We start from the raw sequence: 114,732 nt of genomic DNA, 5'->3' as shown, positions 1-114,732 counted from the left end.
TGCTTTTCTGGTTGGTTTTCATTTAGTTTTTAATCCCCTCCCCACCCCCCCACCCCCGTCCTCCTCCCCTCCGTCCCCTTCTCCCTCCCCCCCTCCCCCCCCATTTTGCCTTTCCCCCTTTTTTCAGTTGAGTTGGATGGTTTGTGGTTTGGGGTTGGTTTTTTTATCCCACTCTCCCCCCTCCCGCCTTCCTTCCCCCCCCCCCCCCTTCCCTTCTTTCTTGGTTTGCTTTCTTTTTGGCCTCCTCACCCCCTCCACCTCCCTGCCTTGTCCCCCGGCCCTCCTCATTGTCGCTCCGTGCTGTCCTCCCCGTGTCTGGAGCTCCAGAAGCCTCCTCCCCGTGCCCCCCCCCCCGCCATCACAACATATATCTCTTTGATACGTGCATGCAGCCCCCCTCGCCCCCTCCCCCCTAGCCCTCCTCGCTCCCACCTCGTCCCCTCGGCACAGATTTCCTCTCCCGCCCCTCCTCACCACCATCCCTCCTCTCATCATTTCTCCTCCCCCCGCATTTGCCTCCCTTCGTTTGGGTTTTGCCTCCCTTCGTTTGGGTTTTGCCTCCCTTCGTTTGGGTTTTGCCTCCCTTCGTTTGGGTTTTCCCTGCCCCCCCTTTCCCCTTCCCCTTTCTTGGGGCAGGTTGGGCGCTGGGGGTTTGCTTTCTCCCCGCTCCAGGTGTTTTGTTCCGTGTTTTTTTCTTTGGGGGGGGGGCGTGTGTGTGTGTGTGTGTGTGTGTGTGTGTGTGTGTGTGTGTGTTTCGTTTCTTTCCCATCAAGCTCTCCCTCCCCGACGACCTGTGTCCGGAGGGGGTGTTCTCGGATTTCACTTTGGTTTCTTTCTCTGCTTACTTACTTCTCATTCCTTCATTTAGGCTCTCATCACACCCCTCCCCACCCTCCCTCCCCGTCGTCCCCCCCCCTTGCCCCCCCACCCCTCCACCCCCTTTTCCGTTGGGTTGGTTTTTGGGTTTTTTGGTTTTGGTTTTGGTTTCCATTCTTTTTTTCTTTGGCGTTTTGCATGCGGAGGTTTGCATGACCCACGTTGTGAGGGGCGAGAGGAAGGAGCAGAGTAGCGTCTGTGTAGCCTGCCTTAACGCGGTGTGCCTTGACGTTGTGAGCCGCGCCCCGCCGCGCTGCCCCCGTTAAACCCTCTCTCTCCTTCTCTCTTCTCTTCTTCCCCCCCTCCTCCGCCTTTGCCCCCCCATCCCCCTTTCTCTCTTTCTCTCTCCCCCCTCCTTTGCCAGAGGCCGGCCTCGGCGTCCCCTTCTCCGCGGGCTCACGGCAGGACGGAGCCGCCGTCCCCTCGTCCCCGTGGGGGCCGCCACGGTGCCCGCAGCCCCCGTTCGCCCACGCCGGAGAGGGCCAAGCACGGCCACCGGCACCGCTCCCGCAGCGCCTCGCCGCCGCCCCGCCACCGCGGCCAGAGCAAGGGGCGGCCGCCGGCCCCCCGGGAGCCCCCCGCGGCTGCGCTCAGCCCCCCCGGCTCCAGCAGTGACTCGGAGGGCTCTGCCGGCTCCCACCCGCCGCTCGGCCCCGACAGGAACCACGGAGTCCATGCCAAGAAGTAAGGGGTCTGTGGGATGGGGTCGTGGGGACACTAGTGGGGCCTGGGAGATGGTCACAGCACATGGGGGGCAACCTGGTGCCACCCGGGCAAAGCTCCGTGGACTGAGCTGGGGAGCAGGGTGGGGTCAAGGAATGGGCATGGGGTTGGAGATGAAGGGGACAGAGATGCTCACAGGATGGGGATGGGGATGGGGATGAGGATGGGGATGGAGATGAGAAGCAGATGGGGACAGGAATGAGAACAGGGATGAGCATTGGGATAGGGACAGGGATGGGGATGGGGACAGGGATGGGGACAAGAATGGGGCTGAAGATAGGCAATGGAGATAGAGTTGGGGACAGGTAGTGTGGATGGCAATGGGAATGGGGTCAGGGATGCTTGAGTGCTGGGGGTGAGGATAGAGATGCAGATGGAGATGGGGTTAGGAATGGGGCTGGGAATGAGGACAGGAATGGGGTGGGAGGGGAATGAAGATGGGCATGGGAATGGGAACAGGGAACAGAAATAGGGTGGGAGTAGAGAATGGGCATGGGGTTGTGAGTAGGGATGGGGTTGGGGACAGGGATGGAGATGGGAATAAGGAAGAACTGCCGTGGGTCAGTGCCAGGGCACTGTGCTGGCATGAAGGGCAGTGCCTACCGGCTGCATGCCACCGCAGCGCCCCACGGGGTGCCAGATCCCGAGGGATGAGTGTCCCATGCTTTACGACCGCGGGTGCAGCCCAGCCAAACACCGGGGCCACGCAGGAGTGCCTGCTGCCCCCTCAGGGGAGCCTGGCTGCAGGGCTGCCGCGGGGACACCCTGCCCGCCGCGGGGGGCGAGGTGAGAGGAGGTGCTGCGCTCTGCCTCGGCAGGGTGAAGGAGAGGCACCAGCGGGGCCGGCCCAACAGCAGCTCGGAGTCGTCAGCCAAGCACTCTCGGCACGCCTCGGAGCGCAGGAAGAGTCCCTCGCCCAGCCCGGGCCCCCGCAGCAGCTCCTGGAGCTCCAGCGGCTCCCTCTCCAAGTCCCGCTCCCGCTCCCGGGAGAAGCGGGCAGGACGCAGCCGCTCCCGCTCGCCCTCGCCCAAAAAACCCGCCAGCAGGTCAGCCCCGGGGGGCACGGCGGGGTGGGGGGCACCGGCGATGGGCTCAGAGGGCTCCCGCGGCTCAGGGCGGTCCTGGCTTCCCCGGGGGTTGGGGAGGGGCTTACAGGTGACTGCTGGCCCCGGTGGCCCCGGCCCTGGGGGGAGATGTGCCACCAGGTGCACGGGCTGTCCCTGCAGCCCCCCCGGGACCCCCGACCCACTCCCCTGGTGCTTTTCCTGCTCCTTGTGGTGCAGAGAGAAGGACAACGAGCCCCGAACACGCCACGGGGAGCCCGACCCCGCCCGCGCCCGGCGCCGCTCCCGCAGCTACTCCCCCATCAGGAAGAGGAGGAGAGACTCCCCCAGCTTCATGGAGCCCAGGAGGATCACCAGGTGCGTCCGCAGCGGCGGGGAGGCCTCCGGGACGGCCACTGGCACGGACAGGGACCGAGCTCTGCTTCCAGCCAGCCCTGATGGATGGTGGATAGATAGATGGATGGATGGGGGGAGGGAGGGAAGGAGGGAGGGAGAGAGGGAGGAAGGAAGGAAGGGAGGGAGGGAGGGAGGAAGGAAGGAAGGGAGGGAGGGAGGGATGGAAGGAGGGAAGGAGGGAGGGATGGAAGGATGGATGGATGGATGGATGGATTGGATGGATGGATGGATGAAGACAGGGAGGGATGGATGGATGGATGGATGGATGGATGGATGGATGAATAGGAGGATGGGTAGAAGGATGGAGGGATGGATGAATGGATGGATGGAAGGATGGAAGGAGGGAAAGATGGAAGGAGGGATGGATGGAGGGATGAATGGAGAGAGGGAAGGAGGGAGGGAGGGATGGAGGGAAGGATGGATGGAAGGATGGATGGATAGAGGGATAGAGGGAAGAAGGGAGGGATAGAGGATGGAGAGATGGATGGATGGAGAGAGAGAAGGAGGGAGGGAGGGATGGAGGGAAGGATGGATGGATGGATGGATGGATGGATAGAGGGATAGAGGGAAGAAGGGAGGGATAGAGGATGGAGGGATGGATGGATGGGTGAATGGATTGGATGGACAAATATACAGACAGATGGATGGGCACACAGGTGAAAGGCCAGACAAAGAGATGAGGAGCCCTGTGGCCTGCCAGCTAGGCCTGAGGATGCCAGCTGTGCCAATCAGCTGGCTCAGTCAGCTGGGTAACCAGGCTGCCACCAGCCTTACAACCTTTGGATCTCTTCCCACTGTGAGGCACACACTCCAGAATTCCCTCGAGCAGGCCTGTGCACATCCCAGCAAGACAAAGGGCTGCCAGCCTGGCCCTGCCCTGCCCTCCCAAAGCTGGTTTCTCCTCCTCAAGCTGCTGTTGTCTCAGGCTCTGGGCAGTATTTCCTGCCAGAGGGAACAGCCCCTGCATATCTAGCAGCTCCTTAGCATGCAGCTGGCAGCCAGCTGAGATTGCTCCTTCCTGACCTATTTGTCTCTCCTGCTATCAAGTGGGACATCAAGCTGTGGGCTGGATGGGCTGGGGGTGCAGGAATCAGCTCTGGCACCCCTGTGGCAGGGGGCTGGTTTTGCCTCAGCTGGGCTGAAGACATCCAGAAGGGAGGACAAGAGAAATTGCTGCTCTGGTCAGAGCTTCCTGAAGGTCTCCCTGACATCAGGAGCGTGGGCTGGGAAAGCTGCTCCCAGCCGGGTACCACCAGCTGGTTGTGCATCCCTCCTGCTCCAGGCCAGGGCTGGGTTTTGCTGGGATGTCCTCAGGAAGGTGGCAGGACTGAGCTGCAGGGCAGGGCCCCCATCCCTCTCATCCATCCCTGGAAGGGGTGTGGACAGCAGACCAAGCTCTGCTTGGGGCTCAGGAGGAGCAGAGGCCACTTCTGCCAGGCTTGGAGGACGCTGCAGTGAAGGGGCAGCCACGGGAACACCCCCAGCCCCCCTCCCCCCCTTCTCCTGCCCTGCAGCCCAGCCAGAAGCCCCAGGGCTTTTCCTCAGCCTCCTGCCCTGTCCCCAGCCCCTGTCACCCCCTGCCCCCCTGGGTCCATCACCACATGGTCCTGCCTCAGTGATGCCAACTTCTCCTTTTCCATTTCATCCCAAGGTCCCTCTCGGAGAGCATCGCCGCCAGCCTGGCTCCCAGGGTAACCTCTCCCCTTCCTCCTCCTCCTCCTCCTCTTCCTCCTGGACCTCTCTGTGTCTCCTCACCCCCCTAGGTGCCCTCAGCACCCAAGCACCTCTGGGCCGGGCCTGTGTCTCTCCTCAGCCTCACTAACACCGGGAGGGGACAAGGGAGCAAGGGGCTGGCTCCTGTGCCGCTGCCCGCCGAGCCCTCCCCAGCCCCGTGCTCTCCACGTCCCTCCTCATCCTCAGGCTCCAGCAGGCCTCAGCTCGCCTCCCACTAATCCTCAACCTCTCTTTTTCAGCAGCTTTCACTCTCTGGTGTCTGGGGCACACAAAAGCCACATTAACCTGCTCACTTTCTGCCCTCGCCGCTGCCTAATCCAGGACTAACACCCCCGGGGGGGCTGGGGAGGAGGAAGGGGTTGGAGAGGGGGTGATGGATGGCAGAAAGGCATTCTCGAGAGTGAGGGTGGGGAGACACTGGCACAGGTTGCCTAGGAAGGCTGTGGATGCCCCCTCCCTGGAGGTGCTCAAGGCCAGGCTGGATGAGGCCTTGAGCAAGCTGTGCTGGTGGGAGGTGGCCCTGCCCGTGGCAGGGGGTTGGAACCGGCTGAGCTTTCAGGTCCCTTCCAACCCATTCAGTGATTCTCCACTGGGTAGCCTCAGCCTGACACCGCGCAGCCACTCTCAGCCTTAGGGGGATGCTCGGCTGTGCTGGGAGCACCCAGCGCCAGCCCCCTCCCCCCCTTCCCTGGGCTGCCCCCGGGGCCCCGCCTCAGTGTCCCCGTTTTCCCTCCGCAGCGCTCGGAAGCGGCCCATCCCCTACTACCGGCCCAGCCCCTCGTCCTCCAGCTCGCTGAGCTCCTGCTCCTACAGCCGCAGCCGCAGCCGCAGCTACGCCAGCTCCAGCTCCAGCCGCAGCCGCAGCCGGACTCGCAGCCCCCCCAGCCGCTCCCGCAGCCCCAGCCGCAGCCCCAGCTACAACAGCCGCAGCAGCTCCGAGAGCCTCGGCTTCTGAGCCCCTCCCCGCCCCCCCCGGCACCCTCCGGACTGTGGCGCCCCCGCCCCCCCCCCGCCCCAGTCGCCCCCTGCGCCCCCCCCGCCCAGGAAGGATGGGGACCGCTGGGGAGGTGGAAGCGAGCCGGGGGCTGCCGAGCGTGGGGCTGGCAGCAGGGGAAAGCGGGGACCCAAAGCTCAACTGAGTCCTTGCATCGCCTGGGAGGGGCTGATCTTATCCCCCCCCCCCCCCCCCCGCCCCTTCCAGGGGTCTTTTGGGGGTGGGCATGGGGGAGGGCAGGATTTCTTCTTCTTTGGGGGGTTGGGGGTGGGCTGGGGTGGGCCAGCATAGAGCGAGGGAACAAACTGCTCAGCAGAGACCTTGGGGTGGGGTGAGGGGGTAACTGGGCCCCCCCCCCCCCAAGAACCCTCTCATTAGAGGTGGCTGGGGACCCCCTGTGCTTTTCTGGGGGGTTGATTTCACTTTTGTAGCACAAGTGTATCCTTGAGGGCGTTGTTGGGGGGGGGTGGAGGGGAGGCAGGAAGGGGCTTCTCCAGCACAGGCTTGGCTGGGGTGTGTGATGCCAGCCCCGGCTCCCCCCTGCAGATGTGTCCCCAGGCTGTCCCAGGGGCCAAAGGCCACCACGAACCCTTTTGGGCCTCCCCCAGAGCCAAGCAGACGCTGAGCCACGGATGAACAAAAGCAAGCAGCACCCCCAAATCTTTACCCCGGGGTGGGGGTCACCTGGGCAGGTTTGACGCTGCTCATCCTGGCTGTGGAGCCAGCCCTGGCACGCACCCACCCCGCCCCATTTTGGTGGGGACCAAGCTGTCACCCCCAGGAGGTGGGGAGGGCTGAGCTGAGGGGTACGGTGGTGACTCTTCCACCCCTGGGGCCGCATCCAACCATCCTCCGGCTTCGGCATCTCCCACCCCGGGCTGCAGCCCCAGCCGCCTCCTGCCGGGGGCCCAGCGACAGCTCTTTGAGGATGGTTACAGAAGAACAGAGGCTGGGGGGGGGGGGGGGGGGTCTGGCCCGTGCGGGACTCTGCTGGTTCGCCATAAAGAAAGCTCCCCCCGGGGCACCAAGGGCAGTCCCGGGGGGCTTCATCCCCTCGGCCCCAGGTTTTCCAGGCGGCTGGAGCAGGGCGCTGGGGCTGAGCCTGGTTAGGTGGGAGGGCAGCTGCCAGAGCGCCCTGCGGCCCCCGCATGAGAAGCTGGGCTTGGGCAGGCCTGCCCGGCACTGCCTGCCAGCCGGCTGGGGCTGGGGAGGGCATCCTTTGGGCTCCAGCTTGGCTGGCAACGTGATGCTCTCGTTAGCCAGCAGCCTGGTGAGCCAGAGGTGCTGGGAGGGCACAGGTGTGAGCGGAGGGGCTCCAGAGTCATCTCCCAGACCCAACACACGGAGGGGCCAGGCTCAGCTGTGGGCTGAGGGTTCACCAGCCCTTGGGTGGGCTACCCACGCTGGCTGCCAGCCCCTGGGTATCCCACCCAGCCCCTGCTCTGCCGGCAAAGCCACCCCCCGCCCTCGGTGGTGCCCATTAGAAATGGGGTGAGCAGGTAAGGAGGGGACCTGCTGGTGGCTCTCTGTGACCCAGCTTGTCCCCATGGGCCAGCCCCAGGCAGGGTGGCATCTCTGGTTGTGACCCTGGCAAGGAGGAGGAGGTGAAGGGCCCGGTTGTAACCCTAGCAAGGAGGAGGAGGTGAAGGGTCTGGTTGTGACCCTGGCAGGAGGAGGAGGTGAAGGGTCTGGTTGTGACCCTGGCAGGAGGAGGAGGTGAAGGGTCCTGCTCCCCCCAGGCGTGGGGAGATGAAGGGCACCGATCTCTCCTCCCTTCCCCCCCAGCATCTCTACGAACCCCTGAGCTGTGCGCTCCCAATCCCCATCCCCCCCGCCCCGCCTCTGTCCTCTCCATCTCCCCACGGGGAGGCTCAGACTGGCCAAGGGAGCCCCGAAACCCTGCCGGGAGAGGGGAGGGAGGGAGGGAGCCCTGCAGACATCCGACCCCAAGCCAGGGGCGAGAGGATCTTTCGCCCGCGGCCGCAGCCCTGCAGCACCAACCCCCCGCCAGGAGCCGAGGCGGCGCCGGCGGGGCCCAGCCAGCACATCAGGGAAAATTTCCAGTCTTCCTCTTTTACAGCCTCTGTCTCCTGCCGCGGAGGGAGCAAACTGGAACAAATCCTCTGTAGGAACTCTTCAGTGTTGTCCTCTCGCGCGTGGCTCTCTCCTCTCTGCGGGTCGTGACTTCAGCTGTAGATGCCGTGAGCCGGTTCGACTCTAATAAAACACTCAGTATCTATCGGAAAGGACCCCGCGGCCGCCCGGACCTTCCTTCGCGGCTGGCTCAGCCTTGGTCAGCTCCCTACGGATCCATCCTGCCCTCCCTGCGCCCCCTGGATTGCTCTTCCCCCTGTCCGTAGGGCTCTGGACCTATGGTGTCCATCCCTGGCTCCATTTGGGCTCTGGGCATCGGTTCTGTGTCTGACTCTCCCCCCAGCATCCTGCTACGGGGTCTGGAGTTCTGCAGTTCTCCTGGCTCCCTGCAGCCTTTCTTGTGTCCTTCCCGTTTGCCTGCAGCTCTCCCATCCTCTCTCTCCTGCATCCCTCCCAGCATCTCTCTCAGCATCCATTACATCCCTCCTGCACCTATCCCATTCGTCCCTGCATCTTCCTATCCCTCCCTGCATCTCTGTCTGCGTCTCTCCCATCCCACCCTACATCCCTCCCACCCTTCCTGACTCCCTCCCATCCCTCTGAGCACCCCCCCCAGCTCCTCCCTGCATCCCTTCCCTCATGCCTGCCACCCCACCCCTGCATTCCTGCCTGCATCCCTCCCATCCCTCCTGCATCCCTCCTTGCATCCCTCCCATCCCTTGTTGCATCCCTCCCTTCAGGGATGCATCCCTCCCTTTATTCCTTCATCCCTCCCTTTATTCCTTCATCCCTCCCTTTTCCCTTCATCCCTCCCTTTATTCCTTCATCCCTCCCTTTATTCCTTCATCCCTCCCTTTTCCCTTCATCCCTCCCTTTATTCCTTCATCCCTCCCTTTATTCCTTCATCCCTCCCTTTTCCCTTCATCCCTCCCTTTTCCCTTCACCCCTCCCTTTATTCCTTCATCCCTCCCTTTTCCCTTCATCCCTCCCTTTTCCCTTCACCCCTCCCTTTATTCCTTCATCCCTCCCTTTTCCCTTCATCCCTCCCTTGACCCCTTCATCCCTCCCCTCCCTCCCATTTTCCCTCCTCCCTCCCCACCCCTTCACCTCCACAGCAGCTTCTCACCCCTCCCCAGCTCCCTCCGGCCTGTGCCAGCCCCGCAGGACGCAGCCCCTGGCATGGTGCTGGCACCCACTGCAGCCACGGATTGGGGGACACCCCCCAAATCCCCTGCTATGCAGCCTCCCCCCCCCCCCCCCTTTTGTCCCCATCTATGCCCCACAAGAGGGCTGCCAGGGTCACACATTGCTGAGCAGCTCTCAGACACAGCTCAGCTTCTGGGGCTGGGCACAGCCAGAGCTCAGCCCAGGGGGAACTTCCTTCCCCCAAACTGGTCCCAGGGGATGCCAGAGTTGCTGGAAAGCCCTTCTGAGAGGGTCCTGCTCCATCCAGAGCCCCCTAGACCTCCAACCCCCTCCAGCACCCCTGGCCTCATCAGCTCTATTGTGAGGTCCATCAGCCTCCACTAATCCCACCGGGCCCCAGTGCATCCTGTAAGCTCCCATCAAGCCCTGCTGGCCCACTGGCCTCCATCAGCTTCATCACCCCCTGCCAGTTCACATCAACCCTCCCCCTGGCTCCCAGTAAGACCCCATCAGCCCCCATCAAGCCTCATTGTCCCATTGGTCCCCATCATCCCTGCAAGCCTCAGAGACCCCTGCCCAAGCCTTGGGGGCTCCCAGCTGGCTGCTAGGGGTTCCCAGCACCAGGGCAGGGGTGGGTGCCAGGAGGGTGCCGTGGGGCTGGGGGTGCCCAGAAGCTTCTGGCAGGCGGGTGACGCCTTGGGCACGGGTCCGGGCACGGCTCTGCACTGAGTCATCCCCAGCCAGGTGCTGGCCCAGCCCCAGCCTGGGAAGGTTCCGTGGGCCAGAAATGGCAGCGGGGGGAGGAAGCGCGGGGGGGGAGGATGTGGGGGGTGGAACCGGGAGCAGCTCCAGGGCACATCCATCACTCCCAACAGGGCAGGCCGGGCGCAGCTCCAGGGCGGCAGCCACCTCCTCGGCCAGCCCCGTCCCAGCGCGGCTGCGTGCGGCCGGCCCACGGCCGGGGGAAGCTTCTGGTGCCTTGGGCAGGGTCCTGTCGCCACTTCCATTAATAGGCAGCCGAGCGCTCCGCTAAAAATAGCCCCGCGGCTGCCTCATAAGCGGCCCTCGGACTCCCCCCCGGCAGCCCCGCGCACCATGGCCGAGCGCCGCGTCCCCTTCACCTTCCTGCGCAGCCCCAGCTGGGATCCCTTCCGCGACTGGTACCATGGCAGTCGCCTCTTCGACCAGTCCTTCGGCATGCCCCACATCCCCGAGGACTGGTACAAGTGGCCGAGCGGCAGCGCCTGGCCAGGCTATTTCCGCCTGCTGCCCCGCGAAGGTGCCCTGGTGCCCAGCCCGGGCTCGCCCTACGGCCCCCTGCTCAGCCGCCAGCTCAGCAGCGGCATCTCCGAGATCCGCCAGACCGCCGACAGCTGGAAGGTCACCTTGGACGTCAACCACTTCGCGCCCGAGGAGCTGGTGGTGAAGACCAAGGATAACATTGTGGAGATCACCGGTAAGGTGGTGGGGCTGGGGGCTGGGTGGGGAGCTGCCCCAGTGCTTGCTGCCGGGGAAAGGGTGGGATAGGAGATGAGAGGGTGAAGGATGAGAGGATGAGGAGAGGGAGAGGAGAGGGGAGAGGGAAGAGGAGAGGGAAGAAGAGAGGGAAGAGGAGAGGGAAGAGGAGAGGGAAGAGGAGAGGGAGAGGGAGAGGGAGAGGAGAGGAGAGGGAGAGGGAGAGGGAGAGGGAGAGGGAGAGGGAGAGGGAGAGGGAGAGGGAGAGGGAGAGGGAGAGGGAGAGGGAGAGGGAGAGGGAGAGGGAGAGGGAGAGGGAGAGGAACAAGAGAAGAGACAAAGCAAGGCAAAGAGCAAGGCTCACCTCTGCAAGCTCAGCCTTGGGGGTACCTTCATGCTGCATATGGTGAAGAGGCCCCCCCCGCCCCCTCCCGCAGCCCCACGTACTGATCCCTTGCTGCTGTCCCAGTCAGGATACCGGGAGAGACTCCCCAGCTGTGAGCCAGACAAGACCCCGGGTGTGCCCGTGGGGTGTCCCTAGCCCTGCAGTGCCCCTGGCTCTCCCCCACAGCTCCCTTGCAGCTCAGCCCCAGTCGTGGTGACAAAGCCCAGACCCCGTGGCCCAGGGCCAGCAGCATGAGTCACGCCCAGCCAGGGGGCTCTGCGTGGGGCGGGGGCAGCTCCCCGGCCAGCAGGATTTGGGGGGCAGCCCCAGGGACAGGCGAAGCTCAACCCCACCGAGCTGGGGAGGAGAGGGCAGCAGCTGGGTGCCCTCGGCCGCGGCTGGCTCCTGGCACCATGCTTTGTTCCGCTGGAGTCTGGGGGGATGCTCCCCGAGCGGCCGCGCTGCTCCCGGTCCCCCCCAGCCGCTCCGTGATGCCATTAAGGCAAAGATGCCCAGGCCAGGCAGGATGCTATGCCAGGATGTGGCAGGGTGGGCTCTGGGCACGGAGACCTTCCCAGCCCCCTGCCCACCCTGCCAACCCCGCCGGGGGGCTGCGTTCCCTGCAGGCAAACACGAGGAGAAGCAGGACGAGCACGGCTTCATCTCCAGGTGCTTCACCCGCAAGTACACGTGAGTACCCACCGGGCACCGGGCACCTCCGCGCCCTGCCCCCGGGCACCTCCTCCCCCCTGCCCCCCGGGCACCTCCACCCCCCTGCCCGGCCAGCCCCTCCGGGACCCCCGGCCGCGCTGGGGATGCCATCAGCACAGCCCAGAGCCGCAGTGTGCGGCTGAGCCTCTGCTGTGCTCACAGCATCGCACCTGCTGGGGGTGGGTGCCTGCAGGGTGGGGGTGTGGGTTTGAGGGGGAGTGGGGGGTCCATGGGGGGTGGGTCCATGGGGGGTGGGTGCTTGGGGGGTGGGTGTGTGGGGGGGTGGATTCATAGTGTGGGAGTCGTGTGGGTGGTGGATTCATGGGGTGCTGGGTGCATGGGGGGTGTCGGTGCTTGGGGGTGGGTGTGTGTTTGGGGGTAGTGGATTCATGGAGGTGTGGGGTGGTGGATTCCTGGGGTGGGAGGTGTGCGGGGTGATGTGTTCAAGGGGTGATGGGGCTGTGGTGATGGGGGTGTGGGTGGTGGATGTGTGGGTGATGGGGGTATGGGGTGATGGGGGTGTGAGATGATGGGGGTGGGGGTGATGGGGGTGTGGGTGGTGGGGGTGTGGGTGATAGGGGTGTGGGCGGTGTATGTGTTGATAATGGGGGTGTGGGTGGGGGGGGGTGTGAGGTGATGGGGGTGTGGATGATGGGGGTGTGGGTGATGGATGTGTGGATGATGGGGATGTGGGTGGTGGGGGTTTGGGGTGATGGGTGTGGGTAGTGGATGTGTGGGTGATGGGGATGTGAGGTGATGGGGGTGTGGGTGGGGGGGGTGTGGGTGATGGGGGTGTGGATAATGGGGGTGTGGGTGGTGCATGTGTGGGTGATGGGGGTGTGGGTGATGGGGGTGTGGGTGATGGACGTGTGGATGATGGGGGTGTGGGTGATGGATGTGTGGGTGAGGGGGATGTGGGTGGTGGGGGTTTGGGGTGATGGGTGTGGGTAGTGGATGTGTGGGTGATGGGGATGTGAGGTGATGGGGGTGTGGGTGGGGGGGGGGTGGGTGATGGGGGTGTGGATAATGGGGGTGTGGGTGGTGCATGTGTGGGTGATGGGGGTGTGGGTGATGGGGGTGTGGGTGATGGACGTGTGGATGATGGGGGTGTGGGTGATGGATGTGTGGGTGAGGGGGTGTGGGTGGTGGGGGTTTGGGGTGATGGGTGTGGGTGGTGGATGTGTGGGTGATGGATGTGTGGATGATGGGGGTGTGGGTGATGGATGTGTGGATGATGGGGGTGTGGGTGGTGAGGGTTTGGGGTGATGGGTGTGGGTGGTGGATGTGTGGGTGATGGATGTGTGGATGATGGGGGTGTGGGTGATGGATGTGTGGGTGAGGGGGTGTGGGTGGTGGGGGTTTGGGGTGATGGGTGTGGGTAGTGGATGTGTGGGTGATGGGGATGTGAGGTGATGGGGGTGTGGGTGGTGTGGGTGTGAGCTGGTGATAGCTGCAGCCCTGACCCCCTCCTCCCCCCGCCCCCACCAGCCTGCCCCCCGGCGTGGAGGCCACGGCCGTGCGGTCGTCGCTGTCCCCCGACGGGATGCTGACGGTGGAGGCGCCGCTGCCCAAGCCTGCCCTGCAGTCCGCCGAGATCACCATCCCGGTCACCGTCGAGAGCCAAGCCAAGGAGCCCGCCAAGAAGTAGGCGGTGGTGAGGAGGAGGAGACGCTGCTGCCCCCCGCATGAGGGCATCCTCACCCCCAGCCCCAGCTCACAGCCCCCTTTTTATCGCCTGTTTTGTACCGGCCCTGTCCCCCAGTGCCTCGAGTCGATGTGGAGGGAACCAGAGCTGGCAGGAATAAAAGAGCTGAAAGAAACTTGTCCCTGTGCCCTCTCACCGTCCCAGGGGCCCCCAGCAGCACCGGCACACCTGGGCAGCGCTCTGCTGGCTGGCACCACTCCGTGGCCAGCAGCTGGGCAGGACCGGGGCACTGGGATGGGGCTGCCTGGGGCCAGGGTACGGAGCTCAGCATCCTGGCCCCTGCGTGCCAGGGGCTTGGGGTCTCCACAGCCTGGGGCTTGGGGGCTCCACAGCCTGGGGCTTGGGGGCTCCACAGCCTGGGGCTTGGGGGCTCCACAGCCTGGTGCTTGGGGTCTCCACAGCCTGGGGCTTGGTGGCTCCACAGCCTGGGGCTTGGGAGCTCCACAGCCTGGGGCTTGGGGGCTCCACAGCCTGGGGCTTAGGGGCTCCACAGCCTGGGGTTTGGGGGCTCCACAGCCTGGGGTTTGGGAACTCTACAGCCTGGGGCTTGGTGGCTCCACAGCCTGGGGCTTGGGAGCTCCACAGCCTGGGGTTTGGGGGCTCCACAGCCTGGGGTTTGGGAACTCTACAGCCTGGGGCTTGGGAGCTCCACAGCTTGGCACTTGGCATCCTGGGTTCCGCCAGCCTGAACCTCCCTCTCTTGGCTGTCCCACATGCAGCTCTCCCCAGCTCCAGCACCTCACGTCCCTCCACCCTGGCTCAGGTCTCCACACGTTGGTCTCCATGTGCCAGGTCTCCACCATTGCTGGCTCGGAGCTCAGCTTTCCACACCCTGAGCCCCTGACGTCCCAGGTCTCCACAACAGCCTTTCATCATCCCAGGGCTCCCACACCTCCTGCCTCACCCCCCAGGGCTGCCTGTGTCTGACACCCTGCCCAGGGCCCCACAATTCTGCCTCTCCCACACCTGCCACTCCCAGTCCCCAGCCCCAGCCGCCGAAATTCTGGCTGTCAGCACCCCAGACCTCAACACTTTGGGGCTCAGCACCCCAGATGTGAACACTTTGGGGCTCAAAATCCCAAACCTGAACATTTTTGGGTCTCAGCACCCCAGACCTGAACACTTCGGGGCTCAGCACCCCAGACCTGAGCATTTTGAGTCTCAGCACTCCAGACCTGAACACTTTGGGTCTCAGCACCCCAGACCTGAGCATTTTGAGTCTCAGCATCCCAGACCTGAACACTTTGGGTCTCAGCACCCCACACCTGAGCATTTTGAGTCTCAGCATCCCAGACCTGAACACTTTGGGTCTCAGCACCCCACACCTGAGCATTTTGAGTCTCAGCACTCCAGACCTGAACACTTTGGGTCTCAGCACCCCAGACCTGAGCATTTTGAGTCTCAGCATCCCAGACACTTCGGGGCTCAGCACCCCGGTGTCACCAGCCTGGGTCTCTGTGTCCGTGCACAACAAACACAACCTGCCCCTTCCTCGCCTCCTCCGGGGTCACAGAGGAGTCTGAGAGCACCCAGGGGCTTCCCGGGGGGAGGAGCTGTGCCCAGGACACAGCCGGCGCCGTGCCCCCCGTGCCCCGGTGCCCCCCGTGCCCCGGTGCCCGCCGTGCCCCGGTGCCCAGCCCTACATGGCCGCGGCCGGGCCGGCAGCCGTCTGGTTCCCGCTGCTAATCCTCCTGAGTCACGCTGCAGGCAGAGCTGACCCGGGAGGAATCCTGCAGCTGCGAGGCCCCCTCTGAGCCTGGGGGGGGCTGCCTGCGCCCCCCAGCCCCCTGCTCCCCTCGCCCCAGCCCCTCGCCCTCAGCGCTCCTGGGTGCGATGAGTTTGGCAGGGCTCAGGCTCCGTGCCCGGGGTGCGGCTGGCGGTCAGCTCCTGCTGCTGGGGGTCACACCAGTGCTTGGGGTGGGGGGGTCACACCTGTGCTTGGGGGGGGTCACACCAGCGCTTGGGGGGGGGTGGGGTCACACCTGTGCTTGGGGGGGGTCACACCAGCGCTTGGGGGGGGGTCACACCTGTGCTTGGGGGGGGGGGTCACACCTGTGTTTGGGGGGGGGTCACTCGTGTGCTTGGGGGGGTCACTCGTGTGTTTGGGGGGGGGTCACTCGTGTGCTTGGGGGGGGTCACTCGTGTGCTTGGGGGGGTCACACCTGTGCTTGGGGGGGGTCACTCGTGTGCTTGGGGGGGGTCACTCGTGTGTTCGGGGGGGGGTCACACGTGTTCTCGGGGGGGGTCACTCGTGTGTTCGGGGGGGGTCACACGTGTTCTCGGGGGGGTTACTCGTGTACTTGGGGTGCGTCACACGTGTTCTCGTGGGGGGTCACACGTGTTTTCAGGGGGTCACTCGTGTTCTCGGGGGGGGTGTCACTCGTCTCGGGAGGGGCACTCTTGTTTTCAGGGCACCACTCCTGTCTGGGGGGGGGGGGTCACTCGTGTGCGTGTGCCCCCTCCCCCGTGTGCCCTGTGGGGGCTGCGTGCCCACAGCAACCGGAGCCGTGCCGGTGGTTGCCATAGCAAGCAGCAGCTGCTGGCAGCCCGGCCCTGGCAGGGTGCTGAGCACCACCCCCACGCTGCCCAGCCCTGCAGCCCTTGGCTGGGGTCGGTGCCATCGGCTTGGCAGTCCTGGGGGGTGCCAGGCAGGGGCCGTGCCCCTTCCCCAGCCCCTCTGTCAGCCCCGGGCACAGGGAACACCCCAAGCGGGGGCTAAATCCTGCCCGGGGAGCGGTGCCCACACTCGTGCCCGCTGGCTCAGCCCCCTTGGGGGCATCTCTGGGGGGACACTGCCACCCCCCCTTCCAATCTACACACCCCTCCCCTTCCAGACGGGCACTGCCTGTGCCCAGGGCACCTGGGGTGTCCTTGTCCCTCTCCAGATGGGGACACTGAGGTGGGGGTGGGGAGGTCAGTGTGGGGAGGGGGGAGTCCATGTGGGGAGGGGGAGATCAGTGTAGGGAGGGGGAGGTCAGTGTGGGGAGGGGGAGGTCAATGTGGGGAGGGGGAGATCAGTGTGGGGAGGGGGAGGTCAATGTGGGGAGGGGGAGATCCGTGTGGGGAGGGGGAAGTCAATGTGGGGAGGGGGAGATCAGTGTGGGGAGGGGGAAGTCAATGTGGGGAGGGGGAGATCCGTGTGGGGAGGGGGAGGTCAATGTGGGGGGCGGGGTCAGTGTGGGGGTGCCCTGTGCCATGCCAGCCCTGGGGAGCTCAGGGGCCCTCAGCCACCTTTGTGTCCCCAGGAGAAGAGCTCCCCAGGGCTCCCCCCATGCCCCCTGCCGTGCCCCTGCTGCCGGGGCACCCTGGCTGCCCTGCGTGGCACAGCCCGTGGGGGCTCATTGCCACCCCCAGGCTGGGCTAGGGCACTGGCAGCACAAGCGGGTGCTGGGCAGGGCTGGGGGTGTCCCTCGCTGCGCGGGGGGGTGCCAGGGCAGCCCCCAGCCCCTCCGTGGCGGGAGGCAGGGGGCAGTGCTGTCCGTGCCCTGCCCCTCCCCCGCGGGCGGCTCCCAGCAGCATGACTCAGGGCCCAGTTTCGGTTCCTGCTTTCCAAGGCAGGGGAAACATTTTCCCAGCCTGAGTCACTGCAGCTCCCAGCGGGGAGCAGGGCCAGGAGGGCAGGGAGGGAGGGCAGGAGGCATCAACAGCCCTCCCCCGCCCCCCCACGCCCCCTGCCCAGCCCTGCAGCGCTGCCCAGCCCACCCCTGGGAACCTGGGGAACCACCATCAACCCCTGGGGAACCTTCATCAACCCCTGGGGAACCTTCATCAGGCTCTGGGGAACCACCATCAACCCCTGGGGAACCTTCATCAACCCCTGGGGAGCCTTCATCAACCTCTGGGGAACCACCATCAACCCCTGGGGAACCTTCATCAACCCCTGGGGAACCACCATCAACCCCTGGGGAACCACCGTCAACCCCTGGGGAGCCATCATCAGCCCCTGGGGAACCTTCATCAAGCCCTGGGGAACCTTCATCAACCCCTGGGGAGCCATCATCAAGCCCTGGGGAACCTTCATCAAGCCCTGGGGAACCTTCATCAACCCCTGGGGAGCCATCATCAACCCCTGGGGAACCTTCATCAAGCCCTGGGGAACCTTCATCAGGCTCTGGGGAACCACCATCAACCCCTGGGGAACCTTCATCAACCCCTGGGGAACCTTCATCAGGCTCTGGGGAACCACCATCAACCCCTGGGGAACCACCATCAACCCCTGGGGAACCTTCATCAACCTCTGGGGAACCACCATCAACCCCTGGGGAACCTTCATCAACCCCTGGGGAACCACCATCAACCCCTGGGGAACCACCATCAACCCCTGGGGAGCCATCATCAGCCCCTGGGGAACCTTCATCAAGCCCTGGGGAACCTTCATCAAGCCCTGGGGAACCTTCATCAACCCCTGGGGAGCCATCATCAACCCCTGGGGAACCTTCATCAAGCCCTGGGGAACCTTCATCAACCCCTGAGATGTGGCCCCAGGGAGCTGGGAGGAGGCCACTGGCCATCAGGAGTGGGAGACCCCTGGCCAGCAGTGAGGGTTTGTGTTCAGTTTGGAGTCCCTCACTCCAAGAAGGACATTGAGAGGCTGGAACAGGTCCAGAGAAGGGCAGTGGGGAAGGGTCTGGAGAGCAGGGCTGAGGAGGAGCAGCTGAGGGAAGGAGCTGGGGGTGTTCAGCCTGGAGGAGGGAGGCTGAGGGGGAGCTCATTGCTGAGCAACTGAGGTCATTTCCCTGGACCTGAGCAAAGCCTCTGCCACTGTCCCCCACAACATCCTGGTCTCCAGGCTGGGGCAGGAGGGGTTCCATGGATGCATCACTCAGTGGATACAGAACTGGCTTGATGGCCACACCAGAGAGTGGCTGCCAGTGGTCCATGGCCAGGTGGAGGCCAGGGACGAGTGGAGTCCCTCAGGGATCAGCACTGGGACCAGTCCTGTTCAGCAGCCTTGTTGGTGCCAGGGACAGTGGCACTGAGGCTCCCTCAGCAGCTCTGCTGGTGGCACCAAGCTGTGTGGTGCTGCTGACAGCTGGAGGCAAGGATCCATCCAGAGGGACCTGCACAGGCTGGGCCCAGGACAGCCTCAGGAGGTGCAACAAGACCAAGGGCAAGGTCCTGCAGCTGGGGCAGGGCAATCCCAAGCACTGATAGAGGCTGGGCAGGGACTGGCTGGAGAGCAGCCCTGAAGGAAAGGCCTTGGGGGTGCTGGGGGAGGAGAAGCTCAGCAGGAGCCAGCAGGGAGCACTTGCAGCCCAGAGAGCCAAGCAGAGCCTGGGCTGCAGCAAGAGAAGTGTGGCCAGCAGGGCCAGGGAGGGGATTCTGCTCCTCTGCTCCACTCTGCTGAGACCACAGCTGGAGCTCTGGGGCCAGTTCTAGAGCCTCTGTGCCAGGAAGGATCTGCAGGGGCTGGAAGGTGTCCAGAGCAGGGCCACGAGGAGGAGCAGAGGGCTGGAGCTGCTCTGCTGTGAGGACAGACTGAGGGAGTTGGGGTTGTGCAGGTTGGAGAGGAGAAGGCTCTGAGAAGACCTAATTGTGGCCTTCCAGGATCTGCAGGGGGCTGCAGGAAAGCTGGGGAGGGACTTTTGAGGCTGTCAGGGAGGGATAGGACTGGGGGGCATGGAGCAGAACTAGAAGTGGGGAGATTGAGATTGGATGTGAGGAAGAAGTTGTTCCCCAGGAGGGTGGTGAGAGCCTGGCACAGGTTGCCCAGGGAGGTGGTGGAAGCCTCCTGCCTGGAGGTGTTTGCAGCCAGGCTGGAGGTGGCTGTGAGCAACCTGCTGTGGTGTGAGGTGTCCCTGGCCATGGCAGTGGGCTTGGGACTGGTTGAGCCTTGAGGTCCCTTCCAACCCTGACAATTCCATGATTCTCTCTCTACAGCTCCCTGAGAGGAGGCTGGAGCCAGGTGGGGGTTGGGTTCTTCTCCCAGGGAACAAGTGACAGGGCAAGAGATGGCCTCAAACTGCACCAGGGGAGGTTCAGGTCGGATATCAGGAATCATTTCTTCTCAGCAAGGGTTCTCAGGCCCTGGCCCAGGCTGCCCAGGGAGCTAGTGGTGTCCCCATCCCTGGAGGGGTTCAAGGTCCACATGGATGTGGTGCTGAGGGACCTGGTTCAGTGGCAGTGGTGTGGTTGTGAGCTCTAGGGGGGTGCTTGGACTGGATGGGCTCAGAGGTCTCTTCCAGCCTCAACAACTCTGATTCGGTGGCTGTGACCCAAGCCCAGGCATGAGGGACACAAACTGAGGAGTGAGGGACCCGAGCTCAGGAGTGAGGGATCCAAGCCCAGCAGTGAGGGATCCAAGCCCAGCAGTGAGGGATCCAAGCCCAGCAGTGAAAGATCCAAGCCCAGGAGTGAGGGATCCAAACCCAGCAGTGAGGGATCCAAGCCCAGCAGTGAAAGATCCAAACCCAGCAGTGAGGGATCCAAGCCCAGCAGTGAGGGATCCAAGCCCAGCAGTGAGGGATCCAAACCCAGCAGTGAGGGATCCAAGCCCAGCAGTGAAAGATCCAAACCCAGCAGTGAGGGATCCAAGCCCAGCAGTGAGGGATCCAAGCCCAGCAGTGAGGGATCCAAGCCCAGCAGTGAAAGATCCAAACCCAGCAGTGAGGGATCCAAACCCAGCAGTGAGGGATCCAAGCCCAGCAGTGAAAGATCCAAACCCAGCAGTGAGGGATCCAAACCCAGCAGTGAGGGATCCAAACCCAGCAGTGAGGGATCCAAGCCCAGCAGTGAAAGATCCAAACCCAGCAGTGAGGGATCCAAGCCTAGGAGTGAGGGATCCAAGCTTAGGAATGACAGACCCTGAGCTCATGAATGAGGGCTCCAAACCCTGAGAGGAGCCCAGAGAGGAGGAATCCAAACCCAGGAGTGAGGGATCCAAGCTTAGGAGTGAGGAAGCTGAGCTCATGAATGAGGGCTCCAAACCCAGGAGTGAGAGCTCCAAACCCAGTAGTGAGGGATCCAAACCCAGGAGTGAGGACCCAAGCTTAGGAGTGAGGAAGCTGAGCTCATGAATGAGGGATCCAAACCCAGAGAGGAGGGTTCCAAACCCAGCAGTGAGGGCTCCACACCCAGAGAGGAGGAATCCAAACCCAGAGAGGAGGGCTCCAAACCCAGAGAGGAGGAATCCAAACCCAGGAGGGCTCCAAACCCAAAGAGGAGGGCTCCAAACCCAGCAGTGAGGGCTCCAAACCCAAAGAGGAGGGCTCCACACCCAGAGAGGAGGGCTCCACACCCAGAGAGGAGGGCTCCAAACCCAGCAGTGAGGGCTCCACACCCAGAGAGGAGGACTCCACACCCAGTCCAAGCTCCCCAGGCTGGGGAGCGAGCCCTCCCCCAGCCCCCGATCCCTGCCCCCGGGGCCGCAGCAGCTCCGCCATCAGATCTGGTAAGTTTTATTTTGCTCAATGTACGACGGCTACAGGACGACTCACACTCATGAGAACTCCAGCACTGAGGAAAAGAGGAGAGAAAACAACCCCCAAAAACTGCTGAGGATGGTCTGTGTCTGTGTGTGAGAGGGAGAGAGAGAAAGAACCCCTTACAGAAACACCGAGCCGGAGGGAGGAAGGGGAGAGAGGGGGAGAGAAGAAAACCCAACCCCAGCCAAAACGCAACCCCCCCCCTCCAAATCACACACCCCCCCCCCCAAAAAAAAGGGCTAGAAAAGCAAAAGGAGGACCTGAAAAAGAGTTTTTTTCACTGCAGAACATGACAAGAAGCACAAACAAAGGCTCACCCAAAGAACACAGTCAATTGTTCTCCTACACTGCAATAAGTTCACCATGACGCACACCAGACATTAAGGTTAAGCTACCACTGGTGTTTGCTTTGTAGTCGAGAGTTTTTGCCTCTTTTTTCTTTTTCTCCCCTTTCTTATGATTTTCTCCCTTTTTTTTTCGTCTTGATTTCGTTCAAGTGTTTCTCTTATTTCATTTGTTTTGTTTTCTTCGTGTCTCAGGAGTGAAATTAAGATGAGAAACCAACCCTAGGAAAGAGAGGAAATGGCTCGAGCAGGGCAATGGTCACCACAGCAACACCCAGAGCAGGTCAGAGGGGGGGGTTTGGTGTTGGTTCTTTTTTTTGTGGGGGTGTGTTGCCACCACTAGGAGTGGCTTAAAAAGAGGAAAAAACCAATAATAATAATAATAATAATAATAATAATAATAATAATAATAATAATAATAATAATAATAATAATAATAATAATAATAATAATAATAATAATAATAATAGAAAACAATAATGATAACCAATAATTGAGACAGATCAGGGTTTTGGTTCTTTTTTTGTGTGTGTGGCCATTAGGAGTGGGTAAAAAGAGGGGAAAATAATCAATTAATAATAATAACCAATAATGGAGACAGATCAGGGTTTTGGTTCTTTTTTTGTGTGTGTGGCCATTAGGAGTGGGTAAAAAGAAGGGAAAATAATCAATTAATAATAATAATTGAGACAGATCAGGGGTTTGGTTCTTTTTTTTTGTGTGTGTGGCCATTAGGAGTGGGTAAAAAGAGGGGAAAAAATTTATTATTGATAATAATAAAAAAGCCAATAACTGAGGCTCTCCTCAGGGAAAAAAACTAAAGTAATTAATAATAATAATAATTTAAAAAGCAAAATAAAAGCAAATTAAACCCAAATGAATAAATAAATGCACCCAAAATAAGAGCAACAACAACAACCCCAAACCCCCCCCCCAATTAAAACCAACCAAAAATGGAACAACAAAACTCCAAACCAACCCAAAAGGCAATTAGAAAGCAGACAAAAATATCCTCCTCCCCCCTCAAAAAAACCCACAAAAGCTAAATAAATTAAACAACCAAAAAACCCCCAGCAAAACCCAAACAAAAAAGCCCCAGACCCCAAATCAATTAAAAACCAACCCAAAAATCCCAACCCAAAACCCCAGCCTCCCCCAGACCCCACATAAATTAAAGAACAACAACACCCCCCCCAAGCAAAACCCAAACAGAAAGCCCCCAAAAGCCAAAGAAATTAAACCAACCAACCAACCCCCCCCAAAAACCCCAAAACATCTCCAAAGCCCAAATAAATTTAAGACCAAACCAAAAAGCCACCAAAAAGCCAAATAAACCCCAACCAACCCCTGCCCAGAGCCAATTAAACCCCCAAATAACCACCCCCCCCCAGGACCCCAATAAAAAGCCAAATACATTAAACCCCCCCAAATCTCCCCAAAACCCCCAACAACCCCCCCCAAAAAAGCAAATAAAGCCAAATACATGGAAAATAAACCCCCCAACCCCTCCCAGGACACCCCCCCCCCCAAAAAAAAGGCAAATAAATTCAAAACCCAACCCCAAACCAACCCCCCAAAAAGCCAATTAAAAGGAATAAATCCCCCCCAAAATGAAGCAACCCAAAGCCAACCCCCCAAAAAGCCAATTAAAAGTCATCACCCCCCCCAAATTAAACAACCCAAAGGCAACCCCCAAAAGCCAATTAAAAGACATCAAACCCCCCCAATTTTAAGCAACCCAAAGCCAACCCCCCAAAAAGCCAAGTAAAAGACATCACCCCCCCCAATTAAATAACCCAAAGGCAACCCCCCAAAAAGCCAATTAAAAGACATCAACTCCCCCCAAATTAAACAACCCAAAGGCAACCCCCCAAAAAGCCAATTAAAAGGAACCAACCCCCCCAAAATTAAAGATCAATCCAAAGGCAACCCCCCAAAAAGCCAATTAAAAGGAATAAATCCCCCCCAAATGAAAGATCAACCCAAAGGCAACCCCCAAATGCCAATTAAAAGACATCAACCCCCCCCAAATTAAACAACCCAAAGGCACCCCCCCCAAAAAGCCAATTAAAAGGAACCAATCCCCCCAAAATTAAAGATCAACCCAAAGGCAACCCCCCAAAAAGCCAATTAAAAGGAACCAACCCCCCCAAAATTAAAGATCAACCCAAAGGCAACCCCCCAAAAAGCCAATTAAAAGGAATAAATCCCCCCCAAAATTAAACAACCCAAAGGCAACCCCCCAAAAGCCAATTAAAAGGAACCAACCCCCCCAAAATTAAACAACCCAAAGCCCAAAGAAATAAATTACCCTTAAAAAGCACCCCACAATAAACCAATCCCTCCCCCAAAGCCAATTAAACACATCACTTCCCCCTCCCCAAATGAAAACAACCCCCCCCAAAAAGCCAAAGAAAATAGAGCCAAATACAGAAATGACCTCCTCCAAGCCCCCCCCAAAAGAACCACCACAAAAAGGGAAATAAATGAACAAAGCAAACCCCAACCCCAACCCCCCCCCCCAAAAAACAACAGCAAAAAGCGAAATAAATGAAGGAAAAAACCCAAAGAACCAAGAAAATGTTGAAATTGAGGGGAAAAAAAACAACTCAAACCAGCAACAACAAAAAAAATAGAAATAAATGAAGAACTCCCCCCCCCCCCCCAACCAACCCCAAAAACTTGAATTGGGAAAAATCCCCCAAACAACCCCAAAGAAATCTAAATAAATTAAGACCCCCCCCGACCAACCCTCCCCCCCCCAACTGAAATTAATTAGGAAAAAAAAACCCCAAAAATTGAAATTAGGAAAAAACCCCAAAACCCCCCCCCCCAAATTGAAATTAATTAGGGAAAACCCCCGAACCAACCCCCCCAAATTGAAATAAATTAAGCAGAAACCCCCCCCCACACACAAAAAAATCGAAATAAATGAAAAAAACACCAAAAAAATTGAAATAAATAAATTAAAAAAAATCTAAATAAATTTAAAAACACAAAAAAATCGAAATAAATGAAAAAAAACAAACAAAAAATTGAAATAAATGAAAAAAATTGAAATAAATGAAAAAAAAGCAAAAAATTGAAATAAATGGAAAAAATCGAAATAAATAAAAAATTGAAATAAATAAATAAATAAATCTAAATTAAAAAAAATCAAAATAAATGAAAAAACAACAAAAAATTGAAATAAATTAAAAAACACCCCCAAAAATCAAAATAAATGGAAGAAAAAACCCACAAAGAAATCGAAATAAAGGAAGAAAAAACCCACAAAAAAAATCAAAATAAATGAAGGAAAAAACCCCCCAAAATTAAGAAACCCCACACCAACAAAATCGAAATAAATTAGCACCCCCCCTAAAACCTCAGAAGAACCAAAAAGAATCGAAATAAACCAAGAAAAGAAAACCCCAAAGCCACCCAAAAAAGCCAAAATTAAGAAAAATGAAAACCAACCCCTCCCCCCCCCCCCCAAAAAAAAAATCGAAATAAATTAAGGAAAAAACCCTAACTAACCTCAAACAACCCCCAAAAATCGAAATAAATTAAGATTAAAAAGCCCCCAAACCACACACACAAAAAAATCGAATTAAGGGGAAAAAAAAGTCCCAAAACCACGCCAAAAAAAATTCGGAATACATTGAGGATGAAAGCCCCCAAAACCCCCCCCACACAAAAAATCGAATTAAGGGGGAAAAAGCTCCAAAACCACAGCAAAAAAACCAAATGGAAATCAATTAAGGATAAAAAAACCAAACAAACAAACAACACAAAAGAAAGAGAAAAAAATGGAAATAAATTAAGAAAAAATAACAAAAGAAAAAAAAAAGAGAGAGGAAAAAAGGGAAATAAATTAAGGGGAAAAAAACAACCAAAAAAGATTGAAATACATTAAGGGAAAAATCAAAATAAATTAAGAAAAAAAATGGAAATAAATTGAGGAAAAGAATCGAAATAAATTAAGAAAAAAAATCAAAATAAATTAGGGAAAAAAGGAAATAAATTAAAACATTGAAAGAAATTAAGGAAAAAAAGGGAAATAAATAAAGGAAAAATTGAAAGAAATTTAGAAAAAAAAGGGAAATAAATTAAGGAAAAATTGAAAGAAATTTAGAAAAAAAGGGAAATAAATAAAGGAAAAAATCGAAATAAATTAAGGAAAAAATCGAAATAAATTAAGAAAAAATGAAATAAATTAAGAAATAAATTGAAATAAATTAAGAAAAAATCGAAATAAATTAAGGAAAACTTTTGAAATAAATGAAGAAAAGAATGGAAATAAATGAAGAAAAGATGGAAATAAATGAAGAAAAAATCGAAATAAATGAAGAAAAAAATGGAAATAAAGTAAGGGAAAAATTGAAATAAATGAAGAAAAAATCGAAATAAATGAAGAAAAAATTTCGAAATAAATGAAGGAAAAAAATCAAAATAAATGAAGAAAAAATTAAAAATAAATGAAAATATCGAAATAAGGAAAAAATTGAAATAAATTAAGAAAAAATCAAAATAAATTAAGGGAAAAAATGGAAATAATAAAGAAAAATTTGAAATAAATGGAAAAAAAAAGGAACTAAATGAAGAAAAAATCGAAATAAATGGAGAAAAAAATCGAAATAAAGTAAGGAAAAAAATCGAAATAAATGAAGAAAAAAAATCAAAACAAATGAAGGGGAAAAAAAAAATCTCCCCCAAAAAGGCCAAATAAATTTATTTAAACCTTTCCATTTTCTCCTTTAAAAAACAAAAATAATTCAGGAAAACAAGAACTGAAGAGAAACCTTTTGGAGGATTCATTCTCATCAGTTTGGGGGGTTGGGGTTTTTTTCTCCCCCCCCCTCCCTTGGCTGCTGTGGTCGGGGTCGGGGTTGCTGTTTGTCTGTTTGTCATTCTCGTTGTCCCAGGAGCGCAGAACACCTACAGGGCTGAAGGAGTGGACTCAAAGCTTCCCCCAAGCTACTCTGCATAGAAGTCACGACACCAGCATGCACACTATTGGTACCAAGAAGAGCAATGGAGCAGGACTCATGTCACTGGAGACAGGATCAGAGGCAAGTGCATCTCTTCCAAAGGAACCCCAAAACCCCCAACCAAAATAAGGTAAACCAAACAACACCCCACCCCCACCCCCCCAACCCTCCCTACCCCCAAACCCATTCAAAGCTGCTTAAAAATCAACCCCACCCCAATTCCCCTCCCCCCCCCCCCATCTCCTCCCTGCTGGTTGTAGCCCTCCTGTGCCATCCTCATCTCTCCCTCTCCTGCCTTCGCGCAGCCCAAAGCGGAGAGGTGCTCTGCACCCACCCAAAAACCACCCCGAGGGGGTTTGTAATTCCAGTAAATAGCTTCTGGGTGACACGGCAAAGGAATGGGGGGGTGGGGGTGGGGGACACACGACACACACAGCGCTGCTTGAGGGGCCAGCAGGGGTGGCCAGAGGGAGGGGAGAGGCTCCCAGCTCCCCTGCTGCCTGCAGCGGCTCGCTGCGGGGTGCTGCTGCGCAGCGGGCACCGGCGGGTGCTGCCAGCAAGGCTGGGGCAAGGCTCGAGGTTATCTCCAAAAGAGCTCTGCCAGCACCACCAGGACATGTCTGGAGGGCAAGAAGCAGCTTGGGCAAGGCTCAGCTCAGGAAGGTTATCTCCAGAAGAGCTCTGCCAGCAGCACCAGGACATGTCTGGAGGACAAGGAACAGCCTGGGTAAGGCTCCACTCATGAAGGTCTCTCTGCCAGCACCACCAAGACATGTCTGGAGGCCAAGGAGCAGCTTGGGCAAGGCTCAGCTCAGGAAGGTCTCTCTGCCAGCACCACCAAGACATGTCTGGAGGCCAAGGAGCAGCTTGGGCAAGGCTCAGCTCAGGAAGGTCTCTCTGCCAGCACCACCAAGACATGTCTGGAGGCCAAGGAGCAGCTTAGGCAAGGCTCAGCTCATGAAGGTTATCTCCAGAAGAGCTCTGCCAGCAGCACCAGAACATGTCTGGAGGCCAAGAAGCAGCCCGGAGGCCAAGGAACAGTCTGGGCAAGGCTCCACTCATGAAACTACCTCTGCCAGCATCACCAGGACACGTCTGGAGCACCAGCTTGGGCCTCCCCTTGCTTGCGCCCCGAAGAAGCTGCAGGGATAGGGCTGGAGCAATGTGCCCCTGCTCAGCTGAGGGCACCATGTGTGTGGCACTGCAGTGTGCCAGCTGCGGGCTGCCTGGCAAGGGGGCCAGTGGGAGCCTGTTCCAAACAAACCAAACCAAAGCACAAGAACCAGGCACCAGAGCCATTGCTCCTGAGGGCTGGGAAGCCACAGGGGCACAGCTCCAGGTGGGAAGCCCCAGAGGCAGACCTTTGACTGGGAAGCCACAGGGGCAGAGCTCCAGGTGGGAAGCCACAGGGGCAGAGCTTTGACTGGGAAGCCACAGGGGCAGAGCTTTGACTGGGAAGCCACAGGGGCAGAGCTTCAGGTGGGAAGCCACAGGGGCAGAGCTTTGACTGGGAAGCCACAGGGGCAGAGCTTCAGGTGGGAAGCCACAGGGGCACAGCTCCAGGTGGGAAGCCACAGGGGCAGAGCTTCAGGTGGGAAGCCACAGGGGCAGAGCTTTGACTGGGAAGCCACAGGGGCAGAGCTTCAGGTGGGAAGCCACAGGGGCAGAGCTTTGACTGGGAAGCCACAGGGGCAGAGCTTCAGGTGGGAAGCCACAGGGGCACAGCTCCAGGTGGGAAGCCCCAGAGGCAGAGCTTCAGGTGGGAAGCCACAGGGGCACAACTCCAGGTGGGAAGCCCCAGAGGCAGAGCTTTGACTGGGAAGCCACAGGGGCACAGCTCCAGGTGGGAAGACCCAGAGGCAGAGCTTTGACTGGGAAGCCCCAGAGGCAGAGCTTTGACTGGGAAGCCACAGGGGCACAGCTCCAGGTGGGAAGCTGCAGGGGCACAACTTTGACTGGGAAGCCACAGGGCAGGGCACAGAGCAGCCAGTGAACCTCCAACAACGATGGGAAAGCAACCAACCAAAAGCTAAGTGGACTCAAACTGGGGTAAATATTCCCTGCCAAGCAACTGGGATGCCCCTCTGCCACCCCCACCCTGCATCGGCTGGGCTTGGGGAAAGGATTTTGCCAGGAAGAGAAGGAAGTTGCTGGGCTCCCTGCTGGGCACTAGGAAATGGTTTCGGTTGGAGCTCTTCCCTGAAGGCTTTCTCTACCAAATCAGCTTCTGAGCTCCTCACTCATTACCCCACAAAGCTTCCCCAGGGAGGCAGTAAGGTGGTGTGTGGGGAGGTGGGGAAACAACCCCCCGAGGCAACCCAGCTCCCCTGGTGACAAACAAGGGGGAGCCTGGGGACCGGGGAGAGATCTGCTGCCAAACCTCACAGCAGGGTGGGAGCAAGTCAAGGCAGAGGGCAAGGATGGCAGGGCAGGCCCTGAGGAAGCAGCTGTGGCACCTTCAAACCAGGAGGGGCTCTGGGAATACCAAACACAGGAGGTGACATACAGACCTGAATGCTCTTTTTTCCCTCCCCTGTTCTCTTTAATCTTTTTGTCTGTGCTTTTATTACTATTTTATTCTTAATTATTTCAGTGGCCTTTTATTAACCTTTGAAACACTTCCCCCCCCCCCCCTTCCCTTTTGCCTTTCTTTTGTTGTCCTTTTTTATTCCTCTCTCTTAATTAAGGTCTTAAAACCCTTTTTAGTTTGATTTCTCCTTTTGGCTGTGGGCTTTAAGATGGCTGTGAACAGCCCCCAGCCAAGCAGCTGGGAGAAGCTGTTGACCCAAAACAATAACCAAGCACAACCTGCAGCAGCTTTCTGTTGGGTTTTCTGATGTTCCTGGGGTGGGTTTCTTGCCTTGGGCTGACAAAGGGGCAGCTAAAGGCAGCCCACAGGCAAGGGCTGGGCGTGGAGGCAAGCCAAGGGAACGAGCAAGAGGGAAATCCAAACTCGCTGGAGGCAGGGGGAATGAAACTCAGGAGAGACAGGGAGCACAAAACCCACTGGAGACAGGGAAAACCCAAAACCCACTGGAGAGAGGGAAAACAAAACCCACTGGAGACAGGGAAAACCCAAAGCTCACTAGCAAGAGGAGAAAGCAAATTCACCAGAAGCAGGGCAAACAAAAGTCACCAGAAAGAGCAAAACCAAACCCCCCTGAGAGGCAGGAAAAAAGGAAACTCACTAGAGACAGGGAAAGCAAAATCCACTAGGGGCAGGAAAAATAAACCCTGCTAGGAACAGGGAAAGCAAAACCCACAAGAGACAGGGAAAGCAAAATCCATGACAGACAGGAAAAACAAAACTCACTAAAAAGAGGGAAAACAAAACCCACTGGAGACAGAAGCAAAACCAATGAGAGACAGGAAAACCCAAAGCCACTGAGAGCCGGGAAACCAAACCCCACTGGGAACAGGGAAAATCCAAAGCCACTAAGAGCAGGGAAAACTCAAAGCCACTAGGGGCAGGGAAAACTCAAAGCCACTAAGAGCAGGGAAACCAAACCCCACTGGGAACAGGGAAAATCCAAAGCCACTAAGAGCAGGGCAAACCCAAAGCCACTAGGAACAGGGAAACCCAAACCCCACTGGGAGCAGGGAACCCCAAACCCCACTGGGAGCAGGGACATCTCAAAGCCACTAGGAGCAGGGAACCCCAAACCCCACTGGGAGCAGGGACATCTCAAAGCCACTAGGAGCAGGGAACCCCAAACCCCACTGGGAGCAGGGCAAACCCAAAGGCAGACCTTGCCCCCCCCAAGGCTCGATGCCGCACGGCTGCGGTGTAGAGCTGCTGCCAGCGCAGGGAGCGAGAACAAAAAACCCCAACCCCCCCCCCCACTGCCAGCCCCAAACCCTTACAAACCACCACCCCATCCCCCCTACCCCCCCCCCCCCCCAAAAAAAAGACCAAGATTGGATGGGTTGTGGCCTCAAGCCTCGATTCTTTAGTTGAACTGTTTGGTTTTTGGGGGGGAGTTTTTATTCCATTTGGGGGTTTTCTGTTTAGGTTGGGCCCTAGCAGGGGGGGGGGCGGGGGAGAGATGCCCTGCGAGGAGGAGGAAGAGGAGGAGGAGGAGGAGGAGGTGGGGTAGGGACACACAGCACTGGGAGGGAAGAAAGGAAGGGATGAAGCCTTACTGGAACCACAGAACTCCTTGGGGTTTGGTGGGGGTGGGGGGCGGGGGGGGTGGGGGTTTACCTTCCACGTGTGTTTTGGTTTGCTTTTTGAGATTCCTTCCCTTCCAACCGAGGGCTTTTGCCAGCCAGGAGGATTCAGACTCCCAAACCAAACCAAAAAGACCCCCCCCCAAAAAAAAACAACCAACCAAACCAACCCCAAACCCTATTTTTTTTTCCTTTTTTTTAATTCCCCCCCCCCCTTTTTTTTTTTGGGGTCTTTTTTTTTTTGTCTTTTTTTTTGGTCATTTTTCTCTTTGTTTTTTTGGTTTTTTTTTTTTTGCCTTTTTTAATCCTTTTTTTTTGTCTCTTTTTTTTTTTTTGTCTTTTGTTTGGGTTTTTTTGGTCTTTTTTTTTTGTCTTTTTTTTTTCTCTTATTCTTTTTTGTTTGGTTTTTTGTTTGTTTTGTTTTTTTGTTTTTTGTTGTTGTTGTTGTTTTGACTTTCTAGCAATAAAGTTTTAAATTAAAGACAGCTCCACTTGGGATGAATAAATCTACAGAGAACAGTCCATGTGCCAGTGAGGCTGCTAAATTCTTCCATACCAGCACAGCCACAGCCTGACTTCCACTAGTGGTGTTTTGGCAAAGAAAATGTCAACGAGGCAATCGAGGGCAGGGCAGGGGGGGGAGGGGGGGAGGTGGGGTAGAGGGGTGGGGAGGGGGAAAGGTTTGTTTGTTGGTTTGTGTTTTGTTTCTTCTTAACCCCTCCCCCCCCCCCAACCCCTTCCCCCTCCCTCCCTCTCTTTTTGTCCCTGTCCCCCTCCTCCCCCCCTCCCCCCCTCCCCAAACCCCCTGAACCCCTTTGCCCCACTGGTGGGGGGTGGTGGTGGCGGTGGGGGGGGGGAACCAAAACGAAAGACTGCAGTAGTTAAGCCTCAGCGTGCGGCTGCCAGTCCCTCCGGGTTTAAAGGGGGGTCGGGGGGTCGGGGGGCGGGGGTGGCTCTGGGTGGGGAGGGGCGGGGGGGGTTGGATTTGGGGAGGGGGTGGGGGGCGGGGAGGGGTTGTTGGCTCTTTTAGTTGTTGCCTTCTCCGCCGTCGTCGTCTTGCTGGTCGCTCGTCCAGAGCGTGAGGTTGTCGCGGAGCAGCTGCATGATGAGGGTGGAGTCCTTGTAGGAGTCCTCGTTGAGGGTGTCGAGCTCGGCGATGGCGTCGTCGAAGGCGGTCTTGGCCAGGTGGCAGGCCTGCTCCGGCGCGTTCTGGATCTCGTAGTAGAACACCGAGTAGTTGAGGGCCAGCCCCAGGCGGATGGGGTGGGTGGGCTGCATGTGCTCCTTGCTGATCTCGTGGGCCTCGCTGTAGGCCTTCTCCGAGGACTCCACCACCGTCGCCCGCTTCTCGCCGGTGGCCACCTCGGCCAGGTAGCGGTAGTAGTCCCCTTTCATCTTCAGGTAGAAGACTTTGCTCTCGTACTGCGTCTCGCTGCAGTTCTTGATCAGGTAGTTGTCCAGCAGGCTCAGCACGTCCTGGCAGACGGCCTCCAGCTCCTTCTCGATCTTCTCGCGGTAGGCCCTCACCATCTCGATCTTCTTCTCGTTGCCGTCGGCCGAGGTCTTCTGCTCGATGCTGCTGATCACCCGCCAGGAGGAGCGCCGCGCCCCCACCACGTTCTTGTAGGCCACCGACAGCAGGTTCCGCTCCTCGTTGGACAGGGGCTCGTTCAGCTCCGTCACCTGCAGCACAGGGAGGCACCGCGCGCCGCCGCGTCAAGCCTCGGCCGCCCCCGGGCCCAGCCCCCGGGCTCGGGGAGAAGCTTCAACCCAGCGCAGAGGAGAGCAGAGGGGGAAGGAAATCTAAACCTTAGTTCTTTTGGGCTTTGGAGCTCTGGGAGAAGCTACAACCCAGAGCAGAAGCTCCAACCCAGAGCAGAAGCTCCAACCCAGAGCAGAAGCTTCAACCCAGAGCAGAGGAGAGCAGAGGGGGAAGGAAATCTAAACCTTAGTTCTTTTGGGCTTTGGAGCTCTGGGAGAAGCTACAACCCAGAGCAGAAGCTCCAACCCAGAGCAGAAGCTCCAACCCAGAGCAGAAGCTTCAACCCAGAGCAGAGGAGAGCAGAGGGGGAAGGAAATCTAAACCTTAGTTCTTTTGGGCTTTGGAGCTCTGGGAGAAGCTTCAACCCAGAGCAGAAGCTTCAAACCATAGCAGAGGAGAGCAGAGGGGGAGAGATATCTAAACCTTAGTTCTTTTGGGCTTTGGAGCTCTGGGAGAAGCTTCAACCCAGAGCAGAAGCTCCAACCCAGAGCAGAAGCTTCAACGCAGAGCAGAAGCTCCAACCCAGAGCAGAAGCTCCAACCCAGCACAGAAGCTTCAAACCATAGCAGAGGAGAGCAGAGGGGGAGAGATACCTAAATCTTGTTTATTCTGGGCTTTGGGGCTCTAGGAGAAGCTTCAACCCAGAGCACAAGCTCCAACCCAGAGCAGAAGCTTCAACCCAGTGCAGAAGCTCCAACCCAGAGCAGAAGCTCCAACCCAGAGCAGAAGAGAGCAGAGGGGGAGGGAAATCTAACCCTTAGTTCTTTTGGGCTTTGGAGCTCTGGGAGAAGCTTCAACCCAGAGCAGAAGCTTCAAACCATAGCAGAGGAGAGCAGAGGGGGAGAGATATCTAAATCTTGTTTATTCTGGGCTTTGGGGCTCTGGGAGAAGCTTCAACCCAGAGCAGAGGAGAGCAGAGGGGGAGGGAAATCTAAATCTTGTTTCTTTTGGGCTTCTGGATTCTGGGAAAGGCTTCAAACCAGAGCAGAGGAGAGCAGAAGAGGAGGAAAATCTAAAGCTTAGTTCTTTTGGGCTTTGGGGCTCTGGGAGAAGCTTCAACCCAGAGCAGTGGAGAGCAGAGGGGGCTGGCAGCACCAGTGCCTGCCCACTGCTTGGCATCGAGTCCCAGCTGCCCTGCTGCCACCTGCACACCACCTCTGAGCAGCTTCAGAGCTGCTCAGCCCCTGCAGGATGGTGCTGGAGGAGGCTCCTCCCCTGCTGGGAATTCCTTTTGCTTTTGGCTTTCCTTCCCTCAGAGCAGCTCAGAGACATCACAGAATTAATCCCTGAGGCTGGAAAAGACCTTTGGGATCCTCAAATGTTCAGCCTGGAGAAGAGGAGGCTCAGGGGAGACCTTCTGGCTCTCTCCAACTCCCTGAAGGGAGGTTGTAGCCAGGTGGGGGTTGGTCTCTTCTCCCAGGCAGCCAGCACCAGAACAAGAGGACACAGTCTCAAGCTGTGCCAGGGGAGGTTCCGGCTGGAGGTGAGGAGAAAGTTCTTCCCAGCAAGAGAGATTGGCCCTTGGGATGTGCTGCCCAGGGAGGTGGTGGAGTCACTGCCCCTGGAGCTCACACAGGCTCACAGGAGGTTAGAGGATGGAAGGGACCCAGAGTGATCATCCAGTCCAAGCCCCTGCCAGAGCAGGAGCAGAGAATCCAGCACAGGTCACCCAGGAACACATCCAGATGGGGCTGGGAAGGCTTCAGAGAAGGAGACTCCACAACCTCTCTGGGCAGCCTGCTCCAGGGCTCTGGGAGCCTCACAGGGAAGAAGTTCCTCCTCATGTTGAGGTGGAACCTCCTGTGCTGGAGTTTCCATCCATTGCTCCTTGGCCTATCCCAGGGCACAGTGAGCAGAGCCTGTCCCTGTCCCTGCCCCTTCCCTCCTGACCCCCAGCCCTCAGCTATTGATAGACATTGATCAGATCCCTCTCAGCCTTCTCTTCTCCAGACTAAAAGACTCTAGGTGTCCAAGAAAGGCTTGGATGTGGCACTTGGAACCATGGTTTAGTTGTCAGGTCATAGGTTGGACTTGGTGATCTCTGAGGTCTTGTCCAACCTGGTTGATTCTGTGAGCCAGGTCCTGCCTGCACCCAGAGTCTGCTCCCAGCCCAGAGGCAGCCAGATGGAAACCACATCCTGGGCCAGAGTCCCCCAGGAAAGGGGTGGTTGGGTTTGGCTCCAGGAGTTCTCCATCCCATCAAAGACCTCCCACAGCCTACCCCTGCAGTGAGGTTCATAGAGAATGGTTTAGGGCTGGAAGGAGCCTTAAAGCCCAACCAGTTCCAACCCCCCCTGGCAGTGGGCAGGGACACCTCCCACCAGCCCTCACCCAAGCCAGCACTGAGCACCTCCAGGGAGGGGACACCTCAGGATGCAGTGTGATGGAGAGGCAAAGCAAGAGGGTGGAGGTGATGCAGGGCTACAAGCCACACTATTGGGAGGAGGTTTGCTGTTCTTCTGTCTCCTACAACACAGGGAAGCTGCTGAGATGCCTACAGAACTCCTCAGACGTTCCAGGGCCAGCTGCTGGGGCACCTGCACTGCTCAGGAGTCAAAAGCTCAGGTGGCCAGAGCCTGCTCTTCCCTAAGGGCATTGTCTTCCCCCCAGGAGAAGGTCATTAATAATCCTGCCTGCCTCACACACCAGGATTAAGGAGCCAATGGAGCCAGCCCACAAGCCTGGGAGGCATCACTCTGGACCCAGCAACCATCTCACACCAGCTTCCACAACCCCACTGCTGCCTGGAGCCACCCAGCTCCAGCTGCCCACCCCAGTGCCTCCACTCACTCTGTGAGGGTCCCTGTGCCCTCAGGGCCAGGTTGCTGCACTCAGCTGGGGCAGTGCCAGGTGGCACTTTGAGCCTGGAGGTCTGTGCTGTCCCTCTCTGCGTCCAGTGGCCCAGGGCCCTGCCACCTCCCGGCCCTGGGCACGGCCCCGCGGAGCAGGAAGCTGCCAGCCCAACCCCTGCAGTCACTGCTGCCGTGGCTCAGGTCATGGCTGGGTTCTGCAGGCCTTCTGCAAACACTGAGTCACCCTCACAAGCACCTGGGAGGCCAAGGTTTGCTGCAGGCTGAGATAACCTCCTTTATGGTGCTGAGCAGGAGGCCAAGGGCTCCCCGGGGGAAGGTGGAGCCTGCTCCAGCCCTGCAGCGCCCTGGGGTGGGCTGCAGTGACTCATGTTTGCTCAGGCAGCACCGAGTGTGGCCAGCAGAGCCAGGGAGCTGCTCCTCCCCCTCTGCTCTGCCCTAGAGAGGCCACACCTGGAATATTGCAGCCAGCTCTGGGCTCCCCAGCTCAGGAGGGACAGGGATCTGCTGGAGAGAGCCCAAGGGAGGGCTCCAAGGATGCTGAAGGGACTGCAGCACTGCCTGGGGAGGAGAGGCTGAGAGCCCTGGGGGTGTTCAGTCTGGAGAGAAGAAGGCTGAGAGGGATCTGATCAATGCCTATCAATAGCTGAGGGCTGGGGGTCAGGAAGGAGGGGACAGGGACAGGCTCTGCTCACTGTGCCCTGGGATAGGCCAAGGAGCAATGAGCAGCACAGGAGGTTCCACCTCCACAGGAGGAGGAACTTCTTCCCTGTGAGGCTCCCAGAGCCCTGGAGCAGGCTGCCCAGAGAGGTTGTGGAGTCTCCTTCTCTGGAGCCTTCCCAGCCCCATCTGGATGTGTTCCTGTGTGACCTGTGCTGGATTCTCTGCTCCTGCTCTGGCAGGGGGGGTTGGACTCAGAAGATCTCCAGAGGTCCTTTCCAACCTCTAACATCTTCTGATCCTACGTCCTGCTACAGAGCAACAGCTCTGCTGCCTGCAGCCAGCCTGGGAGCTGCTCAGCCAGGGCCTGGCCAATGGCTTCTCCCCAAACCAAGCCAGAGCCAAGCCACAGCACACACACAGCCCTCAGGTCTCTGATCTGCAGCCCCTCTGCTCCTTCCTCAAGGCAGAGGCAGCCAGAGAGCCTCCACTCCCACTCCCTGCTCTGGTGTGGATGTAAGCTGCTCCACAAGCTGCTCCACAGCCTGCCAGGGGAACCATCTCCAGCCAGGGTCTCCCAGCGCAGAGCAGCCACAGCTGCCTTCTGTGCCCAGGGTCAAAGGTGCCTCAGGCACCAGGGAAATGGACACCATGCTCAGCAGGGCAGAAGCTGCTGGGGCTGCCAGCAGCCACCAGCAGATCCAGGACAAGGTGCAAGGGCAGCTGGCCAAGGCAGCTCCCAGGTGAGCAGGGTGTGGGGTGCTGGTGGTCACCCAGCAGCTCCTGGTGCCTCATCCACCCCTGCCAGCTGGGTTAGCACTGCCTGAACAGATGGCCCTGGGCTGTGTGTGAGGTGCTGCTTCCTGCAGAGGAACTGGGGCAAAGCTCAGCCCTGCACCAGCCCCATCCCACCCTGCTATGACCAACCTCATGGAGCTCAGCAAGGGCAAGGGCAGGGTCAGGCCCTGGGGAGGAACAACCTTCTGCAGCAGCACAGCTGAGGGGGGACCTGCTGGGAAGCAGCTCCAAGGAGAAGGAGCTGCGAGTGCTGGGGGACAACAAGGTCCCCAGGAGGCAGCAATGTGCCCTGGGGGCCAAGAAGGCCAATGGGGTCCTGGGGTCAGGGAGAAGAGTGTGGCCAGCAGGGCAAGGATCTGCTGCCCCTCTGATCTGCCCTAGGGAGTGCTGGGTCCAATTCTGGGCTCTCCAGTTCAGGACAGACAGAGAACTGCTGCAGAGAGTCCAGGGCAGGCTGCAGAGCTGCTGAGGGGCCTGGAACAGCTCTGGGAGCAGCAAAGGCTGAGAGCCCTGGGGCTGAGAGCCTGCAGAAGAGCAGCCCCAGAGGGCAGCTGAGCAATGCTCAGCAAGAGCTAAAGGAGCTGTGGGGGGCAAGAGGCTGGGGCCAGACTCTGCTGAGTGGTGCCCAGGGCCAGGCCAAGGGGCAGCAAGGGGCACAGAGTGGAGCCCAGGAGGTTGGATGTGAAGAGGAGGAGAAAGTTGTTTGTTGTGAGGGTGCTGGAGGCCTGGAGCAGGCTGCCCAGAGAGGTTGTGGAGTGTCCTTGTGTGGAGAGCTTCCAACTCCCCCTGGGCATTGTGGTGCTGGGCATTGTGCTGTGGGTGTCCTGTGAACATCTCCAGCTAGCTGCTGCTCTGCTGCCTCCAGCCTGCCCTCTGCTCTCATCTCAGAGGTCTCTGGCTGTCTGCAGTTTTGCAGGGCTGAAGCCTGATCTGATCCCATTCTCCCCTCTCCTGACACCTGCACAAACATAAATCATTGACACTGGGAGGTTAAAGTCATCTTGCAAAGATCCTGGAGGACACTGAAGGTCTCCCCCTGCCCTACAGCTGAAGGATTCTGTTCTTGGAGACATCTCAGGGACTTCTTCCATCTGAGCTGCCCTGCTTTCAGGAAGGGAAATTTCATCAGGGCCTGCTGGGCCAGGCCAAGGGGGGATGGTTTGAAGTGCAAGAGGGAGCTTGAGAGTGGAGAGGAGGAGAAATGTTTGGTGCTGAGGGTGGGGAGAGCCTGGCCCAGGCTGCCCAGAGAGCTGCCCCGTGGCTGGCAGCAGTGCAGCTCAGGTTGTGTGGGGCTGGGAGCAGCCTGCTGGGGGTGGGGATGTCCCTGGGGGCTGCAGGGGCTTGGGCTGGGTGCCCTTGAAAGGTCTCTTCCCACCCGACCCAGTCTGGGGGCTCTGTGATTCTAAGCCTGGGCTCCCCTCAGCTCCTCAAACCCTGGCTGAGGCTTTTCCATCCCCAAACTGCCCCTTGGAAGCCCAACCCCATCTCTGGGGTGGAACCAGGCTGCCTTCAGCCAGGTCAGTCAAGAAGGGAGGGAGAGCAGTGGCTTTTCTGCTGTGACAATGACCTTGGCAAGGCTAAAAAGGGGCTGGAATGGAGCCAGTGGCTGTGCAGAGAGTTGCTGTGGCTCTGCAGTTGGCTTTGCACTGCCCCCCAGAACCCCCAACCCAGTTTTTTCTCCCCCTTTGGGCAGAAGAAAGACCAAGTCCTCAGCCAGCTCTCCCTGTCCTGCTCTGTGGCTGCTCAGCATTTCCTCCCCTTGCTTTAAAGGTCCCTTCCCACCCAGCCCAGTCTGGGATTCTGTGAACTGGGCCTAGAGGCACCCAGCAATCCCAACCCTGCCCCTGCCCCCAGCTGGCAGTGAAGTGTCCAACCTGGACAGCAGCACTGCAAGAGCCTCACCAGCTCCAGCAGCTTCCTGCCCTGCCCCTGGAGGTTGATGACCACAGGAGATCCTGCCTTGTCCAAGAGCTCTCTGAGCTTCAGCAGCCTGAAGTGTGAGTCCACAGCCACCCCCCAGCCCTGTCTGCAGAGCCTTCTCCCTGCAGCATGTCCCAGACCTAGCTCCTGGCCCCAGCAGAGCCTTGCAGGCTCTGAAAGCCACAGGGAGCTGTGAGGGATCAGCCTTCCCACAGACATTCCCACTTGGAGGCTCCTCAGGATTACCACAGCAAGCTGCCTGGCCAAAGCCTTCCACCACAGGGGCTGAGAGATGGAAGGGACCTTGTGGAGAGAGCAGGTTCCTCCAGGGAGCTCCTGGGGAGCTCATCAGAGCAGAGAGGCAGCCAGGAGGCTCCCAGGAGGGCAGAGCACTGCCAAAGGTGCCCCACAGGCAGGACACCAACCACAGCCCTCAGCAACAGGGCAGGGGCCAGGCTGCAGCCACACAGGCACTGGGAGGGAGGCAGCAACACCACCTGGCACTTGTGCTCCCAGCAGGAAGAAGCAGAGAAGTGCCTGGGGTGGAAAAGGCCTCTGAGAGCAGTGACAGGATGAGGAGCAATGGCTTTAGACATGGTTTGTGCAGCCCTGAGAAGAGAAGGCTCAGGGGAGACCTTATTGCCATGGATCAGGACCTGAAGGGTGGCTCCCAGCAGGATGGAGACTCCCTGTCCACAGGGAGTGCCATGGAAGAGACCAGCAGGGATGGGCACAGGGCAGTGCTGGGGAGAGCCCCACTGGACTCCAGATGAAAATCTCCCCCTGTGGGAACAGAGCCTGGAACCATCTCCCAGGGGCAGTGGTGGATTGCCCTGCACTGGGCAGCTTGCCAGGCTGCTGGGCCAGCTCACTGCACCCAGACTGTGACCCAGGGAGGTTGTTCCAGATGATTTGGGTCCCTTCTAGCCTGGCATCCTGGGATTCTCTAAGCATCCAGCCCAACACCAGCCCAGCACCACCAAACCTTGGCCCCAAGTGCCATGGCCAAACCCTTCTGGAACCCCTCCAGGCATGGGGGGTCCTCCACCTCCCTGGACAGCCTCTGCCAGCCCCTGACCACTCCTGCAGCAAAGAAACTTTTCCTCATCTCCAACCTAACCCTCCCCTGGCACAGCTTGAGGCCATTTGCTCTCCTTCTGAGGAAGAGGGAGAGGGAGAGGGAGAAGGGAAGGAGGAAGAGACTGACCCCCACCTCACTGGAGCCTCCTTTCAGGTTGCTGTAGAGAGCAGTGAGGTCTCCCCTCAGCTTCCTCCCCAGGCTGAACCTCAGTTCCCTCAGCTGCTCCTCCCCAGCCCTGTGCTCTGCAATGCCAGGACACAAGACACTGGGCAGCAAGAGACCACTGAGCTGCCTCAACAGTCACTGGAAGGTGGAGAAGACCTCCCCCAGGTTAAGCTGCCTTGGAGAAGTCCTGGTGTGCCCAGAACCTGCTGCCACATACAACTGTCAGGGTTGGAAGGGAGCTCTGGAGCTCATCCAGGCCAGGCCCTGCTCCAGCAGGGCACCCACAGCAGCTTGCCCAGCACCACAATGCCCAGGGGGGGTTGGAAGCTCTCCACACAAGGACACTCCACAACCTCTCTGGGCAGCCTGCTCCAGGCCTCCAGCACCCTCACAACAAACAACTTTCTCCTCCTCTTCACATCCAACCTCCTGGGCTCCACCCTGTGCCCCTTGCTGCCCCTTGTGCTGTCCCTGGGCACCACTCAGCAGAGTCTGGCCCCAGCCTCTTGCCCCCCACAGCTCCTTTAGCTCTTGCTGAGCATTGCTCAGCTGCCCTCTGGGGCTGCTCTTCTGCAGGCTCTCAGCCCCAGGGCTCTCAGCCTTTGCTCCTGCCAGAGCTGCTCCAGGCCCCTCAGCAGCTCTGCAGCCTGCCCTGGACTCTCTCCAGCAGTTCTCTGTCTCTCCTGAGCTGGGGAGCCCAGAACTGGACCCAGGACTCCAGGTGTGACCTTCCTAGGGCAGAACAGAGGGGGAGTAGAACCTTCCTTGCCCTCCTGGCCACATTCTTCTCCATGCCCCCCAGGACCCCTTTGGCCTTCTTGTCCCCCAGGGCACATTGCTGCCTCCTGGGGACCTTGTTGTCCCCCAGCACTCCCAGCTCCTTCTCCTTGGAGCTGCTTCCCAGCAGGTCCCCCCTCAGCTGTGCTGCTGCAGGAGGTTGTTCCTCCCCAGGGCCAGGACCCTGCACTGGCAGCAGCACAAAGCCCATGGCTGAAGCCCTCTGCTCCCTGGGCAGCTCACCCAGGTTGGGCTTTCACTTCCCCAGCTGAGAGAGCAAAGCAGAACCTGCAGCACAAACCTCAGCAAGTGTCAGCCTTGTGTCCCCTCTGCAGGTGGAGGTGGGGAGTGGGCAGGAGATGGATGGGGCTCAAATGCAGCCAGGCCTTGGCTCATGGCCCCCACAGCCAAGCCCAGAGCCCTCCCCCACTCCCAGCTGAAGCCTCAACAGATCCAAGGCCTTCAGATGTTCTGCAGTACAACCCAAGGCCATTTTCACCTCCCCTTCTGCTCCTTCTCTCCCAGGCAAGCCCTGCCACAAGCCTGCCTCTGGGGGTGCAGAGCAGCAGCAGACAGGACCACAGAGGCAGGGAGGGTGGAGAAGCCCCCTGGGGTCATCCACCCACTGACCCTGCCCTCCACAGCTTCCCCCCAAGCACCACATCTAAACCACCTCCAAACACCTCCAGGGCTGGGGACTGCAGCACCTGCCTGTTCCAAGCCCTGGCCACCCAGCTCTGCCTTCCCTGCTGCTCTGCAGGCCCAGGGTTCAGCTGCAGGAGCTTCCCCTGGCACAGGATGTGCCACAGCTGCCAGCAGCCAGGCCCTTGGCACACTGCAGCAGCCCTGCCTCGGGGCAGAAGCCAAGGAGCAGACATCCAGCCAGGGAGGGCAGCTCTCCACCAGGCCTGGCACGGAGCAGGCTCCAAGCTGTAGTGCCAGGCTTGCCCAGCTCCTGCAGCCCCTGAGGGTGCAGTGTTGGCATCACCAAGACCCAAGCAGCCCAAAGCCTCAGGGACAGTCCCCAGTGCACAGACTGCTGGAGGCTTTGGGCTTCTCCTGCTTAAGAGTCCAGAGGTTTGGAGCCACCAAAGGCCTGACCTGCAGCCAGGCCCTTCAGAGGCTCAGAGAAGCTTCTGCTGCCTCCTCTGCTGCAGCTGTGAGCTCTGACTCAGCACTGGTCAAGCCTGGCAGGCTCCTGGCATGCCCACAGATCACATTGCAGCCAGCAGAAGGTTCAGCCTCCAGGGGAGAAGCCAAGCAGCAAGCCAAGCTTCACCTGCCCCTAATGGCATGGCCTCTGCTCTCCAGAAGCCCAAGGGTGGGTCCTGCTCTGGGCCAGCTCTCTTCAGTCTACCAATGATCTGGATGAGAGGATCAAGGCACCCCCAGCCAGTCTGCAGCTGGCACCAAGCTGGGTGGCACTGCTGATCTGCTGGGGGGCAGGGAGGCTCTGCAGAAGGGTCTGGCTGGGCTGCATCGATGCTCTGAGGCCACTGGGGTGAGGCTCAACAAGGCCAAGGGCTGGGGCCTGGCCTTGGGCCACAATAACCTCATGAAGGCTCCAGGCTGGGGGCAGAGTGGCTGGAAACAGCTTGGGGGAAGAGGACCTGGGGGTGCTGGTTGGCAGCAGGTGAGGATGAGCCAGGGGGTGCCCAGGTGGCCAAGAAGGTCACCAGCAGCCTGGCCTGGAGCAGCAGTGGTGTGGGCAGCAGGAGCAGGGCAGGGATTGTCCTCCTGTGCTGGGCACTGGGGAGGCCACAGCTTGAACCTTGGGGTCAGTTTTGGGCTCCTCACTCCAAGAAGGACATTGAGGGCTGGAGCAGGGCCAGAGAAGGGCAACCAAGCTGGGGAAGGGTCTGGAGAGCAGGGCTGGGGAGGAGCAGCTGAGGGAGCTGGGGGTGTTTGGTCTGGAGAAGAGGAGGCTGAGGGAGACCTCATTGCTCTCTGCAGCTCCCTGAGAGGAGGCTGGAGCCAGGTGGAGGCTGGGCTCTGCTCCCAAGGAGCAAGCCTCAAGAGGAAATGGCCTCAAGTTCTCTCTGAGCCTGTCCCTGTCCCCTCCCTCCTGCCCCCCAGCCCTCAGCTATTGATAGGCATTGATCAGATCCACTCTGGTCATTGGGATGTGCTGCCCAGGCAGGTGGTGGAGTCCCCATCCCTGCAGGTGTTCAAGAGGGGATTGGATGTGGCCCTTGGAGCCATGGTTGAGTTGTCAGGAGGTGCTGGGTGCCAGCTTGGACTTGATGCTCTCTGAGGTCTTTTCCAACCTTATTGCTTCTATGATTCTGAATGGCACCAGAGGCCATTCCTCTTCCAGCAGGACACACAGCAGCCATCCCCTGCCCAGCACTGCAGCCTCCTCCTGCACCCTGCAGTTGGGCTCTGTCTCACCACAGCCCCCAGCAGCTGCTTTGCTTTGCTTCTCACACAGCTCCTCAGCCACACTTCAGCCCTGGCCTGAAGGACCTCTTCTGGCTTTCATTTTGCAGAGCTGCTTCTGAAACAACCTTCTGGCCAGGAGCTGCCCCTGAAATTCACAGACCACAGAGGGGTCAGGGCTGAAAGGGGCCTCAAGGACCACATCCAAGCCCCTCTTGAACACCTCCAGGGATGGGGACTCCACCACCTCCCTGGGCAGCACATCCCAAGAGCCAATCTCTCTTGCTGGGAAGAACTTTCTCCTCACCTCCAGCCTAAACCTCCCCTGGCACAGCTTGAAACTGTGGAGCAGCTTGGCAGCAGCACTTCCTGCCCCTCCTTATCTGCAGGGCTGCAGGCCCAGCACCTGCCCCAACGGCTCAGGCTCCTCCTGGGGGCCACTGATGTGCTCCCCCAGCTTCTCCTGCAGCTCTGCAGATAAGGCAAGCAGCAGGGAACTGCCTCTCTTCCAGAGGGGGCTCCCAGGCACCTTCCAGACCTCACAAACTGCCTGGGCTGTCCAGCTGGCAGAGGCCAACCCAGGCACAGTGCAGTAAGCAGCTGGAGGGAACAGCTACAGAGTCACAGCCTGGCTGGGAGGGACCCTGCCAGGCCATGCAGTCCCTGCAGGCTGCTCCCAGCCCCACACATCCTGCCCTGCACTGCTGCCAGCCATGGGGCAGCTCTCTGGGCAGCCTGGGCCAGGCTCTCCCCACCCTCAGCACCAAACATTTCTCCTCCTCTCCACTCTCAAGCTCCCTCTTGCACTTCAAACCATCTCCCCTTGGCCTGGCCCAGCAGACCCTGCTCAGAAGTCTGTGCCCAGCTCTCTGATCTCCCCTTGAGGCACTGCAAGGCCACCAGAAGCTCTCCCTGGAGCCTTCTCCTCTGCAGGCTGCCCAAGGCCAACTCTCTCAGCCTGGCTCCCAGCAGAGGGCTCCCAGCCCTGCCAGCATTGCTGTGAGCTCCTCTGGCCCTGCTCCCCCAGGTCCCTGTCTGTGCTGAGGGCTCCAGAGCTGCCCCAGCACAGGACCTGACCACAGCACAGGAGCAGAATCTCCTCCCTCAAAGAGACCTTAAAAGCTCTTCCAGTTCCAAGCCCCTGACACAGGAGGCTGTGGCTGCCTCCTCCCTGGAGGTGCTCAGAGCCAGGCTGGCTGAGGCCCTGAGCATCCTGTGCTGGTGGGAGGTGTCCCTGCCCATGGCAGGGGGCTGGAGCTGGCTGAGCTTTCAGCTCCCTCCCAACCCAACCCCTGCTGTGATTCTGTGGCTCTGAATCCTGAGGAGCTGCCCAGGCTGGCTGGCTGCTGTGGGTGCTTTGGGGAGCCCTTGGAGCTGTCTGAACCCCCTCTGTGTCAGCTGCAGCCAGCAGCTGTCCCCTGGGTGCCACCTGGGACAACCTCCATGGCTGCCTTCCCTCTGCCACCCTTTGGCTTTCCAATGTCCCTGCTCTGCTCCTGTGGACCCAACTTGCTTTTGTCCCCCCTCTGGTGACCTCCAGCAGGTCACTTGATGCTTCTCAGTGCTTTCCTTCCTGCCCAGCTCCTGCCAGCAGCTAATCCCAAGGCCCTGGCTGCCCATGGGGGCCACACTAGCCTGAGGAGCAGCTGGCAGGGCTGGGACACGCTGCCAGGACAAGCAGGTCAGAGCAGATGAGCTCTAAGGTACCTCCAACCTAAGCCACTCTGGGATTCAGGACATCTCCCCTCACTCCTCTCCTGCCTGCTGAGCTCCCTGCCCCAAACTGTCCCCATCTCCCTCACAGCCCCCATTAAGTCCTTCCCAGCATGAGCACTGTGTCTCCTCCTCAAAGGCAGCAGCTCCAGACCACTCCTGAATGCTCTGCAGAGCATCACCACAGCCCTCCAGCAGGGAGCTTCTCCCCCTGCCTCCTTTTGGAGCCATTTAGGAACTACCCCCAAGTGCTTCTTCTCCTACAAGCCCCTGCTCCCTGCCACCCTTGCTGCAGGAGAGGTTATGAACCAAGCTGGAAGCTGGGCTTGGGACAGCTTGCTTCCCTGCCTTGCTGCCTCTCCCCTAGCACAAACCCTTGGGAAGAGAAAGAATCCACCCCTGGAGGTGTGGAGCCTCCCTGCCAGCAGATGGGGAGAGCAGGCAGGGGAAGCCCAGCAGCCCAGGGGCTGTCCCTCAGGGCTGCTCCCAGCAGAGTGCCTGCCAGCACCTGACTGCCAAGGCACAGAGGGGACCTCAGGCTGCTCCTTCCCCCAGGCATGGCAGCAGCTGCTCCCCTCAGCCTGTGTGCAGGCCCTGAGCAGCAGCCTGAGATGCCCCCTGCTCCCCCCCAGCCTGGGCACCTCACCCCTCCCAGAGGAAAGGAAGTTCTCCTCATGCCCAACCCTGGCCCAGGGCTTCACAACCCTTAGGGGGGGGAGAAATTGTTCCTCATGGCCAACCTAAGCCTCCCCTGGCACAATTTCAGGCCACAGCCTCCCCTCCTCTCACCTGAGGCTAGGGAGCAGAGCCCAACCCCCCCCTGGCTCCAGCCTCCTCTCAGGGAGCTGCAGAGAGCAAGGAGGTCTCCCTCAGCCTCCTCTCCTGCAGGCTCAACACCCCCAGCTCCCTCAGCTGCTCCTCCCCAGCCCTGCTCTCCAGACCCTTCCCCAGCTCTGTTGCCCTTCTCTGGCCCTGCTCCAGCCCTCAGTGTCCTTCTTGGGGTGAGGAGCCCAAAACTGAGCCCAGGACTCAAGGACAATCCCTGCCCTGCTCCTGCTGCCCACACCACTGCTGCTCCAGGCCAGGCTGCTGGTGACCTTCTTGGCCACCTGGGCACCCCCTGGCTCATCCTCAGCTGCTGCCAACCAGCACCCCCAGGGCCTTTTCCCCCAGGCAGTTTCCAGCTGCTCTGCCCCCAGCCTGGAGCCTTCCTGGGGTTGTTGTGCCCCAGGGTCAGACCCCAGCCCTTGGCCTTGTTGAGCCTCAGCCCATGGATCCAGCCTGGCCTGATCCCAGGCTGGTGCACCCTTGGGTGGCCCAGGGCCTGCACCCTGGTGCCCAGCATCACTCTGGCCTTGGCAGTGCCTCCATCACTTCCCATGGGCAGGGCTGCTCCCAGCCCAGATTTCCACCAGAGGAGAAACTGAGGCACAGAAGCATCTCCAGCTGCTGCCAACCAGCACCCCCAGGTCCTGTTTGCAGCCACTCTGCCCCCAGCCTGGAGCCACCCTGGGGGTGCTGTGAGCCAGGGTCAGGAGCCAGCAGGGCAGGGCCCAGCCTGGCCAGGCTCTGCAGGGCCTCCAGCACATGAGGCTGGGAGCCAGCAGCTACAGGAACCAAGTTGCCTCTGGGGAGGGTGCTGAGCCCTGCTGGGAGCCTGAGCTGCTTAAGGACTTTACCTCCCAGCTTCCAAGGCCTAATCTGGCTCAGCTGTGCCTGCACCCTGCTTCCCCCCCAGCCCCCCAGCCAGCAGAGCATCAAATCTCCCAGCAGCTCCCAGTGCCAGGCCAACAGGAGACTCCTGTCCTTAATCAGGGGCTCAGAAGTGCCAGGGTGACGTGGTGCCCAGGAGCCCTGCCCAGGCTGAGAGCAGAGCTGCTGTGCCAGCAGTGCTGTGCCCCTGGGCAGCCTGCTCCAGGGCTCTGGCACCTCACAGGGGAAAAATTCTTCCTCCTGTTTCCATGGCACTTCCTCTGCCTCAGCTTCCACCACTGCCCCTTGTGCTGGCATTGGGCATCCCCCAGCAGAGCCTGGCTCCAGCCTCTGGGCCCTCTCCCTGCAGCACCTGAAATGTGCTCTGCCAGCTCCAGCTTCCTACAGCACCCAGGGGGACTCCACCAGAGGCTTCAGTGCATAGAACCACAGAATCAATAAGGTTGGAAAAGACCTCAGAGATCATCAACTCCAACCTGTCACCCAACACCTCCTGACAACTAACCCATGGCACCAAGTGCCACATCCAAGCCCCTCTTGAGCACCTCCAGGGATGGGGACTCCACCACCTCCCTGGGCAGCACATCCCAAGGGCCAATCTCTCTCTCTGGGAGGAAGTTTCTCCTCACCTCCAGCCTAAACCTCCCCTGGCACAGCTTGAGACTGTGTCCTCTTGTTCTGGTGCTGGGTGCCTGGGAGAAGAGACCAACTCCCACCTGGCTACAACCTCCCTTCAGGGAGTTGCAGAGAGCAAGAAGGTCTTCCCTGAGCCTCCTCTTCTCCAGGCTAAGCAACCCCAGCTCCCTCAGCCTCTCCTCCCAGGGCTGTGCTCCAGACCCCTCCCCAGCTTTGTTGCCCTTCTCTGGACACCTTCCAGAATCTCAACATCTTTCCTGACCTGAGGAGCCCAGAACTGGACACAGGACTCAAGGTGTGGCCTCAGCAGTGCTGAGCACAGGGCACCATCCCTGGAGGTGTTTAGCAGGAGCCTGGATGAGGCCCTTGGAGCCATGGTTGAGTTGATCAGCTGGTGCTGGGTGAGAGGTTGGACTGGATGATCAAAAAGGTCTCTTCCAACCTGCTTAATTCTATTCTAAAGGCTGTCAACCTGCTCCCCAAGCTCTCCCTCCCTGCTGAACCCCAAGCACCAGGCCCTTGGACAAGTGCAGCTCTCCTGCAGCAGTCCTTGGTGCTGCTCTGTTGCTCTGTAGCACAGCAACAGCTTCTCCAACTGCTATTAATAACCTGGATGCTGCAGAGCACCACAACTCTCCAAACAAGGTGTCCAGCAGCAGCCTTGCTAAGGCTGGAGCCCAGGCCTCCTGCTGCTGTCCTGCTGGAGCCTGGAGGAAACCACCTTAAGGAGGTTGAAGCACCTCTGCTCCAAGGACAGGCTGAGGGAGCTGGGGGTGTTCAGCCTGGAGAAGAGAAGGTTCTGGGCAGACCTCAGAGCAGCCTTCCAGTCCCTGCAGGGGCTACAAGAAGGCTGTGCAGAGGGACTGCTCCCAAAGGCCTGCAGGGACAGCCCCAGGGGCAATGGTTTGAAATGAGAGCAGAGCAGACTGAGACTGGATGTGAGGAACAAGTTCTGCCCCAGGAGCCTGCAGGAACACTGCCACAGGTTGCTCAGGGAGGTGGTTGAGGCTCCAGCCCTGGAGATATTGAAGCTGAGGCTGGAGAGGGCTCTGAGCAGCCTGCTCTGGTGGAGGATGTCCCTGCTGGGTGCAGGGAGTTGCACTGGATGAGCTTGGGAGCTCCCTTCCCACCCAACCCATTCCATGAGCAGGGGCTCTGCAGCTCGGAGCAGAGCAGCCTGAGGGCTCCTTGCTGGGCAGAAAGATCACAGAATCAATGGGGTTGGAAAAGACCTCAGGGATCACCAAGTCCAACCCCTCCTGACAACTGACTACTGCCAGTCTCTCACCACCCTCAAGGGGAACAACTTCTTCCTCACATCCAATCTGAATGGAATAGAATTGAATTCACCAGGTTGGAAAAGAGCTCAGAGATCATCCAGTCCAACCTCTCACCCAGCACCAGCTGATCAACTCAACCATGGCACCAAGGGCCTCATCCAGGCTCCTCCTAAACACCTCCAGGGATGGGGACTCCACCACCTCCCTGGGCAGCACATCCCAAGGGCCAATCTCTCTTGCTGGGAAGAATTTCCTCCTAACATCCAGCCTGAGCCTGCCCTGGCACAGCTTGAGACTGTCTCTCTCCCCACTTCCAGTTCTGCTCCATCCCCCCCAGTCCTATCCCTCCCTGACACCCTCCAAAGTCCCTCCCCAGCTTTCCTGCAGCCCCCTGCAGATCCTGGAAGGCCACAATTAGGTCTCCTGGAAGCCTTCTCCTCTCCTGCCTGCACAACCCCAACTCTCTCAGTCTGTCCTCATCACCTGACAGATTCACAGAGTGGTTTGGGTTGGAAGGGACCTTGAGGATCATCCAGTTCCAACTCTCCTGCCACAGGGACACCTTCCCCCAGCCCAGGCTGCAAGGCCTCTGCCAGCCTGGCTTTGAACACCTCCAGGCACTTCTGGAGAGACACACTGGCACAGGCTGCCCAGGGAGGTGGTGGAAGCCTCCTGCCTGGAGGTGTTTGCAGCCAGGCTGGAGGTGGCTGTGAGCAACCTGCTGCAGTGTGAGGTGTCCCTGCCCATGGCAGGGGGGTTGGAGCTGGCTGAACCTTGAGCTCCCTTCCAGCCCTGCCAGTTCTGTGATTCTCTGATTCCATTCTATGATTCTAAATCAAAGTTATGATTCTAAATCAGCTTAGGAAAGATGCTGAGATGCTGGAAGGTGTCCAGAGAAGGGCAACAAAGCTGGGGAGGGGTCTGGAGGGGGGTTGGAGCTGGCTGAGCCTTGAGCTCCCTTCCAGCCCTGCCAGTTCTGTGATTCTCAGCTCCCTGTTCCAGAACTTGCTTCCAGACCCCAGGAGCACTGCAGCCAGGGTGGGACTCAAGCCCTGTGCCCCACCAGCCCCAGCAGGGCCCAGGGCAGGGAGCCCCTGGAGGGGCTGGAGGCAGGTGGGAGCTGAGGGCCAGGCAGCTGTGTGCTTGGTGAAACTGGGCACAGGCAGCCTGCTGCCATGGGGAGGAAGCCAGCACCTTGCCCCCTGCAGCACAGGGAGGGCAGGGAAGCCTCTCAGCACCAAGGAGCAGAACTGAAGGTGCCTTTGTCCCCTCCCCTGCAGGGTGGGAGGATGCCCATCAGAGCAGGCAGCCAGGAGCACAAACAAGAGCTGGCTGTGATGTGCTGCTCAAGCAGATGACACATCCCCCAGTGCTACACCCACACAGCCAGCTGGCTCTGGGGCTGCAGCCTTCCCCCTCCTTGCTTGCTCCAGACCAGATGCAGATGTGTGAAGTCCTCCACAGCTCTGCTTTGGAGGGGAGAAGGTGGAAGGAGGCAGAAGTAGAGAGCAGGAGGGGCTTGAGCAGTGCTGCTGCACCATCTGCTTCCCCCAGCAGAGCACTCCCATGGCCACTCACAGCCTTGCTCATCTTGCAGGGGCCTCCCCCAGCCTGGTGGCAATGCAGAGTGGGCTCAGACAGCACCCAGCTATGGGCTAGGCTCCCTCAGAGCTGTGTCCATGGGGGAAGAGGGCTGAACTACTTCACAGAAGATCCATCTGCAAAGACCTAAAGCTGCCTGGGCAGGCTCACAGCTCACAGGATGTCAGAGGTTGGAAGGGACCTCTGGAGATCATCCAGTCCAAGCCTCCCCTGCCAGAGCAGGAGCAGAGAATCCAGCACAGGTCACACAGGAACACATCCAGATGGGGCTGGGAAGGCTCCAGAGAAGGAGACTCCACAACCTCTCTGGGCAGCCTGCTCCAGGGCTCTGGGAGCCTCACAGGGAAGAAGTTCCTCCTCATGTTGAGGTGGAACCTCCTGTGCTGCAGTTTCCAGCCATTGCTCCTTGGCCTATCCCAGCCTATCCCAGTGAGCAGAGCCTGTCCCTGTCCCCTCCCTCCTGACCCCCAGCCCTCAGCTATTGATAGACATTGATCAGATCCCTCTCAGCCTTCTCCTCTCCAGCCTGAACAGCCCCAGGGCTCTCAGCCTCTCCTCCCCAGGCAGTGCTGCAGTCCCTTCAGCATCCTTGCAGCCCTCCCTTGGGCTCTCTCCAGCAGATCCCTGTCCCTCCTGAGCTGGGGAGCCCAGAGCTGGAGGCAATATTCCAGGTGTGGCCTCTCTAGGGCAGAGCAGAGGGGGAGGAGCAGCTCCCTGGCTCTGCTGGCCACACTCCTCTGAATGCCCCCCAGAGCCTGGCAGCCAGCAGCCACAGCAGAGCATTTTCTCTCCTGAGCAGCAGGCACAAACTGGAACAGAAGGAATTCCACCTAGACATGAGGAGAAACTTCTTCACTTCAAGGGTGGCAGAGCCCTGGAGCAGGCTGCCCAGAGAGGTTGTGGAGTCTCCACCTCTGGAGACTTTCCAAACCCCACCTGGATGTGTTCCTGGGTGCCCTGCCCTGGGTGCCCCTGCCCTGGCAGAGGCTTGGGCTGGATGATCTCCTCCCAAGCCCTACCACACTGTGATGAACCTGGCCACAGCCATTCATCTGCACAACATCCTGAAGCCAAGCTGAAGGGCTCCTGAGGTCAGAAGGCCCAGCCAGCATCTCCCCAGGAGCACAGTGACAAAGCCACAGCCCCCTCCCCTCAGCAGGGCTGCCCCCAGCACTGGCCACAGCTCACAGAGCACAGGCAGTGAAGCCCTGCTGCTGCCTGCTCCACTCCCCACACACCAAGGGGCATTTCCTGCAGGGACACCGCTGGGAGGGAGGGTGGAATGGGGGTGGAATGGGGGTGGAATCACAGCATCACAGAATCACCAAGGGTGGAAGAGACCTCAAAGATCATCGAGTCCAAGCTGTCACCACAGACCTCATGACTAAACCATGGCTCCAAGTGCCACATCCAGTCCCCTCCTGAACACCTCCAGGGATGGGGACTCCACCACCTCCCTGGGCAGCACATCCCAATGGCCAACAACTCTCTCTGGGAAGAACTTTCTCCTCACCTCCAGCCTAAACCTCCCCTGGCACAGCTTGAGACTGTGTCCTCTTGTTCTGGTGCTGCTTGCCTGGGAGAAGAGACCAACCCCCATCTGGCTACAGCCTCCCTTCAGGGAATTGGAGAGAGCAAGAAGGTCTCCCCTGAGCCTCCTCTTCTGCAGGCTAAGCAACCCCAGCTCCCTCAGCCTCTCCTCACAGGGCTGTGCTCCAGACCAAGGACTCCTTGGGCTGGTTACCTTGGCAGCAGCTGCTCAAGGCTTCCAGCCTTCAAGACAGAGCATTTTCAGCTGGAAAAGGCCTTTGAGCTCATCCAGTCCAACCAGTCTCTAACTCCACCAAGGCTGATGCTAAACCACAGCTCTGCCTCTTTGGAACACCTCCAGGGCTGGGCATTCAACCACCTCCCTGGGCAGCCTGGGCCAGTGCCTGAGGATCCTTTCAGCCAAGAAGTTTCTTCTGATATCCAACTTAAACCTCCCCTGGGGCAACTCGAGGCCATTTCCTCTTGCCCTAACACCTGATACCAGAGAGGAAAGCCCAACCCCCACCTGGCTGCAGCCTCCTCTCAGGGAGCTGCAGAGAGCAATGAGGTCTCCCTCAGCCTCCTCTCCTCCAGGCTCAACACCCCCAGCTGCTCCTCCCCAGCCCTGCTCTCCAGACCCTTCCCCACCTCAGCTGCCCTTCTCTGGAGAAAAGACAGCAAGCCTGGAGAGCAGAGGCAGGAAGGTCCAAGCTGGCTCCACAGACAGCCAAAGAATCAGAAGTGTGAGCAGCAGCACAGGGAGGGGATTCTGCCCCTCTGCTCTGCTCAGCCCCCACCTGCAGCACTGCCTCCAGCTCTGGGGGTCCCAGCACAAGAAGGACCTGGAGCTGCTGGAGAGAGGCTCCAGAGGAGGCCACAGAGATGCTCAGAGGGCTGCAGAACCTCCCCTGTGGGGCCAGGCTGGGAGAGTTGGGAGCTGTTGAACCTGGAGAAGGCTCCAGGGAGACCTCAGAGCAGCCTTGCAGTACCTGAAGGGGCTCCAGGAGAGCTGGGGAGGGACTTTGGCCAAGGGCTGGGAGTGCCAAGATGAGGAACAACGGCTTTGAGCTGGGAGAGGGGAGACTGAGAGTGGAGATGAGAAAGGAATTCATTGCAGTGAGGCTGGGGAGAGCCTGGCACAGGTTGCCCAGGGAGGCTGTGTTCAAGGTGAGGCCTTCTGGTGCTGAACACCTGCAGGGAGGAGGACATCCACAAGCTCCCTGGGCAACCTGAGGTTGCCCAGGGAGCTTGTGGATGTCCTCCTCCCTGCAAGTGTTGAAGTCCAGGCTGGCTGAGGCCCTGAGCAAGCTGTGCTGGTGGGAGGTGTCCCTGCCCATGGCAGGGGGTTGGGGGGGGGGAGGTTGGAACTGGCTGAGCTTTGAGGTCCCTTCCCACCCCAACCCAGGCTGTGAATCAGCAGTGCCCAAAAAGCAACTCTGAGGCCAGCTGGTGAACAAAGCTTGGGCAGCCAGGGCCTGGCCCATACAGATGATGAAGCTGATTTGGTGTTCCAAAAGGGCTCTGCTGTGAGTCAGCCATCAGCAACCTCAAGAAGCAGAGCAAGGAGGAAGGGGAAACTGAAATGAATGCAGCTCACACCCCCCCTTGCTGCACTTCCAGGGCTGGTCACCATTCCAAAGGGCTTCTGGCTAAGCTCTAAACATCTCAGGGCCCTTTTCAAGGGCCCTCCCCTAAGACCTTTCTTCCACTGAAGGATTTTGGTTGGAAGAGACATTCAAGTTCATTGGGTCCAGCCCTGAGCCCTGAGCCACTGCCAGGGCACCACATGGCCCTCAGCACCACAGCTCTGCAACCCCTCCAGGCATGGGGACTCCACCAGCACTGCCCTGGGCAGCCTGGGCCAGGCCTGGACAGCCCTCAAGGGGAAGAAATTGTTCCTCATGGCCAACCTAAACCTCCCCTGGGGCAGCTTGAGGCCATTTCCTCTGGTCCTGTCACTTATTACTATGAGGAAGAGCCCAACCCCCACCTGGCTCCAGCCTCCTCTCAGGGAGCTGCAGAGAGCAATGAGGTCTCCCTCAGCCTCCCCTTCTCCACCCCCAGCTCCCTCAGCTGCTCCTCCCCAGCCCTGCTCTCCAGACCCTTCCCCAGCTCTGTTGCCCTTCCCTGGCCCTGCTCCAGCCTCTCAATGTCCTTCTTGGGGTGAGGAGCCCAAAACTGAGCCCAGGGTTCAAGACGTGGCCTCAGCAGTGCCCAGCTCACCAGGACAACTCCAGCCCCAAAGCCCTGCTGGCCACATACCCCAGCAGAGGAGTCAGTTGCTGTGGGCTCCATCACAGCCTCAATATCACTTTAGGTCAATAAAACAAAGCCATTTCTAAGCAAGTCCATCCCTGGCTGCTGCCCTTGGCCAGCTGAGAGGAGCCCAGCACGGTCTCAGAGCTCAGACAGACTCAGCAGGGCCTGAGAAGAGCCTGAGAGCTTGAGCTGCTGCAGCCTCACCAGCTAACCCAGCTCATGTGTGCTGCCCACACTGCTACCTGGGCACAGCTTGAGGTCAGATGTGTGACTCAAGTCTACCACTCCAAGGTGCTGAGGCCAGATACCAGGCAGCCAGCCCAGGCCTGGAAGCCTCAGGGGGTGGGAGGCAGGGGCAGGGGGTGGGAGGCAGGGGCAGGGGGTGGGAGGCAGGGGCAGGGGGTGGGAGGCAGGGCAGGCAGCAGAGGGTTTCCTGCCTGCAGCCAGCCTGCCATGACCCCACTGCTGACTCCAGGAAGGAAGCCTTGCTCCCTGCTCCTGACTCATGCTGCCTCAGAACCCCCCCTCCCCCGGCTCAGGGCTGAGCAGGGCACCAGAGGCCTCCTCCCCCCTGGGTGAGAGCAGGCTGGCAGGCACAGAGCCCTGCTGCAGCGCTGCAGGAGGCAGCAGGAGGCTGAGCAGCACACTGCAGCCACGGGGTGCCAGCATCCCCTCTCCACCTTGGCACCAGGAATGCCCTCCCCAGCCCCCTGGGGAGTGCTACTACAGCAGCTTGTGCTCCTTGCTCCCCTCCCACCCAGCACAGATGGGCTGCCCAGCACCCCTCCTGGAGAAGCCTTCCCCCCTCAGCCTTCTGCCTGGCAGAGAGCAGCAGACCTGCCCTGCCCTGCCCCCCTGGGACCCTCCAGAGGGGGAGGATTTGGCTCCCTTTCCCTCCTCCCTGCTCCCTGCACCAACCTGGTGGCTGCCCACAGAGGGCAAGAGCCTGCCAGGCTGCTGAGCCACGGGGCAAGGCCCACAGCCCCGTGCCAGGGCAGGCCTGCAGTGCCCCAGGCTCCCCTCCTCTGCCCCTCCACCCACAGCAGCCATTTGCTTGGGCAGCAGCAGCTCCAGAGTGCAGCCCTGCACAGCACCAGCACAGCTGATGCTGCCCAGCCACAGCACAGACACAGCCCCCCCCAGGGCCTGGGTCCCCCCCAGACACAGCCCCCCCAGACACAGCCCCCAGACACAGCCCCCACACACAGCCTGGGTCCCTCCCAGACACAGCCCTCCCTGCACAGCCTGGGTCCCCCCCACACACAGCCCCCCCAGACACAGCCCCCAGACACAGCCCCCACACACAGCCTGGGTCCCTCCCAGACACAGCCCCCCCGCACAGCTTGGGTCCCCCCCAGACACAGCCCCCCCCAGAGCCTGGGTCCCCCCCAGACACAGCCCCCAGACACAGCCCCCAGACACAGCCTGGGTCCCTCCCAGACACAGCCCCCCCTGCACAGCTTGGGTCCCCCCCAGACACAGCCCCCCCTGCACAGCCTGGGTCCCCCCCCCTCCCCGACACAGCCCCCAGACACAGCCGGGGTCGTCCCCCCCCCGACACAGCCCCCAGACACAGCCTGGGTCCCCCCCCGACACAGCCCCCACACACAGCCCCCCTGCACAGCCTGGGTCCCTCCCAGACACAGCCCCACCTGCACAGCCTGGGTCCCCCCCCGACACAGCCCCCACACACAGCCCCCCCTGCACAGCCTGGGTCCCTCCCAGACACAGCCCCACCTGCACAGCCTGGGTCCCCCCCCGACACAGCCCCCAGACACAGCCCCCCCTGCACAGCCTGGGTCCCCCCCCGACACAGCCCCCAGACACAGCCCCCCCTGCACAGCCTGGGTCCCCCCCCGACACAGCCCCCCCAGACACAGCCCCCACACACAGCCTGGGTCCCCCCCACACACAGCCCCCCCTGCACAGCCTGGGTCCCCCCCAGACACAGCCCCCCCAGACACAGCCCCCAGACACAGCCCCCAGACACAGCCTGGGTCCCTCCCAGACACAGCCCCCCCTGCACAGCCTGGGTCCCCCCCAGACACAGCCCCCCCTGCACAGCCTGGGTCCCTCCCAGACACAGCCCCCCCTGCACAGCCTGGGTCCCCCCCAGACACAGCCCCCCCAGACACAGCCCCCCCGCACAGCTTGGGTCCCCCCCAGACACAGCCCCCCTGCACAGCCTGGGTCCCCCCCACACACAGCCCCCCTGCACAGCCTGGGTCCCCCCCACACACAGCCCCCAGACACAGCCCCCCCTGCACAGCCTGGGTCCCCCCCACACACAGCCCCCACACACAGCCTGGGTCCCCCCCAGACACAGCCCCCCTGCACAGCCTGGGTCCCCCCCAGACACAGCCCCCACACACAGCCTGGGTCCCTCCCAGACACAGCCCCCCCTGCACAGCTTGGGTCCCCCCAAGCCTGGCACTGCCCTCCCAGGGGCCCCTCCTGGGAGCTCAAGGCCTGTGCCATAGGCACATGACCCAGGGGCACTGCCGTCCCCTCCCTGCCCCCTGCCCTCTCGCCTGCAGACCACCACCCTGCCTGCCCCCGCAGCGGGTCGGTGGGGCCAGGCCCGCGGTGCTCGGCACAGCTCCGCCCGCACACAGCCCTCCCCAGCCCACGGCTATCGATCCCCAGCCCATGGCTATCGATCCCCAGCCCGTGGCTATCGATCCCCAGCCCGGGGCCGGCCGGGGGGCAGCCCTCCGTGGAGCGGAGCCAGCCTGGCAGGCAGCTGGCACCCGGCACGGGCACTGCAGGCAAGGAAGGCGCTGCCGGGGGCCGGCCGGCCCCTGCCCCGGCAGCGCTGCCCAGCCCCGGGCCAGCGCCCGGCCTGGGCAGCGGCAGGGAGGCTCCTGCCCGCCAGCAGGCTGCCTGCAGCCCCGAGCAGCACTCGGGTGACAGGGGACGCGACCAAGGTCAGGCACCCGCACCCCGGGGCCGGCCTGGCAGCCCTCCCGGGGGCAGCTCCGCGCTCGGCTCCCTGCGGCGGCCGAGGGGCTACCCGCTGAGGCTCAGGCAGGCTGCCCGGCAAACCCGCCCCATCGGGGGGCAGGGGGAGCAGCCCTGCTCCCACAGCAGCAAGGGGGCTGCAGGGACCAGCTGCAGCAAAGAAGGAGCCAGAACTGCTGAGAGACGGAGAGCAGGGCTGGGGAGAGGCTGCTGGGGATGGCTGTGGCCAGCAAGAGCCCCAGCAGACCCTCCCCAGCAGCAGCACCTGAGGGGGGGCTCCCAGCAGGATGGAGACTCCCTGTCCACAGGGAGTGCCATGGAAGAGACCAGCAGAGATGGGCACAGGGCAGTGCTGGGGAGAGCCCCACTGGACTCCAGAACAAAATCTTCCCCTGCGAGAAGAGTCAGAGCCTGGAACCATCTCCCAGGGGCAGTGGTGGATTGCAGGGCACTGGGCAGCTTCAGCACTCAGCTTGCCAGGCTGCTGGGCCAGCTCACTGCACCCAGACTGTGACCCAGGGAGGGTGCACCAGATAATCCTGGGGGGGGTCCCTCTCCCCAGCCTGGCACTCCAGGATCACAGAATCACCAAGGTTGGAAGAGACCTCAAAGATCATCGAGTCCAACCTGTCACCCAACACCTCATGACTAGACCATGGCACCAAGTGCCACATCCAAGCCCCTCTTGAACACCTCCAGGCATGGGGACTCCACCACCTCCCTGGGCAGCACATCCCAAGGGCCAATTCCTCTCTCTGGGAAGAACTTTCTCCTCCCCTCCAGCCTAAACTTCCCCTGGCACAGCTTGAGACTGTGTCCTCTTGTTCTGGTGCTGGGTGCCTGGGAGAAGAGACCAACCCCCACCTGGCTACAACCTCCCTTCAGGGAGTTGCAGAGAGCAAGAAGGTCTCCCCTGAGCCTCCTCTTCTGCAGGCTAAGCAACCCCAGCTCCCTCAGCCTCTCCTCCCAGGGCTGTGCTCCAGACCCCTCCCCAGCTTTGTTGCCCTTCTCTGGACACCTTCCAGCAGCTCAACATCTTTCCTGACCTGAGGAGCCCAGAACTGGACACAGGACTCAAGGTGTGGCCTAACCAATGCAGAGCACAGGGCACAAGGACTTCCCTGCTCCTGCTGGCCACACTCTTCCTGATGCAGGCCAGGATGCCATTGGCCTTCTTGGCCACCTGGGCACACTGCTGGCTCCTGTTCAGGCAGCTGTCAATCAGCACCTCCAGGTCCCTTTCTGTTTGGCAGCTCTCAGCCACTCTGACCCCAGCCTGTAGCACTGCCTGGGGTTGTTGTGGCCAAAGTGCAGCCCCTGGCACTTGGACTTGTTGAATGCCATCCTGTTGGCCTCTGCCCATCTGTCCAGCCTGGCAAGGTCCCTCTGCAGAGCCCTTCTGCCCTCTAACTGACCAACAGCTTGCTGTCATCTGCACATTTGCTGATGACTGACTCAATCCCCTCCTCCAGATCATCAGCTTTCCACTGCAGACCACTCAAGATCCCTTCCAACCCCTGCCCCTCTGTGGTGCTCTGCTTCTGTGGGCCATGCTGGGGTGGGAGTGGGAAGCTGGAGAGCTGCACTCTTCCCAGCTTGGGCTCAGCCTTTCAGCCTGTGACCCTGCCTTACTCCCTGCCTTGGCCCTTGCTGACACAGGGATGTGCACTTTGGCCACTGGTTTGGTGTGGGCCCTGCTGGAGCAGGGGCTGAGAGTGACTGCAGAGCACTGGGCAGGGGCAGTGCCTGCCCTTCCCAGGTGCCCAAAGAAGTGAAGCACAGCTCAGGCTGCCTTCCCCAGGGGGGTCAGGGACTGCTCACACCTCTAGCAGGGCAGAGGTAAAGCCTGGCTCTGGGAGCAGGGTGCAGCTCTTGCTGGGGTGCACACACTGTAAGGATGGAGCAGCAGCACTGCCTTCCCTCACAGCAGTGTAGGAGATGGGCTTGTGGTGCCCAGAGAGCTCTCACAGCCTCAGAGAAGGAAATTCTACCCAGAGAAAGATTGGCCACTGGGATGTGCTGCCCAGGGAGGTGGTGGGGTCCCCATCCCTGGAGGTGTTCAGGAGGAGACTGGATGGGGTGCTTGGTGCCATGGTTCAGTTGCTCAGATGGTGTTGGATGATAGGTTGGACTTGATGATCTTGAAGGTCTCTTCCAACCTGGTTTGTTCTATTCTCTTCTACCTTCTAAATGGCCTCTCTGCTCCCCAGCAGGCAGGGCTGAGCACCACACCCCTGAGGTGCCCCCCAGCAGCACCACCAGGGCAAGCTGGAGCCACAGCAGGAGAGAGCTCTGCAACGCACAGCACCACCAGGCCGGGCTCCAGAGGGGAAGCAGGAGGCTGAGGAGCTTTGGAGGGCAGGAGACAACAACGGCGCTGAGCAGGGGAATGCTTCTGCATCACCTCAGGCAGCCGCAGCCTGCATGCTCTCTGCTACCACCTGGCTGCATTGCAGCTTGGACCGTGGCATATGACATCACCAGGCGTTGCCAGGGAAATGAGTGCCAGGTCAGCAGCCTCCTGCACCAGGGGCTGGGGGCTGGGAGAGCACCCGGCCCGAGGTGTCCATCAGCGCCGGACAGACAGACTGACCAGGCTGGGGCAGGGCTGCAGAACAAAGCTCTCTGCCTTTGTGTGCCCTGCCGGGAGGGGTGGGCACTGCCAAGCCCTGCCCAGGGCCTGGCCCCGGTGCCCAGAGCCACAGAATGGGTTGGGTTGGAAGGAACCTTAGAGATCAGCCAGTGCCAACCCTCCTGCCACGGGCAGGGACACCTCCCACCGGCACAGGCTGCTCAAGGCCTCATCCAGCCTGGCCCTGAACACCTCCAGGGAGCAGGCATCCATGACACCCCCCTGGGCAACCTGTGCCAGGCTCTCCCCACCCTCACTGTCAAGAATGTCTTCCTCATCTCCAGGCTCAACCTGTCCTCTCCAAACCCCAATCCATTGCCCCTTGCCCTGCCTCTCCAAGCCCCAATCCATTGCCCCTTGCCCTGCCTCTCCAAGCCCTCGTCCAGAATCCCTTCCTGCCCTCAGCGATGCGCGGCAGGGACGAGCTGCACAGCACCGGGACAGCAGCTCGGGCTCCACAGCCAGCCCGGGCTCCACAGCCAGCCCGGGCTCCGCAGCCAGCCGCGGCTCAAGCGGGGCAGGGCAAGGCTCCTGCCGGGGAGGGCGCAGGCAGGGCTGTGTGTGCATCCCAGCCGCATCCCAGCCGGCTTTGTCCCGCCGGCGGCAGCTGCATTATCCGTCGGAAATGAGCTGTGGGATGTGCTCACGCAGCAGGCTCCGGCTAAAGCCCGGCGGTGCCGCCCGGCAGCCAGCGCCACAAAAGCCTCCGGGGCGAGGCACCGGGAGGGAGGCGGGGGGTGGGGGGACGGGGACACACGGCCGGGGGTGACAGCTCCAAGGTGACAACATCTGGCCGCCGTTAGCCGCCTCTCGTCGCCGGCTGCCGGGCGGGGCCGGGCTGCTCGATAAACGCCAAGGTTATCGACTGGGATGGTGCAATCCGGGCACGGCAGAGCTGCGCCCGCGGCTGGGCTGCGCCATTCCCACCTCAGCCTTCCCTGCCCGAGCCGGCTGGGATGGACACCCCCCACCCCCCCCAACCCCCACCCCACCGGGGATGGGTGGGTGGGTGAGGGGGTGGCGGTGATGGTGGGGGGTGGGGGTGGGGGGGCTTCTTCGCGGAAGGGCTGGGGGAAGCCTGGCTGAGGAGGCGAGCGGCAGAGCCCAGTTTTCCCCTTTAAAGCACCCCCCCTCCCTCCCTCCACCCAGTCTAGCCTCCCTGCAATATGACAAATGCAGAATCTTCTGGAATGACTTGATCCTGCCTCCCACGAGCGCTTTGTTTGCAAGATCAGATCAGAGATATGGGGTTGGGTGGTTGGGTTTGGGGCTGGGGTGGGTTTTTTTTTGGGGGGGGGGTGGCTTGGTCGGTTTAGTCGAGGTTTCGTCTCTCTTTTTTTTTTGTGTGTGTGTGTGGTGTTGTTTTGTTATCTCCCTCCCCTCCCCCCCCCCTCCTCTCCTCTCCTCCTTTCCTTTTCCTCCTCTTCTTATATTGTCAAAATGTCAGCACCGAAGGGGAGCTCTCAGTGTCACAAACCAGCTCAGCCTTGCTATATGCAGAGGCTTTATTTTAGGAGCGTGAAATGAATACAAGATGACTCAATTCGGAGCTCTCTCCGACCCAAGGCAGGGCAAAAGGAGAGCTTTTGGGCAGCCCAAGGGCTCCCCGGTTTTTTGAAGGGGGGTGGGGGGGATCGCGGCACACCCCACCCCCACCCCACCCCCGAAAAATCTCCCCAAGCACACAGAGGAAGGGATGCAGGGCAGCGAGGAGGGCAGCGGGGGAGAGCTCTGCAGGCAACCCCCCACCCCCACCCCCCATCGCAGGGGTCCACACAGGGTTTGGCAGCACCCCTCCCCCCCCGCCCCCCAACCAAGGCGATGTGACACCAACCCCCCCTCCCCACCCTCCAAACCCTGCTCCAGGGAGCGCTGCAGCCCAGGGCTGGCTCCTCTGGCCCCCTCCCCCCCCACCACCAACAGCACACTGGGGATGGGGACACGGCAGAGGGGCTGGTGTGGGGGGCAGAGAGGTGATGGGGGGGCAGGGTAGGGGCTTCTGAGGCAGGGAATGCAGCGTGTGGGGCTGGGTGGGGGCTTTAGGGCTGTTAACAGGGATGTGGGGGATGGCTCCAGGGCAGGAAAGAGAGGTGTGGGGGGAAGCAGGGGAGGGGAAAGGCGGGGGGGGAGGGGGGGGGGGCGGAGCAGTAGGGCAAGGAAAGGATGCGTGGGGGGCTCTAGGGTAGAGGAGAGGATGTGTGGGGAGTCTAGGGCAGGAGAGAGGGTGTGAGGGGCTCTCCAGGATAGAGGAGAGGGATGTGTGGGGCAGAGTGGGGGGCTCCAGAGGATGCGTGGGGCAGAACTGGGGGGCTCTAAGGTAGAGAAGAGGATGTGTGGGGCAAAGTGGGTGGTTCTAGGGTAGAGAAAGGGATGTGTGGGGTGGAATGGGGGGCTCCAGAGAATGCATGGGGCAGAGTGGGGGGCTCAAGGGTAGGAAAAAGGATGCGTGGGGCAGAGTGGGAGGCTCCAGGGTGGAAAAAAGGATGCGTGGGGCAGAGTGGGGGGCTCCAGGTTAGAGAGCAGGATGCGTGCAGGGCTCTAGGGCAGAAAAGAAGGATTTGTGGGGCAGAGTGAGGGTCTCTAAGGTAGAGGTGAGAATGCATGTGGCACAGTGGGGGGGCTCCAGGTTAGAGAGGAGGATGCGTGGAGCGCTCTGAGGCAGAGAAGAGGATGCGTGGGGCAGAGTGAGAGGTTCTAGGGCAGGAGAGACAGAGAGATGCGTGGGGCTGAGTGGGGGCTGCAGAAGAGGGTAAAAGATGCGTGGGGGCGGGGGGGAGGGGAGGGAAAAGCTCTAGGGCAGGGTCCAGAGGGGCATCCCTGGGCTGTGAAAGCCCACAAGGGAGCGGGACGGGGCGGAGGGAGGAAGGGGAACCTCCCGGGAAGGCAGAGGGGAGCGCGGAAGCTCAGCCCCGGTGCCGCCGGGGGTGCGACGGGAAGGGGCTCGGAGGAAGGAGAAGGAGAAGGCGGCCACGGGACGGGACTCACGTTCTTCATGGCGGCCGCCATGTCGTCGTATCGCTCGGCTTGCTCGGCCAACCGGGCCTTCTGCACCAGCTGCTCACGGTCCACCATCTTCACGGGGCCGGGGAAAGGGCGAGGAAGGCTCCGGGATGAAGAGGATGGAGGAGAAGGAGGAGGAGGAAGGGTGGATTTAGGAGGAGAAGGAGGAAGGAAGGAAGGAAAAGAGGAAGGAGGAGGAAGAGGAGGAGGAGGAGAACCAGGCGCTGCTGCGGCTTGAGGCGACGGCGGCTGCAGCCGGTGCTGTGCGTGCGCGGCGGGGCCACCACAACCCCCCCTGCGCCCGCCCCGCCCCGCCCAGCCCCGCCCCGCCGGCGCCCGGCACCGCGCGGGGCACGCCGGGAGATGGAGTCCTGCGGGGGGCGGCGCAGGGAGCCTCCCGTCCTCCCAGGACTCCATCTCCCGGCGTGCCCCGCGGCTTTCCCGCCCCGGCCCCCGGCCCGCCCGCTCGGCGGCCTGTGCTGATTCACCGCCCCGGGTGGGCCTCTGCTTGCGGTCGTGGGGAGCTGGGGGGGAGGTACGCGGAGAGGTGCGAACACGCAGGGCTCCCCCCCGCCCCGGCGTGGCCTAGGCCCACTCGTAAGCAGGACCCACTCATGAGTGTGAGTCACGAGCGGGGTTGGACGCGCTCAGGGCCCAGGCCGTCACACGGCAGGAGCCCACTCGCACCCCAGACCCACTCATAAAGATGGAGCCGTTTGCAGCCTGGACCCACTCGCGGCCTGGGTCCTGTTCTCATACCAGACACATGCGTGTCCTGGACCTACTCACAACCCTGAGCCACTCACGATCTCGACCCATTCAACCTGAGCCCATGCACGGTCTGGACCCATTCACAGCCTGGATCTGTTCACAACCCAGACCCACACATGTCCTGGAACCACGCAAACCCAGACCCACTCACGACCCAGACCCACTCACGACCCAGACCCACACATGTCCTGGAACCACGCAAACCCAGACCCACTCACTACCCAGACCCACCCACGACCCAGACCCACCCACGACCCAGAGCCACTCACAACCCAGACCCACTCACGACTCAGACCCACTCACGACCCAGAGCCACTCGTGTCCTGGAACCACGCAAGCCCAGACCCACTCACAACCCAGACCCACTCACGTCCTGGAACCACGCAAGCCCAGACCCACTCACAACCCAGACCCACTCACGACTCAGACCCACTCACAACTCAGACCCACTCATGACCCAGAGCCACTCATGTCCTGGAACCACACAAACCCAGACCCACTCACAACCCAGATCCACTCATGACTCAGACCCACTCATGACCCAGACCCACTTGTGTCCTGGAACCACGCAAACCCAGACCCACTCACGACCCAGACCCATTCACGACCCAGAGCCACTTGTGTCCTGGAACCATGCAAACCCCAGAGTCACTCACAAACCAGAGCCACTCGTGTCCTGGACCCACTCACAACTTGGACCACTCAGAGCCTGGATGCACTCACAACCCACACCTACTCACAGACCCTGAGCCACTTGCAGCCTGAACCCACTCACAGGCCAGACCCACTCACAGCCTGGACCTATTCTCATACCAGATCCACACATGTCCCAGAGCCATTTACAACCCAGAGCCACATGTGTCCTGGACCCACTCACAACCCCAACCCACTCACAACCTCAACCACTCAGAGCCTGGACCCATTCACAACCCAGACCCACTCACAAAGACAGAGCCACTTGCAGCCTGGATCCACTCACAGCCTGGACCTATTCACGTGCCAGACCCACACATGTCCTGGACCCACTCACAACCCAAAGCCATTTGCAGCCTAGACCCAGTCACATCCTGGACCTGTTTTCATACCATACCCACACATGTCCTAGAACCACTCAAAACCCAGAGTCATTCACAAACCAGAGCCACATGTGTCCTGGACCCACTCACAATCTGGACTGCTCAGAGCCTGGACCCACTCCCAATCCAGACACACTCACAACCCAGACCCACTCACAGACCCAGAGGCATTTGCAGCCTGGATCCACTCACAGGCCAGACCCACTCACAGCCTGGACCTGTTCTCATACCAGACCTACACACTTCCTGAACCCACTTGCAACCCAGACCCACTCACAACCCAGACCCACACGTGTGCTGGACCCACTCACAACCCCAACCCACTCACAACCTCGACCACTCAGAGCCTGTACCCATTCACAACCCAGACCCACTCACAATCCAAACCCATTCAGCCTGGACCCACTCACAGCTTGGACCTATTCACTCACCAGACCCACACATGTGCTGCACCCACTCACAAAGCAAATCCACTCACAGCCTGGACCTACTTGCATACCAGACCCACATATGTCCTGGATCCACTCACAACCCACACCCACTCACAGGCTGCACCTACTCACAACCTGGACCCACTCAGAGCCTAGCCCCATGCATGGTGTGGACTCAGTCATAGCCCAGGCTCAAAGCCCAGACCCTCACACAACCTGAACCCACTCACAGCCTGGATCCATTTGCAGCCTGGACCCACTCACAACCCACACCCATTAACAATCTAGATCCATCCAACACCCCAGACCCACTCACACACCACACCCACTAACAATCTAGATCCATCCAACACCCCAGACCCACTCACAACCCACACCCATTAACAATCTAGATCCATCCAACACCCCAGACCCACTCACAACCCAGACCCACTAACAATCTAGATCCATCCAACACCCCAGACCCACTCACAACCCAGACCCACTAACAATCTAGATCCATCCAACACCCCAGACCCACTCACACACCACACCCACTAACAATCTAGATCCATCCAACACCCCAGACCCACTCACACACCACACCCACTAACAATCTAGATCCATGCAACACCCCAGACCCACTCACAACCCAGACCCACTAACAATCTAGATCCATCCAACACCCCAGACCCACTCACAAACCACACCCACTCACACACCACACCCACTCACAAACCACACCCACTTGAAGCCCTGACTCACTCATAGCCTGGATCCTCTTCCAACCCAACCCACTCACAAACGGAACCCATTTGCAACCTGGACCCACTCGTGGCCCTGTCCCACTCCCAACCCACTCACAAACTGAACCCATTTGCAACCTGGACCCACTCGTGGCCCAGTCCCACTCCCAACCCAGCCCCACTCACAAACTGGACCCACTCGTGGCCGGGTCCCACTCACAGCCCAGCCCTGCTCCGAGCCATGTTGGTGCTGTGCCAGTCTGTGGTGGCACTGCTAGGGTCACAGAGCTGCCCCGCTGCCTTTGCCCTGTGCCCTTTCCCACGCTGCAGACGGGGTCCTCCCTCCCGGCCCCCCCCGGAGCAGGGCCGGCTGGAGAGCTGCCGAGGAGGCACCTGAGGAGCCTGGGGAGGTTGCTCCTCCATGAGGCATGAAACCACAGCGCCAAGCAGAGCTTCTGCTGTGTCCTAAGAGCTCCAGGTGGAGCCACAGGAGATGCCAGTGCACTGCCACCTGGCCCCAACCCTGCCTGGTGCCCACTCGGGCTCTTTGGGAGGGGTGAGGATCATCCTGGAGGGCACAGCCAGCCCTTCCACTTGCCCAGCTCTGTGCCCTGCAGTGCTCAGAGAAACATCCCAGGAAGCCTTGGTGGCACTTGGGTTGTGCTGGTGGCCAGAGGGCAATAGAACCACAGAGTGCCTGGGGCTGGAAGGGACCCTCCAAAGGCATCTTGTCCAACCCCCTGCGGTCAGCAGGGACACCTCCAACTGGAGCAGGCTGCCCAGGGACACAGCAAGTTTGACCTTGAATGCCTCCAGGGATGGGGACTCCACTACCTCCCTGGGCAACCTGTGCCAGTGTCTCCTCACCCTCACTGTGCAGAGCTTCCTCCCCATGTCCAGCCTAACTCTGCCCTAACTCCAAACCATTGCCCCTCGCCCTATCCCTACAGCCCCTCCCCAGCCTTCCTGTAGGTCTCCTTCAGGCACTGGAAGGCTGCTCTAAAGTCTTCCCAGAGCCTTCTCTTCTCCAGGCTGAGCAGCCCCAACACAGAGTGGAATGGAATGGAATGGAATGGAATGGAATGGAATGGAATGGAATGGAATGGAATGGAATGAAGCAGGTTGGAAAAGACCTTTGAGATCATGGAGTCCAACCTATCCCCCAGCACCATCTGATCAACTAAACCACGGCTCCAAGTGCCTCATCCAGGCTCTTCCTAAACACCTCCAGGGATGGGGACTCCACCACCTCCCTGGGCAGCACATCCCCAAGGGCCAGTCTCTCTTGCTGGCCTAAACCTCCCCTGGCACAGCTTGAGACTGTGTCCTCTTGTTCTGGTGCTGGGTGCCTGGGAGAAGAGACCAACCCCCACCTGGCTCCAACCTCCCTGCAGGGAGTTGGAGAGAGCAAGAAGGTCTCCCCTGAGCCTCCTCTTCTGCAGGCTAAGCAACCCCAGCTCCCTCAGCCTCTCCTCCCAGGGCTGTGCTCCAGACCCCTCCCCAGCTTTGTTGCCCTTCTCTGGACACCTTCCAGCAACTCTCCCAGCCTGTCCCCACAGCAGAGGTTCTCCAGCCCTCTGATCATCTTTGTGGCCTCCTTTGGACCTGCTTCATCAGGTCCATGTCCTTCCTGTGTTGATGACTTCAAGCACTGCAGGTGAGGTCTCAGCAGGGCAGAGCAGAGGGGCAGGATCCCCTCTCCTGACCTGCTGCCCACTCTTGTGATGCAGCCCAGCACCGTGGCTGCAGCTTGCTGTGGCCGTTCCAGAGGCCATGGCCGTGGCCTCACAGGACAAACTGGTCTGGAAATGCTGCTGCTGGTGCTTTGTGACGGTGAGCAACACCATTTTGGGGTGGGATCACAGAATCCCTGCGTGGTGGGGGTTGGAAGAGCCTCCTGAGGAGGTTCACCCAGAGCAGGTTGGGCAGGATGGTGGCCAGGCAGGACTGGAAGCTCTCCAGGGAAGGTCTCCTTCTTCCTGGCTTCACACAGAGCAGCAGCTGGTGGTGAATGGCTTCCTTGGACACCAAATACGTTGTCTGCAGCCTCAGGGAGCAGAAGTCACACCAGAAATAGGCCCAGAGCCTCCTCTCCAAACCAAGCCCAGGCCCCACGGCACACGTGGGGCCGGGCTGAGAGCCTCCCTTTGTGCCCAGCCCTTTGTTTACCAGCGTGGCCACCCCGAGGAGAGCTCCCGCAGACAAGGGCAGCTTATTCCTCCCTGCTCATAATGGGACATTCATCCTCCTGAGGAGGCTCCTCCTCAGCTCTGGAGAGCTCAGCAGCAGGGTCTGGAGCTGTCCTCTGCCTGGCATCAGCTCTGGGGACAGAGTCTGAGTTCAAAAGGGCAGAACGCAAGAGGATGGTACATCATGGGGGGGGTGTCTCAAAGTGGGGGTTCAGCTGCTGCTGCCACCTTGGGGGGATCTAGGAATGCTGTGGGGCAGCACCCAAGCCAAGCTCAGATCTCTGAGTGTGGGCAGAATGGAGGCTCTTGGTCATCTTGGACACCTTTTGAGTGATGCTGCTCCAGTTGGGTTGGGTATAGAACCATGGAGTCACACACTGCTTTGGGCTGGAAGGGCCCTTGAGAGGTCATCTAATCCAACCCTGTGCACTGAACAGGGATCAGAGAGGTTGGAAAACACCTCCCAGGATCATCCAGTCCAAACCCTACCCCAGCACTGCCAGGGCACCACCAAACCATGGCCCTCAGCACCACATCTTTGAAACCCCTCCAGGCATGGGGACTCTACCACCACTGCCCTGGGCAGCCTGGGCCAGGCCTGGACAACCCTCAAGGGGAAGAAATTGTTCCTCATGTCCAACCTAAACCTCCCCTGGAGCAACTTGGGGCTGTTTCTTCTCATTCTATCACCTGATACTAGGAGGAATAGCCCAGTCCCCACCTGGCTGCAGCCTCCTCTCAGGGAGCTGCAGAGAGCAATGAGGTCTCCCTCAGCTTCCTGTGCTCCAGGCTGAACACCCCCAGCTCCCTCAGCTGCTCCTCCCCAGCCCTGCTCTCCAGACCCTTCCCCAGCTTCATTGTCCTTCTCTGGACTTGCTCCAGCCTCTTAATGTCTTTCTTGGAGTGAAAGGCCCAGAACTGAACCCAGGATTTGAGCTGTGACCTCAGCAGTGCCCAATACTTGGGGATGATCCCTGGCCTGCTCCTGCTGGCCACACCATTGCTGCTCTAGAGCACGCTGCTGGTGACCTTCTTGGCCACCTGGGCACCCTCTGGCTCATCTTCAGCTAGATCTGGTTGCTCATCCATCCTGACCAGGGATGAGACTTCTACCACATGCCTGGCTCTGGGGTGCAATTCCTGGATTTGCCATGGGCAGACCAAACCCAAGCCTGGACCTGAGGAAGCTCTTGTGCTCCTGGAAGCTCTGCTGGCTTCTCCAACTGCATCAACTTCCCCCAGTGAAAACAATCAACCTCCTGGCACTGCTCTGGTCATTGCCATAACCACAGCAGGTCCTCAGCTCACCACAGCCACCACAGCTCCACTGCTCTGTCCTCCCCAGTTCAAGAGGGACAGAGATCTACTCAAGGAGCTGGGAGTGTTGGTGGGCAGCAAGCTCTGCATGGGACAGCAATGTGCCCTGGAGGCCAAGAACGCCAAGGGGGTCCTGGGGGGCATTCAGAGGAGTGTGGCCAGCAGAGCCAGGGAGGTTCTCCTCCTCCTCTGCTCTGCCCTAGAGAGGCCACACCTGGAATATTGCATCCAGCTCTGGGCTCCCCAGCTCAGGAGGGACAGGGATCTGCTGGAGAGAGCCCAAGGGAGGGCTCCAAGGATGCTGAAGGGCCTGGAGCACTGCCTGGGGAGGAGAGGCTGAGAGCCCTGGGGCTGTTCAGTCTGGAGAGGAGAAGGCTGAGAGGGATCTGATCAATGTCTATCAATAGCTGAGGGCTGGGGGTCAGGAGGGAGGGGACAGGCTCTGCTCACTGTGCCCTGGGATAGGCCAAGGAGCAATGGATGGAAACTGCAGCACAGGAGGTTCCACCTCAACATGAGGAGGAACTTCTTCCCTGTGAGGCTCCCAGGGCCCTGGAGCAGGCTGCCCAGAGAGGTTGTGGAGTCTCCTTCTCTGGAGCCTTTCCAGCCCCATCTGGATGTGTTCCTGTGTGACCTGTGCTGGATTCTCTGCTCCTGCTCTGGCAGGGGAGGCTTGGACTCAATGATCTCTGGAGGTCCCTTCCAAGCCCTAACCTCCTGTGAGGCTGTGAGCTACAGCAGCTGCTTCTCTCCCCCAGCCCCAGCTGATTAATGGCTGCAAAGCTCCACAGCAGGCAGATGATCTCCTCCCCATCACAGGTCAGGAGCTGACATTCATCACTCCCTAAACTCTTCCAGCTGGCAATCTGGGCATAGCTTTCCTGTGTGTCTCCAGCCTCCCCTCTTTGGCTGTGAGAAATCAAGCAGCACCCTGGAGCTCTCTGGCTGGGGAGACGCTGGCACAAGTTGCCCAGGGAGGCTGTGGCTGTGTCTCCCTCCCTGGAGGTGTTCAAGGTGAGGCCTTGAGGAAGTTTTTTGCCCTGTCCAACCTGGTGCTGAACATCTCCAGGGAGGAGGACATCCACAAGCTCCCTGGGCAACCTGAGGTTGCCCAGGGAGCTTGTGGATGTCCTCCTCCCTGGAAGAGTTGAAGGCCAGGCTGGATGAGGCCCTGAGCAACCTGGCAGCTGGAGGTTGGCTGCCCAGCACTCAAAGCCCTTCTCCCACCTCTGCCTGGCACCTCCTCAGCAGGATCCCAGAGAGCAGCTGGGCTGAGGATCACAAAGCCCCAAAGGCCCTGGGTCTGTTCTGCAGCTGTCCCAGACAACCCTGCTGCCCCCAGTTCCTCTGGGATCAGAGGTACCCCAGCCAGCACTTCCCAAGGTGCCACTTGGGCCATTCCTGCAGCCTGGAAGTTGGGTGTCCTCCTCCTGCTGTTTTCTTGCCTTCCCCATTTGGTGGGGCCAGCCCCTGCGCCATCATGGGGGGAGAGGGCAGATCCTGGGTGTGCCCTGGGTGCCACTGGCTGCTGGCCTGGAGACAGGAGGGTGTGTGGGTGAGGATGCATGGAGAGAGGGGGATGTATGGAGAGAGGGGGATGTATGGAGAGAGGGGATGTATGGAGAGAGGAGGATGTATGGAGAGAGGAGGATGTATGGAGTGGAGGATGTATGGAGAGGGGGATGTATGGAGAGAGGGGGATGTATGGAGTGGAGGATGTATGGAGAGGGGGATGTATGGAGAGAGGGGGATGTATGGAGAGGAGGATGTATGGAGAGAGGGGGATGTATGGAGAGAGGGGATGTATGGAGAGGAGGAGATATGGAGAGGAGGAGGTATGGATAGGGAATGTGTGGCCAGAGGGAGGTATGGATAGGGAATGTATGGAAAGGAGGATGATGGAGAGGGAAGGTATGGAGAGGGAAGGTATGGAGAGGGAAGGTATGGAGAGGAGGATGATGGGGAGGGAAGGTATGGGGAGGGAAGGTATGGAGAGGGAAGGTATGGAGAGGAGGATGATGGAGAGGGAAGGTATGGAGAGGGAAGGTATGGAGAGGAGGATGATGGAGAGGGAAGGTATGGAGAGAATTGAACACATGGAGAGGAGGATGCAGGGGTAGGAATTCATGGCCAGAGGGATGTGTGAGAGGGGAACATATGTGGAGTGGGCTGCAGGGGGAGAGGGATGCATGGAGAGAGCAGGGAGTGGGAGGGATGGCGAGGGTCAGGTTGTCACCACTGTCACTCGGGGGTGCCTGCAGCACCCTGCAACAGCACTGGGCACTGCCCAGCGCCTGGGGTCCTGCCTGGCTTCAGCTGCTGGGGGGCAAAGCCGAGCAGAGCAGGAGACACAGGGTGACATTCCCTGGCATCAGTGTGCGGAGCTGGGATGGATCCTGTCCCTAGGACGATGGGTGCTGTCCTCAGGATGATGGGAGCTGATCCCGGGATGACGGGTGCTGTCCCCGGAATGATGGGTGCTGATCCCGGGATGATGGGTGCTGATCCCGGGATGATGGGTGCTGTCCCCGGGATGATGGGTGCTGATCCCGGGATGATGGGTGCTGTCCCCGGGATGATGGGTGCTGATCCCGGGATGATGGGAGCTGATCCCGGGATGATGGGTGCTGTCCCCGGGATGATGGGTGCTAATCCTGGGATGATGGGTGCTGTCCCCAGGATGATGGGAGCTGATCCCGGGATGATGGGTGCTGATCCCAGGATAATGGGTGCTGTCCTCGGGATGATGGGTGCTGATCCCAGGATAATGGGTGCTGTCCTCGGGATGATGGGAGCTGATCCCAGGATAATGGGTGCTGTCCTCGGGATGATGGGTGCGGATCCCAGGACGGTGGATGCCGTCGTTCGGATGCTGCCCTGGCTCCCTCACAGCCTTGGGGCTCCCTGGCTGGGTGCCCACCCTTGAGTCCTACTTCTGGGTGGCCCACGGGTAGGTGCTGAGTGCCCCCCGGGCAGGTGCTGGGTGGCCCCCGGGCAGGTGCTGAGTGGCCCCCGGCCAGGTGCTGGGTGCCCCCCGGGCAGGTGCTGGGTGGCCCCCGGGCAGGTGCTATGTCGCCCCCGGGCAGGTGCTGAGTGGCCCCCGGGCAGGTGCTGAGTGGCCCCCGGGCAGGTGCTATGTCGCCCCCGGGCAGGTGCTGGGTGCCCCGCGGGCAGGTGCTGGGTGGCCCCCGGGCAGGTGCTGGGTGCCCCCCGGGCAGGTGCTGGGTGCCCCCCGGGCAGGTGTTATGTCGCCCCCGAGCAGGTGCTGGGTGCCCTGCGGGCAGGTGCTGGGTGCCCTGCGGGCAGGTGCTGGGTGGCCCCCAGGCAGGTGTTATGTCGCCCCCGGGCAGGTGCTGGGTGCCCTGCGGGCAGGTGCTGGGTGCCCCCCGGGCAGGTGCTATGTCGCCCCCGGGCAGGTGCTGGGTGCCCCCCGGGCAGGTGCTGGGTGGCCCCCAGAGCTGCTGTGCAGTTCTTGCAGCCGAGCTTGCGGACACCAAGCTGAGGAAAGCTCTGGCCTGGGGCTCCCCTTCCCCTCCCTGCCTGCCCCCACACCGCCTGGCCCCCGCGGACCCTGCCCCCGGGCCTCTTTCCCCCCCCAGCAGCGGTGCCCGCCCTGCCCCCTCCCTCCCGGCGCCCTTCCAGCCTGCCCTGCGCTACAGCTGGAGGCTGCTGCCAGCCCTGAGGGAGGACTCCACAACCAAGCCCCGAGGGAGCGTGGGGCTGCATCAGCTCTCCCCGGAGCCCCACAGAGAGCCAGGATGTGGCTCAGCCGGGGCGGGAGCCGACGGAGGCAGCGCGGCCGCTGGGGCAGCCAGGAGCGAGCCCAGCAGAGCGATGGAAGGGGAATTTCCTTCTCCCTGCCTGCAGCGCCGTGCGCTCAGCCCTGCCCTTTCGTCTCAGGCTTCCCAAGCTCTTTCCAAGCCCAGATGAATCCTGCTGCAGCAGCTTCCCCCTCCTGCGCTGCTCAGCATCGCCCCTGCCGCGGAGTCAGGGCTGCCCGTACCTCTCGGGGTGCGGGGTCGGGCTCCCGGTGTGGCTTTCCCAGGGGAAATATCGATTGTCCCAGGGATCATTATTATTCTTGGGCACCATCTCGGTGCCTCCCACCCCCCTCTGATCCCTAAGGGCCACCCGAGCACCGTGGGGCTGAGAACTGCAGCACTGCTCAGCCCACGGCACCCTCCCCGCTCGGAAAATCCAGCCCTCCAGCCCCTTGCCCGGATGCTCCCACGCAGGATTTGTGCTCACGGGGAGCCGGGGTACCCCGGTTTTGCTGGGCTGTCACCCCTGGGTGCTGGTGGGCAGCTGGGAGGAGATGCAGGAGGGATGCGGTGGGACGGGGCCGGGCGGGCACGCCGCCTGCCCAGGGGGCATTAATGAAGCAGGCGTCGGGCAGCGCCGGCGGCTCCGAGGGAAGGAGCTGACAGAGAACCTGCCCAGACAGCCCTCCCCAGCACCTAAAAAAAGCCCTCTCTGTCTCAGGCCCTCCAGGAGCAGCCCTGAGCTCCGCGGGGCTGCTGGGTCACAGCCAGCCAAGGGGGTTCAGCAGCGCCTGCTGCGCCCATCCGAGGGATAGAGGCTGCCCCAGCCCGGCTCTGAGAGGTGGCAGGGTCTGGGGGCAACCCTTCAGGCACCCCTTGTGCCTCAGTGTCCCTCTGCAGCGGGGATCTGCCTCGGCCCCCTGTCGTGTGCAGCGGCAGGGGTGTTGGGGGTGGGTGCACAGCCCCACGCCCTGTGCTGGTGGTGCTGGAGAGGAGCCGGGGGGGAGGGTCTCTGCCAGGCCCGGTGCCAGGGGAAAGCTGCCCGGTGCCTTTTCGTGCTTGTGCTGGCAGCGAGTGGTCCCCAGCCCCAGGGCCCCCCCCCGTCATGGCTACCCAGGTCCCAGTCTTACCAGCACAGCCTCCAGCACCACAGCAACAGCAGCTGCATCCAGATATGGTTGGACCCCTCCAAGGGGAGCCCCAATGTCACAGTCACACATCATTGTGCCAAAGACAGTGCCCCCCACGCGCCCCCATCCCGGCGGGGATGCACTGGGGGTCAGGGACACTCATCCTGCAAGGACACCTCAGTCCTCCCCCCTTCCTGCCCAGGGTCCCCAGGACACCCACCCCCTCCCCCCACCAGAGCTGCCTGTTGAAGGGGAGGGAGGCTGAGGACATGTAAGGAGCCAGGAGCACCAAGATAGCCCCGACCTGGGGTGCAGCGGGACCCCCCCTCCTGGGCATCAGCCCCACATCAGCACGCTGGACCCCGAGGAGCAGGCGAGGAGCCGGGGAAGAGGGACGGAGCTGTCACCTCATCCCCATGGCAGGCGGGTGGCACCAGCAGCTCGCTGCAGTCCTGCTGCTGGCTCTGCAGCGTGACTCAGCACAGCCTCACCCAGCCCCCAGCCCCACCGCTTCCCCCAGCCCCGGCGTGGGGGCACAAGCTTCTCGGCGTGCCGCCGCCATCCCCACGGTTCCCGTCACACCAAAAGCCACCCACCCGGCCCCTTGCTCCCACCCAGCCCCATCCATCCCCACCCCAGCACCACCGTCTGCTCCTCCAGCCACAGTGCAGACAGAACCCCCCCGCTCCGGACCGAGTCTGGGGGCTGAACGATGGGGACTGGTGGGTGCCAGGCTGCCTGCACCCCAGCATCGCTGCTGGACCCTCAGGCAGCGACAGGCATCGCTGGTACTGGGTCCCAACCCGGGGGGCTCCCAAAGTCCTGACTCAGGGCTTGAGGAGCTGAGCACCAGATCCTGCCATGGCACCTCCCCAGGAGCTGGGAGAAAGGATCTGGGGGGGTGTAGGGGGTGTGTGGAGGGGGGATGGGGCAGAAAGACGTGCTGGTGCCACACGGGAACGTCTCAGGGGGGCTGGAGCCCCACTTCTGGGGTGTTTGGAGCCTGCCCAGGACCAGCTTCTCGCAGCATTTCTGTGCACGTCCCCTTTGGCCATGACTTGGAGGTTACCAGGAGGTGAGGAGGTGGCCAGAGAAAGCCTGGGGGAGGGGGGCAGCGCTCCTTCCTGTCCCCTCTAACTGTCCTCATGTCCCCATTTGCAGGGCAGACCTCGCTGTCTGTGCCCCGGGGACGGGCGTCCCTCTCGTTACAGCAGCGCCTGGCACTGCCCACCCCTGGCACAGGTGACAAGGGGGCTGCGGAGCGAGGAGCACCCACCCTGTCCCCGAGGGGACGGAGATGGGACTGACCCACAGGCAGGGCCGGACCCCCGCCCGCTGGGCAGCCCCTTGCCCGCGGGGATTCTCTGGTGGCATCGCCACGGGGCACAAGCTGCGGGCACGGCCGCCGGCTCCCCTGCTTCTCCCTGGGCACAGGCAATGGCAGCGAGGTGGCAGCGAGGTGGCAGCGAGGTGGCAGCGGGCTGGCGTTTGCCAGTGCTGGGCAGCAGACGCGGGGTGGCTCCTGCCGGGGGAGCGACGGGAAATTAAAAAGGGAAAAAAAACCCAAACCCCAGGAAAAAAACCCCAAACATTGTCCCTGGCCGTGGCAGGGGGGTTGGAACCGGCTGAGCCTTGAGGTCCCTTCCAACCCTGACAGTTCTGTGATGGAAAACCAAGCCCCAAACCCAAGGCAGAGGAGAGGAGATGATGGATGGGGAGGGCTTGGAAGCGCGGCCGCGGCGGGGGCAGCCCCTTGAGCCTGCGGGACGCAAGAGAGGGGCGGCCGGGTGGGTGGCACGGTGTGGGCACAAGGCGGGGGGCAGCCAGCCAGCCTCCTCCCCCCTCCCCTGCTGCCCCACTCCCTTTGCCAGAGGACTTAATTGCGCCAGTGACTTTGCAGATCCCAAAATAGCTGCCGGCTCCGCCGCCCTGACGTCAGCCAGAGCCCTGCCGGCAGCCCCGGAGAGCGCCGGGGAAGGAGGACGCTGCCCAGCCTGGGGGGCAGCAAACGGCTCCAAACCCCAACTCCACACAGCCCTCCCACCCACCCACCCACCCACCCCCGGGGTGACCTTGGCACTCTGGGCCACGCTCCCAAGGCAGCCAGGCTTGTGGTGCCCCCAGGCTGCTGCTGAGCCTCAGCCACCCATCAGAAGAGGAGGAGGACTAAGATTGTCCTTGCCCTGAATCCCCTCATCCCCCCCACCCCCCCATGGGGGTCCCCACATTGTCAGGATCCCCAGACACAGGGGATGCCCCAGTGGGGGCAAATCTGTCCCTTAGTGTCCAAGTGGGGGTAAATCTGGGCCCTGGTGAGGGTAAATCTATCCCTTGGTGCCCCAGTGGAGATAAATCTGTGCCTTGGTGCCCTGGTGGGAGTAAATCTGTGCCTGGGTACCCCAGTGTGGGTAAATCTGTGCCTTAGTACCCCAGTGTGGGTAAATCTAACTCTTGGTGCCTCAGTGGGGGTAAATCTGTGCCTTGGTGCCCCAGTGTGAGTAAATCTAACTCTTGGTGCCCCAGTGGGGGTAAATCTGCCTCTTACTGCCCACTGCAGGGTCAGGCATGCCCCAGCCACAGCAGCTCCCTGAGAGGGCCAAAGAATGAGCCCAGGCCACCATTCCCTGTGCCTCTGGGGAAACTGAGGCACAGGAAGGGGATGCAGAGGCAGTGGGGACAGCAGTGAGGGGAGCACAGGGAGCCAGGGAGTGAAGAGCAGCTCAAGGTCACCCAGGGGGTGCTGGGCACAGCAGAGCCAGGGCTGCCCTCCAGGCCAGGGCTGCCTCCAGCAGTGACTCACTCCTGTGCAGGTGCCCAGTTCCACCAGTTCCAGGCTCAGACTGGGTGACCTTCATGGAGTATAGGCCAGGAGGAGCAACCCTGGGACCAGGCATCCACCCACAGCCTCTCCCCAGCCATCCCCACCCAGGCAGTGGATCTATAGCACATCCCAGCTAGCAACACTGAATGGTCATACTGCTCCCAGAATGGCACTGCCAGCCCCCCAGTGCAGCTAACAGGCACTGAACCAGGAGAGGAGCTCAGCTGCCCCAGGTCCTGACAGGCAGGGAACCAGTGCAGGAGGTGCTGTGGAGCAGGGAACCAGGGCAGGAGATGCTGTGGAGCAGGGAACCAGGGCAGGAGATGCTGTGGAGCAGGGAACCAGGGCAGGAGATGCTGTGGAACAGGGAACCAGGACAGGAGATGCTGTGGAGCAGGGAACCAGTGCAGGAGATGCTGTGGAGCAGGGAACCAGGACAGGAGATGCTGTGGAGCAGGGAACCAGTGCAGGAGATGCTGTGGAGCAGGGAACCAGGACAGGAGATGCTGTGGAGCAGGGAACCAGTGCAGGAGATGCTGTGGAGCAGGGAACCAGTGCAGGAGATGCTGTGGAGCAGGGAACCAGTTCAGGAGATGCTGTGGAGCAGGGAACCAGGGCAGGAGATGCTGTGGAACAGGGAACCAGGACAGGAGATGCTGTGGAGCAGGGAACCAGGGCAGGAGATGCTGTGGAGCAGGGAACCAGTGCAGGAGATGCTGTAGAGCAGGGAACCAGTTCAGGAGATGCTGTGGAGCAGGAACCAGTGCAGGAGATGCTGTGGAGCAGGGAACCAGTTCAGGAGATGCTGTGGAGCAGGAACCAGTGCAGGAGATGCTGTGGAACAGGGAACCAGGACAGGAGATGCTGTGGAGCAGGGAACCAGGGCAGGAGATGCTGTGGAGCAGGGAACCAGGACAGGAGATGCTGTGGAACAGGGAACCAGGACAGGAGATGCTGTGGAGCAGGGAACCAGGGCAGAAGATGCTGTGGAGCAGGGAACCAGGACAGGAGATGCTGTGGAGCAGGAACCAGTAGAGGAGAGATGATGTGAAGCAGAGAACCAGTAAAGTAAGGATGCGCTGGGGCAGGGAACCAGATACAGGGGGATGCTGTGGAGCATTATTCTGGCACATGGTGAAATAAGAAGTGGCTCCTCCATCTCCCCTGGTTCAACCCTGCACCCCCAGCCCAGATTAATGATCCTCCTCCCTCAGCACAGCCTCATCCCTTATTCCTAACAGCACATAAATCCCGGCCTCAAAATAACCCCAGCCCTGGCCTGGGTCTGCTGAAATATTTATTCTCTCCCCATCACCACCCTCTCCAGGGACGGGGGAGAGGAAACAATCAATGGCATCGACTGGTGCCGAGCTGCAGCTGCTCCAGGCACTGGGAAACAGCTGACGTCGGCAGGAGAGGAGCTGGGCAGGCACCTGGCATCTCCCAGCTCCTCCCAGCTCCTCCCAGCTCCTCCCAGGTCACACACAGCCGCTGCGTGCTGGCCATGCTCCAAAGGCAGGGTCTGAATAGCACCAGAATCCCCTGCACTGGTTCCCTGCTCCACAGCATCTCCTGTACTGGTTCCTGCTCCACAGCATCTTCTGTACTGGTTCCTGCTCCACAGCACCTCCTGTCCTGGTTCCCTGCTCCACAGCATCTCCTGTCCTGGTTCCCTGCTCCACAGCATCCTTCCTGTCCTGGTTCCTGCTCCACAGCATCCTTCCTGTCCTGGTTCCTGCTCCACAGCATCCCCGTCCTGGTTCCCTGCTCCCACCCTGCCTGTCATTCTCTGTTGCCATGGAGGTGATGCCCAGACCGGGCATGTTCTGTCTGGGTGATCCCAGCGCAGCCCGAGCTGGCTGGCAGAGAAGCTGGAAGGGAAGGGAGGAGCTGCTGCCTCTCCTGCCTGGAAACCCTTTCCTTGCCGGACTGCCGGCTGTGGAAGGGGTGGGGGAGGGCAAGGAGAGCAGGACCTGCTCTTCCCAACTCCAGGGGAAGAGGAGCAGCATCTGGAGTGACCCTGAAAGCCAGCCCAGGCTTTGCCAGCACAAGGCAGAGTCCTCAGAGAAACCAGAGCAGACCCAGTCAGCCCCTCTCATCCTCCTCCCCACCTCACCCCAGAGACAGCAGCCTCCAGGGCAGCTCCTGGCCACCAGCCCCCTCCCCACGCCATGGGAAGGGGGAGGCAGAGCTGGTGGAGCCCACAGCACCTTCTGACCCATCCCCATCTGTTGGGGGCTGCTGGGGACAGCTCTGTCTCCACCCAGCAGGACCCAGCCATTGCCCAGCTGTCAGGGCAGTGGTGGCAGCAGGGGTTGAGGAGGCAGCTGAGTGTGAGGGACCTTGGAAAGCAGCAAAAGGAGAGGTTTTATCACCCCCCACCTCCCTGGCCTCCCCCAGGCTCTCAGCAAGCCCATGTCCAGCTGCACCATCATGGCCTGGCTGGAAGATGCTTCTGTGCCTCAGTTTCTCCTCTGGTGGAAATCTGGGCTGGGAGCAGCCCTGCCCATGGGAAGTGATGGAGGCACTGCCAAGGCCAGAGTGATGCTGGGCACCAGGGTGCAGGCCCTGGGCCACCCAAGGGTGCACAAGCCTGGGATCAGGCCAGGCTGGATCCATGGGCTGAGGCCACTGGGGTGAGGCTCAACAAGGCCAAGGGCTGGGGCCTGACCCTGGGGCACAACAACCCCAGGAAGGCTCCAGGCTGGGGGCAGAGCAGCTGGAAACTGCCTGGGGGAAAAGGCCCTGGGGGTGCTGGTTGGCAGCAGCTGAGGATGAGCCAGGGGGTGCCCAGGTGGCCAAGAAGGTCACCAGCAGCCTGGCCTGGAGCAGCAATGATGTGGGCAGCAGGAGCAGGGCAGGGATTGTCCTTGAGTCCTGGGCTCAGTTTTAGGCTCCTCACCCCAAAAAGGACACTGAGGGCTGGAGCAGGGCCAGAGAAGGGCAACAGAGCTGGGGAAGGGTCTGGAGAGCAGGGCTGGGGAGGAGCAGCTGAGGGAGCTGGGGGTGTTGAGCCTGCAGGATGCTGAGGGAGACCTCATTGCTCTCTGCAGCTCCCTGAGGGGAGTCTGGAGGCAGGTGGGGGTTGGGCTCTGCTCACATGGAACAAGTGACAGGAGGAGAGGAAATGGCCTCAAGTTGTGCCAGGGGAGGTTTAGGTTAGGCATGAGGAACAATTTCTTCCCCTTGAGGGTTGTCCAGGCCTGGCCCAGGCTGCCCAGGGAGGTGGTGGAGTCCCCATCCCTGGAGGGCTCAGCAGGGTGGGGTCAGCAGGGAGGGGCACAGCAGGGAGGGGCACAGCAGGGAGGGGCACAGCAGGGAGGGGCACAGCAGACTTTCAAAGGGCTTTTATTTATTCCCAGACCATAGCCAACCACATCACCAAGCCCTGGGGGAGCCCTCCCCGGACCCAGCCCAGGCCCCCGCACAATCTGCTGCTCAGCACAGAGCTACAGCAGCAGAGCAGGGGGCAGCCAGGGCCTGCTCTGTGCCACTCTCCAGCCCGTGCCCACCCCCCAGCCACGAAGGTCACTCTGCTGCTGGACCCTCCGGAAGCAGGAGCAGGAGCTGGTGCCGGCGGCTGGGGCTGCAGGCTGCGTCCTTCCACCTGAGCTGGGAGGGAAAGAGCCTTCACCACAGAGCCCCAGCACTGGGGAGGGGCTGGGCCCCCCAGTTCAGCTGGGATTTGGGGGTCTGCCATCTGCTTCTGCCCTTCTTGCCAGCTCCCTGCCCACCCTGGGCACCTTGGAGCACCACAGAGCTCCAGGGAAGGAACAGCCAGTGGTGGCTGGACCATGTGGGGAGGAGGATGGGGAGGCTGTGGGCAGGCTGTTGGGAGGCTGATCCCTCCCTGCTTCCCAGGAGCTTTTTGGGGCAGGGGTGACTGTGCCAGAGCCCCTGGGAAGGGCAAGTCTGGGCTGAGCTCTCCACAAAGCCAGCAGCGGTGGTAGGAGAGTGAGGAGGTGAAATGGGCAAGGGGAGGAAATGCTGAGCAGCCACAGAGCAGGACAGGGAGAGCTGGGTGAGGACTTGGTCTTTCTTCTGCCCAAAGAGGGAGAAAAAACTGGGTTGGGGGTTTTGGGGGCAGTGCAAAGCCAACTGCAGAGCCACAGCAACTCTCTGCACAGCCACTGGCTCCATTCCAGCCCCTTTTTAGCCTTGCCAGGGTCATTGTCACAGCAGAAAAGCCACTGCTCTCCCTCCCTTCTTGACTGACCTGGCTGAAGGCAGCCTGGTTCCACCCCAGAGATGGGGTTGGGCTTCCAAGGGGCAGTTTGGGGATGGAAAAGCTTCAGCCAGGGTTTGAGGAGCTGAGGGGAGCCCAGGCTTAGAATCACAGAGCCCCCAGACTGGGTCGGGTGGGAAGAGACCTTTCAAGGGCACCCAGCCCAAGCCCCTACAGCCCCCAGGGACATCCCCAACCCCAGCAGGCTGCTCCCAGCCCCACACAACCTGAGCTGCACTGCTGCCAGCCATGGGGCAGCTCTCTGGGCAGCCTGGGCCAGGCTCTCCCCACCCTCAGCACCAAACATTTCTCCCTTCTCTCCACTCTCAAGCTCCCTCTTGCACTTCAAACCACCCCCTCTTGGCCTGGCCCAGCAGGCCCTGCTCAGAAGTCTGTCCCCAGCTCTCTGATCTCCCCTTGAAGCACTGCAAGGCCACCAGAAGCTCTCCCTGGAGCCTTCTCCTCTGCAGGCTGCCCAAGGCCAACTCTCTCAGCATCTCCCAACTCTCTGAGTCTCCTTCTTCAAGTCCAAACCCTATCCCCTTGTCCTGTCCCAAAGCCCTCCCCTTGCCTTCACCCAACTCTTCCCATCCTCAGCACCCCCACGGCGTTCCCATCCAGGGAGGTGAGTGGGGAAGCTGAAGCAGCAGCACTGTCCCCTCACCACCTCCTTCCCCGTTACCTGCAGGGGGTGCGGGGGGTGCCGGTCATAGGCTGCCGCAGGCGGCGCTGGCGTCCTCGGAGTGGTCGCAGTTGTGGACGTCCCAGCGGATGTGGGAGCAGCGCAGCAGCGACGGCTCATGGCCCTTGCACTTGAGGTTGTCCAGGAAGATGTAGCCTCTGCCCTGGCCGTGCCGAGCCTCCCCCCAGGCCGCCAGCGCCGGCCCGCAGCCCAGCTGCCTGCAGACCACCTTGGCGTCCCGCAGGTCCCAGGCGTCGTCGCACACCGTGCCCCACTGCGACAGCAGGAACAGCTCCACCCGGCCCTCGCAGCGGTGGCTGCCGTTCACCAGCCGCAGGGACCCTGCGCGGGGACCACACAGCCTCACAGCACCGCAGCCTCGCAGCCTCCCCGGGTCACAGCCTCGCAGGATCGCAGGATCGCAGCCTCACCAGATCACAGCCTCGCAGAATCACAGGATCACAGCCTCACACGCTCATAGGATCACAGGATCACAGCCTCGCAGGATCACAGGATCACAGCCTCACACGCTCATAGGATCACAGGATCACAGCCTCACAAGCCTCACAGTATCACAGGATCAGGTGATCACAACCTCACTGGATCACAGCCTCACAGGATCACAACCTCACCGGATCACAGGATTAGAGCCTCACAAGCTCACAGGATCACAGGATCACAGCCTCACAGTATCACAGGATCAGGCGATCACAACCTCACTGGATCACAGCCTCACAGGATCACAGCCTCACAGGATCACAGGATCAGACGATCACAGACTCACAAGCTCACCAGATCACAGCCTCACAGGCTTACAACCTCACCGGATCACAGGATTAGAGCCTCACAAGCTCACAGGATCACAGGATCACAGCCTCACAGGATCACAGGATCAGAGCCTCACAAGCTCACAGGATCACAGGCTCACAGCCTCACAGGCTCACAGGATCGCAGGCTCACAGGAGGTTAGGAGTTGGAAGGGAGCTCTGCAGAGCATCGAGTCCAACCCCCTGCCAGAGCAGGAGCAGAGAATCCAGCACAGGTCACACAGGAACACATCCAGATGGGGCTGGGAAGGCTCCAGAGCAGGAGACTCCACAACCTCTCTGGGCAGCCTGCTCCAGGGCTCTGGGAGCCTCACAGGGAAGAAGTTCCTCCTCCTGCTGAGGTGGAACCTCCTGTGCTGCAGTTTCCAAACATTGCCACTTGGCCTGTCAGGGGATAGGGTCAGGCAGCCCCCGTCCACCTCCACCCCACTACTGCCACCACCTCCATCCAATGCTGCCTCCACCTCTCCCTCCCTGCTGCCACCCTGGCAGAGTGGCATTCACCAGGCTGCTTCCCCAGCAGGGCTGGTGAGTGGAGACCTTCCCAGCCAGGTGTTCCCCAAGGTAAGCTCTCCAAGGCTGGGCAGATGTTTGCTGCTGCCCACAGCTCCCCCATTGACTCTGGCAGCATCACTTGCCCCCCACAGCAGGGGGGGTGCCCTAGATGACCTTAAAAGGTCCATTCCAACCCAGAGGAGTCTGTGAGCAGAGCTGGGGCTGACCTCCAGAGCATCACAGTGGATGTTCAGGTGGAGGGAACAGACAATAAGCTGCTCCCAGCTTGGCTACCTCCATTGGTCCATCCCCTCCTCACACCATCAAGGCTCATCCCCTCCTCACACCATCACACTCCATCCCCTTCTCTCACCATCACGTTCCATCCCCTTCTCTCGCCATCACACTCCATCCCCTTCTCTCACCATCAAGGCCCATCCCCTTCTCTCACCATCACGCTCCATCCCCTCCTCTCACCATCACGCTCCATCCCCTCCTCTCACCATCACGCTCCATCCCCTTCTCTCACCATCACACTCCATCCCCTCCTCTCACCATCACACTCCATCCCCTCCTCTCACCATCACACTCCATCCCCTCCTCTCACCATCACACTCCATCCCCTCCTCTCACCATCACACTCCATCCCCTTCTCTCACCATCACGCTCCATCCCCTCCTCTCACCATCACGCTCCATCCCCTCCTCTCACCATCACACTCCATCCCCTTCTCTCGCCATCACACTCCATCCCCTTCTCTCACCATCACACTCCATCCCCTTCTCTCACCATCACACTCCATCCCCTCCTCTCGCCATCACGCTCCATCCCCTCCTCTCACCATCACGCTCCATCCCCTCCTCTCGCCATCACGCTCCATCCCCTCCTCTCGCCATCACGCTCCATCCACTTCTCTCACCATCAAGGTCCATCCCTTCCTCTCACCATCAAGGTCCATCCCTTCCTCTCACCATCAAGGTCCGTCCCTTCCTCTCACCATCAAGGTCCATCCCTTCCTCTCACCATCAAGGCCCATCCTTTCCTCTCACCACCAAGGTCCATCCTTTCCTCTCACCACCAAGGTCCATCCCCTTATCTCCCTGCCACAGTCCATCTCTGCTCCCTATTGAGGTCCATCACAGAGTCACAGATTGCAGTGGATTGGAAGGGACCCTCCAAGGTGCCGCCCCCTGCAGGCAGCAGGGACACCTCCAGTTAGAGCAGGCTGCCCAGGGCCACACTGAGTCTGACCTTGAATGATGAGGGGATGAGGCCCTATTGCCTCATGGTCCATCACTTGAGGTCCATTATCTCCCCAGCCTGGACCAGTCTTGGGAGCAACTTTTCACAGAGTCAGAGAATACCAGGGGCTGGAAGGGACCTCAAAAGCTCATCCAGTCCAACCCCCTGCCAGAGCAGGGTCACCTAGAGCAGCTCACACAGGAACACATCCAGGTGGGGTTAGAATGTCTCCAGAGAGGGAGACTCCACAGCCCCCCTGGGCAGCCTGCTCCAGGGCTCTGTCATCCTCACAAGGAAAAGATTCTTCCTCCTGTTTCCATGGCGCTTCCTCTGCCTCAGCTTCCACCACTGCCCCTTGTGCTGGCATTGGGCATCCCCCAGCAGAGCCTGGCTCCAGCCTCTGGGCACTCACCCTGCACAGCTTTAGCACCAGCAATGAGGTCACCCTCAGGCTCCTCCTCTCCAAGCTACAGAGCCCTCAGCTCCCTCAGGCTCTCCTCATCAGGAAGATCTTCCACTGCCTTCAGCATCTTTGTGGCTCTGTGCTGGACTCTCTCAAGCAGTTCCCTGAGGTCCTTCTTGAGGACACAAGATTCCAGCTGTGGCCTCACCAGGGCAGAGTAGAGGGGGAGGAGAACCTCTCTGACCTACTCACCACAGCCCTTCTAATCCACCCCAGGATGCCATTGGCCTTCCTGGCCCCCAGAGCACATTGCTGGCTCATGGTCAACCTCCCATCCACCAGGACCCCCAGGTCCTTTTCCCCTTCACTGCTTTCCAGCAGGTCAGCCTCCAACCTATCCTGGTTCATGAAGTTATTCCTTTCCAGGTGCAAGACTCTCCCCTTGCCCTTGTTGGATCTCATTCAGTTTCTCCCTGCCCAGCTCTCAGCCTGTCCAAGTCTCTCTCCTGAGGCCTCCACCAGGTCCCCAGGGGATAGCTCAGCACCTACCATCCTTGGGCTGAGTCTGGGCTGCAGTGGTGGTTGTAGCAGTGGCTTCTTGGAAATGCTCTCCAGCATCATCAGTGCCTGCAGGGGTGGGAATCATAGAACCACAGAATCAATAAGGTTGGAAAAGACCTCAGAGATCAGCAAGTCCAAGCTGTCACCCAACACCTCCTGACAACTCAACCATGGCTCCAAGGGCCACAGCCCCTCTTGAACACCTCCAGGGATGGGGACTCCACCACCTCCCTGGGCAGCACATCCCAAGGGCCAATCTCTCTTGCTGGGAAGAACTTTCTCCTCCCCTCCAGCCTAAACCTCCCCTGGCACAGCTTGAGACTGTGTCCTCTTGTTCTGGTGCTGCTTGCCTGGGAGAAGAGACCAACCCCCACCTGGCTACAACCTCCAATCAGGGAGTTGCAGAGAGCAAGAAGGTCTCCCCTGAACCTCCTCTTCTGCAGGCTAAGCAACCCCAGCTCCCTCAGCCTCTCCTCACAGGGCTGTGCTCCAGACCCCTCCCCAGCTTTGTTGCCCTTCTCTGGACACCTTCAAGTCTCTCAATGTCCTTCTTGAACTGAGGAGCCCAGAACTGGCCACAGGACTCAAGGTGTGGCCTCAGCAGTGCTGAGCACAGGGCACAAGGACTTCCCTGCTCCTGCTGGCCACACTGTTCCTGATGCAGGCCAGGATGCCCTTGGCCTTCTTGGCCACCTGGGCACACTGCTGGCTCACATCCAGAGGTGAGCACAGTGCAGAGTTTGGAGGTGGGCACAGTGCCAGGCTGAGGGGTGGGCACAGCCCCGGGCTCAGGGGCGGGCACAGTGCCGGGGTCAGTGCTGGGTTCGGAGGTGGGCACAGCGCCGGGCTCAGAGGAGGGCACAGCGCCGGGCTCAGTGCTGGGTTCAGAGGCGGGCACGGCGCCGCGCTCAGGGGCGGTCACAGCCCCGGGCTCAGGGGTGGGTTCGGAGGCGGGCATAGCGCCGGGCTCAGGGGTGGGTTCGGAGGCGGGCACGGCGCCGGGCTCAGAGGAGGGCACAGCGCCGGGCTCAGGGGCAGGCACAGCCCCGGGCTCAGGGGTGGGTTCGGAGGCGGGCACGGCGCCGGGCTCAGGGGTGGGTTCGGAGGCGGGCACAGCGCCGGGCTCAGGGGTGGGTTCGGAGGCGGGCACAGCGCCGGGCTCAGGGGTGGGTTCGGAGGCGGGCACGGCGCCGGGCGCGATGCGGGGCTGCTGCCTCACCTCTGCAGATGACTCCGGCGTCCTCGTGGTGGCCGCAGTTGTGCTGCCCCCAGCCCAGGTGGAAGCAGTCCGCCAGGCTGCGCTCGGCGCCGCCGCAGCCCACGTTGTCCAGCAGCACGGGGCCGCTGCCGTAGCCGAAGGAGCCCAGGACGGTGGCGGCCAGCGCGGCGCCGCAGCCCAGCTGGCGGCAAACCACCTGGGCGTCGGGGAAGTCCCAGTCGTCGTCGCAGACGGTGCCCCAGGTGCCGCCGTGCCGCACCTCCACCCGCCCGCGGCAGCTCCCGTTGCCGTTCGCCAGCCGCAAGGCGCCGCCTGCGGGGACGGGGGACGGGGAAGGGGCGACCCCCGGCACAGGAAGGCTGCTAGAGGGGAACCGAGGCTCCCCCGGGGGAAAGGGGGGATGATGGACCCCGGGGACCCTCTGGGGGCATGGGGTGAGCAGTCCTGCGGAGTGTGGGGTGAGCCCTGGCGTGTGGGGCGAGACATGGGGTGTGGGGCGAGCCTTGGGGTGTAGGGTGAGATCCCTGGAGATGTGGGGTGGGCCCTGGGGTGTAGGGTGAGACCTGGGGTGTGGGGTGAGCCTTGGGGTGTAGGGCGAGCCTTGGGGTGTAGGGCGAGCCCTGGAGACACAGAGTGACCACCCCAGGGGAGCATGGGGTGAGCCCTGGGGTGTGGGGTGAGATCCCTGGAGATGTGGGGTGAGGCCCTGGGGTCATAGCCCTTGGGGACAGGAGAGCAACCTGCTGGGGGCATGGGGTGAGCCCAGGGGGCATGGAGTGACCCCCAGTAGACATGGAGTGAGGCCATGGGGAGCCCCTGGGTTATGGGGTGGCCCCATGGGACACGGCAGCAATCCCCTGGGGGCATGGGTGAGCCGGGAGGATATGGGGGGACCCCTGGGAATTATCTCCCTGGAGTTCTCCTGGGCACATAAAAGGGCTCTGGGTGCCCTCTGGCACCAGGGGACAGCTCCCCATGGTGTGGGGTGAACACCAGGAACGCGGGGGGAGCCCTGGGGCTGAGGGGTAGCCCCCCAGGGACAAGGGGCCCAGGGACCATGCACTTACTTTCCTGCTCCAGGGTGAGGAGAGCAGTGGTGGCCACCTGGGTGGCCTGGGAGGGCTGGTCCCTGGTGTCTGTCACTGCTGGGACAAGGGTGGGCATGGGGTGGGCTGAGCTGCAGCCCCTGCTGCCCCTGCTCCGCTCGGTGCCAGCAGGCTGTGGCACCGTGGTGGCCGCTGCCACCCACGGCAAGCTGCTGCCACCCACGGCAAGCTGCTGCCACCCACGGCAAGCTGCTGCCACGGGGGAGGGCATCCCCTGAGACTCACCTGTGCGTGGCAGGACCCCAGGGTGACCACTCTGGGGTCACAGGAGGTCGCCAGACATGGCCCCACCCCAGGGAGTCCCCAGCCCCACCTATGGTGCCAGGCTGAGCCGGGTGGCTACCGACCTCCTTCCTACCTGTGGCCGTGGCAGTGAGAGTCTCCTCGGAGCCCAGGGCCCCTGCGGTGGTGAAGGAGGTGCTGGTGGAGCTGTCCAGCCCTGTGGGGACGGAGGGACGGAGGGGACACGTGGGGACAAGCTCCAACAGGCAGACCTGGGGTGGTCTCAGTGCTACAGGATGATGGAGCTGGGGGTGGACCCTGCCCATCCACACACCCTCCCCTCCCCTCCCCTCCCCCTCCCCTCCCCTCCCCTCCCCTCCCCTCCCCTCCCCTCCCCTCCCCTCCCCTCCCCTCCCCTCCCCTCCCCTCCCCTCCCCCTCCTTCTCCCTCGTTCTCCTTCTCCTCTAAGATCACTGAATGCAACCTTGAACCCAGCACTGCCCCAGGGCACCACCAATCCATCGCCCTCAGCACCACATTCCCAGGGCTCTGAAACCCCTCCAGGGATGGGGACTCCACCACCTCCCTGGGCAGCCTGGGCCAGGCCTGGACAACCTTCAAGTGGAGGAAATTGTTCCTCATGCCCAACCTAACCCTCCCCTGGCACAGTTTCAGGCCATTTCTTCTCAGTCTATCACCCGAGACTAGGAAGAGCCCAGCCCCCACTCGGCTCCAGCCTCCTCTCACTCCTGCCACCACCACCACCACTACCCTCCGTGACCCTGCTCTGGCAGGGGGCGTTGGACTGGATGATTTCTGGAGGTCCCTTCTAACCTCTAATGTACTCTGCCCCTGTGGTGTGCCTAAGCCCCAGCCTCACACACTGCTGGAACACCCCCAGGGACGGTGACCCCAGCCCCGTCCCAGCGCCTGAGAACCCTCCCAGTGCAGAACCATCTCCTGAGCCCCGGCCTGAGCGCCCCCCGGCGCCGCTCGGAGCCGCCTGCTCCGCGCCCGCCGCTTGCCACCGAGGGGACGAGCCTGCCCCCTCCTCGCTCCCCCCTCAGCAGGGGCCAGCCCCCGGGGGTGCCGTGCCCGGGGTACCTGCGCAGATGACTCCGGCGTCCTCGTGGTGGCCGCAGTTGTGGATGCCCCAGCCCAGGCTGTAGCAGGCGGCCAGGACGGGCTCGGTGCCGTCGCAGTGGACGTTGTCGAGCAGGATGTGCCCCGTGCCGTAGCCGAAGTAGGCATTGCTCTTGTAGTCCAGCGCCTGGCCGCAGCCCAGCTGCTTGCAGACCACGCTGGCATCGCTCAGGCCCCAGTCGTCGTCGCAGACGGTGCCCCAGGTCCCGCGGTAGAAGATCTCCACCCGGCCCTGGCAGCTGTCGGCGCCGCTGACCAGCCGCACGCTGCCGTCGCCTGCGGGGGACAGCGCGGTGAGGACTGCCCCCAGCAGGTCACCCCCGGCTGGAGGCTCCCCGGCCCCCTCTGGATGTGTCCCTGGGTGACCTGCGCTGCGTTCTGTGGCCCTGCTCTGGCAGGGGGGTTGGACCCAAAGATCTCCAGAGGTCCCTTCCAACCCCTGTGGTCCTGCTCTGGCAGGGGGGTTGGACCCAAAGATCTCCAGAGGTCCCTTCCAACCCCTGTGGCCCTGCTCTGGCAGGGGGGTTGGACCCAAAGATCTCCAGAGGTTCCCTTCCAACCCCTGTGGCTCTGCTCTGGCAGCAGGGGGTTGGACCCAAAGATCTCCAGAGGTCCCTTCCAACCCCTATGGTCCTGTTTGGCAGGGGGTTGGACTCAATGGTCTCCAGAGGTCCCTTCCAACCCCTAACATCCTGTGGTCCTGTGACCCCACATGCCCTGCAGTGGTGCCACCAAGCCCAGGTCTGGCAGTGGTGCCCATGGTGCCCAGAAACCAGGTGAGAAACAGCAGGGAAGGGGCAGTGCTTTAGGGTCAGAGCTTTGGTTGTGTTGGACCTCTAAGACCACTGAGTGCAACCCTGAACCCAGCCCTGCCAGGGCACCACCAACCCATAGCCCTCAGCACCACATCTCCAGGGCTCTGAAACCCCTCCAGGGATGGGGACTCCACCACCTCCCTGGGCAGCCTGGGCCAGGCCTGGACAACCTTCAAGTGGAGGAAATTGTTCCTCATGCCCAACCTAACCCTCCCCTGGCACAGTTTCAGGCCATTTCTTCCCAGTCTATCACCTGAGACTAGGAAGAGCCCAACCCCCACCTGGCTCCAGCCTCTTCTCAGGGAGCTGCAGAGAGCAATGAGGTCTCCCTCAGCCTCCTGTGCTCCAGGCTGAACCCCCCCAGCTCCCTCAGCTGCTCCTCCCCAGCCCTGTTCTCCAGACCCTTCCCCAACTTGGTTGCCCTTCTCTGGCCCTGCTCCAGCCTCCCAATGTCCTTCTTGGGGTGAGGAGCCCAGAACTGAGCCCAGGATTCAAGCTGTGGCCTCCCCAGTGCCCAGTCCAGGACAACCCCTGCCCTGCTCCTGCTGCCCACACCATTGCTGCTCCTGGCCAGGCTGCTGGTGACCTTCTTGGCACAGGCTGAGCCATGCTCAGCTGCTGGGCACCACGAGGGAGCTCTGGGACAGGGTTTTGCCCTGGTCAGAGGGTTCCCAGGGCTCTGCCTCTCCCAGCCAGAGCTGGGACGTGTCCTGGGGGAGCGGCAGGGGAGGTGTGGTGGCTGCTGCTCTCCAGCAGCCCTCAGCCAGGCCAGGCCTGGGCAGGTGGGGCCCCAGCAGCTTACTTTCCCCATCCTGGGCCGGGGCAGTGAGGGTCCTGCTCGTTGGTCCTTCGCTGGCTTGCGTGGGCGAGAACTCTGGAAGGGAAGCAGAGAGATGCCAGCTGCTGCTGCCCACCCCTGGCTGGCTGCCAGCAGTGCCCCCCTGCTGCCCACCCTCACTGCCCACAGACAGCAACGCTGGGGATTCCCTGCTGCTTTCCCCTCTCTTTCTCTTGCCGGTGCTGTTGTTTCAAACAGCTGCATTGCCCAGCTCAGACCCAGCCCCTGGGCTGGGCTGCTGGAATGGCCTGGATGTGGTGCAGGGAGCTCGGTGGGAGGGAAGGAGGGGAGGTGGGAGGGAAGGCTGCTGGGAGGTCCAAAGCCAACCCTGTGCATGCCCAAGGGCAGCAGGAAGCCTCCCAGCAGAGCCAAAGCACCAGCACCGTGCAGAGCTGGCTGGCTCTGTGCTCTCCTGCACAGCCATGAGCAGCAGAAAGCTGACTCTTGAGAGCTTCCATGTGGCACAGGTGGGCATGGGGTGCTTGGTTCCAACTGCTGCATCTCAGCTGAGTGCCATCCCAGAGCATCTCCAGCTCTCCTTGGCCAACAAGCTACAAATACCTAAGGGCCCAAGCTGCTCCTATGCCCTCAAACCCTCCAACCTCAGTCTCCTCCACCTCTTTCTCCAGTCCTTCCACCTCTCTTCTCTGGATTCAAGGCTCCTGCTCAATCCATGACCTCCTTTGCTGCTGGTCCAACCTGTCAGCCAAGCCAGCAACCCTCTCTTCCCTGGCTCTGCTTTGGCAGGGCACAGGGAATGACCCAGGGGCCGCAGCCACGGCCGGGCTCTGGGTCTGCACAGCCTCACAACTGCTGAGCAAACCCTACCCAGACGGGCAGGAGGAAGGTGCAGGGGACACAGGGGTCAGCACAGGGCTGCTCCACTTGCACTTGCCGAGTTCAAGAGCTTTTCTCACCTCCAGGAACGTCTCCTGCTGAAAAGCTCAGCAGTTCAGAGCAAGGCAAAGTCAAAAGGGGAAGGAGCAGCTGGGCAGCGGCTGAGTCAGAGCAGCAGTGTGGGTGGCAACGTGCTGCTTCCCCAGGGAGCATGCTGGAGAGGTGGTGAAGTCCCTGAGCTGGGAATGACAGGGAGCTCAAACCAGGCTGGTCACCTTATGGAGCACCAGCAGGTTGAGCTGGGAGCTGACCTGGATTGAGGGGAGGGGTGAAGAAAAGAGGCAGAGGAGGTTTGGTTGACCTAGACTCGGAGGAACAGGTTCTGAGATTCTACTCGTGGGCACCTACAGAGCCCAAGGTTTGCAGCAGCTGCACCTGGAGACTCCAAGGCTTGCAGCAGCTGCACCTGGAGACTCCAAGGCTTGTAGCAGCTGCACCTGGAGACTCCAAGGTTTGCAGCAGCTGCACCTGGAGACTCCAAGGCTTGTAGCAGCTGCACCTGGAGACTCCAAGGCTTGTAGCAGCTGCACCTGGAGACTCCAAGGCTTGCAGCAGCTGCACCTGGAGACGCCAAGGCTTGCAGCAGCTGCACCTGGAGACTCCAAGGCTTGCAGCAGCTGCACATGGAGACTCCAAGGCTTGCAGCAGCTGCACCTGGAGACTCCAAGGCTTGCAGCAGCTGCACCTGGAGACTCCAAGGTTTGCAGCAGCTGCACCTGGAGACTCCAAGGCTTGCAGCAGCTGCACCTGGAGACTCCAAGGCTTGCAGCAGCTGCACCTGGAGACTCCAAGGCTTGCAGCAGCTGCACCTGGAGACTCCAAGGCTTGCAGCAGTGCTCTCCTTGTCCCCAGGAGCCAAGTTGTGACTCCTGGCCACCTACAGAGCCCAAGGCTTGCAGCAGCTGCATCTAGAGACGCCAAGGCTTGCAGCAGCTGCACCTAGAGACCCTGAGGCTTGCAGCAGCTGCACCTAGAGACCCTGAGGCTTGCAGCAGCTGCACCTAGAGACCCCGAGGCTTGCAGCAGCTGCCCCTACAGAGCCCGAGGGAGGCTTGCAGCAGCTGCTCTCCCCGCCCCCAGGACCCCAGCTCCATTACCGTTGCACACAACAGCCACGTCCTCGTAGTGGTAGCAGTTGTGGATGCCCCAGCCGTGGCTCCAGCACTCGCTGAGGGCTGCCTCCTGGCCCTTGCAGTCCACGTTGTCCAGGAGGATGGGGCCGGACCCCTGGCCGAAGGTCATGGCGGGGGGCAGGGCGATGGCGTGGCCGCAGCCCAGCTGCCGACACACCACGTTGGCATCCACGATGTCCCAGTCGTCGTCACAGACCGTGCCCCAGGAGCCGTTGTAGAGGATCTCCACCCGCCCCTGGCAGCGGCTGGGGCCGTTGGCCAAACGGATCTCTGGATGGGACAGGCAGGGAGGGGGCCCTCAGCAGGCAGCCACCCCCCAGGGAGCACCCAGCCCCCAGGGGGCAGATCCCCTCCAGGAGGCAGCCAACCCCCAGCAGGCAGATCCCCCCCAGCAGGCAGCCAGCCCCCAGGCAACAGATCCTCTCTAGGAGGCAGCCAACCCCCAGGAGGCAGATCCCCCCCAGCAGGCAGATCCCCCCCAGCAGGCAGATCCCCCCCAGCAGGCAGCCAGCCCCCAGGGGGCAGATCCTCTCCAGGAGGCAGCCAACCCCCAGGAGGCAGATCCCCTCCAGGAGGCAGTCCCCCTTCAGGAGGCGATCCCCCCCAGCAGGCAGCCAGCCCCCAGCAGGCATCTAGCCCCCAGCAGGCAGCCAGCCAGCCCCCCTGGGAGGCAGCCAGCCCTGCCTGGGGCCAAGCAGGTGATGGTCAGCAGGTGATGGTCAGCAGGTGTGGTGGGCAGGGTGGGAGCCCTCTCTGCACCACATCTCTGCCCCTCAAAGACGATGGTGACCCCTGCAGGACCACAAGGCAGCTGTTGCCTTGCTGCTGCCCCCCCCATGGTGGGACTCCAGCTGCTCCTGGGACACCCCCTCCCCAACACTGCCTCCAGCTCTGGAGTGCTCAGCACAGCACAGACAGGGACCTGGGGGAGCAGGGCAGGAGGAGGCCACAGCAGTGCTGGCAGGGCTGGAAGCCCTCTGCTGGGAGCCAGGCTGAGAGAGTTGGCCTTGGGCAGCCTGCAGAGGAGAAGGCTCCAGGGAGAGCTTCTGGTGGCCTTGCAGTGCCTCAAGGGGAGATCAGAGAGCTGGGCACAGACTTCTGAGCAGGGCCTGCTGGGCCAGGCCAAGGGGAGATGGTTTGAAGTGCAAGAGGGAGCTTGAGAGTGGAGAGGAGGAGAAATGTTTGGTGCTGAAGGTGGGGAGAGCCTGGCCCAGGCTGCCCAGAGAGCTGCCCCATGGCTGGCAGCAGTGCAGGGCAGGATGTGTGGGGCTGGGAGCAGCCTGCTGGGGGTGGGAATGTCCCTGGGGGCTGCAGGGGGGGTTGGACTGGGTGGCCTTGAGAGGTTCATTCCAACCCAAACCATTCCATGATCCCTTCACCTGCTGCAAGCCATGGGCATGAAGACTCAGCACATCCCAGCACACAGATGAGAAGCTCCAGCAGCAGCTGCCCTGGGGCAGCCAGCCCAGGGGAGAGGCAGGAAGCGGCCAGGTGGCCCCAGGGGGTGGCATGGGAAGGGGCAAGGTGCAGTTAGTGAATCCTTAGCAGCTTGGATGGAGGCCTCCAGAGCTGGTCCCCATGTGGGAGGTGCTGGGGTAGGGGATGAGCTCTCCAGCTGCTGGTGAGGAGGAGCAGGGTCTGGAGGCTGCTCAGGGCCTCATCCAGCCTGGACTTCAACACATCTCCAGGGAGGAGGACATCCACAAGCTCCCTGGGCAACCAGAGGTGCTTGTGGATGTCCTCCTCCCTGGAGATGTTCAGCCCCAGAAGGCCTCCCCTTGAACACCTCCAGGCAGGGCACAGCCACAGCCTCCCTGGGCAACCTGTGCCAGGCTCTCCCCAGCCTCACTCTGAAGGCTTTCTTCCTCCTCTCCAGTCTCAATCTGCTCTCACCCAAGCTCCAAGCCCCTGTCCCTCATCCTGGCACTCCAGGTCCCTGGGCAGGGTCCCTCCCCAGGGGGCAGAAGGGACTTGAGGAGCAGAATCTCACCTGGGGATGGCAACAGCGCTGGCTCAGAGGTGGTGCCTGCAAGGGAGAAGAGATGGGGTCAGGTCCCCCCAGCCTCCCCAGAGGGAGCAGAGGAGGGCTGCAGCTTGGGGGGTGATGGCAGCAGGGGGGTGGGTGGGCAGGGATGGGAGCTGGAAACCCTCCAGACCCTTCCCTTTGCTGGAGGCTTGGGGGTCTGTAGGAGGGAGAGCAGCAGAGTCCATGGCTGCCTCTGCTCTGCAGGTGTGAGGGCAGTGAGCGTGGCTCTGGGCCCTCACTGCTGGCTTAGAGAGTCAGAGAATTGTTTGGGTTGGAAAAGGCCTCTGGGATCTTCCAGTCCAACCTCAGCCCAGCACCACCATGGCCACCAAACCCTGGCCCCAGGTGCCATGGCCACAGGTTCCTTGAGCACCTCCAGGGATGGGGACTCCACCACCTCCCTGGGCAGCCTGTGCCAGTCCCTGACCACTCCTGCAGCAAAGAAATTGTTCCTCAGCTCCAACCTAACCCTCCCCTGGCACAATCTCAGGACCTTTCCTCTCCTTTTATCCTAGGGAGCAGACCCCAGCCCCCACCTGGCTCCAGCCTCCTCTCAGGGAGCTGCAGAGAGCAAGGAGGTCTCCCTCAGCCTCCTCCAGGCTGAACACCCCCAGCTCCCTCAGCTGCTCCTCCTCAGCCCTGCTCTCCAGACCCTTCCCCAGCTTCATTGCCCTTCTCTGGACCTGCTCCAGCCCTCAATGTCCTTCTTGGGGTGGGGGACCCAAAGTGGCCTCAGCAGTAGCAGTATCACACAGGCACACTGGCCTGGTCCTGCTGGTCACACTGATGGTGATCCAGGCCAGGATGCTGTTGTCCTTCTTGGCCACCTGAGCACACTGCTGGCTCATGTGTGTGTGCTAAGAAGGAACCAGGGAAGTAGAGGCCAAGCAGCCTCATCTCCATCCTCAGAGAGATGATGGCAAAGCTCATCCTGGAGGCCATCCCCAAGCATCTGGAGGCACAGAAGGTCACTGGGAGTGGTCAGCACAGATTCAGCAAGGGGCAATCATGCTGGACCAATCTGGCAGCCTTCTGTGATGGTGAGACTGCCTGGGCAGATGAGGGGAGAGCAGTGGATGGAGGCTACCTTGACCTCAGCAGGGCTTTGGAGTCCATCTCCCAAAACATCCTCCTAGGGAAGCTCAGGAAGCATGGGTCAGAGAAGTGGACAGTGAGGAGGGTTGAGAGCTGGCTGAAGGACAGAGCTCAGAGGGTTGTGATAAATAGTGCAGGGTCCAGATGGAGGCCTGGAGCTCAAGGAGTTCCCCAGGGGCCAGCACTGGGGATAGTGTTGGTCAACATCTTCATCCCTGGATGAAGGCACTGAGTGGAGCCTCAGGCAGTTGGCTGCTGGCACCAAGCTGGGAGCAGTGGCTGACAGCCCTCAGGCTGTGCTGCCATCCAGACCTGGCCAGGCTGCAGAGCTGGGCACAGGGAACCTCATGGAGCTCAGCAAGGGCAAGGGCAGGGTCCTGGCCCTGGGGAGGAACAACCTCCTGCAGCAGCACAGCTGAGGGGGGACCTGCTGGGAAGCAGCTCCAAGGAGAAGGAGCTGGGAGTGCTGGGGGACAACAAGGTCCCCATGAGGCAGCAATGTGCCCTGGGGGCCAAGAAGGCCAATGGGCTCCTGGGGGGCAGGGAGAAGAGTGTGGCAGGTAGAAGGACATTCTCCCCCACCCCTACTCTGTCCCAGCCAGGCCAGTTCTGGAGTGCTGGGGCCAGTTCTGGACTCCCCAGTTCAAGAGAGACACAGAACTGCTGGAGAGAGTCCAGGGGAGGCTACAGAGCTGCTGAGGGGCCTGGAGCAGCTCTGGCAGGAGCAGAGGCTGAGAGCCCTGGGGCTGAGAGCCTGCAGAAGAGCAGCCCCAGAGGGCAGCTGAGCAATGCTCAGCAAGAGCTAAAGGAGCTGTGGGGGGCAAGAGGCTGGGGCCAGACTCTGCTCAGTGGTGCCCAGGGCCAGGCCAAGGGGCAGCAAGGGGCACAGAGTGGAGCCCTGGAGGTTGGATGTGAAGAGGAGGAGAAAGTTGTTTGTTGTGAGGGTGCTGGAGGCCTGGAGCAGGCTGCCCAGAGAGGTTGTGGAGTGTCCTTGTGTGGAGAGCTTCCAACCCCCCTGGGCATTGTGGTGCTGGGCAAGCTGCTGTGGGTGCCCTGCTGGAGCAGGGCTTGTGCTGGATGAGCTCCAGAGCTCCCTTCCAGCCTGTCCCTGCTGGGCTCTGGGCTCTGTGCTGTTTCCCCCAGCTGCCTCCCCTCGAGCAGTGCTCGGTGTGACTCCAGGCAGAGCTGCTGCAGCCCAGGGCTGTCAGGGAGCCAGGAGCAGGACTTTGATCTCAGCCAGCTCAGGAGGGGCAGCAGCAGCTCTGCGATGCTCAGACAGACCCCTGCTGGTTCCTGCCCCGGGGCTCAGCAGCGAGCCTGGGGCTTGAATCCAAGTCAGCTCCCAGCCCTCCCTGACCTGCATCTGGAGGGAGCTCAGCACTGGCAGGATGTGTCCCTCACCCCTGCCAGCAGCCCCACATCCAGGGGTGCTCCTGGAGAGCTATAGGTAGAGCCAAACCTACCCCCTCAGGCAGACCCAAGGTGCTCTCCACAGCCTGCTCCCCCCCACCCCTGTCCCACAGCCTGGCTGCCATGGGCACAACACTCTCCCATCCCCCAAGCAGGGCCATGTGGGCTCCCCCCAGGATGCTCCCAGCATGGGCTACTGATGTCTCCAGCTTGTCCAGGGGGGTCACAGCAAGGTGGTCTTGGTGATGCCCCATGGGATGAGGGATGGGGAGGGGTGGCTGAACCCCATGGATGTGCCCAGTGCTGCCCCAGGAGCTGGCAAGCCCTTGGCAGATCATAGAGTCATGGAATTGTCAGGGCTGGCAGGGAGCTCAAGGCTCAGCCAGTTCCAACCCCCTGCCATGGCCAGGGACACCTCACACTACAGCAGGTTGCTCACAGCCACCTCCAGCCTGGCTGCAAATACCTCCAGGCAGGAGGCTTCCTCCCTGGGCAACCTGTGCCAGGCTCTCACCACCCTCCTGGGGAACAACTTCTTCCTCACATCCAATCTCAATCTCCCCACTTCTAGTTCTGCTCCATCCCCCCCAGTCCTATCCCTCCCTGACACCCTCAGAAGTCCCTCCCCAGCTTTCCTGCAGCCCCCTGCAGATCCTGGAAGGCCACAATGAGGTCTCCTCAGAGCCTTCTCCTCTCCAGCCTGCACAACCCCAACTCCCTCAGTCTGTCCTCACAGCAGAGCAGCTCCAGCCTTCTGCTCCTCCTCATGGCCCTTCTCTGGACACCTTCCAGCCCCTCCAGATCCTTTCTGGCACAGAGGCTCCAGAACTGGCCCCAGAGCTGCAGCTGTGGTCTCAGCAGAGTGGAGCAGAGGGGCAGAATCCCCTCCCTGGCCCTGCTGGCCACACTTCTCTTGCTGCAGCCCAGGCTCTGCTTGGCTCTCTGGGCTGCAAGTGCAACCTGAGGTTGCCCAGGGGAGCTTGTGGATGTCCTCCTCCCTGGAGATGTTCAGCCCCAGAAGGCCTCCCCTTGAACACCTCCAGGCAGGGCACAGCCACAGCCTCCCTGGGCAACCTGTGCCAGAGTCTCCCCAGCCTCACTGCAATGAATTCCTTCTTCATCTCCACTCTCAGTCTCCCCTCTCCCAGCTCAAAGACATTGTTCCTCATCCTGGCACTCCCAGCCCTTGCCCAAAGTCCCTCCCCAGCTCTCCTGGAGCCCTTCAGGTACTGGAAGGCTGCTCTGAGGTCTCCCTGGAGCCTTCTCTTCTCCAGGCTGCACAGCCCCAGCTCTCCCAGCCTGGCCCCACAGGGGAGGTTCTGCAGCCCTCTGAGCATCTCTGTGGCCTCCTCTGGAGCCTCTCCAGCAGCTCCAGGCCCTTCTTGTGCTGGGGGCCCCAGAGCTGGAGGCAGTGCTGCAGGTGGGGGCTGAGCAGAGCAGAGCAGAGGGGCAGAATCCCCTCCCTGCCCTGCTGGTGACCCTTCTCTGGCTGCAGAGAACCATTGCTGGCTCCAGCCCTGGTTGGGTGCTCCTGCCCTCCCCTGCCACCTCAGCTGGGGCCAGGCAGGGTGGCAAATGATGCTGTGACCCCAGCAGGATGTGGGGATTCAGCAGAGCAAGGCAAGGGGGAGGCTGGGGCTGGCCAAGGAGGGGCTGGGGCAGGGCATGGCAGCCCCATGGGCTGGAGAAGAGGAAGGGCAGTGCAGATCCTCTCTGCACCAGCCCCAGGGAGGCCTTTCAGGAAGAGCTTTGGAGCCTGGGCTGTGGTGGCTCTGAACACCTCAGCCAGGCCAGTGCTGAGATGGTGGTGGCTGAAAAGGAACCTTCCCTGTGAAATGTTCCACATTCACCTCCCTTGAAGTCAAAAATCAAAGCTCTGAGGCAGTCATTTGAGAGCATCCTGCAGCAAAGTCAAGAGAGGGCTGAGCCAGTGAGGCCTGGCTGGCTGTGTTAATGAGGAGAGAGGAGCCCAAGGCTCTGTGGGAGCAGAGGGAGCCCTCCATGCTCCTCTGATCAGCCCCAGCCAGCTCCAGCAGACACCACCCCCACCCCTCTGGGCTGCTGGAGGGAGGCAGGGAGGCCAAACCACCCTGAGTTAGCATCTTGTCCGTGCCCACTGGTGCAGGGCACGGGCAGAGCCCAGGGGCACACTGGCAGGGCCACCAGGGTGTCCCCACACTCCAGCTGTGGGACCAGCAGCTTGCAGGGCTTGGGAAGCTCCAGCCGAGGAGGTAGGAGGTGGAGAAGCTGCTTGAAGCTGGCTGCACCTTCACTGCCAGCTGGGTCCTGGCAGGGGCAGGAAGGTGGCAGCAGCCTCCTGGCTGGGATCACCCTGCTGCAGTCACCCTGGGGGCACCACACTGCTCCTGCAGACCCTCGCTGGGCAGCAGGGATGGCTTCTCCCAGTTACACCTGCACACCTCCCAGCCTGGCCAGGCAGTGGCTCTGGACTGGTGTCCTCAGGGGCCAGGTGCTGCTCCCAGCCACTGCCCCACCAGGAACTGTCCCACAGCTCCCACCCCTGGGCCACCAGAGTGCTCCCAGTGCTGCCCTGTGCCCACTGCCTGCCCCAGCTGCCAGCCCTGGCCCCTGGTCGTGGGGGCAGCTGAGAGCTGGACTTGCTCCCTCTGTCCCTGCTCACGCTCAGCAGCCCTGGGGATGCTGTGGTGGTCCTGCCTGTGGCTCTCCAAGAAGAACATCTTCTGCCCATGAATCTGAGGCCACCAGGGAGACCCTGGGTGCCTCCAGCACCTGCAGTGCTGGGGCAGCTCTGGAGCCCTCAGCACAGGCAGGGACCTGGGGGAGCAGGGTAGGAGGAGGCCACAGCAGTGCTGGCAGGGCTGGAAGCCCTCTGCTGGGAGCCAGGCTGCAGAGGAGAAGGCTCCAGGGAGAGCTTCTGGTGGCCTTGCAGTGCCTCAAGGGGAGATCAGAGAGCTGGGCACAGACTTCTGAGCAGGGTCTGCTGGGCCAGGCCAAGGGGAGATGGTTTGAAGTGCAAGAGGGAGCTTGAGAGTGGAGAGGAGGAGAAATGTTTGGTGCTGAGGGTGGGGAGAGCCTGGCCCAGGCTGCCCAGAGAGCTGCCCCATGGCTGGCAGCAGTGCAGGGCAGGATGTGTGGGGCTGGGAGCAGCCTGCTGGGGTTGGGGATGTCCCTGGGGGCTGCAGGGGGGGGTTGGGCTGGGTGGATTTGGAAGGCCTCTTCCCACCCAAGCCAGACTGGGGCCGTGGGGTCCATGGCACTTCCCCCTCCCCCCGCCTGAGGCAGGAGCTCACCGCTGGGGTCGAGGAGGAGGAGGAGGAGCAGCGTGGCTGGCATCAGGCAGCGAGGCAGCAGCCCAGCCTCCAGCCTCCCCGGGCCGTGCTGGCTGGCCAGGCAGGGACCAAGTCTCATAGCTGCACCAGGGTCCTCCTGCAGGTGGGTGTCCAGAGCAGGCTGTCCCTGCAGCACACAGACAGCAGTGTCAGGGCCATGGCCACAGAGCCTCTGCAGGGCCTGCAGGCAGGTCCCTTCCCAGCACTTGCTGCAGCAGTGACCAGCAGTCCCATCAGGAATCATTCAGCCTGGATGTGCTGGGAGCAAGAGCTGGCTGTGGAGGGGCAGGAGGGAGCTGCAGAGCCACCTCCCACCCCTGAGACCAACCTGGAAGCAGAGAAAGCCTCAGGGCTGGGCTGCTCTAAGGCAGGAGGATGGAGCCCAGAGCCACCAGGACAGCTGAATGCTGAGCTCTCCCCCAGCATATGCAGGGAGCCATCCCCTTGGCATCCACATGGAGCTTGTCCTTCTGCTTCCTCTTCATGGGGTTGCAAGCAAACCCCAGAGGATGTCTCCACCTGGTGCCCCAAGCCACACCTGGGCAAGCTGAGCCACACCAGACCCAGGCTGGGCAGGGAAGGAGCTGCCTGTGCACAGCAGCCTGACAAAGCCCTTCCTAAACCACAGGGTGGTCCTGGCACTCCACCACATCCCTTTGGAAAGGGCTGGTGCTTCACTTTCCCCCCTGCCAGGCTGCCCAACCCCCCTGCCAGGCTGTCCACCCCATGTCCCCCCCTGCAAAGCTGCTCCAGGTCTCCTGGTGACAAGCACCCAGCTAGAGCCCAGCCTGGACACAGCCATGGCCAGCCCTGCGCTTTGCCTTGGCTCCTCCTCAGCAGTGCTCTCTTCCTGTGGGCTCCTGGAGACCATACCCACCTCCTCCATGGGTGCCACAGTGTCCCCTCTCCCAGGGAGCCTTCTCAGTGCCCAGCCTGCCCTGAGGTCCTCACAGGGCCCCCACAGGCAGCAGATGGTCATGAATGGCACTCAAGCTACCAAACCACCTCCTCTGGTGCCTTGAATCCATTTTTCTTCACCACCCTATGACCAATGAACGCAGCCAGGAGCTCTCCCAGTCCCCAGCCACCCAAGGCCTCCACACCAACCACCCAACAGAGAGTCATGGAACTGTCAGGGTTGGAAGGGACCTCAAGGCTCAGCCAGTTCCAAGCCCCCTGCCATGGCCAGGGACACCTCACACTGCAGCAGGTTGCTCACAGCCACCTCCAGCCTGGCTGCAAACACCTCCAGGCAGGAGGCTTCCACCACCTCCCTGGGCAACCTGTGCCAGGCTCTCACCACCCTCATGGGGAACAACTTCTTCCTCACAGCCAATCTCAATCTCCCCACTGCTAGTTCTGCTCCATCCCCCCCAGTCCTATCCCTCCCTGACACCCTCAAAAGTCCCTCCCCAGCTTTCCTGCAGCCCCCTGCAGATCCTGGAAGGCCACAATTAGGTCTCCTGGGAGCCTTCTCCTCTCCAGCCTGCACAACCCCAACTTCCTCAGTCTGTGCTCACAGCAGATCAGCTCCAGCCCTCTGCTCCTCCTCCTGGCCCTGCTCTGGACACCTTCCAGCCCCTCCAGATCCTTCCTGGCACAGAGGCTCCAGAACTGGCCCCAGAGCTGCAGCTGTGGTCTCAGCAGAGTGGAGCAGAGGGGCAGAATCCCCTCCCTGGCCCTGCTGGCCACACTTCTCTTGCTGCAGCCCAGGCTCTGCTTGGCTCTCTGGGCTGCAAGTGCTCCCTGCTGGCTCCTGCTGAGCTTCTCCTCCCCCAGCACCCCCAAGGCCTTTGCTCCAGGGCTGCTCTCAAATGAGAGACCTCCCCACCTCGACTGGCACTCCCAGGGGCTTCCACTGTCTCTGTTCCTCACCATCCCCTGGCAGAAAGCAGGCACAGGCATTTGCCTGGGCAGACTGAAATTCCCTGGGCAGACTGAATTCCTGCCTGGCCTGGCAGCCTGGCTCAGCTGGTGGCTGCAGAGAGCTGGCACCGTGTGGGCAAGGTGGGCACAGAATGGCAATGTCAGCAGGAGAGGAGGAAGAGCTTCACAAGATGCCATTTCCCCTGCATTGTTGTTGCTCCTCTCGGCGATTACCGCCGAGCTGGAGGCTTTCCAGCTCTGCTTCACCCCTTCCCTGCGGGGCAGGGACAGGTCCTGATCTCCATGAGCCGGCCGGGAAGGCAGCCCCGGGCGCCGGCGGCGCCGGCAGCCAGCAGCAGGCAGCAGCGAGCGCTGGAGGAGCAGTGCCACCGTGAGGAGGCTTCCCCAGGCTGGCGGCAGAGCCCGGGCTGAGCGGAGCCCTGCGGACGCTGACGGAACAGCAACCCTCCCTGAAGGGATGGGCACCCACCCCAGCTGATGCTGAAGTGCTCCCGAAGGAGCACAACCCCCCCTGAAGGAGCACAACCCCCCCTGAAGGAGCACAACCCCTCCCGAAGGAGCACAACCCCCCCGAAGGAGCACAACACCCCCTGAAGGAGCACAACCCCTCCCGAAGGAGCACACCCCCCCTCCCCCGAAGGCTTTTGGGGTGCACCAGTGGGAGATGAAAGCAGGATCAAGGATTTTGGGGTGCTCCAGTGGGAATTGGTGGCAGGATCAAGGCTTTTGGGGTGCTCCAGCGGGAGATGAAAGCAGGACCAAGGCTTTTGGGGTGCTCCAGCGGGAGGTGATGGCAGGACCAAGACCTTCTGGGGTGATGGTTGCTCAGTGCCTTTCATATGCAGCAGCAAGCGGTGGTGCTAAGCCCCGTGCTGGAGGTGCAGGATGGAGCCACCAGGGCTGGGCTCCGGCCCCATTACAGCTCCCTGCTCTCTCCGCGGCCCCTGCTGACCAAGGCCCGGGGGCAGAGCCGCCAGCAGGCAGGCAGCTCGGTGGCGGGGGGTGAAAGGCAATCTGCCGGCTGCGGTGCTTCTCAATACTCCATTCATCCCTCCTGGGGCACCGCATAATGCGCCCCATTGTGCTGCCGGCCCTGCCCGCTCCCCGCCGGGGCAGGGATGACAGATGCCCCCTCTGCTGCCCTGCCCTGGCCAAAGCCCTGCAGCAGGTCCCGCTCTGGGGACGCTGTCGGCTCGGCCACCTCGGTGCCGGAGCCAGCACGTTCCTGCTGCCGGGCAGGGCTTTAACCCCTGCGGCGCTGCGCCGCGGCCGACCCCGGGCAGCGCAACTGCCCCCTCCGGCCGTGCTTTCCCCCCCCTCCTTCTTCAGCCTCACCCCGGCCCTCAGGGTCTGGCTGCAAACTGACCTCCCTCCCCCAGCCTTTCCTTGCAGCCAGGGGAGCCGGGACCCTTGGGAGATGAAAGCCTTGGGGCGCCTCAGCAAAGCACAGCAGCCTTCCACAGGGCTCCTGAGCACGGGCTTCTGAAGGTGCCCTCCATCTGCTGGCTCGTGGAGCTAACCCCAGCTGTGCATCCCATGCTTCAGCCCCCACCACCGTGGCTGCTGCCAGAGCTCCAGGGCAGGAGCAGGATTCGACCCTGGGGCACAGAGGGTCCTGGTTTTCACCCCAGGTGACACAGGAGCAGCAGGCACACACTGCCCAACCTCAGTGAAGCCTTCACCTACCTGGTGACAAGACCCCATGGGTCCTTTGGTTCCCTTTGGTCTTCTTTGGCCCCTCTGGTTCCCTTTCATTCACCTCTGGTCCCCCTTGATACCTCTTTGGCCTCCCTTTGATCCTTCTTGGCCTCTTTTTGGTCCCCTTTGGTTCCTCTTTGCCTCCTCTTTAGCCCCACTTTGGTCCCCTTTGCTTGCCCTTTGGGTCCCCTGTTGGTCTCCTTTGAACCCCTTAGTTCACTTTTGCTTTCCTTGGTTCCCCTTTGGGTCCTCTTTTGCTCTCCTTTGACACCCCCCTTAGTCTGCTTTTGCTTCCCTTGGTTCCCCTTTGGTCCCTTTTTGGGTCCCACTTTGCTTCCCTTTGACACCCCCCCTCCCTTAGTCCACTTTTGCTTCCCTTCCCTCCCCTTTGACTCCTCTTGGTCCCATTTGCTTCCACTTTGGTGTCACTTTGTGGTCCCCATTGGTTCCCCTTTAATCCACTTTGCCCCTCAGGTGTCCCTTACCCTCCCTTTGGTTCTTTATGGTCCCTCCTTGCTAAGCCTTTGGTCTCCCTTTGCTCCCACTTGGATCTGTTTTGGTCCCCCTTTGGTCCTCCCCTTCTCTCCCCCTCCATCACTTCTTCCACCTTCCAGCTCTTCCAGCCCTCTCCCAAGCCTCAGCCACCACAGATTGTCCCTTGGGATGACCTCAGCAACCTAAAGCCAGCATCAGAGCCCACCTACCTGTCCCAGGTGTTCCTCCCAGCCTGGAGCCTGGATCCCAGAGTCCACTCTTCTCTTCTGGAGCCAAGGAAAGAGCAGAAGGATCTCACCCATCAACGGCACAGCTCCAGCCCCTCATCCCTGCACCCCTGGCTGCTGGGGACAGCTCTAGGGCAGGGCCACAGCCCAGCATCCCGTCCTGAGGCAGAGCATCCTCACTGCCGAGGAGAAAGAGGAGGAGGAGGAGGAGAGGAAGAAGAAAGGGAGAGGGAAGACCTCTAAGGAGCCATGGTGGGGAGGGAATGGCTCGGGTTTCAGGAGGGCGGGCAGGGCCACAGCCCTAAATTGGGTGCTGGCAGAGCCCCGGGGCCGCCTCGGGGGAAGGGAGAAGCAATTTCCCGGGATTTGGGCTTGTCAGCTCCTTCCCACCTCCGGCTCACAGCGGCCACCTGCAGAGGAAGGCAGCCATCAGCACCCGGCTGCCCGAGCCAGCGCTGGCAGGGGCCAGGAGGGACAGTCCCAAACCCGGCCCGCGGGACGGGCTGGGAGGGCTGAGGCTGCTGAGCCTGGAGGAGCCTGAGGGAGGATCTTAGCGATGCTCACAAATATCCACGGGGTGGGGGTCAGGGAGGTGGGGCCAGCCTCTTCTCAGTGGTCCCCAGTGGCAGGACAAGAGGCCAAGAGGTGCTGGTCTCTTCTCCCAGGCAGCCAGTACCAGAACAAGAGGACACAGTCTCAGGCTGCACCAGGGGAGGTTTAGGCTGAGGTGAGGAGGAAGTTCTACACAGAGAGAGTGATTGCCCATTGGAATGGGCTGCCTGGGGAGGTGGTGGAGTCACCATCACTGGAGGTGTTCAGGAGGAGACTTGATGGGGTGCTTGGTTGCATGGTTTAGTTGGCTGGGTGGTGTTGGATTGGTTGAGGGGTTGGACGTGATGATCTTGAGGGTCTCTTCCAACCTGGTCTATTCTATTCTATTCTATTCTATTCTATTCTATTCTATTCTATTCTATTCTATTCTATTCTATTCTATTCCCTGACCACTCTGGCAGCAAAGAAATTGTTCCTCATCTCCAGCCTAACCCTCCCCTGGCACAATTTCAGGCCATTTCCTCTCCTTCTAGCACCTGATCCTAGGGAGCAGAGCCCAATCCCCACCTGGCTCCAACCTCCTCTCAGGGAGCTGCAGAGAGCAATGAGGTCACAGAATCAAAGAATGTTAGAGGTTGGACCTCCAGAGATCATTGAGTCCAACCCTCCTGCCAGAGCAGGGTCACCCAGGGTAGTCTGCACAGGAATGCATCCAGGTAGGGCTTGGAAGCTTTCCACACAAGGAAACTCCACAGCCTCTCTGGACAGCCTGCTCCAGGCCTCCAGCACCCTCACACCAAAGAAATTTCTCCTCCTGTTGTGGTGAAATCTTCTGTGTTCAAGCTTGTACCCATTGTTCAGCATGGGTCAGCAATGTGCCCTTGGGGCCAAGAGGGCCCATGGAGTCCTGGGCTGCAGCAAGACAAGTGTGGCCAGCAGGTTTAGGGTGGTTCTCCTCCCCTGTACTCTGCCCTGGTGAGATCTCACCTGTCCAGTTTTGGGCTCCCCAGTTCAAGAGAGGCAGAGAACTACTGGAGAGAGTCCAGTGGAGGCTGTGAGGATGAGCGAGGGACTGGAACATCTCTGCTATGAAGAAAGTCTGAGAGGCCTGGGGCTGGTTAGTCTGGAGAAGGCTGAGAGGGAACCTTCTTAATGGCTCTAAATATCTGCAGGGTAGGGGCCAGGCTCTTTTGGGTGGTGCTCAGTGATAGGACAAGGAGCAATAGGTACAAGCTGGAACCCAGGAGATTCCATCTGAACAGGAGCAGAAAAGTCCTTGGTGTGAGGTTGCTGGAGGCCTGGAGCATGCTGGCCAGAGAGGTTGTGGAGTCTCCTTCTCTAGAGACTTTCAAGACCTGCCTGGATGTGCTGCTGCATGACCTGCCCTGGCAGGGGGGTTGGGCTGGATGATGTCCAGAGGTCCCTTCCAACCCCTACCCTTCTCTGATTCTATCATTTAGCCCAACCCCCACGGATAAGATGCCCAAGCCTGACACATAGAGAGCAGTTTGGCATGGAAGGGACCTTTAAAGGTCTACCTAGAGCAGCCCCTATGGCTGGAGATGCCATGACCTAGCCTGACAGACTCACAGAATGGTTTGGCTTGGAAGGGACCTTTAAAGGTCCACCTAGACCAGCCCCTGTGGATGGTGATGCCGTGTCCATGCCTGGCACTTCGAACCCCAGGACGGTTTGGGTTGGAAGGGACTTTGAGTGATGCACCTAGAGCAAGGCTGGTGCAGACCCGTCCGGGGGGGTGGTGGCGTGCGGGCTGTCGCTCGGCGCAGCGTGCACTAGGTGGCATCTCCTGGCAGAGAGAACCTCGGGAGGCAGCAGCCAGAGGGGCTGGTTCTGGGCAGGGAGGGAAGCCGTGGTTTCAAAGCCGTGGAGATGCGGTGCTGAGGGCCACGGTTCAGTGGTGACCTGGCAGCGCTGGGTACATGGTTGGACTCGATGGTCTTAGAGGGTTTTTCCAGCCTGGATGACTCTGCGACTGTCAGGACTGGTGAAACACTTCCTGATGCTGTGACACCCTGATGGCGGTTCTGACTTAGGGGCCACAGCCCCCACCAGGGAAGGACCCCAGGCGAGGTCTGACCTAGCTGTAGCGCAGCCTGAAGCAGTGAGGTCCCCTCCTCCAATCGCTTCCCGCGGCGCTCTCCCAAGAGACCCCAACAGCTCCGTGGGCTCCGACCCAGCTGGAGGCAACGGAAGGAGTGACCCCGCCCCCAGCGCCACGGCCCCGCCCGGCGGCCACAGTAACCCCGCCCCTGACACTCAGACCACGCCCCCCAGCGCTACGGTGCCGCCCAGCTGACTCGTTAACCCCGCACCCTGGCACAGCGACCCCGCCCCTAGGGCTCTGGCCCCGCCCCGGCCCTCCGTGCCCCAGGGGGCCACGCCGGCGCATGCGCAGTTCCTGCCGCCGCCGTCGTTACCGGACGCGCAGCCCCGCAGCAGCAGCCGGGGATCGCGGTGAGGGGCGCGCCGGGGCGGGCAGGGCCGGGCCGGGTTGGGTGCGGCACAGCACAGCAGAGCACGCAGCCCTTTCCCTGTGACGAGCAGGGCAGGGCCGAGCCGCCCGTCGGGGCCTCCCGCGGGGCCGTCGCGGTTGAGAGCGAACGGCACCGACGCGCGTTCGGCCCTGGCTCGGTCCGTCCGTGCCCGAGCCGTGGCGGATCAGGCTGCGGGGAAGCGGCCGGGAGGGAGCTGGGCCTTCCCCTGCGGTCCTGGGGGGCGAGGGCGCGGTTCCCCGAGCCCCGGCGCCTCCTTCGCTCCCGGGGTGAAACCGGAGAGAGGCTTTCGCGGGGCGCTGGGAGCGGAGGGGCCGCGGTTCAGCCTGGAGGCGGTTGCCTGGGCTGCGGTGGGGCTGGGGAGCTGCAAGGGTCGGCTTGCGCTGTGCGGGGGCCGGGCGGAGGGGCCAGCTTGGCCCCGGGCTCCCCTCAGCAGGACTTGGCTGAAGCGGAGGCAGAGCCCCGGGGGTGCGGGGCGAAGCTGCGGGAGCCCTGCCCGGTTTGCACGCCCCTCTTTCGGGGACTCCCCGCAAACAGCTCATCTTCAGCGCCCGGAAGGAGCCTGGAGCCCGCAGGTGGCTGCTGGGCTGGGTGTGAACCGGTGTTTATCTGCCTCCGCTTTCGGATTCGGTGCCGGAGCCCGGACCCTGCCCCGCCGATGAGCCAGCGCTTGGTTCACCTTCTCTTTACTGCCTTCCCCGAGGGCATTCTCAAAGCCACTTTTGAATGGAGGGAGTCCAGACGTGGGGCGGTCGGGTTTGGTTTCCTCGGTTCTCTCGGCTGTCAGGTTGCCCTGAGTGTGGCTGAAGGCTGGAAGGAGGCAGGGCAGCGACTGGAGCTACCCCTGGCAGCCCCTGGGCACTGCCCTGCTCTCCAGTCAGTGCTGGCTGCCGGTGTAGGCAGAGGTGTGCTGGGGCAGGAGTTACCTGGCAGGAACATCAAACCCTCTTGCATCACTGTCTTCATTGGTTGTGCTGTGCTGGGCCTCGACACGCAGGTGGGGTGAAGGGGGGGGGGCCCTGGCTGGGTGGTTTGGGGTCAGGGTGGCACAGGGCACCTGTGACATTGTGTTCCCTGCGCAGGGTCGTGGGCTCACTACAGCCCCCCTGCCTCCTGGTGCTCTGTGCTCTCCTAATCCCTGCCTAATCTGTCCCTGTGGGCCCTCTGCAGCCTTTCCTGCCCTGTGTCTTGTATGGAGCTTAACAAATCCTCCCTGGGCAGCCTCATTTCTCAGCAACCTGCTGGAAAGTCTCTGTTTTACCAAGCTGGGGATTATTTCTGTAACTCAGGGGCTCCTGAGCCTCTTTCCCTCCCCCCACCCCTCCACATGCAAGGCAATGTGTCGGTTAAATTCTCATCAAGCACTGGCAACTTCCCTGCAGAAGCTTAAAAAGGGACTTGGCATTTTTAGAAGTTAGCTCAGCCCTGTGAATTTCGAGATCCTGCTTTTAAAGTGAAAGAAAAGCTCAGCTTTCAGGATGCAGGGGAAGGTCTGAGTGTGAACCGGGGCTTGCATGCCCAACACCGGTGGCTGGAGCTCAGAGGAGCAGGGAGTGAGTCCCCTGGGCAACAAAAGTGCAGTGCACCCAGAGCTCTGCCTGCCCAAGTCCCTGCTTGAAGGCACATGGGCAAACTAGAACAGAATAGAGTTAACCAGGTTGGAGAAGACCTCAGAGATCATCCAGTCCAACCTCTCACCCAACACCATTTGATCAGCTCAACCATGGCACCAAGTGCCTCATCCAGGCTCTTCCTAAACACCTCCAGGGATGGGGACTCCACCACCTCCCTGGGCAGCACATCCCAAGGGCCAATCTCTCTTTATGGGAAGAATTTCTTCCTAGCCTCCAGCCTAAACCTCCCCTGGCACAGCTTGAGACTGTGTCCTCTTGTTCTGGTGCTGGGTGCCTGGGAGAAGAGACCAAACCCCACCTGGCTCCAACCTCCCTTCAGGGAGTTGGAGAGAGCAAGGAGGTCTCCCCTGAGCCTCCACTTCTGCAGGCTAAGCAACCCCAGCTCCCTCAGCCTCTGCTCCCAGGGCTGTGCTCCAAACAGTTTCAGAGGTGCTGCTGGGACTCACAGATTGCATCAAAGATCATCCTGTCCAACCCCCCTGCAGCCAGCAGGGACACCTCCAGCTAGAGCAGGTTGCTCAGGGCCACATTGAATATGATCCTGAATGTCTCCTGGGACAGGGCCTCCACCACCTCCCTGGGCAGCCTGTTCCAGTGTTTCACCATCCTCACTGTGCAGAGCTTCCTCCTGATGTCCAGCCTGAATCTGCCCTGCTCCAGCTTCAAGCCATAGCCCCTCACCCTGTCACCACAGGCCCTTCTGAACAGTCCCTCCCTAGCCCTCCTGTAGGTCCCCTTCAGATACTGAAATGCTGCTCTAAGGTCTCCCTGGAGCCTTCCCTTCTCCAGGCTGAACCCCAAGTCTCCCAGCCTGTCCCTATCAGCAGAGCTGCTCCAGCCCTCTGATCATCTTAGTGGCCTCCTCTGGACCCACTCCAGGATGTGAAGATCCAACCAAGCAGATCCCATGTGAAGATCCAACCAAGCAGATCCCATGTGAAGATCCAACCAAGCAGATCCCATGTGAAGCTCTGAGCCCAGCCTGTGGTTTGCCTCCTCTGTGGAGGGCACTTGGGAAGGGTATTTAACATTGCACTTAGGGCTTTGGTTTCACTGGGGACAGGGTGGCCTGGAGGGTGTCAGTCTGCAGCCAGCTCTCTGCTGGTTAAGCACTGCTGGAGGTATTGCTGTGCCTTGCAGCTTTTCAGGGCATTTTTACACTCAAGGGCAGCTTGACAGTCCCCTTTTGGTATTTTTTAAGCACAGAAGTGTGGCTGCTCCCTGCCTGCTTCCCAAAGGCAGTGCTGGGAAAGTTGGATGTGTAACCCAGCCCAAGCTGGAGCCAGCTGTGACCAGCAATGTGCCCTGGTGGCCAAGAAGGCCAATGGGGTCCTGGGGGGCAGGGAGAAGAGTGTGGCCAGCAGGGCAAGGGAGGTTCTGCTGCCTCTCTGCTCTGCCCTCCTGAGGCCACATCTGGAGTGCTGGGTCCAGTTCTGAGCTCCTCAGCTCAAGAGAGACAGAGAACTGCTGGAGAGAGCCCAGGGGAGGCTGCAGAGCTGCTGAGGGGCCTGGAGCAGCTCTGGGAGCAGCAAAGGCTGAGAGCCCTGGGGCTGAGAGCCTGCAGAAGAGCAGCCCCAGAGGGGCTTACTGAAGCTCTCCTGCATTCCTTGCTTCCCAGTCCTTGCAAACAGCTGCTGGCTCAAGCAGCTGGAGTTGGCAGGGGGCTGCAGTACACCCCCAGCCCTGCTTTGGGCAGGTCCAGCACAGGAGATAGAACAGTTGGAGAGGATGGAAGGGAGCTCTGGAGCTCATCCACTCCAAGCCCTGCTCCAGCAGGGCACCCACAGCAGCTTGCCCAGCACCACAATGCCCAGGGGGGGTTGGAAGCTCTCCACACAAGGGCACTCCACAACCTCTCTGGGCAGCCTGCTCCAGGCCTCCAGCACCCTCACACCAAACAACTTTCTCCTCCTCTTCACATCCAACCTCCTGGGCTCCACTCTGTGCCCCTTGCTGCCCCTGGCCTGGCCCTGGGCACCACTCAGCAGAGTCTGGCCCCAGCCTCTTGCCCCCCACAGCTCCTTTAGCTCTTGCTGAGCATTGCTCAGCTGCCTTCTGGGGCTGCTCTTCTGCAGGCTCTCAGCCCCAGGGCTCTCAGCCTTTGCTGTTCCCAGAGCTGCTCCAGGCCCCTCAGCAGCTCTGCAGCCTGCCCTGGACTCTCTCCAGCAGTTCTCTGTCTCTCTTGAGCTGGGAAGCCCAGAACCAGCACTCCAGATGTGTCCTCAGGAGGGCAGAGCAGAGGGGCAGGAGAACCTCCCTTGCCCTGCTGGCCACACTCTTCTCCCTGCCCCCCAGGACCCCTTTGGCCTTCTTGGCCCCCAGGGCACATTGCTGCCTCATGGGGACCTTGTTGTCCCCCAGCACTCCCAGCTCCTTCTCCTTGGAGCTGCTTCCCAGCAGGTCCCCCCTCAGCTGTGCTGCTGCAGGAGGTTGTTCCTCCCCAGGGCCAGGACCCTGCCCTTGCCCTTGCTGAGCTCCATGAGGTTCCCTGTGCCCAGCTCTGCAGCCTGGCCAGGTCTGGCTGGATGGCAGCACAGCCTGAGGGCTGTCAGCCACTGCTCCCAGCTTGGTGCCAGCAGCCAACTGGGAGCAAACATCAGAGGCTGTGATGATTGTGGTGCCAGCCTGGCCACCTTCTGTGTGGGCCAGGACCCACTGCTGCCATCCCAGTGGGGAGAAAGGGGATTTTGTCACCTGTGCCCTTTCAGGCAGTGTCCCTGTGTGTGTGACTGTGGTGGCTCTCTTCTGGGATGCTCCTTTCCCAGCTCCTGCTGGGAAGGAAAAGGATTCACTGACTGCCTCCAAAGGGCCTCCCTTAGCTCTCCTGCTCTGCTTGTGGCTGTGGGATCTGCAGATGAGTATTGGTGTCAACAGCCTTGGGGTTGGAGAAGGTGTTGGGTCTGTGCTTGGGGTTCAGAGCCCCTGCTGGAGGTGGGTGGGACAGAAAACCCTGCAGCCCTCTTTGACTCCTGCTGGTGTGAGTGTGGGCATGCTGCTGATCCCTGAGGAGCTGTGCTGCTCTGAAACCTCTCATGGGAGGAGCTGGGAGAGGCAGGTTCCATGGAATCACAGCAGGGCTTGGCTTGGAAGGGACCTTAAAGCTCAGCCAGCTCCAGCCCCCTGCCATGGGCAGGGACACCTCCCACCAGCACAGCTTGCTCAGGGCCTCAGCCAGCCTGGCCTTGAACACCTCCAGGGAGGAGGACATCCACAAGCTCCCTGGGAGCTCCCTCAGGTTGCCCAGGGAGGTTGTGGATGTCTTCCCTGCAGATGTTCAGCCCCAGAAAGCCTCCCCTTGAACACCTCCAGGCAGGGCACAGCCACAGCCTCCCTGGGCAACCTGTGCCAGAGTCTCCCCAGCCTCACTCTCAATAATTCCTTCCTCATCTCCAGTCTCAGTCTCTCCTCTCACAGCTCAAAGCCATTGTTCCTCACCCTGGCACTCCCAGCCCTTGCCCAAAGTCCCTCCCCAGCTCTCCTGGAGTCCCTTCAGGTACTAGCACCTCAGTTTCAGGTGTCCAGTTCTGGGCTCCTCAGTTTAGGAAGCACATTGAGATACTGGAAGGTGTCCAGAGAAGGGCAATGAGGCTGGGGAGGGGTCTGGAGCACAGCCCTGTGAGGAGAGGCTGAGGGAGCTGGGGTTGCTTAGCCTGCAGAAGAGGAGGCTCAGGGGAGACCTTCTTGCTCTCTGCAACTCCCTGAAGGGAAGTTGTAGCCAGGTGGGGGTTGGTCTCTTCTCCCAGGCAAGCAGCACCAGAACAAGAGGACACAGTCTCAAGCTGTGCCAGGGGAGGTTTAGGCTGGAGGTGAGGAGAAAGTTCTTCCCAGAGAGAGAGATTGGCCATTGGGATGTGCTGCCCAGGGAGGTGGTGGAGTCCCCATCCCTGGAGGTGTTCAAGAGGGGATTGGATGTGGCCCTTGGAGCCGTGGTTTAGTAGTCAGGAGGTGTTGGGTGACAGCTTGGACTTGCTGATCTCTGAGGTCTTTTCCAACCTCATTGATTCTATGATTTTTTGGCTTTTAACTTGCTGCTTGGAGCAGTAGAATGACCAAGCTGGGCCCCTGGAGGTGCTCAAGGAACCTGTGGCCAGGGCACTTGGGGCCATGGTTTAGTGGCCATGGTGGTGCTGGGCTGATGGTTGGATTGGTTGATCTTAGAGGGCTTTTCCAAGCCAAACAACTCTGTTTTCATGATTAGGGGAGAAGAAATCCCATGGCAGAGGTGGTTTGCAGAGCCAGGGTCTTCTCTTGGAATAAGAGAACAAACCACTCTGTGAATCTGTCAGATAATGAAGACAGACTGGGGGAGAAGAGAAGAAGGAGGAGGAGGAGAAGGAGGAGGAGGAGAGGAGAGGAGAAGGGGAAGAGAAGGGAAGAGGAAGAGGAGGCTCCAAGGAGACCTAATTGTGGCCTTCCAGGATCTGCAGGGGGCTCCAAGAAAGCTGGGGAGGGACTTTTGAGGGTGTCAGGGGGGGATAGGACTGGGGGGGTGGAGCCGAACTAGAAGTGGGGAGATTGAGATTGGATGTGAGGAAGAAGTTGTTCCCCAGGAGGGTGGTGAGAGCCTGGCACAGGCTGCCCAGGGAGGTGGTGGAAGCCTCCTGCCTGGAGGTGTTTGCAGCCAGGCTGGAGGTGGCTGTGAGCAACCTGCTGTGGTGTGAGGTGTCCCTGCCCATGGCAGGGGGGTTGGAGCTGGCTGAGCCTTGAGCTCCCTTCCAGCCCTGATCTGTGACTCTCGGTGCTGTGGAGCAGTTTGCCACCAGAGCTGGAGGTGCTGTGTAAGGACCTGAGAGCAGTGAGGTGGCAGTGCCCTGCTGGCTGCAGGCAGTGGGGGCTGTGTCTGCTCTGCGCTCAGTGCCTGCCTGCAGCCTGCCAGCCCCAGGGCTGTGCCTCTCCCAGCCGCCCGGCCTGGCAGCTCCCTGCTGGTGGCAGCCTCCAGGGGAAGCCACCCCCTGCTGCTCTGCCTCTTGGGAGGCCTGAACCTCTCCATTCCACGGGGAGGAAGCCCCCAGCTCCCTGCTGACTGCGGGGAGGTAAGCTGCAGCTGGTGATGTGGGACCTTAGAAGGGAGCAGGCGACTTGGTGCTCCAACAGGATGAGCTCTGCTCCTTCCCAGTTGGCTGCAGCTGCTCATGAGCACCACCCTGGGCATCTCCAAGGGGTCTCTCTGGCCTCCAGGCACTAAGACAGATGGGCTGGGCAGGATTCCTTGCAGTGGCACAGCAGACAAGGAATGCTAAGTATCATACCTCTGGGGTCTCTCAGACAGGCTCACAGCTCACGGGAGGTTAGGGGTTGGAAGGGACCTCCAGAGATCATCCAGTCCAAGCCCCCTGCCAGAGCAGGAGCATAGAATCCAGCACAGGTCACACAGGAACACATCCAGATGGGACTGGGAAGGCTCCAGAGAAGGAGACTCCACAACCTCTCTGGGAGTTCCTCCTCATGCTGAGGTGGAACCTCCTGTGCTGCAGTTTCCATCCATTGCTCCTTGGCCCATCCCAGGGCACAGTGAGCAGAGCCTGTCCCTGTCCCCTCCCTCCTGACCCCCAGCCCTCAGCTATTGATAGACATTGATCAGATCCCTCTCAGCCTTCTCCTCTCCAGCCTGAACAGCCCCAGGGCTCTCAGCCTCTCCTCCCCAGGCAGTGCTGCAGTCCCTTCAGCATCCTTGGAGCCCTCCCTTGGGCTCTCTCCAGCAGATCCCTGTCCCTCCTGAGCTGGGGAGCCCAGAGCTGGAGGCAATATTCCAGGTGTGGCCTCTCTAGGGCAGAGCAGAGGGGGAGGAGCAGCTCCCTGGCTCTGCTGGCCACACTCCTCTTGATGTCCCCCAGGACCCCCTTGGCCTTCTTGGCCCCCAGGGCACATTGCTGTCCCATGCAGAGCTTGCTGCCCACCAGCACTCCCAGCTCCTTGAGCAGATCTCTGTCCCTCTTGAACTGGGGAGGAGAGAGCAAAGACATTGATCAGATCCCTCTCAGCC

At 60.9% G+C, this 114,732-nt stretch overlaps 4 protein-coding genes across 4 annotated transcripts in view; 2 read left to right on the top strand and 2 right to left on the bottom strand.

The window, feature by feature from the left end:
* The window catches only part of SRRM3 (serine/arginine repetitive matrix 3), a 32,247-nt gene extending 26,483 nt beyond the window's left edge, over positions 1–5,764 (top strand). The window contains exons 11-14 of the mRNA XM_054166845.1: positions 1,241–1,560; positions 2,418–2,645; positions 2,883–3,020; positions 5,532–5,764. Of these exons, the coding sequence (XP_054022820.1) occupies positions 1,241–1,560; positions 2,418–2,645; positions 2,883–3,020; positions 5,532–5,748 (903 nt within the window). The 3' untranslated portion in view covers positions 5,749–5,764. The remainder of the gene's footprint in view (positions 1–1,240; positions 1,561–2,417; positions 2,646–2,882; positions 3,021–5,531) is intronic.
* A 4,237-nt stretch (positions 5,765–10,001) lies between these two features.
* On the top strand, positions 10,002–13,389 carry HSPB1 (heat shock protein family B (small) member 1). The gene is made up of 3 exons (XM_054166669.1): positions 10,002–10,483; positions 11,494–11,557; positions 13,067–13,389. Exons 1-3 carry the CDS (start codon positions 10,123–10,125, stop codon positions 13,224–13,226), a joined length of 585 nt encoding a protein of 194 aa, XP_054022644.1. The 5' UTR covers positions 10,002–10,122; the 3' UTR covers positions 13,227–13,389.
* Positions 13,390–31,192: 17,803 nt separating this feature from the next.
* On the bottom strand, positions 31,193–62,170 carry YWHAG (tyrosine 3-monooxygenase/tryptophan 5-monooxygenase activation protein gamma). The gene is made up of 2 exons (XM_054166559.1): positions 61,858–62,170; positions 31,193–31,877 (listed from the first exon to the last, which is right to left on the bottom strand). Exons 1-2 carry the CDS (start codon positions 61,942–61,944, stop codon positions 31,221–31,223), a joined length of 744 nt encoding a protein of 247 aa, XP_054022534.1. The 5' UTR covers positions 61,945–62,170; the 3' UTR covers positions 31,193–31,220.
* A 314-nt stretch (positions 62,171–62,484) lies between these two features.
* Positions 62,485–102,698, bottom strand: SSC4D (scavenger receptor cysteine rich family member with 4 domains). Its single transcript, XM_054166970.1, has 16 exons — positions 102,583–102,698; positions 99,705–99,796; positions 93,892–93,927; positions 91,866–92,171; positions 89,836–89,907; positions 88,180–88,494; positions 87,212–87,292; positions 86,815–86,892; positions 85,748–86,059; positions 84,517–84,594; positions 81,047–81,342; positions 77,868–77,964; positions 74,581–74,794; positions 72,385–72,501; positions 71,315–71,558; positions 62,485–62,619 (listed from the first exon to the last, which is right to left on the bottom strand). The coding sequence occupies exons 1-16, from the start codon at positions 102,696–102,698 to the stop codon at positions 62,485–62,487; spliced, it is 2,589 nt and encodes an 862-aa protein (XP_054022945.1).
* Positions 102,699–114,732: the final 12,034 nt, after the last annotated feature.

The sequence above is a fragment of the Dryobates pubescens genome, chromosome 13, assembly GCF_014839835.1.
Source record: "Dryobates pubescens isolate bDryPub1 chromosome 13, bDryPub1.pri, whole genome shotgun sequence".
NCBI lineage: Eukaryota > Metazoa > Chordata > Aves > Piciformes > Picidae > Dryobates > Dryobates pubescens.
Note: the sequence above shows the minus strand (reverse complement) of the source record. Positions and strands in the feature narration are given on the sequence as shown.

Coding starts and splice junctions, on each gene's coding strand:
- HSPB1 (XM_054166669.1), top strand. CDS start 10,123: ATGGCCGAGCGCCGCGTCCCCTTCACCTTCCTGCGCAGCCCCAGCTGG. Junction 10,484..11,493: donor TAACATTGTGGAGATCACCG/GTAAGGTGGTGG, acceptor CGTTCCCTGCAG/GCAAACACGAGGAGAAGCAG. Junction 11,558..13,066: donor TGCTTCACCCGCAAGTACAC/GTGAGTACCCAC, acceptor CGCCCCCACCAG/CCTGCCCCCCGGCGTGGAGG.
- YWHAG (XM_054166559.1), bottom strand. CDS start 61,944: ATGGTGGACCGTGAGCAGCTGGTGCAGAAGGCCCGGTTGGCCGAGCAA. Junction 31,878..61,857: donor TGGCGGCCGCCATGAAGAAC/GTGAGTCCCGTC, acceptor CCTGTGCTGCAG/GTGACGGAGCTGAACGAGCC.
- SSC4D (XM_054166970.1), bottom strand. CDS start 102,698: ATGCGGTGCCCCAGGAGGGATGAATGGAGTATTGAGAAGCACCGCAGC. Junction 89,908..91,865: donor CGTGGCTGTTGTGTGCAACG/GTAATGGAGCTG, acceptor CTTCCCTTCCAG/AGTTCTCGCCCACGCAAGCC. Junction 77,965..81,046: donor ACCACTCCGAGGACGCCAGC/GCCGCCTGCGGC, acceptor CTTCCCTTCCAG/CTTCTCTGCCAGCCAGCTCG.